Raw genomic sequence first — 141,427 nt, 5'->3', positions numbered from 1 at the left:
TTGGTATCCTCCGTGAAAGAGCTAGAAGGGCTGATCTCAACCAATCGGCCTGCACACCGTGGGTCCTTGGGGTAGGGCAGTCCTGAGTCAATGTGTCTCCTAAAGAACGAAAGCAAAGTTTCCTGCCACAGGAAAGCACAGAGAGGCCTGGTGCTTTCTCTAGGCAATTCACGTGGGCTTGAAAGTTGAGGCCTAGTCTACATTGTGGAAAAATTCGCGATTACGGCTATCTTTCTCCCTCTCTGTGTCCCGTACCCTGGGCTCAGCCTTGTGGGAATGCTGATTGGGAGAGTCTGCCTCTCTGCCGGGCTCAGAAGGCTTCTTCCCGTTTGGGCAATTCCGTTTGTGTCTTACTTCGTGGAGGAGGAATGAGGGTGCCCAGAGATTCTCTGACGTGAAATCTCTAATGACAGAGCACCTGGAGGAGCTGGTTTCTCGGTGGAAGAAGCCAAAAAGCCAGCATTCCTAAGGTCTCTTTGAGAGCTGCCAGACACTCTGCCGTCATAGGCCTAAGAATTGGCCATTGTGACGGCATGGCAACACTTGGAATCCTAGGACACTGTGGAAGGGCGACTCGCAAACTGGATGGAAGAAGCTTCCAAGCCCAGTGTTCTTTCATCTACCAAAGAGAACGCAAGTGTCTGAGGCTGGTAGCATTGTTGCTGGAGAGCACTGCCTCCTCGTGGGCCTGTCGGCTACTTTCCTATTTCCGACGCTCTCAGGAAACTCTTCCAAAACGAGGTTGGGACATGCTTAGAGAGAACAGCTGCGAAGTGGATGCACAGAACATTAACCTAGATACCAGCCCAGGGTCCCAAGCATCCATTTTTCTCTGGAGGGTACGTACCCCACGCAGGGATTCAAGCAGGGAGTTTGCCTTGGACAACTTACACAGAAAACTGGGATGAGACGTTGGGTCACTCTGCTTGTGCTCACACTACGTGGCCCGGAGAAGTTATGACGCAGCAGATGTCAACCCCCTTTCTCCACACATGTGCACCCCAAAGAAGCGCTGGGCCGTGGGTGTTCTCAGGCCAAGAGCAGTCCTTGTTCTCGGCTGTACCGGCTCTGTGGTTCAAAGGTTCTTTATCTCTGCTCTTTTGGAAGCCTTTCACCCCTGACCCTATCCCTGGGCTGCAGAAGCAAAGAGGCATAGAGGCCTTTCACCCTGAAGGCATGGGCTTGTTTCACATGGAGAATGTGGCCGTCGCCCCTCCTGTGCTGGAGGCGTGTAAGTTGACACCATTTGTTCTGCCCATGGATATTACAAGTAGGTGTACTCGGTTTGGGCTGCCTGGTGAAACTGTTTTTGCAGTCAGCCAGCCCTCTGAGTACTATTCCTCAAGTTTGATTCCTAGCTAGGTAAACCCGGACTTCGGTGGCTACATGGGAGCAAACGTGTTAAGCTTGTGGAGAAAGCCTTTGACCAATGGCAATCTGCTTGTGCTTGTGGCAGGGGTTAGGCAGGAACTCTGCCACTCAGGGTTTTTACCTTCCGATAAGCTGTGCCTTTGGGCTGAAGCAGGCGACGTGTCTGTATCACATCCTGGGAAGTAGGGCCTGAGGGGAGTCTGCCACCTGATTGGCCTCCATTATAGGCAAGTGAGAAAATGGGGCAAGGCTTACGGAACCCGCTTACAACGAAATGTTTCTATTGAGAAGAGGAGATTTTGCTACTACACGTCAGAAGCTCCTCTCCCTCCGAGTGCTGTTCCTGTGTAGACTAGGGAAAACCACCACCGTTTCCAGGATTTGATCGGCTCTTTTCCCAGTTGGTATTCTCCGTGAAAGAGCAAGAAGGGCTGATCTAAACCAATCGGCCTGCACACCGTGAGTCCTTCGGGTAGGGCAGTCCTGAGTCAATGTGTCTCCTAAAGAACGAAAGCAAAGTTTCCTGCCACAGGAAAGCACAGAGAGGCCTGGTGCTTTCTCTAGGCAATTCAAGTGGGCTTGAAAGTTGAGGCCTAGTCTACATTGTGGAAAAATTCGCGATTACGGCTATCTTTCTCCCTCTCTGTGTCCCGTACCCTGGGCTCAGCCTTGTGGGAATGCTGATTGGGAGAGTCTGCCTCTCTGCCGGGCTCAGAAGGCTTCTTCCCGTTTGGGCAATTCCGTTTGTGTCTTACTTCGTGGAGGAGGAATGAGGGTGCCCAGAGATTCTCTGACGTGAAATCACTAATGACAGAGCACCTGGAGGAGCTGGTTTCTCGGTGGAAGAAGCCAAAAAGCCAGCATTCCTAAGGTCTCTTTGAGAGCTGCCAGACACTCTGCCGTCATAGGCCTAAGAATTGGCCATTGTGACGGCATGGCAACACTTGGAATCCTAGGACACTGTGGAAGGGCGACTCGCAAACTGGATGGAAGAAGCTTCCAAGCCCAGTGTTCTTTCATCTACCAAAGAGAACGCAAGTGTCTGAGGCTGGTAGCATTGTTGCAGGAGAGCACTGCCTCCTCGTGGGCCTGTCGGCTACTTTCCTATTTCTGTCGCTCTCAGGAAACTCTTCCAAAACGAGGTTGGGACATGCTTAGAGAGAACAGCTGCGAAGTGGATGCACAGAACATTAACCTAGATACCAGCCCAGGGTCCCAAGCATCCATTTTCCTCTGGAGGGTACGTACCCCACGCAGGGATTCAAGCAGGGAGTTTGCCTTGGACAACTTACACAGAAAACTGGGATGAGACGTTGGGTCACTCTGCTTGTGCTCACACTACGTGGCCCGGAGAAGTTATGACGCAGCAGATGTCAACCCCCTTTCTCCACACATGTGCACCCCAAAGAAGCGCTGGGCCGTGGGTGTTCTCAGGCCAAGAGCAGTCCTTGTTCTCGGCTGTACCGTCTCTGTGGTTCAAAGGTTCTTTATCTCTGCTCTTTTGGAAGCCTTTCAGACCTGACCCTATCCCTGGGCTGCAGAAGCACAGAGGCATAGAGACCTTTCTCCCTGAAGGCATGGGCTTGTTTCACATGGAGAATGTGTCCGTCGACCCTCCAGTGCTGGAGGCGTGTAAGTTGACACCATTTGTTCTGCCCATGGATATTACAAGTAGGTGTACTCGGTTTGGGCTGCCTGGTGAAACTGTTTTTGCTGTCAGCCAGCCCTCTGAGTACTATTCCTCAAGTTTGATTCCTAGCTAGGTAAACCCGGACTTCGGTGGCTACATGGGAGCAAACGTGTTAAGCTTGTGGAGAAAGCCTTTGACCAATGGCAATCTGCTTGTGCTTGTGGCAGGGATTAGGCAGGAACTCTGCCACTCAGGGTTTTTACCTTCCGATAAGCTGTGCCTTTGGGCTGAAGCAGGCGACGTGTCTGTATCACATCCTGGGAAGTAGGGCCTGAGGGGAGTCTGCCACCTGATTGGCCTCCATTATAGGCAACTGAGAAAATGGGGCAAGGCTTACGGAACCCGCTTACAACGAAATGTTTCTATTGAGAAGAGGAGATTTTGCTACTACACGTCAGCAGCTCCTCTCCCTCAGAGTGCTGTTCCTGTGTAGACTAGGGAAAACCACCACGGTTTCCAGGGTTTGATCGGCTCTTTTCCCAGTTGGTATCCTCCGTGAAAGAGCTAGAAGGGCTGATCTCAACCAATCGGCCTGCACACCGTGAGTCCTTGGGGTAGGGCAGTCCTGAGTCAATGTGTCTCCTAAAGAACGAAAGCAAAGTTTCCTGCCACAGGAAAGCACAGAGAGGCCTGGTGCTTTCTCTAGGCAATTCACGTGGGCTTGAAAGTTGAGGCCTAGTCTACATTGTGGAAAAATTCGCGATTACGGCTATCTTTCTCCCTCTCTGTGTCCCGTACCCTGGGCTCAGCCTTGTGGGAATGCTGATTGGGAGAGTCTGCCTCTCTGCCGGGCTCAGAAGGCTTCTTCCCGTTTGGGCAATTCCGTTTGTGTCTTACTTCGTGGAGGAGGAATGAGGGTGCCCAGAGATTCTCTGACGTGAAATCTCTAATGACAGAGCACCTGGAGGAGCTGGTTTCTCGGTGGAAGAAGCCAAAAAGCCAGCATTCCTAAGGTCTCTTTGAGAGCTGCCAGACACTCTGCCGTCATAGGCCTAAGAATTGGCCATTGTGACGGCATGGCAACACTTGGAATCCTAGGACACTGTGGAAGGGCGACTCGCAAACTGGATGGAAGAAGCTTCCAAGCCCAGTGTTCTTTCATCTACCAAAGAGAACGCAAGTGTCTGAGGCTGGTAGCATTGTTGCTGGAGAGCACTGCCTCCTCGTGGGCCTGTCGGCTACTTTCCTATTTCCGACGCTCTCAGGAAACTCTTCCAAAACGAGGTTGGGACATGCTTAGAGAGAACAGCTGCGAAGTGGATGCACAGAACATTAACCTAGATACCAGCCCAGGGTCCCAAGCATCCATTTTTCTCTGGAGGGTACGTACCCCACGCAGGGATTCAAGCAGGGAGTTTGCCTTGGACAACTTACACAGAAAACTGGGATGAGACGTTGGGTCACTCTGCTTGTGCTCACACTACGTGGCCCGGAGAAGTTATGACGCAGCAGATGTCAACCCCCTTTCTCCACACATGTGCACCCCAAAGAAGCGCTGGGCCGTGGGTGTTCTCAGGCCAAGAGCAGTCCTTGTTCTCGGCTGTACCGGCTCTGTGGTTCAAAGGTTCTTTATCTCTGCTCTTTTGGAAGCCTTTCACCCCTGACCCTATCCCTGGGCTGCAGAAGCAAAGAGGCATAGAGGCCTTTCACCCTGAAGGCATGGGCTTGTTTCACATGGAGAATGTGGCCGTCGCCCCTCCTGTGCTGGAGGCGTGTAAGTTGACACCATTTGTTCTGCCCATGGATATTACAAGTAGGTGTACTCGGTTTGGGCTGCCTGGTGAAACTGTTTTTGCAGTCAGCCAGCCCTCTGAGTACTATTCCTCAAGTTTGATTCCTAGCTAGGTAAACCCGGACTTCGGTGGCTACATGGGAGCAAACGTGTTAAGCTTGTGGAGAAAGCCTTTGACCAATGGCAATCTGCTTGTGCTTGTGGCAGGGGTTAGGCAGGAACTCTGCCACTCAGGGTTTTTACCTTCCGATAAGCTGTGCCTTTGGGCTGAAGCAGGCGACGTGTCTGTATCACATCCTGGGAAGTAGGGCCTGAGGGGAGTCTGCCACCTGATTGGCCTCCATTATAGGCAAGTGAGAAAATGGGGCAAGGCTTACGGAACCCGCTTACAACGAAATGTTTCTATTGAGAAGAGGAGATTTTGCTACTACACGTCAGAAGCTCCTCTCCCTCCGAGTGCTGTTCCTGTGTAGACTAGGGAAAACCACCACCGTTTCCAGGATTTGATCGGCTCTTTTCCCAGTTGGTATTCTCCGTGAAAGAGCAAGAAGGGCTGATCTAAACCAATCGGCCTGCACACCGTGAGTCCTTCGGGTAGGGCAGTCCTGAGTCAATGTGTCTCCTAAAGAACGAAAGCAAAGTTTCCTGCCACAGGAAAGCACAGAGAGGCCTGGTGCTTTCTCTAGGCAATTCAAGTGGGCTTGAAAGTTGAGGCCTAGTCTACATTGTGGAAAAATTCGCGATTACGGCTATCTTTCTCCCTCTCTGTGTCCCGTACCCTGGGCTCAGCCTTGTGGGAATGCTGATTGGGAGAGTCTGCCTCTCTGCCGGGCTCAGAAGGCTTCTTCCCGTTTGGGCAATTCCGTTTGTGTCTTACTTCGTGGAGGAGGAATGAGGGTGCCCAGAGATTCTCTGACGTGAAATCACTAATGACAGAGCACCTGGAGGAGCTGGTTTCTCGGTGGAAGAAGCCAAAAAGCCAGCATTCCTAAGGTCTCTTTGAGAGCTGCCAGACACTCTGCCGTCATAGGCCTAAGAATTGGCCATTGTGACGGCATGGCAACACTTGGAATCCTAGGACACTGTGGAAGGGCGACTCGCAAACTGGATGGAAGAAGCTTCCAAGCCCAGTGTTCTTTCATCTACCAAAGAGAACGCAAGAGTCTGAGGCTGGTAGCATTGTTGCAGGAGAGCACTGCCTCCTCGTGGGCCTGTCGGCTACTTTCCTATTTCTGTCGCTCTCAGGAAACTCTTCCAAAACGAGGTTGGGACATGCTTAGAGAGAACAGCTGCGAAGTGGATGCACAGAACATTAACCTAGATACCAGCCCAGGGTCCCAAGCATCCATTTTCCTCTGGAGGGTACGTACCCCACGCAGGGATTCAAGCAGGGAGTTTGCCTTGGACAACTTACACAGAAAACTGGGATGAGACGTTGGGTCACTCTGCTTGTGCTCACACTACGTGGCCCGGAGAAGTTATGACGCAGCAGATGTCAACCCCCTTTCTCCACACATGTGCACCCCAAAGAAGCGCTGGGCCGTGGGTGTTCTCAGGCCAAGAGCAGTCCTTGTTCTCGGCTGTACCGTCTCTGTGGTTCAAAGGTTCTTTATCTCTGCTCTTTTGGAAGCCTTTCAGACCTGACCCTATCCCTGGGCTGCAGAAGCACAGAGGCATAGAGACCTTTCTCCCTGAAGGCATGGGCTTGTTTCACATGGAGAATGTGTCCGTCGACCCTCCAGTGCTGGAGGCGTGTAAGTTGACACCATTTGTTCTGCCCATGGATATTACAAGTAGGTGTACTCGGTTTGGGCTGCCTGGTGAAACTGTTTTTGCTGTCAGCCAGCCCTCTGAGTACTATTCCTCAAGTTTGATTCCTAGCTAGGTAAACCCGGACTTCGGTGGCTACATGGGAGCAAACGTGTTAAGCTTGTGGAGAAAGCCTTTGACCAATGGCAATCTGCTTGTGCTTGTGGCAGGGATTAGGCAGGAACTCTGCCACTCAGGGTTTTTACCTTCCGATAAGCTGTGCCTTTGGGCTGAAGCAGGCGACGTGTCTGTATCACATCCTGGGAAGTAGGGCCTGAGGGGAGTCTGCCACCTGATTGGCCTCCATTATAGGCAACTGAGAAAATGGGGCAAGGCTTACGGAACCCGCTTACAACGAAATGTTTCTATTGAGAAGAGGAGATTTTGCTACTACACGTCAGCAGCTCCTCTCCCTCAGAGTGCTGTTCCTGTGTAGACTAGGGAAAACCACCACGGTTTCCAGGGTTTGATCGGCTCTTTTCCCAGTTGGTATCCTCCGTGAAAGAGCTAGAAGGGCTGATCTCAACCAATCGGCCTGCACACCGTGAGTCCTTGGGGTAGGGCAGTCCTGAGTCAATGTGTCTCCTAAAGAACGAAAGCAAAGTTTCCTGCCACAGGAAAGCACAGAGAGGCCTGGTGCTTTCTCTAGGCAATTCAAGTGGGCTGGAAAGTTGAGGCCTAGTCTACATTGTGGAAAAGTTCGCGATTACGGCTATCTTTCTCCCTCTCTCTGTCCCGTACCCTGGGCTCAGCCTTGTGGGAATGCTGATTGGGAGAGTCTGCCTCTCTGCCAGGCTCAGAAGGCTTCTTCCCGTTTGGGCAATTCCGTTTGTGTCTTACTTCGTGGAGGAGGAATGAGGGTGCCCAGAGATTCTCGGACGTGAAATCACTAATGACAGAGCACCTGGAGGAGCAGGTTTCTCGGTGGAAGAAGCCAAAAAGCCAGCATTCCTAAGGTCTCTTTGAGAGCTGCCAGACACTCTGCCGTCATAGGCCTAAGAATTGGCCATTGTGACGGCATGGCAACACTTGGAATCCTAGGACACTGTGGAAGGGCGACTCGCAAACTGGATGGAAGAAGCTTCCAAGCCCAGTGTTCTTTCATGTACCAAAGAGAACGCAAGTGTCTGAGGCTGGTAGCATTGTTGCAGGAGAGCACTGCCTCCTCGTGGGCCTGTCGGCTACTTTCCTATTTCCGACGCTCTCAGGAAACTCTTCCAAAACGAGGTTGGGACATGCTTAGAGAGAACAGCTGCGAAGTGGATGCACAGAACATTAACCTAGATACCAGCCCAGGGTCCCAAGCATCCATTTTTCTCTGGAGGGTACGTACCCCACGCAGGGATTCAAGCAGGGAGTTTGCCTTGGACAACTTACACAGAAAACTGGGATGAGACGTTGGGTCACTCTGCTTGTGCTCACACTACGTGGCCCGGAGAAGTTATGACGCAGCAGATGTCAACCCCCTTTCTCCACACATGTGCACCCCAAAGAAGCGCTGGGCCGTGGGTGTTCTCAGGCCAAGAGCAGTCCTTGTTCTCTGCTGCACCGGCTCTGTGGTTCAAAGGTTCTTTATCTCTGCTCTTTTGGAAGCCTTTCACCCCTGACCCTATCCCTGGGCTGCAGAAGCAAAGAGGCATAGAGGCCTTTCACCCTGAAGGCATGGGCTTGTTTCACATGGAGAATGTGTCCCTCGCCCCTCCTGTGCTGGAGGCGTGTAAGTTGACACCATTTGTTCTGCCCATGGATATTACAAGTAGGTGTACTCGGTTTGGGCTGCCTGGTGAAACTGTTTTTGCAGTCAGCCAGCCCTCTGAGTACTATTCCTCAAGTTTGATTCCTAGCTAGGTAAACCCGGACTTCGGTGGCTACATGGGAGCAAACGTGTTAAGCTTGTGGAGAAAGCCTTTGACCAATTTCAATCTGCTTGTGCTTGTGGCAGGGATTAGGCAGGAACTCTGCCACTCAGGGTTTTTACCTTCCGATAAGCTGTGCCTTTGGGCTGAAGCAGGCGACGTGTCTGTATCACATCCTGGGAAGTAGGGCCTGAGGGGAGTCTGCCACCTGATTGGCCTCCATTATAGGCAACTGAGAAAATGGGGCAAGGCTTACGGAACCCGCTTACAACGAAATGTTTCTATTGAGAAGAGGAGATTTTGCTACTACACGTCAGAAGCTCCTCTCCCTCAGAGTGCTGTTCCTGTGTAGACTAGGGAAAACCACCACGGTTTCCAGGGTTTGATCGGCTCTTTTCCCAGTTGGTATCCTCCGTGAAAGAGCTAGAAGGGCTGATCTCAACCAATCGGCCTGCACACCGTGAGTCCTTGGGGTAGGGCAGTCCTGAGTCAATGTGTCTCCTAAAGAACGAAAGCAAAGTTTCCTGCCACAGGAAAGCACAGAGAGGCCTGGTGCTTTCTCTAGGCAATTCAAGTGGGCTGGAAAGGTGAGGCCTAGTCTACATTGTGGAAAAGTTCGCGATTACGGCTATCTTTCTCCCTCTCTGTGTCCCGTACCCTGGGCTCAGCCTTGTGGGAATGCTGATTGGGAGAGTCTGCCTCTCTGCCGGGCTCAGAAGGCTTCTTCCCGTTTGGGCAATTCCGTTTGTGTCTTACTTCGTGGAGGAGGAATGAGGGTGCCCAGAGATTCTCTGACGTGAAATCTCTACTGACAGAGCACCTGGAGGAGCTGGTTTCTCGGTGGAAGAAGCCAAAAAGCCAGCATTCCTAAGGTCTCTTTGAGAGCTGCCAGACACTCTGCCGTCATAGGCCTAAGAATTGGCCATTGTGACGGCATGGCAACACTTGGAATCCTAGGACACTGTGGAAGGGCGACTCGCAAATTGGATGGAAGAAGCTTCCAAGCCCAGTGTTCTTTCATCTACCAAAGAGAACGCAAGTGTCTGAGGCTGGTAGCATTGTTGCAGGAGAGCACTGCCTCCTCGCGGGCCTGTCGGCTACTTTCCTATTTCCGACGCTCTCAGGAAATTCTTCCAAAACGAGGTTGGGACATGCTTAGAGAGAACAGCTGCGAAGTGGATGCACAGAACATTAACCTAGATACCAGCCCAGGGTCCCAAGCATCCATTTTTCTCTGGAGGGTACGTACCCCACGCAGGGATTCAAGCAGGGAGTTTGCCTTGGACAACTTACACAGAAAACTGGGATGGGACGTTGGGTCACTCTGCTTGTGCTCACACTACGTGGCCCGGAGAAGTTATGACGCAGCAGATGTCAACCCCCTTTCTCCACACATGTGCACCCCAAAGAAGCGCTGGGCCGTGGGTGTTCTCAGGCCAAGAGCAGTCCTTGTTCTCTGCTGCACCGGCTCTGTGGTTCAAAGGTTCTTTATCTCTGCTCTTTTGGAAGCCTTTCACCCCTGACCCTATCCCTGGGCTGCAGAAGCAAAGAGGCATAGAGGCCTTTCACCCTGAAGGCATGGGCTTGTTTCACATGGAGAATGTGTCCCTCGCCCCTCCTGTGCTGGAGGCGTGTAAGTTGACACCATTTGTTCTGCCCATGGATATTACAAGTAGGTGTACTCGGTTTGGGCTGCCTGGTGAAACTGTTTTTGCAGTCAGCCAGCCCTCTGAGTACTATTCCTCAAGTTTGATTCCTAGCTAGGTAAACCCGGACTTCGGTGGCTACATGGGAGCAAACGTGTTAAGCTTGTGGAGAAAGCCTTTGACCAATGGCAATCTGCTTGTGCTTGTGGCAGGGATTAGGCAGGAACTCTGCCACTCAGGGTTTTTACCTTCCGATAAGCTGTGCCTTTGGGCTGAAGCAGGCGACGTGTCTGTATCACATCCTGGGAAGTAGGGCCTGAGGGGAGTCTGCCACCTGATTGGCCTGCATTATAGGCAACTGAGAAAATGGGGCAAGGCTTACGGAACCCGCTTACAACGAAATGTTTCTATTGAGAAGAGGAGATTTTGCTACTACACGTCAGCAGCTCCTCTCCCTCCGAGTGCTGTTCCTGTGTAGACTAGGGAAAACCACCACGGTTTCCAGGGTTTGATCGGCTCTTTTCCCAGTTGGTATCCTCCGTGAAAGAGCTAGAAGGGCTGATCTCAACCAATCGGCCTGCACACCGTGAGTCCTTGGGGTAGGGCAGTCCTGAGTCAATGTGTCTCCTAAAGAACGAAAGCAAAGTTTCCTGCCACAGGAAAGCACAGAGAGGCCTGGTGCTTTCTCTAGGCAATTCAAGTGGGCTGGAAAGGTGAGGCCTAGTCTACATTGTGGAAAAGTTCGCGATTACGGCTATCTTTCTCCCTCTCTCTGCCCCGTACCCTGGGCTCAGCCTTGTGGGAATGCTGATTGGGAGAGTCTGCCTCTCTGCCGGGCTCAGAAGGCTTCTTCCCGTTTGGGCAATTCCGTTTGTGTCGTACTTCGTGGAGGAGGAATGAGGGTGCCCAGAGATTCTCTGACGTGAAATCTCTAATGACAGAGCACCTGGAGGAGCTGGTTTCTCGGTGGAAGAAGCCAAAAAGCCAGCATTCCTAAGGTCTCTTTGAGAGCTGCCAGACACTCTGCCGTCATAGGCCTAAGAATTGGCCATTGTGACGGCATGGCAACACTTGGAATCCTAGGACACTGTGGAAGGGCGACTCGCAAACTGGATGGAAGAAGCTTCCAAGCCCAGTGTTCTTTCATCTACCAAAGAGAACGCAAGTGTCTGAGGCTGGTAGCATTGTTGCAGGAGAGCACTGCCTCCTCGTGGGCCTGTCGGCTACTTTCCTATTTCCGACGCTCTCAGGAAACTCTTCCAAAACGAGGTTGGGACATGCTTAGAGAGAACAGCTGCGAAGTGGATGCACAGAACATTAACCTAGATACCAGCCCAGGGTCCCAAGCATCCATTTTTCTCTGGAGGGTACGTACCCCACGCAGGGATTCAAGCAGGGAGTTTGCCTTGGACAACTTACACAGAAAACTGGGATGAGACGTTGGGTCACTCTGCTTGTGCTCACACTACGTGGCCCGGAGAAGTTATGACGCAGCAGATATCAACCCCCTTTCTCCACACATGTGCACTCCAAAGTAGCGCTGGGCCGTGGGTGTTCTCAGGCCAAGAGCAGTCCTTGTTCTCGGCTGTACCGGCTCTGTGGTTCAAAGGTTCTTTATCTCTGCTCTTTTCGAAGCCTTTCACCCCTGACCCTATCCCTGGGCTGCAGAAGCAAAGAGGCATAGAGGCCTTTCACCCTGAAGGCATGGGCTTGTTTCACATGGAGAATGTGGCCGTCGCCCCTCCCGTGCTGGAGGCGTGTAAGTTGACACCATTTGTTCTGCCCATGGATATTACAAGTAGGTGTACTCGGTTTGGGCTGCCTGGTGAAACTGTTTTTGCAGTCAGCCAGCCCTCTGAGTACTATTCCTCAAGTTTGATTCCTAGCTAGGTAAACACGGACTTCGGTGGCTACATGGGAGCAAACGTGTTAAGCTTGTGGAGAAAGCCTTTGACCAATGGCAATCTGCTTGTGCTTGTGGCAGGGATTAGGCAGGAACTCTGCCACTCAGGGTTTTTACCTTCCGATACGCTGTGCCTTTGGGCTGAAGCAGGCGACGTGTCTGTATCACATCCTGGGAAGTAGGGCCTGAGGGGAGTCTGCCACCTGATTGGCCTCCATTATAGGCAACTGAGAAAATGGGGCAAGGCTTACGGAACCCGCTTACAAGGAAATGTTTCTATTGAGAAGAGGAGATTTTGCTACTACACGTCAGAAGCTCCTCTCCCTCCGAGTGCTGTTCCTGTGTAGACTAGGGAAAACCACCACCGTTTCCAGGGTTTGATCGGCTCTTTTCCCAGTTGGTATCCTCCGTGAAAGAGCTAGAAGGGCTGATCTCAACCAATCGGCCTGCACACCGTGAGTCCTTCGGGTAGGGCAGTCCTGAGTCAATGTGTCTCCTAAAGAACGAAAGCAAAGTTTCCTGCCACAGGAAAGCACAGAGAGGCCTGGTGCTTTCTCTAGGCAATTCAAGTGGGCTTGAAAGTTGAGGCCTAGTCTACATTGTGGAAAAATTCGCGATTACGGCTATCTTTCTCCCTCTCTCTGTCCCGTACCCTGGGCTGAGCCTTGTGGGAATGCTGATTGGGAGAGTCTGCCTCTCTGCCGGGCTCAGAAGGCTTCTTCCCGTTTGGGCAATTCCGTTTGTGTCTTACTTCGTGGAGGAGGAATGAGGGTGCCCAGAGATTCTCTGACGTGAAATCACTAATGACAGAGCACCTGGAGGAGCTGGTTTCTCGGTGGAAGAAGCCAAAAAGCCAGCATTCCTAAGGTCTCTTTGAGAGCTGCCAGACACTCTGCCGTCATAGGCCTAAGAATTGGCCATTGTGACGGCATGGCAACACTTGGAATCCTAGGACACTGTGGAAGGGCGACTCGCAAACTGGATGGAAGAAGCTTCCAAGCCCAGTGTTCTTTCATCTACCAAAGAGAACGCAAGTGTCTGAGGCTGGTAGCATTGTTGCAGGAGAGCACTGCCTCCTCGTGGGCCTGTCGGCTACTTTCCTATTTCTGTCGCTCTCAGGAAACTCTTCCAAAACGAGGTTGGGACATGCTTAGAGAGAACAGCTGCGAAGTGGATGCACAGAACATTAACCTAGATACCAGCCCAGGGTCCCAGGCATCCATTTTCCTCTGGAGGGTACGTACCCCACGCAGGGATTCAAGCAGGGAGTTTGCCTTGGACAACTTACACAGAAAACTGGGATGAGACGTTGGGTCACTCTGCTTGTGCTCACACTACGTGGCCCGGAGAAGTTATGACGCAGCAGATGTCAACCCCCTTTCTCCACACATGTGCACCCCAAAGAAGCACTGGGCCGTGGGTGTTCTCAGGCCAAGAGCAGTCCTTGTTCTCGGCTGCACTGTCTCTGTGGTTCAAAGGTTCTTTATCTCTGCTCTTTTGGAAGCCTTTCAGACCTGACCCTATCCCTGGGCTGCAGAAGCACAGAGGCATAGAGACCTTTCTTCCTGAAGGCATGGGCTTGTTTCACATGGAGAATGTGTCCGTCGCCCCTCCAGTGCTGGAGGCGTGTAAGTTGACACCATTTGTTCTGCCCATGGATATTACAAGTAGGTGTACTCGGTTTGGGCTGCCTGGTGAAACTGTTTTTGCTGTCAGCCAGCCCTCTGAGTACTATTCCTCAAGTTTGATTCCTAGCTAGGTAAACCCGGACTTCGGTGGCTACATGGGAGCAAACGTGTTAAGCTTGTGGAGAAAGCCTTTGACCAATGGCAATCTGCTTGTGCTTGTGGCAGGGATTAGGCAGGAACTCTGCCACTCAGGGTTTTTACCTTCCGATAAGCTGTGCCTTTGGGCTGAAGCAGGCGACGTGTCTGTATCACATCCTGGGAAGTAGGGCCTGAGGGGAGTCTGCCACCTGATTGGCCTCCATTATAGGCAACTGAGAAAATGTGGCAAGGCTTACGGAACCCGCTTACAACGAAATGTTTCTATTGAGAAGAGGAGATTTTGCTACTACACGTCAGCAGCTCCTCTCCCTCAGAGTGCTGTTCCTGTGTAGACTAGGGAAAACCACCACGGTTTCCAGGGTTTGATCGGCTCTTTTCCCAGTTGGTATCCTCCGTGAAAGAGCTAGAAGGGCTGATCTCAACCAATCGGCCTGCACACCGTGAGTCCTTGGGGTAGGGCAGTCCTGAGTCAATGTGTCTCCTAAAGAACGAAAGCAAAGTTTCCTGCCACAGGAAAGCACAGAGAGGCCTGGTGCTTTCTCTAGGCAATTCAAGTGGGCTGGAAAGTTGAGGCCTAGTCTACATTGTGGAAAAGTTCGCGATTACGGCTATCTTTCTCCCTCTCTCTGTCCCGTACCCTGGGCTCAGCCTTGTGGGAATGCTGATTGGGAGAGTCTGCCTCTCTGCCGGGCTCAGAAGGCTTCTTCCCGTTTGGGCAATTCCGTTTGTGTCTTACTTCGTGGAGGAGGAATGAGGGTGCCCAGAGATTCTCGGACGTGAAATCACTAATGACAGAGCACCTGGAGGAGCAGGTTTCTCGGTGGAAGAAGCCAAAAAGCCAGCATTCCTAAGGTCTCTTTGAGAGCTGCCAGACACTCTGCCGTCATAGGCCTAAGAATTGGCCATTGTGACGGCATGGCAACACTTGGAATCCTAGGACACTGTGGAAGGGCGACTCGCAAACTGGATGGAAGAAGCTTCCAAGCTCAGTGTTCTTTCATGTACCAAAGAGAACGCAAGTGTCTGAGGCTGGTAGCATTGTTGCTGGAGAGCACTGCCTCCTCGTGGGCCTGTCGGCTACTTTCCTATTTCCGACGCTCTCAGGAAACTCTTCCAAAACGAGGTTGGGACATGCTTAGAGAGAACAGCTGCGAAGTGGATGCACAGAACATTAACCTAGATACCAGCCCAGGGTCCCAAGCATCCATTTTTCTCTGGAGGGTACGTACCCCACGCAGGGATTCAAGCAGGGAGTTTGCCTTGGACAACTTACACAGAAAACTGGGATGAGACGTTGGGTCACTCTGCTTGTGCTCACACTACGTGGCCCGGAGAAGTTATGACGCAGCAGATATCAACCCCCTTTCTCCACACATGTGCACTCCAAAGTAGCGCTGGGCCGTGGGTGTTCTCAGGCCAAGAGCAGTCCTTGTTCTCGGCTGTACCGGCTCTGTGGTTCAAAGGTTCTTTATCTCTGCTCTTTTGGAAGCCTTTCACCCCTGACCCTATCCCTGGGCTGCAGAAGCAAAGAGGCATAGAGGCCTTTCACCCTGAAGGCATGGGCTTGTTTCACATGGAGAATGTGGCCATCGCCCCTCCCGTGCTGGAGGCGTGTAAGTTGACACCATTTGTTCTGCCCATGGATATTACAAGTAGGTGTACTCGGTTTGGGCTGCCTGGTGAAACTGTTTTTGCAGTCAGCCAGCCCTCTGAGTACTATTCCTCAAGTTTGATTCCTAGCTAGGTAAACCCGGACTTCGGTGGCTACATGGGAGCAAACGTGTTAAGATTGTGGAGAAAGCCTTTGACCAATGGCAATCTGCTTGTGCTTGTGGCAGGGATTAGGCAGGAACTCTGCCACTCAGGGTTTTTACCTTCCGATAAGCTGTGCCTTTGGGCTGAAGCAGGCGACGTGTCTGTATCACATCCTGGGAAGTAGGGCCTGAGGGGAGTCTGCCACCTGATTGGCCTCCATTATAGGCAACTGAGAAAATGGGGCAAGGCTTACGGAACCCGCTTACAACGAAATGTTTCTATTGAGAAGAGGAGATTTTGCTACTACACGTCAGAAGCTCCTCTCCCTCCGAGTGCTGTTCCTGTGTAGACTAGGGAAAACCACCACCGTTTCCAGGGTTTGATCGGCTCTTTTCCCAGTTGGTATCCTCCGTGAAAGAGCTAGAAGGGCTGATCTCAACCAATCGGCCTGCACACCGTGAGTCCTTGGGGTAGGGCAGTCCTGAGTCAATGTGTCTCCTAAAGAACGAAAGCAAAGTTTCCTGCCACAGGAAAGCACAGAGAGGTCTGGTGCTTTCTCTAGGCAATTCAAGTGGGCTTGAAAGTTGAGGCCTAGTCTACATTGTGGAAAAATTCGCGATTACGGCTATCTTTCTCCCTCTCTCTGTCCCGTACCCTGGGCTCAGCCTTGTGGGAATGCTGATTGGGAGAGTCTGCCTCTCTGCCGGGCTCAGAAGGCTTCTTCCCGTTTGGGCAATTCCGTTTGTGTCTTACTTCGTGGAGGAGGAATGAGGGTGCCCAGAGATTCTCTGACGTGAAATCACTAATGACAGAGCACCTGGAGGAGCAGGTTTCTCGGTGGAAGAAGCCAAAAAGCCAGCATTCCTAAGGTCTCTTTGAGAGCTGCCAGACACTCTGCCGTCATAGGCCTAAGAATTGGCCATTGTGACGGCATGGCAACACTTGGAATCCTAGGACACTGTGGAAGGGCGACTCGCAAACTGGATGGAAGAAGCTTCCAAGCTCAGTGTTCTTTCATGTACCAAAGAGAACGCAAGTGTCTGAGGCTGGTAGCATTGTTGCTGGAGAGCACTGCCTTCTCGTGGGCCTGTCGGCTACTTTCCTATTTCCGACGCTCTCAGGAAACTCTTCCAAAACGAGGTTGGGACATGCTTAGAGAGAACAGCTGCGAAGTGGATGCACAGAACATTAACCTAGATACCAGCCCAGGGTCCCAAGCATCCATTTTTCTCTGGAGGGTACGTACCCCACGCAGGGATTCAAGCAGGGAGTTTGCCTTGGACAACTTACACAGAAAACTGGGATGAGACGTTGGGTCACTCTGCTTGTGCTCACACTACGTGGCCCGGAGAAGTTATGACGCAGCAGATATCAACCCCCTTTCTCCACACATGTGCACTCCAAAGTAGCGCTGGGCCGTGGGTGTTCTCAGGCCAAGAGCAGTCCTTGTTCTCGGCTGTACCGGCTCTGTGGTTCAAAGGTTCTTTATCTCTGCTCTTTTGGAAGCCTTTCACCCCTGACCCTATCCCTGGGCTGCAGAAGCAAAGAGGCATAGAGGCCTTTCACCCTGAAGGCATGGGCTTGTTTCACATGGAGAATGTGGCCGTCGCCCCTCCCGTGCTGGAGGCGTGTAAGTTGACACCATTTGTTCTGCCCATGGATATTACAAGTAGGTGTACTCGGTTTGGGCTGCCTGGTGAAACTGTTTTTGCAGTCAGCCAGCCCTCTGAGTACTATTCCTCAAGTTTGATTCCTAGCTAGGTAAACCCGGACTTCGGTGGCTACATGGGAGCAAACGTGTTAAGCTTGTGGAGAAAGCCTTTGACCAATGGCAATCTGCTTGTGCTTGTGGCAGGGATTAGGCAGGAACTCTGCCACTCAGGGTTTTTACCTTCCGATAAGCTGTGCCTTTGGGCTGAAGCAGGCGACGTGTCTGTATCACATCCTGGGAAGTAGGGCCTGAGGGGAGTCTGCCACCTGATTGGCCTCCATTATAGGCAACTGAGAAAATGGGGCAAGGCTTACGGAACCCGCTTACAACGAAATGTTTCTATTGAGAAGAGGAGATTTTGCTACTACACGTCAGAAGCTCCTCTCCCTCCGAGTCCTGTTCCTGTGTAGACTAGGGAAAACCACCACCGTTTCCAGGATTTGATCGGCTCTTTTCCCAGTTGGTATTCTCCGTGAAAGAGCAAGAAGGGCTGATCTAAACCAATCGGCCTGCACACCGTGAGTCCTTCGGGTAGGGCAGTCCTGAGTCAATGTGTCTCCTAAAGAACGAAAGCAAAGTTTCCTGCCACAGGAAAGCACAGAGAGGCCTGGTGCTTTCTCTAGGCAATTCAAGTGGGCTTGAAAGTTGAGGCCTAGTCTACATTGTGGAAAAATTCGCGATTACGGCTATCTTTCTCCCTCTCTGTGTCCCGTACCCTGGGCTCAGCCTTGTGGGAATGCTGATTGGGAGAGTCTGCCTCTCTGCCGGGCTCAGAAGGCTTCTTCCCGTTTGGGCAATTCCGTTTGTGTCTTACTTCGTGGAGGAGGAATGAGGGTGCCCAGAGATTCTCGGACGTGAAATCACTAATGACAGAGCACCTGGAGGAGCTGGTTTCTCGGTGGAAGAAGCCAAAAAGCCAGCATTCCTAAGGTCTCTTTGAGAGCTGCCAGACACTCTGCCGTCATAGGCCTAAGAATTGGCCATTGTGACGGCATGGCAACACTTGGAATCCTAGGACACTGTGGAAGGGCGACTCGCAAACTGGATGGAAGAAGCTTCCAAGCCCAGTGTTCTTTCATCTACCAAAGAGAACGCAAGTGTCTGAGGCTGGTAGCATTGTTGCAGGAGAGCACTGCCTCCTCGTGGGCCTGTCGGCTACTTTCCTATTTCTGTCGCTCTCAGGAAACTCTTCCAAAACGAGGTTGGGACATGCTTAGAGAGAACAGCTGCGAAGTGGATGCACAGAACATTAACCTAGATACCAGCCCAGGGTCCCAAGCATCCATTTTCCTCTGGAGGGTACGTACCCCACGCAGGGATTCAAGCAGGGAGTTTGCCTTGGACAACTTACACAGAAAACTGGGATGAGACGTTGGGTCACTCTGCTTGTGCTCACACTACGTGGCCCGGAGAAGTTATGACGCAGCAGATATCAACCCCCTTTCTCCACACATGTGCACTCCAAAGTAGCGCTGGGCCGTGGGTGTTCTCAGGCCAAGAGCAGTCCTTGTTCTCGGCTGTACCGGCTCTGTGGTTCAAAGGTTCTTTATCTCTGCTCTTTTGGAAGCCTTTCACCCCTGACCCTATCCCTGGGCTGCAGAAGCAAAGAGGCATAGAGGCCTTTCACCCTGAAGGCATGGGCTTGTTTCACATGGAGAATGTGGCCGTCGCCCCTCCCGTGCTGGAGGCGTGTAAGTTGACACCATTTGTTCTGCCCATGGATATTACAAGTAGGTGTACTCGGTTTGGGCTGCCTGGTGAAACTGTTTTTGCAGTCAGCCAGCCCTCTGAGTACTATTCCTCAAGTTTGATTCCTAGCTAGGTAAACCCGGACTTCGGTGGCTACATGGGAGCAAACGTGTTAAGCTTGTGGAGAAAGCCTTTGACCAATGGCAATCTGCTTGTGCTTGTGGCAGGGATTAGGCAGGAACTCTGCCACTCAGGGTTTTTACCTTCCGATAAGCTGTGCCTTTGGGCTGAAGCAGGCGACGTGTCTGTATCACATCCTGGGAAGTAGGGCCTGAGGGGAGTCTGCCACCTGATTGGCCTCCATTATAGGCAACTGAGAAAATGGGGCAAGGCTTACGGAACCCGCTTACAACGAAATGTTTCTATTGAGAAGAGGAGATTTTGCTACTACACGTCAGCAGCTCCTCTCCCTCAGAGTGCTGTTCCTGTGTAGACTAGGGAAAACCACCACGGTTTCCAGGGTTTGATCGGCTCTTTTCCCAGTTGGTATCCTCCGTGAAAGAGCTAGAAGGGCTGATCTCAACCAATCGGCCTGCACACCGTGAGTCCTTGGGGTAGGGCAGTCCTGAGTCAATGTGTCTCCTAAAGAACGAAAGCAAAGTTTCCTGCCACAGGAAAGCACAGAGAGGCCTGGTGCTTTCTCTAGGCAATTCAAGTGGGCTGGAAAGTTGAGGCCTAGTCTACATTGTGGAAAAGTTCGCGATTACGGCTATCTTTCTCCCTCTCTCTGTCCCGTACCCTGGGCTCAGCCTTGTGGGAATGCTGATTGGGAGAGTCTGCCTCTCTGCCGGGCTCAGAAGGCTTCTTCCCGTTTGGGCAATTCCGTTTGTGTCTTACTTCGTGGAGGAGGAATGAGGGTGCCCAGAGATTCTCGGACGTGAAATCACTAATGACAGAGCACCTGGAGGAGCAGGTTTCTCGGTGGAAGAAGCCAAAAAGCCAGCATTCCTAAGGTCTCTTTGAGAGCTGCCAGACACTCTGCCGTCATAGGCCTAAGAATTGGCCATTGTGACGGCATGGCAACACTTGGAATCCTAGGACACTGTGGAAGGGCGACTCGCAAACTGGATGGAAGAAGCTTCCAAGCCCAGTGTTCTTTCATGTACCAAAGAGAACGCAAGTGTCTGAGGCTGGTAGCATTGTTGCTGGAGAGCACTGCCTCCTCGTGGGCCTGTCGGCTACTTTCCTATTTCCGACGCTCTCAGGAAACTCTTCCAAAACGAGGTTGGGACATGCTTAGAGAGAACAGCTGCGAAGTGGATGCACAGAACATTAACCTAGATACCAGCCCAGGGTCCCAAGCATCCATTTTTCTCTGGAGGGTACGTACCCCACGCAGGGATTCAAGCAGGGAGTTTGCCTTGGACAACTTACACATAAAACTGGGATGAGACGTTGGGTCACTCTGCTTGTGCTCACACTACGTGGCCCGGAGAAGTTATGACGCAGCAGATATCAACCCCCTTTCTCCACACATGTGCACTCCAAAGTAGCGCTGGGCCGTGGGTGTTCTCAGGCCAAGAGCAGTCCTTGTTCTCGGCTGTACCGGCTCTGTGGTTCAAAGGTTCTTTATCTCTGCTCTTTTGGAAGCCTTTCACCCCTGACCCTATCCCTGGGCTGCAGAAGCAAAGAGGCATAGAGGCCTTTCACCCTGAAGGCATGGGCTTGTTTCACATGGAGAATGTGTCCCTCGCCCCTCCCGTGCTGGAGGCGTGTAAGTTGACACCATTTGTTCTGCCCATGGATATTACAAGTAGCTGTACTCGGTTTGGGCTGCCTGGTGAAACTGTTTTTGCAGTCAGCCAGCCCTCTGAGTACTATTCCTCAAGTTTGATTCCTAGCTAGGTAAACCCGGACTTCGGTGGCTACATGGGAGCAAACGTGTTAAGCTTGTGGAGAAAGCCTTTGACCAATGGCAATCTGCTTGTGCTTGTGGCAGGGATTAGGCAGGAACTCTGCCACTCAGGGTTTTTACCTTCCGATAAGCTGTGCCTTTGGGCTGAAGCAGGCGACGTGTCTGTATCACATCCTGGGAAGTAGGGCCTGAGGGGAGTCTGCCACCTGATTGGCCTCCATTATAGGCAACTGAGAAAATGGGGCAAGGCTTACGGAACCCGCTTACAACGAAATGTTTCTATTGAGAAGAGGAGATTTTGCTACTACACGTCAGCAGCTCCTCTCCCTCAGAGTGCTGTTCCTGTGTAGACTAGGGAAAACCACCACGGTTTCCAGGGTTTGATCGGCTCTTTTCCCAGTTGGTATCCTCCGTGAAAGAGCTAGAAGGGCTGATCTCAACCAATCGGCCTGCACACCGTGAGTCCTTGGGGTAGGGCAGTCCTGAGTCAATGTGTCTCCTAAAGAACGAAAGCAAAGTTTCCTGCCACAGGAAAGCACAGAGAGGCCTGGTGCTTCTCTAGGCAATTCAAGTGGGCTGGAAAGTTGAGGCCTAGTCTACATTGTGGAAAAGTTCGCGATTACGGCTATCTTTCTCCCTCTCTCTGTCCCGTACCCTGGGCTCAGCCTTGTGGGAATGCTGATTGGGAGAGTCTGCCTCTCTGCCGGGCTCTGAAGGCTTCTTCCCGTTTGGGCAATTCCGTTTGTGTCTTACTTCGTGGAGGAGGAATGAGGGTGCCCAGAGATTCTCGGACGTGAAATCACTAATGACAGAGCACCTGGAGGAGCAGGTTTCTCGGTGGAAGAAGCCAAAAAGCCAGCATTCCTAAGGTCTCTTTGAGAGCTGCCAGACACTCTGCCGTCATAGGCCTAAGAATTGGCCATTGTGACGGCATGGCAACACTTGGAATCCTAGGACACTGTGGAAGGGCGACTCGCAAACTGGATGGAAGAAGCTTCCAAGCCCAGTGTTCTTTCATGTACCAAAGAGAACGCAAGTGTCTGAGGCTGGTAGCATTGTTGCTGGAGAGCACTGCCTCCTCGTGGGCCTGTCGGCTACATTCCTATTTCCGACGCTCTCAGGAAACTCTTCCAAAACGAGGTTGGGACATGCTTAGAGAGAACAGCTGCGAAGTGGATGCACAGAACATTAACCTAGATACCAGCCCAGGGTCCCAAGCATCCATTTTTCTCTGGAGGGTACGTACCCCACGCAGGGATTCAAGCAGGGAGTTTGCCTTGGACAACTTACACATAAAACTGGGATGAGACGTTGGGTCACTCTGCTTGTGCTCACACTACGTGGCCCGGAGAAGTTATGACGCAGCAGATATCAACCCCCTTTCTCCACACATGTGCACTCCAAAGTAGCGCTGGGCCGTGGGTGTTCTCAGGCCAAGAGCAGTCCTTGTTCTCGGCTGTACCGGCTCTGTGGTTCAAAGGTTCTTTATCTCTGCTCTTTTGGAAGCCTTTCACCCCTGACCCTATCCCTGGGCTGCAGAAGCAAAGAGGCATAGAGGCCTTTCACCCTGAAGGCATGGGCTTGTTTCACATGGAGAATGTGTCCCTCGCCCCTCCCGTGCTGGAGGCGTGTAAGTTGACACCATTTGTTCTGCCCATGGATATTACAAGTAGCTGTACTCGGTTTGGGCTGCCTGGTGAAACTGTTTTTGCAGTCAGCCAGCCCTCTGAGTACTATTCCTCAAGTTTGATTCCTAGCTAGGTAAACCCGGACTTCGGTGGCTACATGGGAGCAAACGTGTTAAGCTTGTGGAGAAAGCCTTTGACCAATGGCAATCTGCTTGTGCTTGTGGCAGGGATTAGGCAGGAACTCTGCCACTCAGGGTTTTTACCTTCCGATAAGCTGTGCCTTTGGGCTGAAGCAGGCGACGTGTCTGTATCACATCCTGGGAAGTAGGGCCTGAGGGGAGTCTGCCACCTGATTGGCCTCCATTATAGGCAACTGAGAAAATGGGGCAAGGCTTACGGAACCCGCTTACAACGAAATGTTTCTATTGAGAAGAGGAGATTTTGCTACTACACGTCAGAAGCTCCTCTCCCTCCGAGTGCTGTTCCTGTGTAGACTAGGGAAAACCACCACCGTTTCCAGGGTTTGATCGGCTCTTTTCCCAGTTGGTATCCTCCGTGAAAGAGCTAGAAGGGCTGATCTCAACCAATCGGCCTGCACACCGTGAGTCCTTGGGGTAGGGCAGTCCTGAGTCAATGTGTCTCCTAAAGAACGAAAGCAAAGTTTCCTGCCACAGGAAAGCACAGAGAGGCCTGGTGCTTTCTCTAGGCAATTCAAGTGGCCTGGAAAGTTGAGGCCTAGTCTACATTGTGGAAAAGTTCGCGATTACGGCTATCTTTCTCCCTCTCTCTGTCCCGTACCCTGGGCTCAGCCTTGTGGGAATGCTGATTGGGAGAGTCTGCCTCTCTGCCAGGCTCAGAAGGCTTCTTCCCGTTTGGGCAATTCCGTTTGTGTCTTACTTCGTGGAGGAGGAATGAGGGTGCCCAGAGATTCTCGGACGTGAAATCACTAATGACCGAGCACCTGGAGGAGCAGGTTTCTCGGTGGAAGAAGCCAAAAAGCCAGCATTCCTAAGGTCTCTTTGAGAGCTGCCAGACACTCTGCCGTCATAGGCCTAAGAATTGGCCATTGTGACGGCATGGCAACACTTGGAATCCTAGGACACTGTGGAAGGGCGACTCGCAAACTGGATGGAAGAAGCTTCCAAGCCCAGTGTTCTTTCATGTACCAAAGAGAACGCAAGTGTCTGAGGCTGGTAGCATTGTTGCTGGAGAGCACTGCCTCCTCGTGGGCCTGTCGGCTACTTTCCTATTTCCGACGCTCTCAGGAAACTCTTCCAAAACGAGGTTGGGACATGCTTAGAGAGAACAGCTGCGAAGTGGATGCACAGAACATTAACCTAGATACCAGCCCAGGGTCCCAAGCATCCATTTTTCTCTGGAGGGTACGTACCCCACGCAGGGATTCAAGCAGGGAGTTTGCCTTGGACAACTTACACAGAAAACTGGGATGAGACGTTGGGTCACTCTGCTTGTGCTCACACTACGTGGCCCGGAGAAGTTATGACGCAGCAGATATCAACCCCCTTTCTCCACACATGTGCACTCCAAAGTAGCGCTGGGCCGTGGGTGTTCTCAGGCCAAGAGCAGTCCTTGTTCTCGGCTGTACCGGCTCTGTGGTTCAAAGGTTCTTTATCTCTGCTCTTTTCGAAGCCTTTCACCCCTGACCCTATCCCTGGGCTGCAGAAGCAAAGAGGCATAGAGGCCTTTCACCCTGAAGGCATGGGCTTGTTTCACATGGAGAATGTGTCCCTCGCCCCTCCCGTGCTGGAGCGTGTAAGTTGACACCATTTGTTCTGCCCATGGATATTACAAGTAGGTGTACTCGGTTTGGGCTGCCTGGTGAAACTGTTTTTGCAGTCAGCCAGCCCTCTGAGTACTATTCCTCAAGTTTGATTCCTAGCTAGGTAAACCAGGACTTCGGTGGCTACATGGGAGCAAACGTGTTAAGCTTGTGGAGAAAGCCTTTGACCAATGGCAATCTGCTTGTGCTTGTGGCAGGGATTAGGCAGGAACTCTGTCACTCAGGGTTTTTACCTTCCGATAAGCTGTGCCTTTGGGCTGAAGCAGGCGACGTGTCTGTATCACATCCTGGGAAGTAGGGCCTGAGGGGAGTCTGCCACCTGATTGGCCTCCATTATAGGCAACTGAGAAAATGGGGCAAGGCTTACGGAACCCGCTTACAACGAAATGTTTCTATTGAGAAGAGGAGATTTTGCTACTACACGTCAGAAGCTCCTCTCCCTCCGAGTGTTGTTCCTGTGTAGACTAGGGAAAACCACCACCGTTTCCAGGGTTTGATCGGCTCTTTTCCCAGTTGGTATCCTCCGTGAAAGAGCTAGAAGGGCTGATCTCAACCAATCGGCCTGCACACCGTGAGTCCTTGGGGTAGGGCAGTCCTGAGTCAATGTGTCTCCTAAAGAACGAAAGCAAAGTTTCCTGCCACAGGAAAGCACAGAGAGGCCTGGTGCTTTCTCTAGGCAATTCAAGTGGGCTTGAAAGTTGAGGCTTAGTCTACATTGTGGAAAAATTCGCGATTACGGCTATCTTTCTCCCTCTCTGTGTCCCGTACCCTGGGCTCAGCCTTGTGGGAATGCTGATTGGGAGAGTCTGCCTCTCTGCCGGGCTCAGAAGGCTTCTTCCCGTTTGGGCAATTCCGTTTGTGTCTTAATTCGTGGAGGAGGAATGAGGGTGCACAGAGATTCTCGGACGTGAAATCACTAATGACAGAGCACCTGGAGGAGCTGGTTTCTCGGTGGAAGAAGCCAAAAAGCCAGCATTCCTAAGGTCTCTTTGAGAGCTGCCAGACACTCTGCCGTCATAGGCCTAAGAATTGGCCATTGTGACGGCATGGCAACACTTGGAATCCTAGGACACTGTGGAAGGGCGACTCGCAAACTGGATGGAAGAAGCTTCCAAGCCCAGTGTTCTTTCATGTACCAAAGAGAACGCAAGTGTCTGAGGCTGGTAGCATTGTTGCTGGAGAGCACTGCCTCCTCGTGGGCCTGTCGGCTACTTTCCTATTTCCGACGCTCTCAGGAAACTCTTCCAAAACGAGGTTGGGACATGCTTAGAGAGAACAGCTGCGAAGTGGATGCACAGAACATTAACCTAGATACCAGCCCAGGGTCCCAAGCATCCATTTTTCTCTGGAGGGTACGTACCCCACGCAGGGATTCAAGCAGGGAGTTTGCCTTGGACAACTTACACAGAAAACTGGGATGAGACGTTGGGTCACTCTGCTTGTGCTCACACTACGTGGCCCGGAGAAGTTATGACGCAGCAGATGTCAACCCCCTTTCTCCACACATGTGCACTCCCAAGTAGCGCTGGGCCGTGGGTGTTCTCAGGCCAAGAGCAGTCCTTGTTCTCGGCTGTACCGGCTCTGTGGTTCAAAGGTTCTTTATCTCTGCTCTTTTGGAAGCCTTTCACCCCTGACCCTATCCCTGGGCTGCAGAAGCAAAGAGGCATAGAGGCCTTTCACCCTGAAGGCATGGGCTTGTTTCACGTGGAGAATGTGGCCGTCGCCCCTCCCGTGCTGGAGGCGTGTAAGTTGACACCATTTGTTCTGCCCATGGATATTACAAGTAGGTGTACTCGGTTTGGGCTGCCTGGTGAAACTGTTTTTGCAGTCAGCCAGCCCTCTGAGTACTATTCCTCAAGTTTGATTTCTAGCTAGGTAAACCCGGACTTCGGTGGCTACATGGGAGCAAACGTGTTAAGCTTGTGGAGAAAGCCTTTGACCAATGGCAATCTGCTTGTGCTTGTGGCAGGGATTAGGCAGGAACTCTGCCACTCAGGGTTTTTACCTTCCGATAAGCTGTGCCTTTGGGCTGAAGCAGGCGACGTGTCTGTATCACATCCTGGGAAGTAGGGCCTGAGGGGAGTCTGCCACCTGATTGGCCTCCATTATAGGCAACTGAGAAAATGGGGCAAGGCTTACGGAACCCGCTTACAACGAAATGTTTCTATTGAGAAGAGGAGATTTTGCTACTACACGTCAGAAGCTCCTCTCCCTCCGAGTGCTGTTCCTGTGTAGACTAGGGAAAACCACCACCGTTTCCAGGGTTTGATAGGCTCTTTTCCCAGTTGGTATCCTCCGTGAAAGAGCTAGAAGGGCTGATCTCAACCAATCGGCCTGCACACCGTGAGTCCTTCGGGTAGGGCAGTCCTGAGTCAATGTGTCTCCTAAAGAACGAAAGCAAAGTTTCCTGCCACAGGAAAGCACAGAGAGGCCTGGTGCTTTCTCTAGGCAATTCAAGTGGGCTTGAAAGTTGAGGCCTAGTCTACATTGTGGAAAAATTCGCGATTACGGCTATCTTTCTCCCTCTCTGTGTCCCGTACCCTGGGCTCAGCCTTGTGGGAATGCTGATTGGGAGAGTCTGCCTCTCTGCCGGGCTCAGAAGGTTTCTTCCCGTTTGGGCAATTCCGTTTGTGTCTTACTTCGTGGAGGAGGAATGAGGGTGCCCAGAGATTCTCGGACGTGAAATCACTAATGACAGAGCACCTGGAGGAGCTGGTTTCTCGGTGGAAGAAGCCAAAAAGCCAGCATTCCTAAGGTCTCTTTGAGAGCTGCCAGACACTCTGCCGTCATAGGCCTAAGAATTGGCCATTGTGACGGCATGGCAACACTTGGAATCCTAGGACACTGTGGAAGGGCGACTCGCAAACTGGATGGAAGAAGCTTCCAAGCCCAGTGTTCTTTCATCTACCAAAGAGAACGCAAGTGTCTGAGGCTGGTAGCATTGTTGCAGGAGAGCACTGCCTCCTCGTGGGCCTGTCGGCTACTTTCCTATTTCTGTCGCTCTCAGGAAACTCTTCCAAAACGAGGTTGGGACATGCTTAGAGAGAACAGCTGCGAAGTGGATGCACAGAACATTAACCTAGATACCAGCCCAGGGTCCCAAGCATCCATTTTCCTCTGGAGGGTACGTACCCCACGCAGGGATTCAAGCAGGGAGTTTGCCTTGGACAACTTACACAGAAAACTGGGATGAGACGTTGGGTCACTCTGCTTGTGCTCACACTACGTGGCCCGGAGAAGTTATGACGCAGCAGATGTCAACCCCCTTTCTCCACACATGTGCACCCCAAAGAAGCGCTGGGCCGTGGGTGTTCTCAGGCCAAGAGCAGTCCTTGTTCTCGGCTGCACCGTCTCTGTGGTTCAAAGGTTCTTTATCTCTGCTCTTTTGGAAGCCTTTCAGACCTGACCCTATCCCTGGGCTGCAGAAGCACAGAGGCATAGAGACCTTTCTCCCTGAAGGCATGGGCTTGTTTCACATGGAGAATGTGTCCGTCGCCCCTCCAGTGCTGGAGGCGTGTAAGTTGACACCATTTGTTCTGCCCATGGATATTACAAGTAGGTGTACTCGGTTTGGGCTGCCTGGTGAAACTGTTTTTGCTGTCAGCCAGCCCTCTGAGTACTATTCCTCAAGTTTGATTCCTAGCTAGGTAAACCCGGACTTCGGTGGCTACATGGGAGCAAACGTGTTAAGCTTGTGGAGAAAGCCTTTGACCAATGGCAATCTGCTTGTGCTTGTGTCAGGGATTAGGCAGGAACTCTGCCACTCAGGGTTTTTACCTTCCGATAAGCTGTGCCTTTGGGCTGAAGCAGGCAACGTGTCTGTATCACATCCTGGGAAGTAGGGCCTGAGGGGAGTCTGCCACCTGATTGGCCTCCATTATAGGCAACTGAGAAAATGGGGCAAGGCTTACGGAACCCGCTTACAACGAAATGTTTCTATTGAGAAGAGGAGATTTTGCTACTACACGTCAGAAGCTCCTCTCCCTCCGAGTGCTGTTCCTGTGTAGACTAGGGAAAACCACCACCGTTTCCAGGGTTTGATCGGCTCTTTTCCCAGTTGGTATCCTCCGTGAAAGAGCTAGAAGGGCTGATCTCAACCAATCGGCCTGCACACCGTGAGTCCTTGGGGTAGGGCAGTCCTGAGTCAATGTGTCTCCTAAAGAACGAAAGCAAAGTTTCCTGCCACAGGAAAGCACAGAGAGGCCTGGTGCTTTCTCTAGGCAATTCAAGTGGGCTTGAAAGTTGAGGCCTAGTCTACATTGTGGAAAAATTCGCGATTATGGCTATCTTTCTCCCTCTCTGTGTCCCGTACCCTGGGCTCAGCCTTGTGGGAATGCTGATTGGGAGATTCTGCCTCTCTGCCGGGCTCAGAAGGCTTCTTCCCGTTTGGGCAATTCCGTTTGTGTCTTAATTCGTGGAGGAGGAATGAGGGTGCACAGAGATTCTCGGACGTGAAATCACTAATGACAGAGCACCTGGAGGAGCTGGTTTCTCGGTGGAAGAAGCCAAAAAGCCAGCATTCCTAAGGTCTCTTTGAGAGCTGCCAGACACTCTGCCGTCATAGGCCTAAGAATTGGCCATTGTGACGGCATGGCAACACTTGGAATCCTAGGACACTGTGGAAGGGCGACTCGCAAACTGGATGGAAGAAGCTTCCAAGCCCAGTGTTCTTTCATCTACCAAAGAGAACGCAAGTGTCTGAGGCTGGTAGCATTGTTGCTGGAGAGCACTGCCTCCTCGTGGGCCTGTCGGCTACTTTTCTATTTCCGACGCTCTCAGGAAACTCTTCCAAAACGAGGTTGGGACATGCTTAGAGAGAACAGCTGCGAAGTGGATGCACAGAACATTAACCTAGATACCAGCCCAGGGTCCCAAGCATCCATTTTTCTCTGGAGGGTACGTACCCCACGCAGGCATTCAAGCTGGGAGTTTGCCTTGGACAACTTACACAGAAAACTGGGATGAGACGTTGGGTCACTCTGCTTGTGCTCACACTACGTGGCCCGGAGAAGTTATGACGCAGCAGATATCAACCCCCTTTCTCCACACATGTGCACTCCAAAGTAGCGCTGGGCCGTGGGTGTTCTCAGGCCAAGAGCAGTCCTTGTTCTCGGCTGTACCGGCTCTGTGGTTCAAAGGTTCCTTATCTCTGCTCTTTTGGAAGCCTTTCACCCCTGACCCTATCCCTGGGCTGCAGAAGCAAAGAGTCATAGAGGCCTTTCACCCTGAAGGCATGGGCTTGTTTCACATGGAGAATGTGGCCGTCGCCCCTCCCGTGCTGGAGGCGTGTAAGTTGACACCATTTGTTCTGCCCATGGATATTACAAGTAGGTGTACTCGGTTTGGGCTGCCTGGTGAAACTGTTTTTGCAGTCAGCCAGCCCTCTGAGTACTATTCCTCAAGTTTGATTCCTAGCTAGGTAAACCCGGACTTCGGTGGCTACATGGGAGCAAACGTGTTAAGCTTGTGGAGAAAGCCTTTGACCAATGGCAATCTGCTTGTGCTTGTGGCAGGGATTAGGCAGGAACTCTGCCACTCAGGGTTTTTACCTTCCGATAAGCTGTGCCTTTGGGCTGAAGCAGGCGACATATCTGTATCACATCCTGGGAAGTAGGGCCTGAGGGGAGTCTGCCACCTGATTGGCCTCCATTATAGGCAACTGAGAAAATGGGGCAAGGCTTACGGAACCCGCTTACAACGAAATGTTTCTATTGAGAAGAGGAGATTTTGCTACTACACGTCAGAAGCTCCTCTCCCTCCGAGTGCTGTTCCTGTGTAGACTAGGGAAAACCACCACCGTTTCCAGGGTTTGATCGGCTCTTTTCCCAGTTGGTATCCTCCGTGAAAGAGCTAGAAGGGCTGATCTCAACCAATCGGCCTGCACACCGTGAGTCCTTCGGGTAGGGCAGTCCTGAGTCAATGTGTTTCCTAAAGAACGAAAGCAAAGTTTCCTGCCACAGGAAAGCACAGAGAGGCCTGGTGCTTTCTCTAGGCAATTCAAGTGGGCTGGAAAGGTGAGGCCTAGTCTACATTGTGGAAAAGTTCGTGATTACGGCTATCTTTCTCCCTCTCTCTGTCCCGTACCCTGGGCTCAGCCTTGTGGGAATGCTGATTGGGAGAGTCTGCCTCTCTGCCGGGCTCAGAAGGCTTCTTCCCGTTTGGGCAATTCCGTTTGTGTCTTACTTCGTGGAGGAGGAATGAGGGTGCCCAGAGATTCTCTGACGTGAAATCACTAATGACAGAGCACCTGGAGGAGCAGGTTTCTCGGTGGAAGAAGCCAAAAAGCCAGCATTCCTAAGGTCTCTTTGAGAGCTGCCAGACACTCTGCCGTCATAGGCCTAAGAATTGGCCATTGTGACGGCATGGCAACACTTGGAATCCTAGGACACTGTGGAAGGGCGACTCGCAAACTGGATGAAAGAAGCTTGCAAGCCCAGTGTTCTTTCATCTACCAAAGAGAACGCAAGTGTCTGAGGCTGGTAGCATTGTTGCAGGAGAGCACTGCCTCCTCGTGGGCCTGTCGGCTACTTTCCTATTTCTGTCGCTATCAGGAAACTCTTCCAAAACGAGGTTGGGACATGCTTAGAGAGAACAGCTGCGAAGTGGATGCACAGAACATTAACCTAGATACCAGCCCAGGGTCCCAAGCATCCATTTTCCTCTGGAGGGTACGTACCCCACGCAGGGATTCAAGCAGGGAGTTTGCCTTGGACAACTTACACAGAAAACTGGGATGAGACGTTGGGTCACTCTGCTTGTGCTCACACTACGTGGCCCGGAGAAGTTATGACGCAGCAGATATCAACCCCCTTTCTCCACACATGTGCACTCCAAAGTAGCGCTGGGCCGTGGGTGTTCTCAGGCCAAGAGCAGTCCTTGTTCTCGGCTGTACCGGCTCTGTGGTTCAAAGGTTCCTTATCTCTGCTCTTTTGGAAGCCTTTGACCCCTGACCCTATCCCTGGGCTGCAGAAGCAAAGAGTCATAGAGGCCTTTCACCCTGAAGGCATGGGCTTGTTTCACATGGAGAATGTGGCCGTCGCCCCTCCCGTGCTGGAGGCGTGTAAGTTGACACCATTTGTTCTGCCCATGGATATTACAAGTAGGTGTACTCGGTTTGGGCTGCCTGGTGAAACTGTTTTTGCAGTCAGCCAGCCCTCTGAGTACTATTCCTCAAGTTTGATTCCTAGCTAGGTAAACCCGGACTTCGGTGGCTACATGGGAGCAAACGTGTTAAGCTTGTGGAGAAAGCCTTTGACCAATGGCAATCTGCTTGTGCTTGTGGCAGGGATTAGGCAGGAACTCTGCCACTCAGGGTTTTTACCTTCCGATAAGCTGTGCCTTTGGGCTGAAGCAGGCGACATATCTGTATCACATCCTGGGAAGTAGGGCCTGAGGGGAGTCTGCCACCTGATTGGCCTCCATTATAGGCAACTGAGAAAATGGGGCAAGGCTTACGGAACCCGCTTACAACGAAATGTTTCTATTGAGAAGAGGAGATTTTGCTACTACACGTCAGAAGCTCCTCTCCCTCCGAGTGCTGTTCCTGTGTAGACTAGGGAAAACCACCACCGTTTCCAGGGTTTGATCGGCTCTTTTCCCAGTTGGTATCCTCCGTGAAAGAGCTAGAAGGGCTGATCTCAACCAATCGGCCTGCACACCGTGAGTCCTTCGGGTAGGGCAGTCCTGAGTCAATGTGTTTCCTAAAGAACGAAAGCAAAGTTTCCTGCCACAGGAAAGCACAGAGAGGCCTGGTGCTTTCTCTAGGCAATTCAAGTGGGCTGGAAAGGTGAGGCCTAGTCTACATTGTGGAAAAGTTCGTGATTACGGCTATCTTTCTCCCTCTCTCTGTCCCGTACCCTGGGCTCAGCCTTGTGGGAATGCTGATTGGGAGAGTCTGCCTCTCTGCCGGGCTCAGAAGGCTTCTTCCCGTTTGGGCAATTCCGTTTGTGTCTTACTTCGTGGAGGAGGAATGAGGGTGCCCAGAGATTCTCGGACGTGAAATCACTAATGACAGAGCACCTGGAGGAGCAGGTTTCTCGGTGGAAGAAGCCAAAAAGCCAGCATTCCTAAGGTCTCTTTGAGAGCTGCCAGACACTCTGCCGTCATAGGCCTAAGAATTGGCCATTGTGACGGCATGGCAACACTTGGAATCCTAGGACACTGTGGAAGGGCGACTCGCAAACTGGATGGAAGAAGCTTCCAAGCCCAGTGTTCTTTCATGTACCAAAGAGAACGCAAGTGTCTGAGGCTGGTAGCATTGTTGCTGGAGAGCACTGCCTCCTCGTGGGCCTGTCGGCTACTTTCCTATTTCCGACGCTCTCAGGAAACTCTTCCAAAACGAGGTTGGGACATGCTTAGAGAGAACAGCTGCGAAGTGGATGCACAGAACATTAATCTAGATACCAGCCCAGGGTCCCAAGCATCCATTTTTCTCTGGAGGGTACGTACCCCACGCAGGGATTCAAGCAGGGAGTTTGCCTTGGACAACTTACACAGAAAACTGGGATGAGACGTTGGGTCACTCTGCTTGTGCTCACACTACGTGGCCCGGAGAAGTTATGACGCAGCAGATGTCAACCCCCTTTCTCCACACATGTGCACCCCAAAGAAGCGCTGGGCCGTGGGTGTTCTCAGGCCAAGAGCAGTCCTTGTTCTCTGCTGCACCGGCTCTGTGGTTCAAAGGTTCTTTATCTCTGCTCTTTTGGAAGCCTTTCACCCCTGACCCTATCCCTGGGCTGCAGAAGCAAAGAGGCATAGAGGCCTTTCACCCTGAAGGCATGGGCTTGTTTCACATGGAGAATGTGTCCCTCGCCCCTCCCGTGCTGGAGGCGTGTAAGTTGACACCATTTGTTCTGCCCATGGATATTACAAGTAGGTGTACTCGGTTTGGGCTGCCTGGTGAAACTGTTTTTGCAGTCAGCCAGCCCTCTGAGTACTATTCCTCAAGTTTGATTCCTAGCTAGGTAAACCCGGACTTCGGTGGCTACATGGGAGCAAACGTGTTAAGCTTGTGGAGAAAGCCTTTGACCAATGGCAATCTGCTTGTGCTTGTGGCAGGGATTAGGCAGGAACTCTGCCACTCAGGGTTTTTACCTTCCGATAAGCTGTGCCTTTGGGCTGAAGCAGGCGACATATCTGTATCACATCCTGGGAAGTAGGGCCTGAGGGGAGTCTGCCACCTGATTGGCCTCGATTATAGGCAACTGAGAAAATGGGGCAAGGCTTACGGAACCCGCTTACAACGAAATGTTTCTATTGAGAAGAGGAGATTTTGCTACTACACGTCAGAAGCTCCTCTCCCTCCGAGTGCTGTTCCTGTGTAGACTAGGGAAAACCACCACCGTTTCCAGGGTTGGATCGGCTCTTTTCCCAGTTGGTATCCTCCGTGAAAGAGCTAGAAGGGCTGATCTCAACCAATCGGCCTGCACACCGTGAGTCCTTGGGGTAGGGCAGTCCTGAGTCAATGTGTCTCCTAAAGAACGAAAGCAAAGTTTCCTGCCACAGGAAAGCACAGAGAGGCCTGGTGCTTTCTCTAGGCAATTCACGTGGGCTTGAAAGTTGAGGCCTAGTCTACATTGTGGAAAAATTCGCGATTACGGCTATCTTTCTCCCTCTCTGTGTCCCGTACCCTGGGCTCAGCCTTGTGGGAATGCTGATTGGGAGAGTCTGCCTCTCTGCCGGGCTCAGAAGGTTTCTTCCCGTTTGGGCAATTCCGTTTGTGTCTTACTTCGTGGAGGAGGAATGAGGGTGCCCAGAGATTCTCGGACGTGAAATCACTAATGACAGAGCACCTGGAGGAGCTGGTTTCTCGGTGGAAGAAGCCAAAAAGCCAGCATTCCTAAGGTCTCTTTGAGAGCTGCCAGACACTCTGCCGTCATAGGCCTAAGAATTGGCCATTGTGACGGCATGGCAACACTTGGAATCCTAGGACACTGTGGAAGGGCGACTCGCAAACTGGATGGAAGAAGCTTCCAAGCCCAGTGTTCTTTCATCTACCAAAGAGAACGCAAGTGTCTGAGGCTGGTAGCATTGTTGCAGGAGAGCACTGCCTCCTCGTGGGCCTGTCGGCTACTTTCCTATTTCCGACGCTCTCAGGAAACTCTTCCAAAACGAGGTTGGGACATGCTTAGAGAGAACAGCTGCGAAGTGGATGCACAGAACATTAACCTAGATACCAGCCCAGGGTCCCAAGCATCCATTTTTCTCTGGAGGGTACGTACCCCACGCAGGGATTCAAGCAGGGAGTTTGCCTTGGACAACTTACACAGAAAACTGGGATGAGACGTTGGGTCACTCTCTTTGTGCTCACACTACGTGGCCCGGAGAAGTTATGACGCAGCAGATGTCAACCCCCTTTCTCCACACATGTGCACTCCAAAGTAGCGCTGGGCCGTGGGTGTTCTCAGGCCAAGAGCAGTCCTTGTTCTCGGCTGTACCGGCTCTGTGGTTCAAAGGTTCTTTATCTCTGCTCTTTTGGAAGCCTTTCACCCCTGACCCTATCCCTGGGCTGCAGAAGCAAAGAGGCATAGAGGCCTTTCACCCTGAAGGCATGGGCTTGTTTCACATGGAGAATGTGGCCGTCGCCCCTCCCGTGCTGGAGGCGTGTAAGTTGACACCATTTGTTCTGCCCATGGATATTACAAGTAGGTGTACTCGGTTTGGGCTGCCTGGTGAAACTGTTTTTGCAGTCAGCCAGCCCTCTGAGTACTATTCCTCAAGTTTGATTCCTAGCTAGGTAAACCCGGACTTCGGTGGCTACATGGGAGCAAACGTGTTAAGCTTGTGGAGAAAGCCTTTGACCAATTTCAATCTGCTTGTGCTTGTGGCAGGGATTAGGCAGGAACTCTGCCACTCAGGGTTTTTACCTTCCGATAAGCTGTGCCTTTGGGCTGAAGCAGGCGACATGTCTGTATCACATCCTGGGAAGTAGGGCCTGAGGGGAGTCTGCCACCTGATTGGCCTCCATTATAGGCAACTGAGAAAATGGGGCAAGGCTTACGGAACCCGCTTACAACGAAATGTTTCTATTGAGAAGAGGAGATTTTGCTACTACACGTCAGAAGCTCCTCTCCCTCCGAGTGCTGTTCCTGTGTAGACTAGGGAAAACCACCACCGTTTCCAGGGTTTGATCGGCTCTTTTCCCAGTTGGTATCCTCCGTGAAAGAGCTAGAAGGGCTGATCTCAACCAATCGGCCTGCACACCGTGAGTCCTTGGGGTAGGGCAGTCCTGAGTCAATGTGTCTCCTAAAGAACGAAAGCAAAGTTTCCTGCCACAGGAAAGCACAGAGAGGCCTGGTGCTTTCTCTAGGCAATTCAAGTGGGCTTGAAAGTTGAGGCCTAGTCTACATTGTGGAAAAATTCGCGATTACGGCTATCTTTCTCCCTCTCTGTGTCCCGTACCCTGGGCTCAGCCTTGTGGGAATGCTGATTGGGAGAGTCTGCCTCTCTGCCGGGCTCAGAAGGCTTCTTCCCGTTTGGGCAATTCCGTTTGTGTCTTACTTCGTGGAGGAGGAATGAGGGTGCCCAGAGATTCTCGGACGTGAAATCACTAATGACAGAGCACCTGGAGGAGCTGGTTTCTCGGTGGAAGAAGCCAAAAAGCCAGCATTCCTAAGGTCTCTTTGAGAGCTGCCAGACACTCTGCCGTCATAGGCCTAAGAATTGGCCATTGTGACGGCATGGCAACACTTGGAATCCTAGGACACTGTGGAAGGGCGACTCGCAAACTGGATGGAAGAAGCTTCCAAGCCCAGTGTTCTTTCATCTACCAAAGAGAACGCAAGTGTCTGAGGCTGGTAGCATTGTTGCAGGAGAGCACTGCCTCCTCGTGGGCCTGTCGGCTACTTTCCTATTTCCGACGCTCTCAGGAAACTCTTCCAAAACGAGGTTGGGACATGCTTAGAGAGAACAGCTGCGAAGTGGATGCACAGAACATTAACCTAGATACCAGCCCAGGGTCCCAAGCATCCATTTTTCTCTGGAGGGTACGTACCCCACGCAGGGATTCAAGCAGGGAGTTTGCCTTGGACAACTTACACAGAAAACTGGGATGAGACGTTGGGTCACTCTCTTTGTGCTCACACTACGTGGCCCGGAGAAGTTATGACGCAGCAGATGTCAACCCCCTTTCTCCACACATGTGCACTCCAAAGTAGCGCTGGGCCGTGGGTGTTCTCAGGCCAAGAGCAGTCCTTGTTCTCGGCTGTACCGGCTCTGTGGTTCAAAGGTTCTTTATCTCTGCTCTTTTGGAAGCCTTTCACCCCTGACCCTATCCCTGGGCTGCAGAAGCAAAGAGGCATAGAGGCCTTTCACCCTGAAGGCATGGGCTTGTTTCACATGGAGAATGTGGCCGTCGCCCCTCCCGTGCTGGAGGCGTGTAAGTTGACACCATTTGTTCTGCCCATGGATATTACAAGTAGGTGTACTCGGTTTGGGCTGCCTGGTGAAACTGTTTTTGCAGTCAGCCAGCCCTCTGAGTACTATTCCTCAAGTTTGATTCCTAGCTAGGTAAACCCGGACTTCGGTGGCTACATGGGAGCAAACGTGTTAAGCTTGTGGAGAAAGCCTTTGACCAATTTCAATCTGCTTGTGCTTGTGGCAGGGATTAGGCAGGAACTCTGCCACTCAGGGTTTTTACCTTCCGATAAGCTGTGCCTTTGGGCTGAAGCAGGCGACATGTCTGTATCACATCCTGGGAAGTAGGGCCTGAGGGGAGTCTGCCACCTGATTGGCCTCCATTATAGGCAACTGAGAAAATGGGGCAAGGCTTACGGAACCCGCTTACAACGAAATGTTTCTATTGAGAAGAGGAGATTTTGCTACTACACGTCAGAAGCTCCTCTCCCTCCGAGTGCTGTTCCTGTGTAGACTAGGGAAAACCACCACCGTTTCCAGGGTTTGATCGGCTCTTTTCCCAGTTGGTATCCTCCGTGAAAGAGCTAGAAGGGCTGATCTCAACCAATCGGCCTGCACACCGTGAGTCCTTGGGGTAGGGCAGTCCTGAGTCAATGTGTCTCCTAAAGAACGAAAGCAAAGTTTCCTGCCACAGGAAAGCACAGAGAGGCCTGGTGCTTTCTCTAGGCAATTCACGTGGGCTTGAAAGTTGAGGCCTAGTCTACATTGTGGAAAAATTCGCGATTACGGCTATCTTTCTCCCTCTCTGTGTCCCGTACCCTGGGCTCAGCCTTGTGGGAATGCTGATTGGGAGAGTCTGCCTCTCTGCCGGGCTCAGAAGGCTTCTTCCCGTTTGGGCAATTCCGTTTGTGTCTTACTTCGTGGAGGAGGAATGAGGGTGCCCAGAGATTCTCGGACGTGAAATCACTAATGACAGAGCACCTGGAGGAGCTGGTTTCTCGGTGGAAGAAGCCAAAAAGCCAGCATTCCTAAGGTCTCTTTGAGAGCTGCCAGACACTCTGCCGTCATAGGCCTAAGAATTGGCCATTGTGACGGCATGGCAACACTTGGAATCCTAGGACACTGTGGAAGGGCGACTCGCAAACTGGATGGAAGAAGCTTCCAAGCCCAGTGTTCTTTCATCTACCAAAGAGAACGCAAGTGTCTGAGGCTGGTAGCATTGTTGCAGGAGAGCACTGCCTCCTCGTGGGCCTGTCGGCTACTTTCCTATTTCCGACGCTCTCAGGAAACTCTTCCAAAACGAGGTTGGGACATGCTTAGAGAGAACAGCTGCGAAGTGGATGCACAGAACATTAACCTAGATACCAGCCCAGGGTCCCAAGCATCCATTTTTCTCTGGAGGGTACGTACCCCACGCAGGGATTCAAGCAGGGAGTTTGCCTTGGACAACTTACACAGAAAACTGGGATGAGACGTTGGGTCACTCTGTTTGTGCTCACACTACGTGGCCCGGAGAAGTTATGACGCAGCAGATGTCAACCCCCTTTCTCCACACATGTGCACTCCAAAGTAGCGCTGGGCCGTGGGTGTTCTCAGGCGAAGAGCAGTCCTTGTTCTCGGCTGTACCGGCTCTGTGGTTCAAAGGTTCTTTATCTCTGCTCTTTTGGAAGCCTTTCACCCCTGACCCTATCCCTGGGCTGCAGAAGCAAAGAGGCATAGAGGCCTTTCACCCTGAAGGCATGGGCTTGTTTCACATGGAGAATGTGGCCGTCGCCCCTCCCGTGCTGGAGGCGTGTAAGTTGACACCATTTGTTCTGCCCATGGATATTACAAGTAGGTGTACTCGGTTTGGGCTGCCTGGTGAAACTGTTTTTGCAGTCAGCCAGCCCTCTGAGTACTATTCCTCAAGTTTGATTCCTAGCTAGGTAAACCCGGACTTCGGTGGCTACATGGGAGCAAACGTGTTAAGCTTGTGGAGAAAGCCTTTGACCAATTTCAATCTGCTTGTGCTTGTGGCAGGGATTAGGCAGGAACTCTGCCACTCAGGGTTTTTACCTTCCGATAAGCTGTGCCTTTGGGCTGAAGCAGGCGACATGTCTGTATCACATCCTGGGAAGTAGGGCCTGAGGGGAGTCTGCCACCTGATTGGCCTCCATTATAGGCAACTGAGAAAATGGGGCAAGGCTTACGGAACCCGCTTACAACGAAATGTTTCTATTGAGAAGAGGAGATTTTGCTACTACACGTCAGAAGCTCCTCTCCCTCCGAGTGCTGTTCCTGTGTAGACTAGGGAAAACCACCACCGTTTCCAGGGTTGGATCGGCTCTTTTCCCAGTTGGTATCCTCCGTGAAAGAGCTAGAAGGGCTGATCTCAACCAATCGGCCTGCACACCGTGAGTCCTTGGGGTAGGGCAGTCCTGAGTCAATGTGTCTCCTAAAGAACGAAAGCAAAGTTTCCTGCCACAGGAAAGCACAGAGAGGCCTGGTGCTTTCTCTAGGCAATTCACGTGGGCTTGAAAGTTGAGGCCTAGTCTACATTGTGGAAAAATTCGCGATTACGGCTATCTTTCTCCCTCTCTGTGTCCCGTACCCTGGGCTCAGCCTTGTGGGAATGCTGATTGGGAGAGTCTGCCTCTCTGCCGGGCTCAGAAGGCTTCTTCCCGTTTGGGCAATTCCGTTTGTGTCTTACTTCGTGGAGGAGGAATGAGGGTGCCCAGAGATTCTCGGACGTGAAATCACTAATGACAGAGCACCTGGAGGAGCTGGTTTCTCGGTGGAAGAAGCCAAAAAGCCAGCATTCCTAAGGTCTCTTTGAGAGCTGCCAGACACTCTGCCGTCATAGGCCTAAGAATTGGCCATTGTGACGGCATGGCAACACTTGGAATCCTAGGACACTGTGGAAGGGCGACTCGCAAACTGGATGGAAGAAGCTTCCAAGCCCAGTGTTCTTTCATCTACCAAAGAGAACGCAAGTGTCTGAGGCTGGTAGCATTGTTGCAGGAGAGCACTGCCTCCTCGTGGGCCTGTCGGCTACTTTCCTATTTCCGACGCTCTCAGGAAACTCTTCCAAAACGAGGTTGGGACATGCTTAGAGAGAACAGCTGCGAAGTGGATGCACAGAACATTAACCTAGATACCAGCCCAGGGTCCCAAGCATCCATTTTTCTCTGGAGGGTACGTACCCCACGCAGGGATTCAAGCAGGGAGTTTGCCTTGGACAACTTACACAGAAAACTGGGATGAGACGTTGGGTCACTCTGTTTGTGCTCACACTACGTGGCCCGGAGAAGTTATGACGCAGCAGATGTCAACCCCCTTTCTCCACACATGTGCACTCCAAAGTAGCGCTGGGCCGTGGGTGTTCTCAGGCGAAGAGCAGTCCTTGTTCTCGGCTGTACCGGCTCTGTGGTTCAAAGGTTCTTTATCTCTGCTCTTTTGGAAGCCTTTCACCCCTGACCCTATCCCTGGGCTGCAGAAGCAAAGAGGCATAGAGGCCTTTCACCCTGAAGGCATGGGCTTGTTTCACATGGAGAATGTGGCCGTCGCCCCTCCCGTGCTGGAGGCGTGTAAGTTGACACCATTTGTTCTGCCCATGGATATTACAAGTAGGTGTACTCGGTTTGGGCTGCCTGGTGAAACTGTTTTTGCAGTCAGCCAGCCCTCTGAGTACTATTCCTCAAGTTTGATTCCTAGCTAGGTAAACCCGGACTTCGGTGGCTACATGGGAGCAAACGTGTTAAGCTTGTGGAGAAAGCCTTTGACCAATTTCAATCTGCTTGTGCTTGTGGCAGGGATTAGGCAGGAACTCTGCCACTCAGGGTTTTTACCTTCCGATAAGCTGTGCCTTTGGGCTGAAGCAGGCGACATGTCTGTATCACATCCTGGGAAGTAGGGCCTGAGGGGAGTCTGCCACCTGATTGGCCTCCATTATAGGCAACTGAGAAAATGGGGCAAGGCTTACGGAACCCGCTTACAACGAAATGTTTCTATTGAGAAGAGGAGATTTTGCTACTACACGTCAGAAGCTCCTCTCCCTCCGAGTGCTGTTCCTGTGTAGACTAGGGAAAACCACCACCGTTTCCAGGGTTGGATCGGCTCTTTTCCCAGTTGGTATCCTCCGTGAAAGAGCTAGAAGGGCTGATCTCAACCAATCGGCCTGCACACCGTGAGTCCTTGGGGTAGGGCAGTCCTGAGTCAATGTGTCTCCTAAAGAACGAAAGCAAAGTTTCCTGCCACAGGAAAGCACAGAGAGGCCTGGTGCTTTCTCTAGGCAATTCACGTGGGCTTGAAAGTTGAGGCCTAGTCTACATTGTGGAAAAATTCGCGATTACGGCTATCTTTCTCCCTCTCTGTGTCCCGTACCCTGGGCTCAGCCTTGTGGGAATGCTGATTGGGAGAGTCTGCCTCTCTGCCGGGCTCAGAAGGCTTCTTCCCGTTTGGGCAATTCCGTTTGTGTCTTACTTCGTGGAGGAGGAATGAGGGTGCCCAGAGATTCTCGGACGTGAAATCACTAATGACAGAGCACCTGGAGGAGCTGGTTTCTCGGTGGAAGAAGTCAAAAAGCCAGCATTCCTAAGGTCTCTTTGAGAGCTGCCAGACACTCTGCCGTCATAGGCCTAAGAATTGGCCATTGTGACGGCATGGCAACACTTGGAATCCTAGGACACTGTGGAAGGGCGACTCGCAAACTGGATGGAAGAAGCTTCCAAGCCCAGTGTTCTTTCATCTACCAAAGAGAACGCAAGTGTCTGAGGCTGGTAGCATTGTTGCAGGAGAGCACTGCCTCCTCGTGGGCCTGTCGGCTACTTTCCTATTTCCGACGCTCTCAGGAAACTCTTCCAAAACGAGGTTGGGACATGCTTAGAGAGAACAGCTGCGAAGTGGATGCACAGAACATTAACCTAGATACCAGCCCAGGGTCCCAAGCATCCATTTTTCTCTGGAGGGTACGTACCCCATGCAGGGATTCAAGCAGGGAGTTTGCCTTGGACAACTTACACAGAAAACTGGGATGAGACGTTGGGTCACTCTGTTTGTGCTCACACTACGTGGCCCGGAGAAGTTATGACGCAGCAGATGTCAACCCCCTTTCTCCACACATGTGCACTCCAAAGTAGCGCTGGGCCGTGGGTGTTCTCAGGCCAAGAGCAGTCCTTGTTCTCGGCTGTACCGGCTCTGTGGTTCAAAGGTTCTTTATCTCTGCTCTTTTGGAAGCCTTTCACCCCTGACCCTATCCCTGGGCTGCAGAAGCAAAGAGGCATAGAGGCCTTTCACCCTGAAGGCATGGGCTTGTTTCACATGGAGAATGTGGCCGTCGCCCCTCCCGTGCTGGAGGCGTGTAAGTTGACACCATTTGTTCTGCCCATGGATATTACAAGTAGGTGTACTCGGTTTGGGCTGCCTGGTGAAACTGTTTTTGCAGTCAGCCAGCCCTCTGAGTAGTATTCCTCAAGTTTGATTCCTAGCTAGGTAAACCCGGACTTCGGTGGCTACATGGGAGCAAACGTGTTAAGCTTGTGGAGAAAGCCTTTGACCAATTTCAATCTGCTTGTGCTTGTGGCAGGGATTAGGCAGGAACTCTGCCACTCAGGGTTTTTACCTTCCGATAAGCTGTGCCTTTGGGCTGAAGCAGGCGACATGTCTGTATCACATCCTGGGAAGTAGGGCCTGAGGGGAGTCTGCCACCTGATTGGCCTCCATTATAGGCAACTGAGAAAATGGGGCAAGGCTTACTGAACCCGCTTACAACGAAATGTTTCTATTGAGAAGAGGAGATTTTGCTACTACACGTCAGAAGCTCCTCTCCCTCCGAGTGCTGTTCCTGTGTAGACTAGGGAAAACCACCACCGTTTCCAGGGTTGGATCGGCTCTTTTCCCAGTTGGTATCCTCCGTGAAAGAGCTAGAAGGGCTGATCTCAACCAATCGGCCTGCACACCGTGAGTCCTTGGGGTAGGGCAGTCCTGAGTCAATGTGTCTCCTAAAGAACGAAAGCAAAGTTTCCTGCCACAGGAAAGCACAGAGAGGCCTGGTGCTTTCTCTAGGCAATTCACGTGGGCTTGAAAGTTGAGGCCTAGTCTACATTGTGGAAAAATTCGCGATTACGGCTATCTTTCTCCCTCTCTGTGTCCCGTACCCTGGGCTCAGCCTTGTGGGAATGCTGATTGGGAGAGTCTGCCTCTCTGCCGGGCTCAGAAGGCTTCTTCCCGTTTGGGCAATTCCGTTTGTGTCTTACTTCGTGGAGGAGGAATGAGGGTGCCCAGAGATTCTCGGACGTGAAATCACTAATGACAGAGCACCTGGAGGAGCTGGTTTCTCGGTGGAAGAAGCCAAAAAGCCAGCATTCCTAAGGTCTCTTTGAGAGCTGCCAGACACTCTGCCGTCATAGGCCTAAGAATTGGCCATTGTGACGGCATGGCAACACTTGGAATCCTAGGACACTGTGGAAGGGCGACTCGCAAACTGGATGGAAGAAGCTTCCAAGCCCAGTGTTCTTTCATCTACCAAAGAGAACGCAAGTGTCTGAGGCTGGTAGCATTGTCGCAGGAGAGCACTGCCTCCTCGTGGGCCTGTCGGCTACTTTCCTATTTCCGACGCTCTCAGGAAACTCTTCCAAAACGAGGTTGGGACATGCTTAGAGAGAACAGCTGCGAAGTGGATGCACAGAACATTAACCTAGATACCAGCCCAGGGTCCCAAGCATCCATTTTTCTCTGGAGGGTACGTACCCCACGCAGGGATTCAAGCAGGGAGTTTGCCTTGGACAACTTACACAGAAAACTGGGATGAGACGTTGGGTCACTCTGTTTGTGCTCACACTACGTGGCCCGGAGAAGTTATGACGCAGCAGATGTCAACCCCCTTTCTCCACACATGTGCACTCCAAAGTAGCGCTGGGCCGTGGGTGTTCTCAGGCGAAGAGCAGTCCTTGTTCTCGGCTGTACCGTCTCTGTGGTTCAAAGGTTCTTTATCTCTGCTCTTTTGGAAGCCTTTCACCCCTGACCCTATCCCTGGGCTGCAGAAGCAAAGAGGCATAGAGGCCTTTCACCCTGAAGGCATGGGCTTGTTTCACATGGAGAATGTGGCCGTCGCCCCTCCCGTGCTGGAGGCGTGTAAGTTGACACCATTTGTTCTGCCCATGGATATTACAAGTAGGTGTACTCGGTTTGGGCTGCCTGGTGAAACTGTTTTTGCAGTCAGCCAGCCCTCTGAGTACTATTCCTCAAGTTTGATTCCTAGCTAGGTAAACCCGGACTTCGGTGGCTACATGGGAGCAAACGTGTTAAGCTTGTGGAGAAAGCCTTTGACCAATTTCAATCTGCTTGTGCTTGTGGCAGGGATTAGGCAGGAACTCTGCCACTCAGGGTTTTTACCTTCCGATAAGCTGTGCCTTTGGGCTGAAGCAGGCGACATGTCTGTATCACATCCTGGGAAGTAGGGCCTGAGGGGAGTCTGCCACCTGATTGGCCTCCATTATAGGCAACTGAGAAAATGGGGCAAGGCTTACGGAACCCGCTTACAACGAAATGTTTCTATTGAGAAGAGGAGATTTTGCTACTACACGTCAGAAGCTCCTCTCCCTCCGAGTGCTGTTCCTGTGTAGACTAGGGAAAACCACCACCGTTTCCAGGGTTTGATCGGCTCTTTTCCCAGTTGGTATCCTCCGTGAAAGAGCTAGAAGGGCTGATCTCAACCAATCGGCCTGCACACCGTGAGTCCTTGGGGTAGGGCAGTCCTGAGTCAATGTGTCTCCTAAAGAACGAAAGCAAAGTTTCCTGCCACAGGAAAGCACAGAGAGGCCTGGTGCTTTCTCTAGGCAATTCACGTGGGCTTGAAAGTTGAGGCCTAGTCTACATTGTGGAAAAATTCGCGATTACGGCTATCTTTCTCCCTCTCTGTGTCCCGTACCCTGGGCTCAGCCTTGTGGGAATGCTGATTGGGAGAGTCTGCCTCTCTGCCGGGCTCAGAAGGCTTCTTCCCGTTTGGGCAATTCCGTTTGTGTCTTACTTCGTGGAGGAGGAATGAGGGTGCCCAGAGATTCTCGGACGTGAAATCACTAATGACAGAGCACCTGGAGGAGCTGGTTTCTCGGTGGAAGAAGCCAAAAAGCCAGCATTCCTAAGGTCTCTTTGAGAGCTGCCAGACACTCTGCCGTCATAGGCCTAAGAATTGGCCATTGTGACGGCATGGCAACACTTGGAATCCTAGGACACTGTGGAAGGGCGACTCGCAAACTGGATGGAAGAAGCTTCCAAGCCCAGTGTTCTTTCATCTACCAAAGAGAACGCAAGTGTCTGAGGCTGGTAGCATTGTTGCAGGAGAGCACTGCCTCCTCGTGGGCCTGTCGGCTACTTTCCTATTTCCGACGCTCTCAGGAAACTCTTCCAAAACGAGGTTGGGACATGCTTAGAGAGAACAGCTGCGAAGTGGATGCACAGAACATTAACCTAGATACCAGCCCAGGGTCCCAAGCATCCATTTTTCTCTGGAGGGTACGTACCCCACGCAGGGATTCAAGCAGGGAGTTTGCCTTGGACAACTTACACAGAAAACTGGGATGAGACGTTGGGTCACTCTGTTTGTGCTCACACTACGTGGCCCGGAGAAGTTATGACGCAGCAGATGTCAACCCCCTTTCTCCACACATGTGCACTCCAAAGTAGCGCTGGGCCGTGGGTGTTCTCAGGCCAAGAGCAGTCCTTGTTCTCGGCTGTACCGGCTCTGTGGTTCAAAGGTTCTTTATCTCTGCTCTTTTGGAAGCCTTTCACCCCTGACCCTATCCCTGGGCTGCAGAAGCAAAGAGGCATAGAGGCCTTTCACCCTGAAGGCATGGGCTTGTTTCACATGGAGAATGTGGCCGTCGCCCCTCCCGTGCTGGAGGCGTGTAAGTTGACACCATTTGTTCTGCCCATGGATATTACAAGTAGGTGTACTCGGTTTGGGCTGCCTGGTGAAACTGTTTTTGCAGTCAGCCAGCCCTCTGAGTACTATTCCTCACGTTTGATTCCTAGCTAGGTAAACCCGGACTTCGGTGGCTACATGGGAGCAAACGTGTTAAGCTTGTGGAGAAAGCCTTTGACCAATTTCAATCTGCTTGTGCTTGTGGCAGGGATTAGGCAGGAACTCTGCCACTCAGGGTTTTTACCTTCCGATAAGCTGTGCCTTTGGGCTGAAGCAGGCGACATGTCTGTATCACATCCTGGGAAGTAGGGCCTGAGGGGAGTCTGCCACCTGATTGGCCTCCATTATAGGCAACTGAGAAAATGGGGCAAGGCTTACGGAACCCGCTTACAACGAAATGTTTCTATTGAGAAGAGGAGATTTTGCTACTACACGTCAGAAGCTCCTCTCCCTCCGAGTGCTGTTCCTGTGTAGACTAGGGAAAACCACCACCGTTTCCAGGGTTGGATCGGCTCTTTTCCCAGTTGGTATCCTCCGTGAAAGAGCTAGAAGGGCTGATCTCAACCAATCGGCCTGCACACCGTGAGTCCTTGGGGTAGGGCAGTCCTGAGTCAATGTGTCTCCTAAAGAACGAAAGCAAAGTTTCCTGCCACAGGAAAGCACAGAGAGGCCTGGTGCTTTCTCTAGGCAATTCACGTGGGCTTGAAAGTTGAGGCCTAGTCTACATTGTGGAAAAATTCGCGATTACGGCTATCTTTCTCCCTCTCTGTGTCCCGTACCCTGGGCTCAGCCTTGTGGGAATGCTGATTGGGAGAGTCTGCCTCTCTGCCGGGCTCAGAAGGCTTCTTCCCGTTTGGGCAATTCCGTTTGTGTCTTACTTCGTGGAGGAGGAATGAGGGTGCCCAGAGATTCTCGGACGTGAAATCACTAATGACAGAGCACCTGGAGGAGCTGGTTTCTCGGTGGAAGAAGCCAAAAAGCCAGCATTCCTAAGGTCTCTTTGAGAGCTGCCAGACACTCTGCCGTCATAGGCCTAAGAATTGGCCATTGTGACGGCATGGCAACACTTGGAATCCTAGGACACTGTGGAAGGGCGACTCGCAAACTGGATGGAAGAAGCTTCCAAGCCCAGTGTTCTTTCATCTACCAAAGAGAACGCAAGTGTCTGAGGCTGGTAGCATTGTTGCAGGAGAGCACTGCCTCCTCGTGGGCCTGTCGGCTACTTTCCTATTTCCGACGCTCTCAGGAAACTCTTCCAAAACGAGGTTGGGACATGCTTAGAGAGAACAGCTGCGAAGTGGATGCACAGAACATTAACCTAGATACCAGCCCAGGGTCCCAAGCATCCATTTTTCTCTGGAGGGTACGTACCCCACGCAGGGATTCAAGCAGGGAGTTTGCCTTGGACAACTTACACAGAAAACTGGGATGAGACGTTGGGTCACTCTGTTTGTGCTCACACTACGTGGCCCGGAGAAGTTATGACGCAGCAGATGTCAACCCCCTTTCTCCACACATGTGCACTCCAAAGTAGCGCTGGGCCGTGGGTGTTCTCAGGCCAAGAGCAGTCCTTGTTCTCGGCTGTACCGGCTCTGTGGTTCAAAGGTTCTTTATCTCTGCTCTTTTGGAAGCCTTTCACCCCTGACCCTATCCCTGGGCTGCAGAAGCAAAGAGGCATAGAGGCCTTTCACCCTGAAGGCATGGGCTTGTTTCACATGGAGAATGTGGCCGTCGCCCCTCCCGTGCTGGAGGCGTGTAAGTTGACACCATTTGTTCTGCCCATGGATATTACAAGTAGGTGTACTCGGTTTGGGCTGCCTGGTGAAACTGTTTTTGCAGTCAGCCAGCCCTCTGAGTAGTATTCCTCAAGTTTGATTCCTAGCTAGGTAAACCCGGACTTCGGTGGCTACATGGGAGCAAACGTGTTAAGCTTGTGGAGAAAGCCTTTGACCAATTTCAATCTGCTTGTGCTTGTGGCAGGGATTAGGCAGGAACTCTGCCACTCAGGGTTTTTACCTTCCGATAAGCTGTGCCTTTGGGCTGAAGCAGGCGACATGTCTGTATCACATCCTGGGAAGTAGGGCCTGAGGGGAGTCTGCCACCTGATTGGCCTCCATTATAGGCAACTGAGAAAATGGGGCAAGGCTTACGGAACCCGCTTACAACGAAATGTTTCTATTGAGAAGAGGAGATTTTGCTACTACACGTCAGAAGCTCCTCTCCCTCCGAGTGCTGTTCCTGTGTAGACTAGGGAAAACCACCACCGTTTCCAGGGTTGGATCGGCTCTTTTCCCAGTTGGTATCCTCCGTGAAAGAGCTAGAAGGGCTGATCTCAACCAATCGGCCTGCACACCGTGAGTCCTTGGGGTAGGGCAGTCCTGAGTCAATGTGTCTCCTAAAGAACGAAAGCAAAGTTTCCTGCCACAGGAAAGCACAGAGAGGCCTGGTGCTTTCTCTAGGCAATTCACGTGGGCTTGAAAGTTGAGGCCTAGTCTACATTGTGGAAAAATTCGCGATTACGGCTATCTTTCTCCCTCTCTGTGTCCCGTACCCTGGGCTCAGCCTTGTGGGAATGCTGATTGGGAGAGTCTGCCTCTCTGCCGGGCTCAGAAGGCTTCTTCCCGTTTGGGCAATTCCGTTTGTGTCTTACTTCGTGGAGGAGGAATGAGGGTGCCCAGAGATTCTCGGACGTGAAATCACTAATGACAGAGCACCTGGAGGAGCTGGTTTCTCGGTGGAAGAAGCCAAAAAGCCAGCATTCCTAAGGTCTCTTTGAGAGCTGCCAGACACTCTGCCGTCATAGGCCTAAGAATTGGCCATTGTGACGGCATGGCAACACTTGGAATCCTAGGACACTGTGGAAGGGCGACTCGCAAACTGGATGGAAGAAGCTTCCAAGCCCAGTGTTCTTTCATCTACCAAAGAGAACGCAAGTGTCTGAGGCTGGTAGCATTGTCGCAGGAGAGCACTGCCTCCTCGTGGGCCTGTCGGCTACTTTCCTATTTCCGACGCTCTCAGGAAACTCTTCCAAAACGAGGTTGGGACATGCTTAGAGAGAACAGCTGCGAAGTGGATGCACAGAACATTAACCTAGATACCAGCCCAGGGTCCCAAGCATCCATTTTTCTCTGGAGGGTACGTACCCCACGCAGGGATTCAAGCAGGGAGTTTGCCTTGGACAACTTACACAGAAAACTGGGATGAGACGTTGGGTCACTCTGTTTGTGCTCACACTACGTGGCCCGGAGAAGTTATGACGCAGCAGATGTCAACCCCCTTTCTCCACACATGTGCACTCCAAAGTAGCGCTGGGCCGTGGGTGTTCTCAGGCGAAGAGCAGTCCTTGTTCTCGGCTGTACCGTCTCTGTGGTTCAAAGGTTCTTTATCTCTGCTCTTTTGGAAGCCTTTCACCCCTGACCCTATCCCTGGGCTGCAGAAGCAAAGAGGCATAGAGGCCTTTCACCCTGAAGGCATGGGCTTGTTTCACATGGAGAATGTGGCCGTCGCCCCTCCCGTGCTGGAGGCGTGTAAGTTGACACCATTTGTTCTGCCCATGGATATTACAAGTAGGTGTACTCGGTTTGGGCTGCCTGGTGAAACTGTTTTTGCAGTCAGCCAGCCCTCTGAGTACTATTCCTCAAGTTTGATTCCTAGCTAGGTAAACCCGGACTTCGGTGGCTACATGGGAGCAAACGTGTTAAGCTTGTGGAGAAAGCCTTTGACCAATTTCAATCTGCTTGTGCTTGTGGCAGGGATTAGGCAGGAACTCTGCCACTCAGGGTTTTTACCTTCCGATAAGCTGTGCCTTTGGGCTGAAGCAGGCGACATGTCTGTATCACATCCTGGGAAGTAGGGCCTGAGGGGAGTCTGCCACCTGATTGGCCTCCATTATAGGCAACTGAGAAAATGGGGCAAGGCTTACGGAACCCGCTTACAACGAAATGTTTCTATTGAGAAGAGGAGATTTTGCTACTACACGTCAGAAGCTCCTCTCCCTCCGAGTGCTGTTCCTGTGTAGACTAGGGAAAACCACCACCGTTTCCAGGGTTGGATCGGCTCTTTTCCCAGTTGGTATCCTCCGTGAAAGAGCTAGAAGGGCTGATCTCAACCAATCGGCCTGCACACCGTGAGTCCTTGGGGTAGGGCAGTCCTGAGTCAATGTGTCTCCTAAAGAACGAAAGCAAAGTTTCCTGCCACAGGAAAGCACAGAGAGGCCTGGTGCTTTCTCTAGGCAATTCACGTGGGCTTGAAAGTTGAGGCCTAGTCTACATTGTGGAAAAATTCGCGATTACGGCTATCTTTCTCCCTCTCTGTGTCCCGTACCCTGGGCTCAGCCTTGTGGGAATGCTGATTGGGAGAGTCTGCCTCTCTGCCGGGCTCAGAAGGCTTCTTCCCGTTTGGGCAATTCCGTTTGTGTCTTACTTCGTGGAGGAGGAATGAGGGTGCCCAGAGATTCTCGGACGTGAAATCACTAATGACAGAGCACCTGGAGGAGCTGGTTTCTCGGTGGAAGAAGCCAAAAAGCCAGCATTCCTAAGGTCTCTTTGAGAGCTGCCAGACACTCTGCCGTCATAGGCCTAAGAATTGGCCATTGTGACGGCATGGCAACACTTGGAATCCTAGGACACTGTGGAAGGGCGACTCGCAAACTGGATGGAAGAAGCTTCCAAGCCCAGTGTTCTTTCATGTACCAAAGAGAACGCAAGTGTCTGAGGCTGGTAGCATTGTTGCAGGAGAGCACTGCCTCCTCGTGGGCCTGTCGGCTACTTTCCTATTTCCGACGCTCTCAGGAAACTCTTCCAAAACGAGGTTGGGACATGCTTAGAGAGAACAGCTGCGAAGTGGATGCACAGAACATTAACCTAGATACCAGCCCAGGGTCCCAAGCATCCATTTTTCTCTGGAGGGTACGTACCCCACGCAGGGATTCAAGCAGGGAGTTTGCCTTGGACAACTTACACAGAAAACTGGGATGAGACGTTGGGTCACTCTGTTTGTGCTCACACTACGTGGCCCGGAGAAGTTATGACGCAGCAGATGTCAACCCCCTTTCTCCACACATGTGCACTCCAAAGTAGCGCTGGGCCGTGGGTGTTCTCAGGCCAAGAGCAGTCCTTGTTCTCGGCTGTACCGGCTCTGTGGTTCAAAGGTTCTTTATCTCTGCTCTTTTGGAAGCCTTTCACCCCTGACCCTATCCCTGGGCTGCAGAAGCAAAGAGGCATAGAGGCCTTTCACCCTGAAGGCATGGGCTTGTTTCACATGGAGAATGTGGCCGTCGCCCCTCCCGTGCTGGAGGCGTGTAAGTTGACACCATTTGTTCTGCCCATGGATATTACAAGTAGGTGTACTCGGTTTGGGCTGCCTGGTGAAACTGTTTTTGCAGTCAGCCAGCCCTCTGAGTACTATTCCTCAAGTTTGATTCCTAGCTAGGTAAACCCGGACTTCGGTGGCTACATGGGAGCAAACGTGTTAAGCTTGTGGAGAAAGCCTTTGACCAATTTCAATCTGCTTGTGCTTGTGGCAGGGATTAGGCAGGAACTCTGCCACTCAGGGTTTTTACCTTCCGATAAGCTGTGCCTTTGGGCTGAAGCAGGCGACATGTCTGTATCACATCCTGGGAAGTAGGGCCTGAGGGGAGTCTGCCACCTGATTGGCCTCCATTATAGGCAACTGAGAAAATGGGGCAAGGCTTACGGAACCCGCTTACAACGAAATGTTTCTATTGAGAAGAGGAGATTTTGCTACTACACGTCAGAAGCTCCTCTCCCTCCGAGTGCTGTTCCTGTGTAGACTAGGGAAAACCACCACCGTTTCCAGGGTTGGATCGGCTCTTTTCCCAGTTGGTATCCTCCGTGAAAGAGCTAGAAGGGCTGATCTCAACCAATCGGCCTGCACACCGTGAGTCCTTGGGGTAGGGCAGTCCTGAGTCAATGTGTCTCCTAAAGAACGAAAGCAAAGTTTCCTGCCACAGGAAAGCACAGAGAGGCCTGGTGCTTTCTCTAGGCAATTCACGTGGGCTTGAAAGTTGAGGCCTAGTCTACATTGTGGAAAAATTCGCGATTACGGCTATCTTTCTCCCTCTCTGTGTCCCGTACCCTGGGCTCAGCCTTGTGGGAATGCTGATTGGGAGAGTCTGCCTCTCTGCCGGGCTCAGAAGGCTTCTTCCCGTTTGGGCAATTCCGTTTGTGTCTTACTTCGTGGAGGAGGAATGAGGGTGCCCAGAGATTCTCGGACGTGAAATCACTAATGACAGAGCACCTGGAGGAGCTGGTTTCTCGGTGGAAGAAGCCAAAAAGCCAGCATACCTAAGGTCTCTTTGAGAGCTGCCAGACACTCTGCCGTCATAGGCCTAAGAATTGGCCATTGTGACGGCATGGCAACACTTGGAATCCTAGGACACTGTGGAAGGGCGACTCGCAAACTGGATGGAAGAAGCTTCCAAGCCCAGTGTTCTTTCATCTACCAAAGAGAACGCAAGTGTCTGAGGCTGGTAGCATTGTTGCAGGAGAGCACTGCCTCCTCGTGGGCCTGTCGGCTACTTTCCTATTTCCGACGCTCTCAGGAAACTCTTCCAAAACGAGGTTGGGACATGCTTAGAGAGAACAGCTGCGAAGTGGATGCACAGAACATTAACCTAGATACCAGCCCAGGGTCCCAAGCATCCATTTTTCTCTGGAGGGTACGTACCCCACGCAGGGATTCAAGCAGGGAGTTTGCCTTGGACAACTTACACAGAAAACTGGGATGAGACGTTGGGTCACTCTGTTTGTGCTCACACTACGTGGCCCGGAGAAGTTATGACGCAGCAGATGTCAACCCCCTTTCTCCACACATGTGCACTCCAAAGTAGCGCTGGGCCGTGGGTGTTCTCAGGCCAAGAGCAGTCCTTGTTCTCGGCTGTACCGGCTCTGTGGTTCAAAGGTTCTTTATCTCTGCTCTTTTGGAAGCCTTTCACCCCTGACCCTATCCCTGGGCTGCAGAAGCAAAGAGGCATAGAGGCCTTTCACCCTGAAGGCATGGGCTTGTTTCACATGGAGAATGTGGCCGTCGCCCCTCCCGTGCTGGAGGCGTGTAAGTTGACACCATTTGTTCTGCCCATGGATATTACAAGTAGGTGTACTCGGTTTGGGCTGCCTGGTGAAACTGTTTTTGCAGTCAGCCAGCCCTCTGAGTACTATTCCTCAAGTTTGATTCCTAGCTAGGTAAACCCGGACTTCGGTGGCTACATGGGAGCAAACGTGTTAAGCTTGTGGAGAAAGCCTTTGACCAATTTCAATCTGCTTGTGCTTGTGGCAGGGATTAGGCAGGAACTCTGCCACTCAGGGTTTTTACCTTCCGATAAGCTGTGCCTTTGGGCTGAAGCAGGCGACATGTCTGTATCACATCCTGGGAAGTAGGGCCTGAGGGGAGTCTGCCACCTGATTGGCCTCCATTATAGGCAACTGAGAAAATGGGGCAAGGCTTACGGAACCCGCTTACAACGAAATGTTTCTATTGAGAAGAGGAGATTTTGCTACTACACGTCAGAAGCTCCTCTCCCTCCGAGTGCTGTTCCTGTGTAGACTAGGGAAAACCACCACCGTTTCCAGGGTTTGATCGGCTCTTTTCCCAGTTGGTATCCTCCGTGAAAGAGCTAGAAGGGCTGATCTCAACCAATCGGCCTGCACACCGTGAGTCCTTGGGGTAGGGCAGTCCTGAGTCAATGTGTCTCCTAAAGAACGAAAGCAAAGTTTCCTGCCACAGGAAAGCACAGAGAGGCCTGGTGCTTTCTCTAGGCAATTCACGTGGGCTTGAAAGTTGAGGCCTAGTCTACATTGTGGAAAAATTCGCGATTACGGCTATCTTTCTCCCTCTCTGTGTCCCGTACCCTGGGCTCAGCCTTGTGGGAATGCTGATTGGGAGAGTCTGCCTCTCTGCCGGGCTCAGAAGGCTTCTTCCCGTTTGGGCAATTCCGTTTGTGTCTTACTTCGTGGAGGAGGAATGAGGGTGCCCAGAGATTCTCGGACGTGAAATCACTAATGACAGAGCACCTGGAGGAGCTGGTTTCTCGGTGGAAGAAGCCAAAAAGCCAGCATACCTAAGGTCTCTTTGAGAGCTGCCAGACACTCTGCCGTCATAGGCCTAAGAATTGGCCATTGTGACGGCATGGCAACACTTGGAATCCTAGGACACTGTGGAAGGGCGACTCGCAAACTGGATGGAAGAAGCTTCCAAGCCCAGTGTTCTTTCATCTACCAAAGAGAACGCAAGTGTCTGAGGCTGGTAGCATTGTTGCAGGAGAGCACTGCCTCCTCGTGGGCCTGTCGGCTACTTTCCTATTTCCGACGCTCTCAGGAAACTCTTCCAAAACGAGGTTGGGACATGCTTAGAGAGAACAGCTGCGAAGTGGATGCACAGAACATTAACCTAGATACCAGCCCAGGGTCCCAAGCATCCATTTTTCTCTGGAGGGTACGTACCCCACGCAGGGATTCAAGCAGGGAGTTTGCCTTGGACAACTTACACAGAAAACTGGGATGAGACGTTGGGTCACTCTGTTTGTGCTCACACTACGTGGCCCGGAGAAGTTATGACGCAGCAGATGTCAACCCCCTTTCTCCACACATGTGCACTCCAAAGTAGCGCTGGGCCGTGGGTGTTCTCAGGCCAAGAGCAGTCCTTGTTCTCGGCTGTACCGGCTCTGTGGTTCAAAGGTTCTTTATCTCTGCTCTTTTGGAAGCCTTTCACCCCTGACCCTATCCCTGGGCTGCAGAAGCAAAGAGGCATAGAGGCCTTTCACCCTGAAGGCATGGGCTTGTTTCACATGGAGAATGTGGCCGTCGCCCCTCCCGTGCTGGAGGCGTGTAAGTTGACACCATTTGTTCTGCCCATGGATATTACAAGTAGGTGTACTCGGTTTGGGCTGCCTGGTGAAACTGTTTTTGCAGTCAGCCAGCCCTCTGAGTACTATTCCTCAAGTTTGATTCCTAGCTAGGTAAACCCGGACTTCGGTGGCTACATGGGAGCAAACGTGTTAAGCTTGTGGAGAAAGCCTTTGACCAATTTCAATCTGCTTGTGCTTGTGGCAGGGATTAGGCAGGAACTCTGCCACTCAGGGTTTTTACCTTCCGATAAGCTGTGCCTTTGGGCTGAAGCAGGCGACATGTCTGTATCACATCCTGGGAAGTAGGGCCTGAGGGGAGTCTGCCACCTGATTGGCCTCCATTATAGGCAACTGAGAAAATGGGGCAAGGCTTACGGAACCCGCTTACAACGAAATGTTTCTATTGAGAAGAGGAGATTTTGCTACTACACGTCAGAAGCTCCTCTCCCTCCGAGTGCTGTTCCTGTGTAGACTAGGGAAAACCACCACCGTTTCCAGGGTTTGATCGGCTCTTTTCCCAGTTGGTATCCTCCGTGAAAGAGCTAGAAGGGCTGATCTCAACCAATCGGCCTGCACACCGTGAGTCCTTGGGGTAGGGCAGTCCTGAGTCAATGTGTCTCCTAAAGAACGAAAGCAAAGTTTCCTGCCACAGGAAAGCACAGAGAGGCCTGGTGCTTTCTCTAGGCAATTCACGTGGGCTTGAAAGTTGAGGCCTAGTCTACATTGTGGAAAAATTCGCGATTACGGCTATCTTTCTCCCTCTCTGTGTCCCGTACCCTGGGCTCAGCCTTGTGGGAATGCTGATTGGGAGAGTCTGCCTCTCTGCCGGGCTCAGAAGGCTTCTTCCCGTTTGGGCAATTCCGTTTGTGTCTTACTTCGTGGAGGAGGAATGAGGGTGCCCAGAGATTCTCGGACGTGAAATCACTAATGACAGAGCACCTGGAGGAGCTGGTTTCTCGGTGGAAGAAGCCAAATAGCCAGCATACCTAAGGTCTCTTTGAGAGCTGCCAGACACTCTGCCGTCATAGGCCTAAGAATTGGCCATTGTGACGGCATGGCAACACTTGGAATCCTAGGACACTGTGGAAGGGCGACTCGCAAACTGGATGGAAGAAGCTTCCAAGCCCAGTGTTCTTTCATCTACCAAAGAGAACGCAAGTGTCTGAGGCTGGTAGCATTGTTGCAGGAGAGCACTGCCTCCTCGTGGGCCTGTCGGCTACTTTCCTATTTCCGACGCTCTCAGGAAACTCTTCCAAAACGAGGTTGGGACATGCTTAGAGAGAACAGCTGCGAAGTGGATGCACAGAACATTAACCTAGATACCAGCCCAGGGTCCCAAGCATCCATTTTTCTCTGGAGGGTACGTACCCCACGCAGGGATTCAAGCAGGGAGTTTGCCTTGGACAACTTACACAGAAAACTGGGATGAGACGTTGGGTCACTCTGTTTGTGCTCACACTACGTGGCCCGGAGAAGTTATGACGCAGCAGATGTCAACCCCCTTTCTCCACACATGTGCACTCCAAAGTAGCGCTGGGCCGTGGGTGTTCTCAGGCCAAGAGCAGTCCTTGTTCTCGGCTGTACCGGCTCTGTGGTTCAAAGGTTCTTTATCTCTGCTCTTTTGGAAGCCTTTCACCCCTGACCCTATCCCTGGGCTGCAGAAGCAAAGAGGCATAGAGGCCTTTCACCCTGAAGGCATGGGCTTGTTTCACATGGAGAATGTGGCCGTCGCCCCTCCCGTGCTGGAGGCGTGTAAGTTGACACCATTTGTTCTGCCCATGGATATTACAAGTAGGTGTACTCGGTTTGGGCTGCCTGGTGAAACTGTTTTTGCAGTCAGCCAGCCCTCTGAGTACTATTCCTCAAGTTTGATTCCTAGCTAGGTAAACCCGGACTTCGGTGGCTACATGGGAGCAAACGTGTTAAGCTTGTGGAGAAAGCCTTTGACCAATTTCAATCTGCTTGTGCTTGTGGCAGGGATTAGGCAGGAACTCTGCCACTCAGGGTTTTTACCTTCCGATAAGCTGTGCCTTTGGGCTGAAGCAGGCGACATGTCTGTATCACATCCTGGGAAGTAGGGCCTGAGGGGAGTCTGCCACCTGATTGGCCTCCATTATAGGCAACTGAGAAAATGGGGCAAGGCTTACGGAACCCGCTTACAACGAAATGTTTCTATTGAGAAGAGGAGATTTTGCTACTACACGTCAGAAGCTCCTCTCCCTCCGAGTGCTGTTCCTGTGTAGACTAGGGAAAACCACCACCGTTTCCAGGGTTTGATCGGCTCTTTTCCCAGTTGGTATCCTCCGTGAAAGAGCTAGAAGGGCTGATCTCAACCAATCGGCCTGCACACCGTGAGTCCTTGGGGTAGGGCAGTCCTGAGTCAATGTGTCTCCTAAAGAACGAAAGCAAAGTTTCCTGCCACAGGAAAGCACAGAGAGGCCTGGTGCTTTCTCTAGGCAATTCACGTGGGCTTGAAAGTTGAGGCCTAGTCTACATTGTGGAAAAATTCGCGATTACGGCTATCTTTCTCCCTCTCTGTGTCCCGTACCCTGGGCTCAGCCTTGTGGGAATGCTGATTGGGAGAGTCTGCCTCTCTGCCGGGCTCAGAAGGCTTCTTCCCGTTTGGGCAATTCCATTTGTGTCTTACTTCGTGGAGGAGGAATGAGGGTGCCCAGAGATTCTCGGACGTGAAATCACTAATGACAGAGCACCTGGAGGAGCTGGTTTCTCGGTGGAAGAAGCCAAAAAGCCCGCATTCCTAAGGTCTCTTTGAGAGCTGCCAGACACTCTGCCGTCATAGGCCTAAGAATTGGCCATTGTGACGGCATGGCAACACTTGGAATCCTAGGACACTGTGGAAGGGCGACTCGCAAACTGGATGGAAGAAGCTTCCAAGCCCAGTGTTCTTTCATGTACCAAAGAGAACGCAAGTGTCTGAGGCTGGTAGCATTGTTGCAGGAGAGCACTGCCTCCTCGTGGGCCTGTCGGCTACTTTCCTATTTCCGACGCTCTCAGGAAACTCTTCCAAAACGAGGTTGGGACATGCTTAGAGAGAACAGCTGCGAAGTGGATGCACAGAACATTAACCTAGATACCAGCCCAGGGTCCCAAGCATCCATTTTTCTCTGGAGGGTACGTACCCCACGCAGGGATTCAAGCAGGGAGTTTGCCTTGGACAACTTACACAGAAAACTGGGATGAGACGTTGGGTCACTCTGTTTGTGCTCACACTACGTGGCCCGGAGAAGTTATGACGCAGCAGATGTCAACCCCCTTTCTCCACACATGTGCACTCCAAAGTAGCGCTGGGCCGTGGGTGTTCTCAGGCCAAGAGCAGTCCTTGTTCTCGGCTGTACCGGCTCTGTGGTTCAAAGGTTCTTTATCTCTGCTCTTTTGGAAGCCTTTCACCCCTGACCCTATCCCTGGGCTGCAGAAGCAAAGAGGCATAGAGGCCTTTCACCCTGAAGGCATGGGCTTGTTTCACATGGAGAATGTGGCCGTCGCCCCTCCCGTGCTGGAGGCGTGTAAGTTGACACCATTTGTTCTGCCCATGGATATTACAAGTAGGTGTACTCGGTTTGGGCTGCCTGGTGAAACTGTTTTTGCAGTCAGCCAGCCCTCTGAGTACTATTCCTCAAGTTTGATTCCTAGCTAGGTAAACCCGGACTTCGGTGGCTACATGGGAGCAAACGTGTTAAGCTTGTGGAGAAAGCCTTTGACCAATTTCAATCTGCTTGTGCTTGTGGCAGGGATTAGGCAGGAACTCTGCCACTCAGGGTTTTTACCTTCCGATAAGCTGTGCCTTTGGGCTGAAGCAGGCGACATGTCTGTATCACATCCTGGGAAGTAGGGCCTGAGGGGAGTCTGCCACCTGATTGGCCTCCATTATAGGCAACTGAGAAAATGGGGCAAGGCTTACGGAACCCGCTTACAACGAAATGTTTCTATTGAGAAGAGGAGATTTTGCTACTACACGTCAGAAGCTCCTCTCCCTCCGAGTGCTGTTCCTGTGTAGACTAGGGAAAACCACCACTGTTTCCAGGGTTTGATCGGCTCTTTTCCCAGTTGGTATCCTCCGTGAAAGAGCTAGAAGGGCTGATCTCAACCAATCGGCCTGCACACCGTGAGTCCTTGGGGTAGGGCAGTCCTGAGTCAATGTGTCTCCTAAAGAACGAAAGCAAAGTTTCCTGCCACAGGAAAGCACAGAGAGGCCTGGTGCTTTCTCTAGGCAATTCACGTGGGCTTGAAAGTTGAGGCCTAGTCTACATTGTGGAAAAATTCGCGATTACGGCTATCTTTCTCCCTCTCTGTGTCCCGTACCCTGGGCTCAGCCTTGTGGGAATGCTGATTGGGAGAGTCTGCCTCTCTGCCGGGCTCAGAAGGCTTCTTCCCGTTTGGGCAATTCCGTTTGTGTCTTACTTCGTGGAGGAGGAATGAGGGTGCCCAGAGATTCTCGGACGTGAAATCACTAATGACAGAGCACCTGGAGGAGCTGGTTTCTCGGTGGAAGAAGCCAAAAAGCCCGCATTCCTAAGGTCTCTTTGAGAGCTGCCAGACACTCTGCCGTCATAGGCCTAAGAATTGGCCATTGTGACGGCATGGCAACACTTGGAATCCTAGGACACTGTGGAAGGGCGACTCGCAAACTGGATGGAAGAAGCTTCCAAGCCCAGTGTTCTTTCATCTACCAAAGAGAACGCAAGTGTCTGAGGCTGGTAGCATTGTTGCAGGAGAGCACTGCCTCCTCGTGGGCCTGTCGGCTACTTTCCTATTTCCGACGCTCTCAGGAAACTCTTCCAAAACGAGGTTGGGACATGCTTAGAGAGAACAGCTGCGAAGTGGATGCACAGAACATTAACCTAGATACCAGCCCAGGGTCCCAAGCATCCATTTTTCTCTGGAGGGTACGTACCCCACGCAGGGATTCAAGCAGGGAGTTTGCCTTGGACAACTTACACAGAAAACTGGGATGAGACGTTGGGTCACTCTGTTTGTGCTCACACTACGTGGCCCGGAGAAGTTATGACGCAGCAGATGTCAACCCCCTTTCTCCACACATGTGCACTCCAAAGTAGCGCTGGGCTGTGGGTGTTCTCAGGCCAAGAGCAGTCCTTGTTCTCGGCTGTACCGGCTCTGTGGTTCAAAGGTTCTTTATCTCTGCTCTTTTGGAAGCCTTTCACCCCTGACCCTATCCCTGGGCTGCAGAAGCAAAGAGGCATAGAGGCCTTTCACCCTGAAGGCATGGGCTTGTTTCACATGGAGAATGTGGCCGTCGCCCCTCCCGTGCTGGAGGCGTGTAAGTTGACACCATTTGTTCTGCCCATGGATATTACAAGTAGGTGTACTCGGTTTGGGCTGCCTGGTGAAACTGTTTTTGCAGTCAGCCAGCCCTCTGAGTACTATTCCTCAAGTTTGATTCCTAGCTAGGTAAACCCGGACTTCGGTGGCTACATGGGAGCAAACGTGTTAAGCTTGTGGAGAAAGCCTTTGACCAATTTCAATCTGCTTGTGCTTGTGGCAGGGATTAGGCAGGAACTCTGCCACTCAGGGTTTTTACCTTCCGATAAGCTGTGCCTTTGGGCTGAAGCAGGCGACGTGTCTGTATCACATCCTGGGAAGTAGGGCCTGAGGGGAGTCTGCCACCTGATTGGCCTCCATTATAGGCAACTGAGAAAATGGGGCAAGGCTTACGGAACCCGCTTACAACGAAATGTTTCTATTGAGAAGAGGAGATTTTGCTACTACACGTCAGAAGCTCCTCTCCCTCCGAGTGCTGTTCCTGTGTAGACTAGGGAAAACCACCACAGTTTCCAGGGTTTGATCGGCTCTTTTCCCAGTTGGTATCCTCCGTGAAAGAGCTAGAAGGGCTGATCTCAACCAATCGGCCTGCACACCGTGAGTCCTTGGGGTAGGGCAGTCCTGAGTCAATGTGTCTCCTAAAGAACGAAAGCAAAGTTTCCTGCCTCAGGAAAGCACAGAGAGGCCTGGTGCTTTCTCTAGGCAATTCACGTGGGCTTGAAAGTTGAGGCCTAGTCTACATTGTGGAAAAATTCGCGATTACGGCTATCTTTCTCCCTCTCTGTGTCCCGTACCCTGGGCTCAGCCTTGTGGGAATGCTGATTGGGAGAGTCTGCCTCTCTGCCGGGCTCAGAAGGCTTCTTCCCGTTTGGGCAATTCCGTTTGTGTCTTACTTCGTGGAGGAGGAATGAGGGTGCCCAGAGATTCTCGGACGTGAAATCACTAATGACAGAGCACCTGGAGGAGCTGGTTTCTCGGTGGAAGAAGCCAAAAAGCCAGCATTCCTAAGGTCTCTTTGAGAGCTGCCAGACACTCTGCCGTCATAGGCCTAAGAATTGGCCATTGTGACGGCATGGCAACACTTGGAATCCTAGGACACTGTGGAAGGGCGACTCGCAAACTGGATGGAAGAAGCTTCCAAGCCCAGTGTTCTTTCATGTACCAAAGAGAACGCAAGTGTCTGAGGCTGGTAGCATTGTTGCAGGAGAGCACTGCCTCCTCGTGGGCCTGTCGGCTACTTTCCTATTTCCGACGCTCTCAGGAAACTCTTCCAAAACGAGGTTGGGACATGCTTAGAGAGAACAGCTGCGAAGTGGATGCACAGAACATTAACCTAGATACCAGCCCAGGGTCCCAAGCATCCATTTTTCTCTGGAGGGTACGTACCCCACGCAGGGATTCAAGCAGGGAGTTTGCCTTGGACAACTTACACAGAAAACTGGGATGAGACGTTGGGTCACTCTGTTTGTGCTCACACTACGTGGCCCGGAGAAGTTATGACGCAGCAGATGTCAACCCCCTTTCTCCACACATGTGCACTCCAAAGTAGCGCTGGGCCGTGGGTGTTCTCAGGCCAAGAGCAGTCCTTGTTCTCGGCTGTACCGGCTCTGTGGTTCAAAGGTTCTTTATCTCTGCTCTTTTGGAAGCCTTTCACCCCTGACCCTATCCCTGGGCTGCAGAAGCAAAGAGGCATAGAGGCCTTTCACCCTGAAGGCATGGGCTTGTTTCACATGGAGAATGTGGCCGTCGCCCCTCCCGTGCTGGAGGCGTGTAAGTTGACACCATTTGTTCTGCCCATGGATATTACAAGTAGGTGTACTCGGTTTGGGCTGCCTGGTGAAACTGTTTTTGCAGTCAGCCAGCCCTCTGAGTACTATTCCTCAAGTTTGATTCCTAGCTAGGTAAACCCGGACTTCGGTGGCTACATGGGAGCAAACGTGTTAAGCTTGTGGAGAAAGCCTTTGACCAATTTCAATCTGCTTGTGCTTGTGGCAGGGATTAGGCAGGAACTCTGCCACTCAGGGTTTTTACCTTCCGATAAGCTGTGCCTTTGGGCTGAAGCAGGCGACGTGTCTGTATCACATCCTGGGAAGTAGGGCCTGAGGGGAGTCTGCCACCTGATTGGCCTCCATTATAGGCAACTGAGAAAATGGGGCAAGGCTTACGGAACCCGCTTACAACGAAATGTTTCTATTGAGAAGAGGAGATTTTGCTACTACACGTCAGAAGCTCCTCTCCCTCCGAGTGCTGTTCCTGTGTAGACTAGGGAAAACCACCACCGTTTCCAGGGTTTGATCGGCTCTTTTCCCAGTTGGTATCCTCCGTGAAAGAGCTAGAAGGGCTGATCTCAACCAATCGGCCTGCACACCGTGAGTCCTTGGGGTAGGGCAGTCCTGAGTCAATGTGTCTCCTAAAGAACGAAAGCAAAGTTTCCTGCCACAGGAAAGCACAGAGAGGCCTGGTGCTTTCTCTAGGCAATTCACGTGGGCTTGAAAGTTGAGGCCTAGTCTACATTGTGGAAAAATTCGCGATTACGGCTATCTTTCTCCCTCTCTGTGTCCCGTACCCTGGGCTCAGCCTTGTGGGAATGCTGATTGGGAGAGTCTGCCTCTCTGCCGGGCTCAGAAGGCTTCTTCCCGTTTGGGCAATTCCGTTTGTGTCTTACTTCGTGGAGGAGGAATGAGGGTGCCCAGAGATTCTCGGACGTGAAATCACTAATGACAGAGCACCTGGAGGAGCTGGTTTCTCGGTGGAAGAAGCCAAAAAGCCAGCATTCCTAAGGTCTCTTTGAGAGCTGCCAGACACTCTGCCGTCATAGGCCTAAGAATTGGCCATTGTGACGGCATGGCAACACTTGGAATCCTAGGACACTGTGGAAGGGCGACTCGCAAACTGGATGGAAGAAGCTTCCAAGCCCAGTGTTCTTTCATGTACCAAAGAGAACGCAAGTGTCTGAGGCTGGTAGCATTGTTGCAGGAGAGCACTGCCTCCTCGTGGGCCTGTCGGCTACTTTCCTATTTCCGACGCTCTCAGGAAACTCTTCCAAAACGAGGTTGGGACATGCTTAGAGAGAAGAGCTGCGAAGTGGATGCACAGAACATTAACCTAGATACCAGCCCAGGGTCCCAAGCATCCATTTTTCTCTGGAGGGTACGTACCCCACGCAGGGATTCAAGCAGGGAGTTTGCCTTGGACAACTTACACAGAAAACTGGGATGAGACGTTGGGTCACTCTGTTTGTGCTCACACTACGTGGCCCGGAGAAGTTATGACGCAGCAGATGTCAACCCCCTTTCTCCACACATGTGCACTCCAAAGTAGCGCTGGGCCGTGGGTGTTCTCAGGCCAAGAGCAGTCCTTGTTCTCGGCTGTACCGGCTCTGTGGTTCAAAGGTTCTTTATCTCTGCTCTTTTTGAAGCCTTTCACCCCTGACCCTATCCCTGGGCTGCAGAAGCAAAGAGGCATAGAGGCCTTTCACCCTGAAGGCATGGGCTTGTTTCACATGGAGAATGTGGCCGTCGCCCCTCCCGTGCTGGAGGCGTGTAAGTTGACACCATTTGTTCTGCCCATGGATATTACAAGTAGGTGTACTCGGTTTGGGCTGCCTGGTGAAACTGTTTTTGCAGTCAGCCAGCCCTCTGAGTACTATTCCTCAAGTTTGATTCCTAGCTAGGTAAACCCGGACTTCGGTGGCTACATGGGAGCAAACGTGTTAAGCTTGTGGAGAAAGCCTTTGACCAATTTCAATCTGCTTGTGCTTGTGGCAGGGATTAGGCAGGAACTCTGCCACTCAGGGTTTTTACCTTCCGATAAGCTGTGCCTTTGGGCTGAAGCAGGCGACGTGTCTGTATCACATCCTGGGAAGTAGGGCCTGAGGGGAGTCTGCCACCTGATTGGCCTCCATTATAGGCAACTGAGAAAATGGGGCAAGGCTTACGGAACCCGCTTACAACGAAATGTTTCTATTGAGAAGAGGAGATTTTGCTACTACACGTCAGCAGCTCCTCTCCCTCAGAGTGCTGTTCCTGTGTAGACTAGGGAAAACCACCACGGTTTCCAGGGTTTGATCGGCTCTTTTCCCAGTTGGTATCCTCCGTGAAAGAGCTAGAAGGGCTGATCTCAACCAATCGGCCTGCACACCGTGAGTCCTTGGGGTAGGGCAGTCCTGAGTCAATGTGTCTCCTAAAGAACGAAAGCAAAGTTTCCTGCCACAGGAAAGCACAGAGAGGCCTGGTGCTTTCTCTAGGCAATTCACGTGGGCTGGAAAGGTGAGGCCTAGTCTACATTGTGGAAAAGTTCGCGATTACGGCTATCTTTCTCCCTCTCTGTGTCCCGTACCCTGGGCTCAGCCTTGTGGGAATGCTGATTGGGAGAGTCTGCCTCTCTGCCGGGCTCAGAAGGCTTCTTCCCGTTTGGGCAATTCCGTTTGTGTCTTACTTCGTGGAGGAGGAATGAGGGTGCCCAGAGATTCTCGGACGTGAAATCACTAATGACAGAGCACCTGGAGGAGCTGGTTTCTCGGTGGAAGAAGCCAAAAAGCCAGCATTCCTAAGGTCTCTTTGAGAGCTGCCAGACACTCTGCCGTCATAGGCCTAAGAATTGGCCATTGTGACGGCATGGCAACACTTGGAATCCTAGGACACTGTGGAAGGGCGACTCGCAAACTGGATGGAAGAAGCTTCCAAGCCCAGTGTTCTTTCATGTACCAAAGAGAACGCAAGTGTCTGAGGCTGGTAGCATTGTTGCAGGAGAGCACTGCCTCCTCGTGGGCCTGTCGGCTACTTTCCTATTTCCGACGCTCTCAGGAAACTCTTCCAAAACGAGGTTGGGACATGCTTAGAGAGAAGAGCTGCGAAGTGGATGCACAGAACATTAACCTAGATACCAGCCCAGGGTCCCAAGCATCCATTTTTCTCTGGAGGGTACGTACCCCACGCAGGGATTCAAGCAGGGAGTTTGCCTTGGACAACTTACACAGAAAACTGGGATGAGACGTTGGGTCACTCTGTTTGTGCTCACACTACGTGGCCCGGAGAAGTTATGACGCAGCAGATGTCAACCCCCTTTCTCCACACATGTGCACTCCAAAGTAGCGCTGGGCCGTGGGTGTTCTCAGGCCAAGAGCAGTCCTTGTTCTCGGCTGTACCGGCTCTGTGGTTCAAAGGTTCTTTATCTCTGCTCTTTTTGAAGCCTTTCACCCCTGACCCTATCCCTGGGCTGCAGAAGCAAAGAGGCATAGAGGCCTTTCACCCTGAAGGCATGGGCTTGTTTCACATGGAGAATGTGGCCGTCGCCCCTCCCGTGCTGGAGGCGTGTAAGTTGACACCATTTGTTCTGCCCATGGATATTACAAGTAGGTGTACTCGGTTTGGGCTGCCTGGTGAAACTGTTTTTGCAGTCAGCCAGCCCTCTGAGTACTATTCCTCAAGTTTGATTCCTAGCTAGGTAAACCCGGACTTCGGTGGCTACATGGGAGCAAACGTGTTAAGCTTGTGGAGAAAGCCTTTGACCAATTTCAATCTGCTTGTGCTTGTGGCAGGGATTAGGCAGGAACTCTGCCACTCAGGGTTTTTACCTTCCGATAAGCTGTGCCTTTGGGCTGAAGCAGGCGACGTGTCTGTATCACATCCTGGGAAGTAGGGCCTGAGGGGAGTCTGCCACCTGATTGGCCTCCATTATAGGCAACTGAGAAAATGGGGCAAGGCTTACGGAACCCGCTTACAACGAAATGTTTCTATTGAGAAGAGGAGATTTTGCTACTACACGTCAGCAGCTCCTCTCCCTCAGAGTGCTGTTCCTGTGTAGACTAGGGAAAACCACCACCGTTTCCAGGGTTTGATCGGCTCTTTTCCCAGTTGGTATCCTCCGTGAAAGAGCTAGAAGGGCTGATCTCAACCAATCGGCCTGCACACCGTGAGTCCTTGGGGTAGGGCAGTCCTGAGTCAATGTGTCTCCTAAAGAACGAAAGCAAAGTTTCCTGCCACAGGAAAGCACAGAGAGGCCTGGTGCTTTCTGTAGGCAATTGAAGTGGGCTGGAAAGGTGAGGCCTAGTCTACATTGTGGAAAAGTTCGCGATTACGGCTATCTTTCTCCCTCTCTGTGTCCCGTACCCTGGGCTCAGCCTTGTGGGAATGCTGATTGGGAGAGTCTGCCTCTCTGCCGGGCTCAGAAGGCTTCTTCCCGTTTGGGCAATTCCGTTTGTGTCTTACTTCGTGGAGGAGGAATGAGGGTGCCCAGAGATTCTCGGACGTGAAATCACTAATGACAGAGCACCTGGAGGAGCTGGTTTCTCGGTGGAAGAAGCCAAAAAGCCAGCATTCCTAAGGTCTCTTTGAGAGCTGCCAGACACTCTGCCGTCATAGGCCTAAGAATTGGCCATTGTGACGGCATGGCAACACTTGGAATCCTAGGACACTGTGGAAGGGCGACTCGCAAACTGGATGGAAGAAGCTTCCAAGCCCAGTGTTCTTTCATGTACCAAAGAGAACGCAAGTGTCTGAGGCTGGTAGCATTGTTGCAGGAGAGCACTGCCTCCTCGTGGGCCTGTCGGCTACTTTCCTATTTCCGACGCTCTCAGGAAACTCTTCCAAAACGAGGTTGGGACATGCTTAGAGAGAACAGCTGCGAAGTGGATGCACAGAACATTAACCTAGATACCAGCCCAGGGTCCCAAGCATCCATTTTTCTCTGGAGGGTACGTACCCCACGCAGGGATTCAAGCAGGGAGTTTGCCTTGGACAACTTACACAGAAAACTGGGATGAGACGTTGGGTCACTCTGTTTGTGCTCACACTACGTGGCCCGGAGAAGTTATGACGCAGCAGATGTCAACCCCCTTTCTCCACACATGTGCACTCCAAAGTAGCGCTGGGCCGTGGGTGTTCTCAGGCCAAGAGCAGTCCTTGTTCTCGGCTGTACCGGCTCTGTGGTTCAAAGGTTCTTTATCTCTGCTCTTTTGGAAGCCTTTCACCCCTGACCCTATCCCTGGGCTGCAGAAGCAAAGAGGCATAGAGGCCTTTCACCCTGAAGGCATGGGCTTGTTTCACATGGAGAATGTGGCCGTCGCCCCTCCCGTGCTGGAGGCGTGTAAGTTGACACCATTTGTTCTGCCCATGGATATTACAAGTAGGTGTACTCGGTTTGGGCTGCCTGGTGAAACTGTTTTTGCAGTCAGCCAGCCCTCTGAGTACTATTCCTCAAGTTTGATTCCTAGCTAGGTAAACCCGGACTTCGGTGGCTACATGGGAGCAAACGTGTTAAGCTTGTGGAGAAAGCCTTTGACCAATTTCAATCTGCTTGTGCTTGTGGCAGGGATTAGGCAGGAACTCTGCCACTCAGGGTTTTTACCTTCCGATAAGCTGTGCCTTTGGGCTGAAGCAGGCGACGTGTCTGTATCACATCCTGGGAAGTAGGGCCTGAGGGGAGTCTGCCACCTGATTGGCCTCCATTATAGGCAACTGAGAAAATGGGGCAAGGCTTACGGAACCCGCTTACAACGAAATGTTTCTATTGAGAAGAGGAGATTTTGCTACTACACGTCAGCAGCTCCTCTCCCTCAGAGTGCTGTTCCTGTGTAGACTAGGGAAAACCACCACCGTTTCCAGGGTTTGATCGGCTCTTTTCCCAGTTGGTATCCTCCGTGAAAGAGCTAGAAGGGCTGATCTCAACCAATCGGCCTGCACACCGTGAGTCCTTGGGGTAGGGCAGTCCTGAGTCAATGTGTCTCCTAAAGAACGAAAGCAAAGTTTCCTGCCACAGGAAAGCACAGAGAGGCCTGGTGCTTTCTGTAGGCAATTGAAGTGGGCTGGAAAGGTGAGGCCTAGTCTACATTGTGGAAAAGTTCGCGATTACGGCTATCTTTCTCCCTCTCTGTGTCCCGTACCCTGGGCTCAGCCTTGTGGGAATGCTGATTGGGAGAGTCTGCCTCTCTGCCGGGCTCAGAAGGCTTCTTCCCGTTTGGGCAATTCCGTTTGTGTCTTACTTCGTGGAGGAGGAATGAGGGTGCCCAGAGATTCTCGGACGTGAAATCACTAATGACAGAGCACCTGGAGGAGCTGGTTTCTCGGTGGAAGAAGCCAAAAAGCCAGCATTCCTAAGGTCTCTTTGAGAGCTGCCAGACACTCTGCCGTCATAGGCCTAAGAATTGGCCATTGTGACGGCATGGCAACACTTGGAATCCTAGGACACTGTGGAAGGGCGACTCGCAAACTGGATGGAAGAAGCTTCCAAGCCCAGTGTTCTTTCATGTACCAAAGAGAACGCAAGTGTCTGAGGCTGGTAGCATTGTTGCAGGAGAGCACTGCCTCCTCGTGGGCCTGTCGGCTACTTTCCTATTTCCGACGCTCTCAGGAAACTCTTCCAAAACGAGGTTGGGACATGCTTAGAGAGAACAGCTGCGAAGTGGATGCACAGAACATTAACCTAGATACCAGCCCAGGGTCCCAAGCATCCATTTTTCTCTGGAGGGTACGTACCCCACGCAGGGATTCAAGCAGGGAGTTTGCCTTGGACAACTTACACAGAAAACTGGGATGAGACGTTGGGTCACTCTGTTTGTGCTCACACTACGTGGCCCGGAGAAGTTATGACGCAGCAGATGTCAACCCCCTTTCTCCACACATGTGCACTCCAAAGTAGCGCTGGGCCGTGGGTGTTCTCAGGCCAAGAGCAGTCCTTGTTCTCGGCTGTACCGGCTCTGTGGTTCAAAGGTTCTTTATCTCTGCTCTTTTGGAAGCCTTTCACCCCTGACCCTATCCCTGGGCTGCAGAAGCAAAGAGGCATAGAGGCCTTTCACCCTGAAGGCATGGGCTTGTTTCACATGGAGAATGTGGCCGTCGCCCCTCCCGTGCTGGAGGCGTGTAAGTTGACACCATTTGTTCTGCCCATGGATATTACAAGTAGGTGTACTCGGTTTGGGCTGCCTGGTGAAACTGTTTTTGCAGTCAGCCAGCCCTCTGAGTACTATTCCTCAAGTTTGATTCCTAGCTAGGTAAACCCGGACTTCGGTGGCTACATGGGAGCAAACGTGTTAAGCTTGTGGAGAAAGCCTTTGACCAATTTCAATCTGCTTGTGCTTGTGGCAGGGATTAGGCAGGAACTCTGCCACTCAGGGTTTTTACCTTCCGATAAGCTGTGCCTTTGGGCTGAAGCAGGCGACGTGTCTGTATCACATCCTGGGAAGTAGGGCCTGAGGGGAGTCTGCCACCTGATTGGCCTCCATTATAGGCAACTGAGAAAATGGGGCAAGGCTTACGGAACCCGCTTACAACGAAATGTTTCTATTGAGAAGAGGAGATTTTGCTACTACACGTCAGCAGCTCCTCTCCCTCAGAGTGCTGTTCCTGTGTAGACTAGGGAAAACCACCACCGTTTCCAGGGTTTGATCGGCTCTTTTCCCAGTTGGTATCCTCCGTGAAAGAGCTAGAAGGGCTGATCTCAACCAATCGGCCTGCACACCGTGAGTCCTTGGGGTAGGGCAGTCCTGAGTCAATGTGTCTCCTAAAGAACGAAAGCAAAGTTTCCTGCCACAGGAAAGCACAGAGAGGCCTGGTGCTTTCTGTAGGCAATTGAAGTGGGCTGGAAAGGTGAGGCCTAGTCTACATTGTGGAAAAGTTCGCGATTACGGCTATCTTTCTCCCTCTCTGTGTCCCGTACCCTGGGCTCAGCCTTGTGGGAATGCTGATTGGGAGAGTCTGCCTCTCTGCCGGGCTCAGAAGGCTTCTTCCCGTTTGGGCAATTCCGTTTGTGTCTTACTTCGTGGAGGAGGAATGAGGGTGCCCAGAGATTCTCGGACGTGAAATCACTAATGACAGAGCACCTGGAGGAGCTGGTTTCTCGGTGGAAGAAGCCAAAAAGCCAGCATTCCTAAGGTCTCTTTGAGAGCTGCCAGACACTCTGCCGTCATAGGCCTAAGAATTGGCCATTGTGACGGCATGGCAACACTTGGAATCCTAGGACACTGTGGAAGGGCGACTCGCAAACTGGATGGAAGAAGCTTCCAAGCCCAGTGTTCTTTCATCTACCAAAGAGAACGCAAGTGTCTGAGGCTGGTAGCATTGTTGCAGGAGAGCACTGCCTCCTCGTGGGCCTGTCGGCTACTTTCCTATTTCCGACGCTCTCAGGAAACTCTTCCAAAACGAGGTTGGGACATGCTTAGAGAGAACAGCTGCGAAGTGGATGCACAGAACATTAACCTAGATACCAGCCCAGGGTCCCAAGCATCCATTTTTCTCTGGAGGGTACGTACCCCACGCAGGGATTCAAGCAGGGAGTTTGCCTTGGACAACTTACACAGAAAACTGGGATGAGACGTTGGGTCACTCTGTTTGTGCTCACACTACGTGGCCCGGAGAAGTTATGACGCAGCAGATGTCAACCCCCTTTCTCCACACATGTGCACTCCAAAGTAGCGCTGGGCCGTGGGTGTTCTCAGGCCAAGAGCAGTCCTTGTTCTCGGCTGTACCGGCTCTGTGGTTCAAAGGTTCTTTATCTCTGCTCTTTTGGAAGCCTTTCACCCCTGACCCTATCCCTGGGCTGCAGAAGCAAAGAGGCATAGAGGCCTTTCACCCTGAAGGCATGGGCTTGTTTCACATGGAGAATGTGGCCGTCGCCCCTCCCGTGCTGGAGGCGTGTAAGTTGACACCATTTGTTCTGCCCATGGATATTACAAGTAGGTGTACTCGGTTTGGGCTGCCTGGTGAAACTGTTTTTGCAGTCAGCCAGCCCTCTGAGTACTATTCCTCAAGTTTGATTCCTAGCTAGGTAAACCCGGACTTCGGTGGCTACATGGGAGCAAACGTGTTAAGCTTGTGGAGAAAGCCTTTGACCAATTTCAATCTGCTTGTGCTTGTGGCAGGGATTAGGCAGGAACTCTGCCACTCAGGGTTTTTACCTTCCGATAAGCTGTGCCTTTGGGCTGAAGCAGGCGACGTGTCTGTATCACATCCTGGGAAGTAGGGCCTGAGGGGAGTCTGCCACCTGATTGGCCTCCATTATAGGCAACTGAGAAAATGGGGCAAGGCTTACGGAACCCGCTTACAACGAAATGTTTCTATTGAGAAGAGGAGATTTTGCTACTACACGTCAGCAGCTCCTCTCCCTCAGAGTGCTGTTCCTGTGTAGACTAGGGAAAACCACCACCGTTTCCAGGGTTTGATCGGCTCTTTTCCCAGTTGGTATCCTCCGTGAAAGAGCTAGAAGGGCTGATCTCAACCAATCGGCCTGCACACCGTGAGTCCTTGGGGTAGGGCAGTCCTGAGTCAATGTGTCTCCTAAAGAACGAAAGCAAAGTTTCCTGCCACAGGAAAGCACAGAGAGGCCTGGTGCTTTCTGTAGGCAATTGAAGTGGGCTGGAAAGGTGAGGCCTAGTCTACATTGTGGAAAAGTTCGCGATTACGGCTATCTTTCTCCCTCTCTGTGTCCCGTACCCTGGGCTCAGCCTTGTGGGAATGCTGATTGGGAGAGTCTGCCTCTCTGCCGGGCTCAGAAGGCTTCTTCCCGTTTGGGCAATTCCGTTTGTGTCTTACTTCGTGGAGGAGGAATGAGGGTGCCCAGAGATTCTCGGACGTGAAATCACTAATGACAGAGCACCTGGAGGAGCTGGTTTCTCGGTGGAAGAAGCCAAAAAGCCAGCATTCCTAAGGTCTCTTTGAGAGCTGCCAGACACTCTGCCGTCATAGGCCTAAGAATTGGCCATTGTGACGGCATGGCAACACTTGGAATCCTAGGACACTGTGGAAGGGCGACTCGCAAACTGGATGGAAGAAGCTTCCAAGCCCAGTGTTCTTTCATCTACCAAAGAGAACGCAAGTGTCTGAGGCTGGTAGCATTGTTGCAGGAGAGCACTGCCTCCTCGTGGGCCTGTCGGCTACTTTCCTATTTCCGACGCTCTCAGGAAACTCTTCCAAAACGAGGTTGGGACATGCTTAGAGAGAACAGCTGCGAAGTGGATGCACAGAACATTAACCTAGATACCAGCCCAGGGTCCCAAGCATCCATTTTTCTCTGGAGGGTACGTACCCCACGCAGGGATTCAAGCAGGGAGTTTGCCTTGGACAACTTACACAGAAAACTGGGATGAGACGTTGGGTCACTCTGTTTGTGCTCACACTACGTGGCCCGGAGAAGTTATGACGCAGCAGATGTCAACCCCCTTTCTCCACACATGTGCACTCCAAAGTAGCGCTGGGCCGTGGGTGTTCTCAGGCCAAGAGCAGTCCTTGTTCTCGGCTGTACCGGCTCTGTGGTTCAAAGGTTCTTTATCTCTGCTCTTTTGGAAGCCTTTCACCCCTGACCCTATCCCTGGGCTGCAGAAGCAAAGAGGCATAGAGGCCTTTCACCCTGAAGGCATGGGCTTGTTTCACATGGAGAATGTGGCCGTCGCCCCTCCCGTGCTGGAGGCGTGTAAGTTGACACCATTTGTTCTGCCCATGGATATTACAAGTAGGTGTACTCGGTTTGGGCTGCCTGGTGAAACTGTTTTTGCAGTCAGCCAGCCCTCTGAGTACTATTCCTCAAGTTTGATTCCTAGCTAGGTAAACCCGGACTTCGGTGGCTACATGGGAACAAACGTGTTAAGCTTGTGGAGAAAGCCTTTGACCAATTTCAATCTGCTTGTGCTTGTGGCAGGGATTAGGCAGGAACTCTGCCACTCAGGGTTTTTACCTTCCGATAAGCTGTGCCTTTGGGCTGAAGCAGGCGACGTGTCTGTATCACATCCTGGGAAGTAGGGCCTGAGGGGAGTCTGCCACCTGATTGGCCTCCATTATAGGCAACTGAGAAAATGGGGCAAGGCTTACGGAACCCGCTTACAACGAAATGTTTCTATTGAGAAGAGGAGATTTTGCTACTACACGTCAGAAGCTCCTCTCCCTCCGAGTGCTGTTCCTGTGTAGACTAGGGAAAACCACCACCGTTTCCAGGGTTTGATCGGCTCTTTTCCCAGTTGGTATCCTCCGTGAAAGAGCTAGAAGGGCTGATCTCAACCAATCGGCCTGCACACCGTGAGTCCTTGGGGTAGGGCAGTCCTGAGTCAATGTGTCTCCTAAAGAACGAAAGCAAAGTTTCCTGCCACAGGAAAGCACAGAGAGGCCTGGTGCTTTCTCTAGGCAATTCACGTGGGCTTGAAAGTTGAGGCCTAGTCTACATTGTGGAAAAATTCGCGATTACGGCTATCTTTCTCCCTCTCTGTGTCCCGTACCCTGGGCTCAGCCTTGTGGGAATGCTGATTGGGAGAGTCTGCCTCTCTGCCGGGCTCAGAAGGCTTCTTCCCGTTTGGGCAATTCCGTTTGTGTCTTACTTCGTGGAGGAGGAATGAGGGTGCCCAGAGATTCTCTGACGTGAAATCTCTAATGACAGAGCACCTGGAGGAGCTGGTTTCTCGGTGGAAGAAGCCAAAAAGCCAGCATTCCTAAGGTCTCTTTGAGAGCTGCCAGACACTCTGCCGTCATAGGCCTAAGAATTGGCCATTGTGACGGCATGGCAACACTTGGAATCCTAGGACACTGTGGAAGGGCGACTCGCAAACTGGATGGAAGAAGCTTCCAAGCCCAGTGTTCTTTCATCTACCAAAGAGAACGCAAGTGTCTGAGGCTGGTAGCATTGTTGCTGGAGAGCACTGCCTCCTCGTGGGCCTGTCGGCTACTTTCCTATTTCCGACGCTCTCAGGAAACTCTTCCAAAACGAGGTTGGGACATGCTTAGAGAGAAGAGCTGCGAAGTGGATGCACAGAACATTAACCTAGATACCAGCCCAGGGTCCCAAGCATCCATTTTTCTCTGGAGGGTACGTACCCCACGCAGGGATTCAAGCAGGGAGTTTGCCTTGGACAACTTACACAGAAAACTGGGATGAGACGTTGGGTCACTCTGCTTGTGCTCACACTACGTGGCCCGGAGAAGTTATGACGCAGCAGATGTCAACCCCCTTTCTCCACACATGTGCACCCCAAAGAAGCGCTGGGCCGTGGGTGTTCTCAGGCCAAGAGCAGTCCTTGTTCTCGGCTGTACCGGCTCTGTGGTTCAAAGGTTCTTTATCTCTGCTCTTTTGGAAGCCTTTCACCCCTGACCCTATCCCTGGGCTGCAGAAGCAAAGAGGCATAGAGGCCTTTCACCCTGAAGGCATGGGCTTGTTTCACATGGAGAATGTGGCCGTCGCCCCTCCCGTGCTGGAGGCGTGTAAGTTGACACCATTTGTTCTGCCCATGGATATTACAAGTAGGTGTACTCGGTTTGGGCTGCCTGGTGAAACTGTTTTTGCAGTCAGCCAGCCCTCTGAGTACTATTCCTCAAGTTTGATTCCTAGCTAGGTAAACCCGGACTTCGGTGGCTACATGGGAGCAAACGTGTTAAGCTTGTGGAGAAAGCCTTTGACCAATGGCAATCTGCTTGTGCTTGTGGCAGGGGTTAGGCAGGAACTCTGCCACTCAGGGTTTTTACCTTCCGATAAGCTGTGCCTTTGGGCTGAAGCAGGCGACGTGTCTGTATCACATCCTGGGAAGTAGGGCCTGAGGGGAGTCTGCCACCTGATTGGCCTCCATTATAGGCAACTGAGAAAATGGGGCAAGGCTTACGGAACCCGCTTACAACGAAATGTTTCTATTGAGAAGAGGAGATTTTGCTACTACACGTCAGAAGCTCCTCTCCCTCCGAGTGCTGTTCCTGTGTAGACTAGGGAAAACCACCACCGTTTCCAGGGTTTGATCGGCTCTTTTCCCAGTTGGTATCCTCCGTGAAAGAGCTAGAAGGGCTGATCTCAACCAATCGGCCTGCACACCGTGAGTCCTTGGGGTAGGGCAGTCCTGAGTCAATGTGTCTCCTAAAGAACGAAAGCAAAGTTTCCTGCCACAGGAAAGCACAGAGAGGCCTGGTGCTTTCTCTAGGCAATTCACGTGGGCTTGAAAGTTGAGGCCTAGTCTACATTGTGGAAAAATTCGCGATTACGGCTATCTTTCTCCCTCTCTGTGTCCCGTACCCTGGGCTCAGCCTTGTGGGAATGCTGATTGGGAGAGTCTGCCTCTCTGCCGGGCTCAGAATGCTTCTTCCCGTTTGGGCAATTCCGTTTGTGTCTTACTTCGTGGAGGAGGAATGAGGGTGCCCAGAGATTCTCTGACGTGAAATCTCTAATGACAGAGCACCTGGAGGAGCTGGTTTCTCGGTGGAAGAAGCCAAAAAGCCAGCATTCCTAAGGTCTCTTTGAGAGCTGCCAGACACTCTGCCGTCATAGGCCTAAGAATTGGCCATTGTGACGGCATGGCAACACTTGGAATCCTAGGACACTGTGGAAGGGCGACTCGCAAACTGGATGGAAGAAGCTTCCAAGCCCAGTGTTCTTTCATCTACCAAAGAGAACGCAAGTGTCTGAGGCTGGTAGCATTGTTGCTGGAGAGCACTGCCTCCTCGTGGGCCTGTCGGCTACTTTCCTATTTCCGACGCTCTCAGGAAACTCTTCCAAAACGAGGTTGGGACATGCTTAGAGAGAAGAGCTGCGAAGTGGATGCACAGAACATTAACCTAGATACCAGCCCAGGGTCCCAAGCATCCATTTTTCTCTGGAGGGTACGTACCCCACGCAGGGATTCAAGCAGGGAGTTTGCCTTGGACAACTTACACAGAAAACTGGGATGAGACGTTGGGTCACTCTGCTTGTGCTCACACTACGTGGCCCGGAGAAGTTATGACGCAGCAGATGTCAACCCCCTTTCTCCACACATGTGCACCCCAAAGAAGCGCTGGGCCGTGGGTGTTCTCAGGCCAAGAGCAGTCCTTGTTCTCGGCTGTACCGGCTCTGTGGTTCAAAGGTTCTTTATCTCTGCTCTTTTGGAAGCCTTTCACCCCTGACCCTATCCCTGGGCTGCAGAAGCAAAGAGGCATAGAGGCCTTTCACCCTGAAGGCATGGGCTTGTTTCACATGGAGAATGTGGCCGTCGCCCCTCCTGTGCTGGAGGCGTGTAAGTTGACACCATTTGTTCTGCCCATGGATATTACAAGTAGGTGTACTCGGTTTGGGCTGCCTGGTGAAACTGTTTTTGCAGTCAGCCAGCCCTCTGAGTACTATTCCTCAAGTTTGATTCCTAGCTAGGTAAACCCGGACTTCGGTGGCTACATGGGAGCAAACGTGTTAAGCTTGTGGAGAAAGCCTTTGACCAATGGCAATCTGCTTGTGCTTGTGGCAGGGGTTAGGCAGGAACTCTGCCACTCAGGGTTTTTACCTTCCGATAAGCTGTGCCTTTGGGCTGAAGCAGGCGACGTGTCTGTATCACATCCTGGGAAGTAGGGCCTGAGGGGAGTCTGCCACCTGATTGGCCTCCATTATAGGCAAGTGAGAAAATGGGGCAAGGCTTACGGAACCCGCTTACAACGAAATGTTTCTATTGAGAAGAGGAGATTTTGCTACTACACGTCAGAAGCTCCTCTCCCTCCGAGTGCTGTTCCTGTGTAGACTAGGGAAAACCACCACCGTTTCCAGGATTTGATCGGCTCTTTTCCCAGTTGGTATTCTCCGTGAAAGAGCAAGAAGGGCTGATCTAAACCAATCGGCCTGCACACCGTGAGTCCTTCGGGTAGGGCAGTCCTGAGTCAATGTGTCTCCTAAAGAACGAAAGCAAAGTTTCCTGCCACAGGAAAGCACAGAGAGGCCTGGTGCTTTCTCTAGGCAATTCAAGTGGGCTTGAAAGTTGAGGCCTAGTCTACATTGTGGAAAAATTCGCGATTACGGCTATCTTTCTCCCTCTCTGTGTCCCGTACCCTGGGCTCAGCCTTGTGGGAATGCTGATTGGGAGAGTCTGCCTCTCTGCCGGGCTCAGAAGGCTTCTTCCCGTTTGGGCAATTCCGTTTGTGTCTTACTTCGTGGAGGAGGAATGAGGGTGCCCAGAGATTCTCTGACGTGAAATCACTAATGACAGAGCACCTGGAGGAGCTGGTTTCTCGGTGGAAGAAGCCAAAAAGCCAGCATTCCTAAGGTCTCTTTGAGAGCTGCCAGACACTCTGCCGTCATAGGCCTAAGAATTGGCCATTGTGACGGCATGGCAACACTTGGAATCCTAGGACACTGTGGAAGGGCGACTCGCAAACTGGATGGAAGAAGCTTCCAAGCCCAGTGTTCTTTCATCTACCAAAGAGAACGCAAGTGTCTGAGGCTGGTAGCATTGTTGCAGGAGAGCACTGCCTCCTCGTGGGCCTGTCGGCTACTTTCCTATTTCTGTCGCTCTCAGGAAACTCTTCCAAAACGAGGTTGGGACATGCTTAGAGAGAACAGCTGCGAAGTGGATGCACAGAACATTAACCTAGATACCAGCCCAGGGTCCCAAGCATCCATTTTCCTCTGGAGGGTACGTACCCCACGCAGGGATTCAAGCAGGGAGTTTGCCTTGGACAACTTACACAGAAAACTGGGATGAGACGTTGGGTCACTCTGCTTGTGCTCACACTACGTGGCCCGGAGAAGTTATGACGCAGCAGATGTCAACCCCCTTTCTCCACACATGTGCACCCCAAAGAAGCGCTGGGCCGTGGGTGTTCTCAGGCCAAGAGCAGTCCTTGTTCTCGGCTGTACCGTCTCTGTGGTTCAAAGGTTCTTTATCTCTGCTCTTTTGGAAGCCTTTCAGACCTGACCCTATCCCTGGGCTGCAGAAGCACAGAGGCATAGAGACCTTTCTCCCTGAAGGCATGGGCTTGTTTCACATGGAGAATGTGTCCGTCGCCCCTCCAGTGCTGGAGGCGTGTAAGTTGACACCATTTGTTCTGCCCATGGATATTACAAGTAGGTGTACTCGGTTTGGGCTGCCTGGTGAAACTGTTTTTGCAGTCAGCCAGCCCTCTGAGTACTATTCCTCAAGTTTGATTCCTAGCTAGGTAAACCTGGACTTCGGTGGCTACATGGGAGCAAACGTGTTAAGCTTGTGGAGAAAGCCTTTGACCAATTTCAATCTGCTTGTGCTTGTGGCAGGGATTAGGCAGGAACTCTGCCACTCAGGGTTTTTACCTTCCGATAAGCTGTGCCTTTGGGCTGAAGCAGGCAACGTGTCTGTATCACATCCTGGGAAGTAGGGCCTGAGGGGAGTCTGCCACCTGATTGGCCTCCATTATAGGCAACTGAGAAAATGGGGCAAGGCTTACGGAACCCGCTTACAACGAAATGTTTCTATTGAGAAGAGGAGATTTTGCTACTACACGTCAGAAGCTCCTCTCCCTCAGAGTGCTGTTCCTGTGTAGACTAGGGAAAACCACCACCGTTTCCAGGGTTTGATCGGCTCTTTTCCCAGTTGGTATCCTCCGTGAAAGAGCTAGAAGGGCTGATCTCAACCAATCGGCCTGCACACCGTGAGTCCTTGGGGTAGGGCAGTCCTGAGTCAATGTGTCTCCTAAAGAACGAAAGCAAAGTTTCCTGCCACAGGAAAGCACAGAGAGGCCTGGTGCTTTCTCTAGGCAATTCAAGTGGGCTTGAAAGTTGAGGCCTAGTCTACATTGTGGAAAAATTCGCGATTACGGCTATCTTTCTCCCTCTCTGTGTCCCGTACCCTGGGCTCAGCCTTGTGGGAATGCTGATTGGGAGAGTCTGCCTCTCTGCCGGGCTCAGAAGGCTTCTTCCCGTTTGGGCAATTCCGTTTGTGTCTTACTTCGTGGAGGAGGAATGAGGGTGCCCAGAGATTCTCGGACGTGAAATCACTAATGACAGAGCACCTGGAGGAGCTGGTTTCTCGGTGGAAGAAGCCAAAAAGCCAGCATTCCTAAGGTCTCTTTGAGAGCTGCCAGACACTCTGCCGTCATAGGCCTAAGAATTGGCCATTGTGACGGCATGGCAACACTTGGAATCCTAGGACACTGTGGAAGGGCGACTCGCAAACTGGATGGAAGAAGCTTCCAAGCCCAGTGTTCTTTCATCTACCAAAGAGAACGCAAGTGTCTGAGGCTGGTAGCATTGTTGCAGGAGAGCACTGCCTCCTCGTGGGCCTGTCGGCTACTTTCCTATTTCCGACGCTCTCAGGAAACTCTTCCAAAAGGAGGTTGGGACATGCTTAGAGAGAACAGCTGCGAAGTGGATGCACAGAACATTAACCTAGATACCAGCCCAGGGTCCCAAGCATCCATTTTTCTCTGGAGGGTACGTACCCCACGCAGGGATTCAAGCAGGGAGTTTGCCTTGGACAACTTACACAGAAAACTGGGATGAGACGTTGGGTCACTCTGTTTGTGCTCACACTACGTGGCCCGGAGAAGTTATGACGCAGCAGATGTCAACCCCCTTTCTCCACACATGTGCACTCCAAAGTAGCGCTGGGCCGTGGGTGTTCTCAGGCAAGAGCAGTCCTTGTTCTCGGCTGTACCAGCTCTGTGGTTCAAAGGTTCTTTATCTCTGCTCTTTTGGAAGCCTTTCACCCCTGACCCTATCCCTGGGCTGCAGAAGCAAAGAGGCATAGAGGCCTTTCACCCTGAAAGCATGGGCTTGTTTCACATGGAGAATGTGGCCGTCGCCCCTCCCGTGCTGGAGGCGTGTAAGTTGACACCATTTGTTCTGCCCATGGATATTACAAGTAGGTGAACTCGGTTTGGGCTGCCTGGTGAAACTGTTTTTGCAGTCAGCCAGCCCTCTGAGTACTATTCCTCAAGTTTGATTCCTAGCTAGGTAAACCTGGACTTCGGTGGCTACATGGGAGCAAACGTGTTAAGCTTGTGGAGAAAGCCTTTGACCAATTTCAATCTGCTTGTGCTTGTGGCAGGGATTAGGCAGGAACTCTGCCACTCAGGGTTTTTACCTTCCGATAAGCTGTGCCTTTGGGCTGAAGCAGGCGACATGTCTGTATCACATCCTGGGAAGTAGGGCCTGAGGGGAGTCTGCCACCTGATTGGCCTCCATTATAGGCAACTGAGAAAATGGGGCAAGGCTTACGGAACCCGCTTACAACGAAATGTTTCTATTGAGAAGAGGAGATTTTGCTACTACACGTCAGAAGCTCCTCTCCCTCCGAGTGCTGTTCCTGTGTAGACTAGGGAAAACCACCACCGTTTCCAGGGTTTGATCGGCTCTTTTCCCAGTTGGTATCCTCCGTGAAAGAGCTAGAAGGGCTGATCTCAACCAATCGGCCTGCACACCGTGAGTCCTTGGGGTAGGGCAGTCCTGAGTCAATGTGTCTCCTAAAGAACGAAAGCAAAGTTTCCTGCCACAGGAAAGCACAGAGAGGCCTGGTGCTTTCTCTAAGCAATTCAAGTGGGCTTGAAAGTTGAGGCCTAGTCTACATTGTGGAAAAATTCGCGATTACGGCTATCTTTCTCCCTCTCTCTGTCCCGTACCCTGGGCTCAGCCTTGTGGGAATGCTGATTGGGAGAGTCTGCCTCTCTGCCGGGCTCAGAAGGCTTCTTCCCGTTTGGGCAATTCCGTTTGTGTCTTACTTCGTGGAGGAGGAATGAGGGTGCCCAGAGATTCTCTGACGTGAAATCACTAATGACAGTGTACCTGGAGGAGCAGGTTTCTCGGTGGAAGAAGCCAAAAAGCCAGCATTCCTAAGGTCTCTTTGAGAGCTGCCAGACACTCTGCCGTCATAGGCCTAAGAATTGGCCATTGTGACGGCATGGCAACACTTGGAATCCTAGGACACTGTGGAAGGGCGACTCGCAAACTGGATGGAAGAAGCTTCCAAGCCCAGTGTTCTTTCATGTACCAAAGAGAACGCAAGTGTCTGAGGCTGGTAGCATTGTTGCTGGAGAGCACTGCCTCCTCGTGGGCCTGTCGGCTACTTTCCTATTTCCGACGCTCTCAGGAAACTCTTCCAAAACGAGGTTGGGACATGCTTAGAGAGAACAGCTGCGAAGTGGATGCACAGAACATTAACCTAGATACCAGCCCAGGGTCCCAAGCATCCATTTTTCTCTGGAGGGTACGTACCCCACGCAGGGATTCAAGCAGGGAGTTTGCCTTGGACAACTTACACAGAAAACTGGGATGAGACGTTGGGTCACTCTGCTTGTGCTCACACTACGTGGCCCGGAGAAGTTATGACGCAGCAGATATCAACCCCCTTTCTCCACACATGTGCACTCCAAAGTAGCGCTGGGCCGTGGGTGTTCTCAGGCCAAGAGCAGTCCTTGTTCTCGGCTGTACCGGCTCTGTGGTTCAAAGGTTCTTTATCTCTGCTCTTTTCGAAGCCTTTCACCCCTGACCCTATCCCTGGGCTGCAGAAGCAAAGAGGCATAGAGGCCTTTCACCCTGAAGGCATGGGCTTGTTTCACATGGAGAATGTGGCCGTCGCCCCACCCGTGCTGGAGGCGTGTAAGTTGACACCATTTGTTCTGCCCATGGATATTACAAGTAGGTGTACTCGGTTTGGGCTGCCTGGTGAAACTGTTTTTGCAGTCAGCCAGCCCTCTGAGTACTATTCCTCAAGTTTGATTCCTAGCTAGGTAAACCAGGACTTCGGTGGCTACATAGGAGCAAACGTGTTAAGCTTGTGGAGAAAGCCTTTGACCAATGGCAATCTGCTTGTGCTTGTGGCAGGGATTAGGCAGGAACTCTGCCACTCAGGGTTTTTACCTTCCGATAAGCTGTGCCTTTGGGCTGAAGCAGGCGACGTGTCTGTATCACATCCTGGGAAGTAGGGCCTGAGGGGAGTCTGCCACCTGATTGGCCTCCATTATAGGCAACTGAGAAAATGGGGCAAGGCTTACGGAACCCGCTTACAACGAAATGTTTCTATTGAGAAGAGGAGATTTTGCTACTACACGTCAGAAGCTCCTCTCCCTCAGAGTGCTGTTCCTGTGTAGACTAGGGAAAACCACCACCGTTTCCAGGGTTTGATCGGCTCTTTTCCCAGTTGGTATCCTCCGTGAAAGAGCTAGAAGGGCTGATCTCAACCAATCGGCCTGCACACCGTGAGTCCTTGGGGTAGGGCAGTCCTGAGTCAATGTGTCTCCTAAAGAACGAAAGCAAAGTTTCCTGCCACAGGAAAGCACAGAGAGGCCTGGTGCTTTCTCTAGGCAATTCAAGTGGGCTTGAAAGTTGAGGCCTAGTCTACATTGTGGAAAAATTCGCGATTACGGCTATCTTTCTCCCTCTCTGTGTCCCGTACCCTGGGCTAAGCCTTGTGGGAATGCTGATTGGGAGAGTCTGCCTCTCTGCCGGGCTCAGAAGGCTTCTTCCCGTTTGGGCAATTCCGTTTGTGTCTTACTTCGTGGAGGAGGAATGAGGGTGCCCAGAGATTCTCGGACGTGAAATCACTAATGACAGAGCACCTGGAGGAGCTGGTTTCTCGGTGGAAGAAGCCAAAAAGCCAGCATTCCTAAGGTCTCTTTGAGAGCTGCCAGACACTCTGCCGTCATAGGCCTAAGAATTGGCCATTGTGACGGCATGGCAACACTTGGAATCCTAGGACACTGTGGAAGGGCGACTCGCAAACTGGATGGAAGAAGCTTCCAAGCCCAGTGTTCTTTCATCTACCAAAGAGAACGCAAGTGTCTGAGGCTGGTAGTATTGTTGCAGGAGAGCACTGCCTCCTCGTGGGCCTGTCGGCTACTTTCCTATTTCCGACGCTCTCAGGAAACTCTTCCAAAACGAGGTTGGGACATGCTTAGAGAGAACAGCTGCGAAGTGGATGCACAGAACATTAAACTAGATACCAGCCCAGGGTCCCAAGCATCCATTTTTCTCTGGAGGGTACGTACCCCACGCAGGGATTCAAGCAGGGAGTTTGCCTTGGACAACTTACACAGAAAACTGGGATGAGACGTTGGGTCACTCTGTTTGTGCTCACACTACGTGGCCCGGAGAAGTTATGACGCAGCAGATGTCAACCCCCTTTCTCCACACATGTTCACTCCAAAGTAGCGCTGGGCCGTGGGTGTTCTCAGGCCAAGAGCAGTCCTTGTTCTCGGCTGTACCGGCTCTGTGGTTCAAAGGTTCTTTATCTCTGCTCTTTTCGAAGCCTTTCACCCCTGACCCTATCCCTGGGCTGCAGAAGCAAAGAGGCATAGAGGCCTTTCACCCTGAAGGCATGGGCTTGTTTCACATGGAGAATGTGGCCGTCGCCCCACCCGTGCTGGAGGCGTGTAAGTTGACACCATTTGTTCTGCCCATGGATATTACAAGTAGGTGTACTCGGTTTGGGCTGCCTGGTGAAACTGTTTTTGCAGTAAGCCAGCCCTCTGAGTACTATTCCTCAAGTTTGATTCCTAGCTAGGTAAACCAGGACTTCGGTGGCTACATAGGAGCAAACGTGTTAAGCTTGTGGAGAAAGCCTTTGACCAATGGCAATCTGCTTGTGCTTGTGGCAGGGATTAGGCAGGAACTCTGCCACTCAGGGTTTTTACCTTCCGATAAGCTGTGCCTTTGGGCTGAAGCAGGCGACGTGTCTGTATCACATCCTGGGAAGTAGGGCCTGAGGGGAGTCTGCCACCTGATTGGCCTCCATTATAGGCAACTGAGAAAATGGGGCAAGGCTTACGGAACCCGCTTACAACGAAATGTTTCTATTGAGAAGAGGAGATTTTGCTACTACACGTCAGAAGCTCCTCTCCCTCCGAGTGCTGTTCCTGTGTAGACTAGGGAAAACCACCACCGTTTCCAGGGTTTGATCGGCTCTTTTCCCAGTTGGTATCCTCCGTGAAAGAGCTAGAAGGGCTGATCTCAACCAATCGGCCTGCACACCGTGAGTCCTTGGGGTAGGGCAGTCCTGAGTCAATGTGTCTCCTAAAGAACGAAAGCAAAGTTTCCTGCCACAGGAAAGCACAGAGAGGCCTGGTGCTTTCTCTAGGCAATTCAAGTGGGCTTGAAAGTTGAGGCCTAGTCTACATTGTGGAAAAATTCGCGATTACGGCTATCTTTCTCCCTCTCTGTGTCCCGTACCCTGGGCTAAGCCTTGTGGGAATGCTGATTGGGAGAGTCTGCCTCTCTGCCGGGCTCAGAAGGCTTCTTCCCGTTTGGGCAATTCCGTTTGTGTCTTACTTCGTGGAGGAGGAATGAGGGTGCCCAGAGATTCTCGGACGTGAAATCACTAATGACAGAGCACCTGGAGGAGCTGGTTTCTCGGTGGAAGAAGCCAAAAAGCCAGCATTCCTAAGGTCTCTTTGAGAGCTGCCAGACACTCTGCCGTCATAGGCCTAAGAATTGGCCATTGTGACGGCATGGCAACACTTGGAATCCTAGGACACTGTGGAAGGGCGACTCGCAAACTGGATGGAAGAAGCTTCCAAGCCCAGTGTTCTTTCATCTACCAAAGAGAACGCAAGTGTCTGAGGCTGGTAGTATTGTTGCAGGAGAGCACTGCCTCCTCGTGGGCCTGTCGGCTACTTTCCTATTTCCGACGCTCTCAGGAAACTCTTCCAAAACGAGGTTGGGACATGCTTAGAGAGAACAGCTGCGAAGTGGATGCACAGAACATTAAACTAGATACCAGCCCAGGATCCCAAGCATCCATTTTTCTCTGGAGGGTACGTACCCCACGCAGGGATTCAAGCAGGGAGTTTGCCTTGGACAACTTACACAGAAAACTGGGATGAGACGTTGGGTCACTCTGTTTGTGCTCACACTACGTGGCCCGGAGAAGTTATGACGCAGCAGATGTCAACCCCCTTTCTCCACACATGTGCACTCCAAAGTAGCCCTGGGCCGTGGGTGTTCTCAGGCCAAGAGCAGTCCTTGTTCTCGGCTGTACCGGCTCTGTGGTTCAAAGGTTCTTTATCTCTGCTCTTTTGGAAGCCTTTCACCCCTGACCCTATCCCTGGGCTGCAGAAGCAAAGAGGCATAGAGGCCTTTCACCCTGAAGGCATGGGCTTGTTTCACATGGAGAATGTGGCCGTCGCCCCTCCCGTGCTGGAGGCGTGTAAGTTGACACCATTTGTTCTGCCCATGGATATTACAAGTAGGTGTACTCGGTTTGGGCTGCCTGGTGAAACTGTTTTTGCAGTCAGCCAGCCCTCTGAGTACTATTCCTCAAGTTTGATTCCTAGCTGGTAAACCTGGACTTCGGAGGCTACATGGGAGCAAACGTGTTAAGCTTGTGGAGAAAGCCTTTGACCAATTTCAATCTGCTTGTGCTTGTGGCAGGGATTAGGCAGGAACTCTGCCACTCAGGGTTTTTACCTTCCGATAAGCTGTGCCTTTGGGCTGAAGCAGGCGACGTGTCTGTATCACATCCTGGGAAGTAGGGCCTGAGGGGAGTCTGCCACCTGATTGGCCTCCATTATAGGCAACTGAGAAAATGGGGCAAGGCTTACGGAACCCGCTTTCAACGAAATGTTTCTATTGAGAAGAGGAGATTTTGCTACTACACGTCAGAAGCTCCTCTCCCTCCGAGTGCTGTTCCTGTGTAGACTAGGGAAAACCACCACCGTTTCCAGGGTTTGATCGGCTCTTTTCCCAGTTGGTATCCTCCGTGAAAGAGCTAGAAGGGCTGATCTCAACCAATCGGCCTGCACACCGTGAGTCCTTGGGGTAGGGCAGTCCTGAGTCAATGTGTCTCCTAAAGAACGAAAGCAAAGTTTCCTGCCACAGGAAAGCACAGAGAGGCCTGGTGCTTTCTCTAGGCAATTCAAGTGGGCTGGAAAGGTGAGGCCTAGTCTACATTGTGGAAAAGTTCGCGATTACGGCTATCTTTCTCCCTCTCTCTGTCCCGTACCCTGGGCTCAGCCTTGTGGGAATGCTGATTGGGAGAGTCTGCCTCTCTGCCGGGCTCAGAAGGCTTCTTCCCGTTTGGGCAATTCCGTTTGTGTCTTACTTCGTGGAGGAGGAATGAGGGTGCCCAGAGATTCTCTGACGTGAAATCTCTAATGACAGAGCACCTGGAGGAGCTGGTTTCTCGGTGGAAGAAACCAAAAAGCCAGCATTCCTAAGGTCTCTTTGAGAGCTGCCAGACACTCTGCCGTCATAGGCCTAAGAATTGGCCATTGTGACGGCATGGCAACACTTGGAATCCTAGGACACTGTGGAAGGGCGACTCGCAAAGTGGATGGAAGAAGCTTCCAAGCCCAGTGTTCTTTCATGTACCAAAGAGAACGCAAGTGTCTGAGGCTGGTAGCATTGTTGCAGGAGAGCACTGCCTCCTCGTGGGCCTGTCGGCTACTTTCCTATTTCCGACGCTCTCAGGAAACTCTTCCAAAACGAGGTTGGGACATGCTTAGAGAGAACAGCTGCGAAGTGGATGCACAGAACATTAACCTAGATACCAGCCCAGGGTCCCAAGCATCCATTTTTCTCTGGAGGGTACGTACCCCACGCAGGGATTCAAGCAGGGAGTTTGCCTTGGACAACTTACACAGAAAACTGGGATGAGACGTTGGGTCACTCTGCTTGTGCTCACACTACGTGGCCCGGAGAAGTTATGACGCAGCAGATGTCAACCCCCTTTCTCCACACATGTGCACCCCAAAGAAGCGCTGGGCCGTGGGTGTTCTCAGGCCAAGAGCAGTCCTTGTTCTCTGCTGCACCGGCTCTGTGGTTCAAAGGTTCTTTATCTCTGCTCTTTTGGAAGCCTTTCACCCCTGACCCTATCCCTGGGCTGCAGAAGCAAAGAGGCATAGAGGCCTTTCACCCTGAAGGCATGGGCTTGTTTCACATGGAGAATGTGTCCCTCGCCCCTCCTGTGCTGGAGGCGTGTAAGTTGACACCATTTGTTCTGCCCATGGATATTACAAGTAGGTGTACTCGGTTTGGGCTGCCTGGTGAAACTGTTTTTGCAGTCAGCCAGCCCTCTGAGTACTATTCCTCAAGTTTGATTCCTAGCTAGGTAAACCCGGACTTCGGTGGCTACATGGGAGCAAACGTGTTAAGCTTGTGGAGAAAGCCTTTGACCAATGGCAATCTGCTTGTGCTTGTGGCAGGGATTAGGCAGGAACTCTGCCACTCAGGGTTTTTACCTTCCGATAAGCTGTGCCTTTGGGCTGAAGCAGGCGACGTGTCTGTATCACATCCTGGGAAGTAGGGCCTGAGGGGAGTCTGCCACCTGATTGGCCTCCATTATAGGCAAGTGAGAAAATGGGGCAAGGCTTACGGAACCCGCTTACAACGAAATGTTTCTATTGAGAAGAGGAGATTTTGCTACTACACGTCAGAAGCTCCTCTCCCTCCGAGTGCTGTTCCTGTGTAGACTAGGGAAAACCACCACGGTTTCCAGGGTTTGATCGGCTCTTTTCCCAGTTGGTATCCTCCGTGAAAGAGCTAGAAGGGCTGATCTCAACCAATCGGCCTGCACACCGTGAGTCCTTGGGGTAGGGCTGTCCTGAGTCAATGTGTCTCCTAAAGAACGAAAGCAAAGTTTCCTGCCACAGGAAAGCACAGAGAGGCCTGGTGCTTTCTGTAGGCAATTCAAGTGGGCTGGAAAGGTGAGGCCTAGTCTACATTGTGGAAAAGTTCGCGATTACGGCTATCTTTCTCCCTCTCTCTGCCCCGTACCCTGGGCTCAGCCTTGTGGGAATGCTGATTGGGAGAGTCTGCCTCTCTGCCGGGCTCAGAAGGCTTCTTCCCGTTTGGGCAATTCCGTTTGTGTCTTAATTCGTGGAGGAGGAATGAGGGTGCCCAGAGATTCTCTGACGTGAAATCACTAATGACAGAGCACCTGGAGGAGCTGGTTTCTCGGTGGAAGAAGCCAAAAAGCCAGCATTCCTAAGGTCTCTTTGAGAGCTGCCAGACACTCTGCCGTCATAGGCCTAAGAATTGGCCATTGTGACGGCATGGCAACACTTGGAATCCTAGGACACTGTGGAAGGGCGACTCGCAAACTGGATGGAAGAAGCTTCCAAGCCCAGTGTTCTTTCATCTACCAAAGAGAACGCAAGTGTCTGAGGCTGGTAGCATTGTTGCAGGAGAGCACTGCCTCCTCGTGGGCCTGTCGGCTACTTTCCTATTTCTGTCGCTCTCAGGAAACTCTTCCAAAACGAGGTTGGGACATGCTTAGAGAGAACAGCTGCGAAGTGGATGCACAGAACATTAACCTAGATACCAGCCCAGGGTCCAAAGCATCCATTTTCCTCTGGAGGGTACGTACCCCACGCAGGGATTCAAGCAGGGAGTTTGCCTTGGACAACTTACACAGAAAACTGGGATGAGACGTTGGGTCACTCTGCTTGTGCTCACACTACGTGGCCCGGAGAAGTTATGACGCAGCAGATGTCAACCCCCTTTCTCCACACATGTGCACCCCAAAGAAGCGCAGGGCCGTGGGTGTTCTCAGGCCAAGAGCAGTCCTTGTTCTCGGCTGCACCGTCTCTGTGGTTCAAAGGTTCTTTATCTCTGCTCTTTTGGAAGCCTTTCAGACCTGACCCTATCCCTGGGCTGCAGAAGCACAGAGGCATAGAGACCTTTCTCCCTGAAGGCATGGGCTTGTTTCACATGGAGAATGTGTCCGTCGCCCCTCCAGTGCTGGAGGCGTGTAAGTTGACACCATTTGTTCTGCCCATGGATATTACAAGTAGGTGTACTCGGTTTGGGCTGCCTGGTGAAACTGTTTTTGCTGTCAGCCAGCCCTCTGAGTACTATTCCTCAAGTTTGATTCCTAGCTAGGTAAACCCGGACTTCGGTGGCTACATGGGAGCAAACGTGTTAAGCTTGTGGAGAAAGCCTTTGACCAATGGCAATCTGCTTGTGCTTGTGGCAGGGGTTAGGCAGGAACTCTGCCACTCAGGGTTTTTACCTTCCGATAAGCTGTGCCTTTGGGCTGAAGCAGGCGACGTGTCTGTATCACATCCTGGGAAGTAGGGCCTGAGGGGAGTCTGCCACCTGATTGGCCTCCATTATAGGCAACTGAGAAAATGGGGCAAGGCTTACGGAACCCGCTTACAACGAAATGTTTCTATTGAGAAGAGGAGATTTTGCTACTACACGTCAGAAGCTCCTCTCCCTCCGAGTGCTGTTCCTGTGTAGACTAGGGAAAACCACCACCGTTTCCAGGATTTGATCGGCTCTTTTCCCAGTTGGTATTCTCCGTGAAAGAGCTAGAAGGGCTGATCTAAACCAATCGGCCTGCACACCGTGAGTCCTTCGGGTAGGGCAGTCCTGAGTCAATGTGTCTCCTAAAGAACGAAAGCAAAGTTTCCTGCCACAGGAAAGCACAGAGAGGCCTGGTGCTTTCTCTAGGCAATTCAAGTGGGCTTGAAAGTTGAGGCCTAGTCTACATTGTGGAAAAATTCGCGATTACGGCTATCTTTCTCCCTCTCTGTGTCCCGTACCCTGGGCTCAGCCTTGTGGGAATGCTGATTGGGAGAGTCTGCCTCTCTGCCGGGCTCAGAAGGCTTCTTCCCGTTTGGGCAATTCCGTTTGTGTCTTACTTCGTGGAGGAGGAATGAGGGTGCCCAGAGATTCTCTGACGTGAAATCACTAATGACAGAGAACCTGGAGGAGCTGGTTTCTCGGTGGAAGAAGCCAAAAAGCCAGCATTCCTAAGGTCTCTTTGAGAGCTGCCAGACACTCTGCCGTCATAGGCCTAAGAATTGGCCATTGTGACGGCATGGCAACACTTGGAATCCTAGGACACTGTGGAAGGGCGACTCGCAAACTGGATGGAAGAAGCTTCCAAGCCCAGTGTTCTTTCATCTACCAAAGAGAACGCAAGTGTCTGAGGCTGGTAGCATTGTTGCAGGAGAGCACTGCCTCCTCGTGGGCCTGTCGGCTACTTTCCTATTTCCGACGCTCTCAGGAAACTCTTCCAAAAGGAGGTTGGGACATGCTTAGAGAGAACAGCTGCGAAGTGGATGCACAGAACATTAACCTAGATACCAGCCCAGGGTCCCAAGCATCCATTTTTCTCTGGAGGGTACGTACCCCACGCAGGGATTCAAGCAGGGAGTTTGCCTTGGACAACTTACAGAGAAAACTGGGATGAGACGTTGGGTCACTCTGTTTGTGCTCACACTACGTGGCCCGGAGAAGTTATGACGCAGCAGATGTCAACCCCCTTTCTCCACACATGTGCACTCCAAAGTAGCGCTGGGCCGTGGGTGTTCTGAGGCAAGAGCAGTCCTTGTTCTCGGCTGTACCAGCTCTGTGGTTCAAAGGTTCTTTATCTCTGCTCTTTTGGAAGCCTTTCACCCCTGACCCTATCCCTGGGCTGCAGAAGCAAAGAGGCATAGAGGCCTTTCACCCTGAAAGCATGGGCTTGTTTCACATGGAGAATGTGGCCGTCGCCCCTCCCGTGCTGGAGGCGTGTAAGTTGACACCATTTGTTCTGCCCATGGATATTACAAGTAGGTGAACTCGGTTTGGGCTGCCTGGTGAAACTGTTTTTGCAGTCAGCCAGCCCTCTGAGTACTATTCCTCAAGTTTGATTCCTAGCTAGGTAAACCTGGACTTCGGTGGCTACATGGGAGCAAACGTGTTAAGCTTGTGGAGAAAGCCTTTGACCAATTTCAATCTGCTTGTGCTTGTGGCAGGGATTAGGCAGGAACTCTGCCACTCAGGGTTTTTACCTTCCGATAAGCTGTGCCTTTGGGCTGAAGCAGGCGACATGTCTGTATCACATCCTGGGAAGTAGGGCCTGAGGGGAGTCTGCCACCTGATTGGCCTCCATTATAGGCAACTGAGAAAATGGGGCAAGGCTTACGGAACCCGCTTACAACGAAATGTTTCTATTGAGAAGAGGAGATTTTGCTACTACACGTCAGAAGCTCCTCTCCCTCCGAGTGCTGTTCCTGTGTAGACTAGGGAAAACCACCACCGTTTCCAGGGTTTGATCGGCTCTTTTCCCAGTTGGTATCCTCCGTGAAAGAGCTAGAAGGGCTGATCTCAACCAATCGGCCTGCACACCGTGAGTCCTTGGGGTAGGGCAGTCCTGAGTCAATGTGTCTCCTAAAGAACGAAAGCAAAGTTTCCTGCCACAGGAAAGCACAGAGAGGCCTGGTGCTTTCTCTAGGCAATTCAAGTGGGCTTGAAAGTTGAGGCCTAGTCTACATTGTGGAAAAATTCGCGATTACGGCTATCTTTCTCCCTCTCTCTGTCCCGTACCCTGGGCTCAGCCTTGTGGGAATGCTGATTGGGAGAGTCTGCCTCTCTGCCGGGCTCAGAAGGCTTCTTCCCGTTTGGGCAATTCCGTTTGTGTCTTACTTCGTGGAGGAGGAATGAGGGTGCCCAGAGATTCTCTGACGTGAAATCACTAATGACAGTGTACCTGGAGGAGCAGGTTTCTCGGTGGAAGAAGCCAAAAAGCCAGCATTCCTAAGGTCTCTTTGAGAGCTGCCAGACACTCTGCCGTCATAGGCCTAAGAATTGGCCATTGTGACGGCATGGCAACACTTGGAATCCTAGGACACTGTGGAAGGGCGACTCGCAAACTGGATGGAAGAAGCTTCCAAGCCCAGTGTTCTTTCATGTACCAAAGAGAACGCAAGTGTCTGAGGCTGGTAGCATTGTTGCTGGAGAGCACTGCCTCCTCGTGGGCCTGTCGGCTACTTTCCTATTTCCGACGCTCTCAGGAAACTCTTCCAAAACGAGGTTGGGACATGCTTAGAGAGAACAGCTGCGAAGTGGATGCACAGAACATTAACCTAGATACCAGCCCAGGGTCCCGAGCATCCATTTTTCTCTGGAGGGTACGTACCCCACGCAGGGATTCAAGCAGGGAGTTTGCCTTGGACAACTTACACAGAAAACTGGGATGAGACGTTGGGTCACTCTGCTTGTGCTCACACTACGTGGCCCGGAGAAGTTATGACGCAGCAGATATCAACCCCCTTTCTCCACACATGTGCACTCCAAAGTAGCGCTGGGCCGTGGGTGTTCTCAGGCCAAGAGCAGTCCTTGTTCTCGGCTGTACCGGCTCTGTGGTTCAAAGGTTCTTTATCTCTGCTCTTTTGGAAGCCTTTCACCCCTGACCCTATCCCTGGGCTGCAGAAGCAAAGAGGCATAGAGGCCTTTCACCCTGAAGGCATGGGCTTGTTTCACATGGAGAATGTGGCCGTCGCCCCACCCGTGCTGGAGGCGTGTAAGTTGACACCATTTGTTCTGCCCATGGATATTACAAGTAGGTGTACTCCGTTTGGGCTGCCTGGTGAAACTGTTTTTGCAGTCAGCCAGCCCTCTGAGTACTATTCCTCAAGTTTGATTCCTAGCTAGGTAAACCAGGACTTCGGTGGCTACATAGGAGCAAACGTGTTAAGCTTGTGGAGAAAGCCTTTGACCAATGGCAATCTGCTTGTGCTTGTGGCAGGGATTAGGCAGGAACTCTGCCACTCAGGGTTTTTACCTTCCGATAAGCTGTGCCTTTGGGCTGAAGCAGGCGACGTGTCTGTATCACATCCTGGGAAGTAGGGCCTGAGGGGAGTCTGCCACCTGATTGGCCTCCATTATAGGCAACTGAGAAAATGGGGCAAGGCTTACGGAACCCGCTTACAACGAAATGTTTCTATTGAGAAGAGGAGATTTTGCTACTACACGTCAGAAGCTCCTCTCCCTCCGAGTGCTGTTCCTGTGTAGACTAGGGAAAACCACCACCGTTTCCAGGGTTTGATCGGCTCTTTTCCCAGTTGGTATCCTCCGTGAAAGAGCTAGAAGGGCTGATCTCAACCAATCGGCCTGCACACCGTGAGTCCTTGGGGTAGGGCAGTCCTGAGTCAATGTGTCTCCTAAAGAACGAAAGCAAAGTTTCCTGCCACAGGAAAGCACAGAGAGGCCTGGTGCTTTCTCTAGGCAATTCAAGTGGGCTTGAAAGTTGAGGCCTAGTCTACATTGTGGAAAAATTCGCGATTACGGCTATGTTTCTCCCTCTCTGTGTCCCGTACCCTGGGCTAAGCCTTGTGGGAATGCTGATTGGGAGAGTCTGCCTCTCTGCCGGGCTCAGAAGGCTTCTTCCCGTTTGGGCAATTCCGTTTGTGTCTTACTTCGTGGAGGAGGAATGAGGGTGCCCAGAGATTCTCGGACGTGAAATCACTAATGACAGAGCACCTGGAGGAGCTGGTTTCTCGGTGGAAGAAGCCAAAATGCCAGCATTCCTAAGGTCTCTTTGAGAGCTGCCAGACACTCTGCCGTCATAGGCCTAAGAATTGGCCATTGTGACGGCATGGCAACACTTGGAATCCTAGGACACTGTGGAAGGGCGACTCGCAAACTGGATGGAAGAAGCTTCCAAGCCCAGTGTTCTTTCATCTACCAAAGAGAACGCAAGTGTCTGAGGCTGGTAGTATTGTTGCAGGAGAGCACTGCCTCCTCGTGGGCCTGTCGGCTACTTTCCTATTTCCGACGCTCTCAGGAAACTCTTCCAAAACGAGGTTGGGACATGCTTAGAGAGAACAGCTGCGAAGTGGATGCACAGAACATTAAACTAGATACCAGCCCAGGGTCCCAAGCATCCATTTTTCTCTGGAGGGTACGTACCCCACGCAGGGATTCAAGCAGGGAGTTTGCCTTGGACAACTTACACAGAAAACTGGGATGAGACGTTGGGTCACTCTGTTTGTGCTCACACTACGTGGCCCGGAGAAGTTATGACGCAGCAGATGTCAACCCCCTTTCTCCACACATGTTCACTCCAAAGTAGCGCTGGGCCGTGGGTGTTCTCAGGCCAAGAGCAGTCCTTGTTCTCGGCTGTACCGGCTCTGTGGTTCAAAGGTTCTTTATCTCTGCTCTTTTCGAAGCCTTTCACCCCTGACCCTATCCCTGGGCTGCAGAAGCAAAGAGGCATAGAGGCCTTTCACCCTGAAGGCATGGGCTTGTTTCACATGGAGAATGTGGCCGTCGCCCCACCCGTGCTGGAGGCGTGTAAGTTGACACCATTTGTTCTGCCCATGGATATTACAAGTAGGTGTACTCGGTTTGGGCTGCCTGGTGAAACTGTTTTTGCAGTCAGCCAGCCCTCTGAGTTCTATTCCTCAAGTTTGATTCCTAGCTAGGTAAACCAGGACTTCGGTGGCTACATAGGAGCAAACGTGTTAAGCTTGTGGAGAAAGCCTTTGACCAATGGCAATCTGCTTGTGCTTGTGGCAGGGATTAGGCAGGAACTCTGCCACTCAGGGTTTTTACCTTCCGATAAGCTGTGCCTTTGGGCTGAAGCAGGCGACGTGTCTGTATCACATCCTGGGAAGTAGGGCCTGAGGGGAGTCTGCCACCTGATTGGCCTCCATTATAGGCAACTGAGAAAATGGGGCAAGGCTTACGGAACCCGCTTACAAGGAAATGTTTCTATTGAGAAGAGGAGATTTTGCTACTACACGTCAGAAGCTCCTCTCCCTCCGAGTGCTGTTCCTGTGTAGACTAGGGAAAACCACCACCGTTTCCAGGGTTTGATCGGCTCTTTTCCCAGTTGGTATCCTCCGTGAAAGAGCTAGAAGGGCTGATCTCAACCAATCGGCCTGCACACCGTGAGTCCTTGGGGTAGGGCAGTCCTGAGTCAATGTGTCTCCTAAAGAACGAAAGCAAAGTTTCCTGCCACAGGAAAGCACAGAGAGGCCTGGTGCTTTCTCTAGGCAATTCAAGTGGGCTTGAAAGTTGAGGCCTAGTCTACATTGTGGAAAAATTCGCGATTACGGCTATGTTTCTCCCTCTCTGTGTCCCGTACCCTGGGCTAAGCCTTGTGGGAATGCTGATTGGGAGAGTCTGCCTCTCTGCCGGGCTCAGAAGGCTTCTTCCCGTTTGGGCAATTCCGTTTGTGTCTTACTTCGTGGAGGAGGAATGAGGGTGCCCAGAGATTCTCGGACGTGAAATCACTAATGACAGAGCACCTGGAGGAGCTGGTTTCTCGGTGGAAGAAGCCAAAATGCCAGCATTCCTAAGGTCTCTTTGAGAGCTGCCAGACACTCTGCCGTCATAGGCCTAAGAATTGGCCATTGTGACGGCATGGCAACACTTGGAATCCTAGGACACTGTGGAAGGGCGACTCGCAAACTGGATGGAAGAAGCTTCCAAGCCCAGTGTTCTTTCATCTACCAAAGAGAACGCAAGTGTCTGAGGCTGGTAGTATTGTTGCAGGAGAGCACTGCCTCCTCGTGGGCCTGTCGGCTACTTTCCTATTTCCGACGCTCTCAGGAAACTCTTCCAAAACGAGGTTGGGACATGCTTAGAGAGAACAGCTGCGAAGTGGATGCACAGAACATTAAACTAGATACCAGCCCAGGGTCCCAAGCATCCATTTTTCTCTGGAGGGTACGTACCCCACGCAGGGATTCAAGCAGGGAGTTTGCCTTGGACAACTTACACAGAAAACTGGGATGAGACGTTGGGTCACTCTGTTTGTGCTCACACTACGTGGCCCGGAGAAGTTATGACGCAGCAGATGTCAACCCCCTTTCTCCACACATGTTCACTCCAAAGTAGCGCTGGGCCGTGGGTGTTCTCAGGCCAAGAGCAGTCCTTGTTCTCGGCTGTACCGGCTCTGTGGTTCAAAGGTTCTTTATCTCTGATCTTTTCGAAGCCTTTCACCCCTGACCCTATCCCTGGGCTGCAGAAGCAAAGAGGCCTAGAGGCCTTTCACCCTGAAGGCATGGGCTTGTTTCACATGGAGAATGTGGCCGTCGCCCCACCCGTGCTGGAGGCGTGTAAGTTGACACCATTTGTTCTGCCCATGGATATTACAAGTAGGTGTACTCGGTTTGGGCTGCCTGGTGAAACTGTTTTTGCAGTCAGCCAGCCCTCTGAGTTCTATTCCTCAAGTTTGATTCCTAGCTAGGTAAACCAGGATTTCGGTGGCTACATAGGAGCAAACGTGTTAAGCTTGTGGAGAAAGCCTTTGACCAATGGCAATCTGCTTGTGCTTGTGGCAGGGATTAGGCAGGAACTCTGCCACTCAGGGTTTTTACCTTCCGATAAGCTGTGCCTTTGGGCTGAAGCAGGCGACGTGTCTGTATCACATCCTGGGAAGTAGGGCCTGAGGGGAGTCTGCCACCTGATTGGCCTCCATTATAGGCAACTGAGAAAATGGGGCAAGGCTTACGGAACCCGCTTACAACGAAATGTTTCTATTGAGAAGAGGAGATTTTGCTACTACACGTCAGAAGCTCCTCTCCCTCCGAGTGCTGTTCCTGTGTAGACTAGGGAAAACCACCACCGTTTCCAGGGTTTGATCGGCTCTTTTCCCAGTTGGTATCCTCCGTGAAAGAGCTAGAAGGGCTGATCTCAACCAATCGGCCTGCACACCGTGAGTCCTTGGGGTAGGGCAGTCCTGAGTCAATGTGTCTCCTAAAGAACGAAAGCAAAGTTTCCTGCCACAGGAAAGCACAGAGAGGCCTGGTGCTTTCTCTAGGCAATTCAAGTGGGCTTGAAAGTTGAGGCCTAGTCTACATTGTGGAAAAATTCGCGATTACGGCTATCTTTCTCCCTCTCTGTGTCCCGTACCCTGGGCTAAGCCTTGTGGGAATGCTGATTGGGAGAGTCTGCCTCTCTGCCGGGCTCAGAAGGCTTCTTCCCGTTTGGGCAATTCCGTTTGTGTCTTACTTCGTGGAGGAGGAATGAGGGTGCCCAGAGATTCTCGGACGTGAAATCACTAATGACAGAGCACCTGGAGGAGCTGGTTTCTCGGTGGAAGAAGCCAAAAAGCCAGCATTCCTAAGGTCTCTTTGAGAGCTGCCAGACACTCTGCCGTCATAGGCCTAAGAATTGGCCATTGTGACGGCATGGCAACACTTGGAATCCTAGGACACTGTGGAAGGGCGACTCGCAAACTGGATGGAAGAAGCTTCCAAGCCCAGTGTTCTTTCATCTACCAAAGAGAACGCAAGTGTCTGAGGCTGGTAGTATTGTTGCAGGAGAGCACTGCCTCCTCGTGGGCCTGTCGGCTACTTTCCTATTTCCGACGCTCTCAGGAAACTCTTCCAAAACGAGGTTGGGACATGCTTAGAGAGAACAGCTGCGAAGTGGATGCACAGAACATTAAACTAGATACCAGCCCAGGATCCCAAGCATCCATTTTTCTCTGGAGGGTACGTACCCCACGCAGGGATTCAAGCAGGGAGTTTGCCTTGGACAACTTACACAGAAAACTGGGATGAGACGTTGGGTCACTCTGTTTGTGCTCACACTACGTGGCCCGGAGAAGTTATGACGCAGCAGATGTCAACCCCCTTTCTCCACACATGTGCACTCCAAAGTAGCCCTGGGCCGTGGGTGTTCTCAGGCCAAGAGCAGTCCTTGTTCTCGGCTGTACCGGCTCTGTGGTTCAAAGGTTCTTTATCTCTGCTCTTTTGGAAGCCTTTCACCCCTGACCCTATCCCTGGGCTGCAGAAGCAAAGAGGCATAGAGGCCTTTCACCCTGAAGGCATGGGCTTGTTTCACATGGAGAATGTGGCCGTCGCCCCTCCCGTGCTGGAGGCGTGTAAGTTGACACCATTTGTTCTGCCCATGGATATTACAAGTAGGTGTACTCGGTTTGGGCTGCCTGGTGAAACTGTTTTTGCAGTCAGCCAGCCCTCTGAGTACTATTCCTCAAGTTTGATTCCTAGCTAGGTAAACCTGGACTTCGGTGGCTACATGGGAGCAAACGTGTTAAGCTTGTGGAGAAAGCCTTTGACCAATTTCAATCTGCTTGTGCTTGTGGCAGGGATTAGGCAGGAACTCTGCCACTCAGGGTTTTTACCTTCCGATAAGCTGTGCCTTTGGGCTGAAGCAGGCGACGTGTCTGTATCACATCCTGGGAAGTAGGGCCTGAGGGGAGTCTGCCACCTGATTGGCCTCCATTATAGGCAACTGAGACAATGGGGCAAGGCTTACGGAACCCGCTTACAACGAAATGTTTCTATTGAGAAGAGGAGATTTTGCTACTACACGTCAGAAGCACCTCTCCCTCCGAGTGCTGTTCCTGTGTAGACTAGGGAAAACCACCACCGTTTCCAGGGTTTGATCGGCTCTTTTCCCAGTTGGTATCCTCCGTGAAAGAGCTAGAAGGGCTGATCTCAACCAATCGGCCTGCACACCGTGAGTCCTTGGGGTAGGGCAGTCCTGAGTCAATGTGTCTCCTAAAGAACGAAAGCAAAGTTTCCTGCCACAGGAAAGCACAGAGAGGCCTGGTGCTTTCTCTAAGCAATTCAAGTGGGCTTGAAAGTTGAGGCCTAGTCTACATTGTGGAAAAATTCGCGATTACGGCTATCTTTCTCCCTCTCTCTGTCCCGTACCCTGGGCTCAGCCTTGTGGGAATGCTGATTGGGAGAGTCTGCCTCTCTGCCGGGCTCAGAAGGCTTCTTCCCGTTTGGGCAATTCCGTTTGTGTCTTACTTCGTGGAGGAGGAATGAGGGTGCCCAGAGATTCTCTGACGTGAAATCACTAATGACAGTGTACCTGGAGGAGCTGGTTTCTCGGTGGAAGAAGCCAAAAAGCCAGCATTCCTAAGGTCTCTTTGAGAGCTGCCAGACACTCTGCCGTCATAGGCCTAAGAATTGGCCATTGTGACGGCATGGCAACACTTGGAATCCTAGGACACTGTGGAAGGGCGACTCGCAAACTGGATGGAAGAAGCTTCCAAGCCCAGTGTTCTTTCATGTACCAAAGAGAACGCAAGTGTCTGAGGCTGGTAGCATTGTTGCTGGAGAGCACTGCCTCCTCGTGGGCCTGTCGGCTACTTTCCTATTTCCGACGCTCTCAGGAAACTCTTCCAAAACGAGGTTGGGACATGCTTAGAGAGAACAGCTGCGAAGTGGATGCACAGAACATTAACCTAGATACCAGCCCAGGGTCCCAAGCATCCATTTTTCTCTGGAGGGTACGTACACCACGCAGGGATTCAAGCAGGGAGTTTGCCTTGGACAACTTACACAGAAAACTGGGATGGGACGTTGGGTCACTCTGCTTGTGCTCACACTACGTGGCCCGGAGAAGTTATGACGCAGCAGATGTCAACCCCCTTTCTCCACACATGTGCACCCCAAAGAAGCGCTGGGCCGTGGGTGTTCTCAGGCCAAGAGCAGTCCTTGTTCTCTGCTGCACCGGCTCTGTGGTTCAAAGGTTCTTTATCTCTGCTCTTTTGGAAGCCTTTCACCCCTGACCCTATCCCTGGGCTGCAGAAGCAAAGAGGCATAGAGGCCTTTCACCCTGAAGGCATGGGCTTGTTTCACATGGAGAATGTGTCCCTCGCCCCTCCTGTGCTGGAGGCGTGTAAGTTGACACCATTTGTTCTGCCCATGGATATTACAAGTAGGTGTACTCGGTTTGGGCTGCCTGGTGAAACTGTTTTTGCAGTCAGCCAGCCCTCTGAGTACTATTCCTCAAGTTTGATTCCTAGCTAGGTAAACCCGGACTTCGGTGGCTACATGGGAGCAAACGTGTTAAGCTTGTGGAGAAAGCCTTTGACCAATGGCAATCTGCTTGTGCTTGTGGCAGGGATTAGGCAGGAACTCTGCCACTCAGGGTTTTTACCTTCCGATAAGCTGTGCCTTTGGGCTGAAGCAGGCGACGTGTCTGTATCACATCCTGGGAAGTAGGGCCTGAGGGGAGTCTGCCACCTGATTGGCCTGCATTATAGGCAACTGAGAAAATGGGGCAAGGCTTACGGAACCCGCTTACAACGAAATGTTTCTATTGAGAAGAGGAGATTTTGCTACTACACGTCAGAAGCTCCTCTCCCTCAGAGTGCTGTTCCTGTGTAGACTAGGGAAAACCACCACGGTTTCCAGGGTTTGATCGGCTCTTTTCCCAGTTGGTATCCTCCGTGAAAGAGCTAGAAGGGCTGATCTCAACCAATCGGCCTGCACACCGTGAGTCCTTGGGGTAGGGCAGTCCTGAGTCAATGTGTCTCCTAAAGAACGAAAGCAAAGTTTCCTGCCACAGGAAAGCACAGAGAGGCCTGGTGCTTTCTCTAGGCAATTCAAGTGGGCTGGAAAGGTGAGGCCTAGTCTACATTGTGGAAAAGTTCGCGATTACGGCTATCTTTCTCCCTCTCTCTGTCCCGTACCCTGGGCTCAGCCTTGTGGGAATGCTGATTGGGAGAGTCTGCCTCTCTGCCGGGCTCAGAAGGCTTCTTCCCGTTTGGGCAATTCCGTTTGTGTCTTACTTCGTGGAGGAGGAATGAGGGTGCCCAGAGATTCTCTGACGTGAAATCTCTAATGACAGAGCACCTGGAGGAGCTGGTTTCTCGGTGGAAGAAACCAAAAAGCCAGCATTCCTAAGGTCTCTTTGAGAGCTGCCAGACACTCTGCCGTCATAGGCCTAAGAATTGGCCATTGTGACGGCATGGCAACACTTGGAATCCTAGGACACTGTGGAAGGGCGACTCGCAAACTGGATGGAAGAAGCTTCCAAGCCCAGTGTTCTTTCATGTACCAAAGAGAACGCAAGTGTCTGAGGCTGGTAGCATTGTTGCAGGAGAGCACTGCCTCCTCGTGGGCCTGTCGGCTACTTTCCTATTTCCGACGCTCTCAGGAAACTCTTCCAAAACGAGGTTGGGACATGCTTAGAGAGAACAGCTGCGAAGTGGATGCACAGAACATTAACCTAGATACCAGCCCAGGGTCCCAAGCATCCATTTTTCTCTGGAGGGTACGTACCCCACGCAGGGATTCAAGCAGGGAGTTTGCCTTGGACAACTTACACATAAAACTGGGATGAGACGTTGGGTCACTCTGCTTGTGCTCACACTACGTGGCCCGGAGAAGTTATGACGCAGCAGATGTCAACCCCCTTTCTCCACACATGTGCACCCCAAAGAAGCGCTGGGCCGTGGGTGTTCTCAGGCCAAGAGCAGTCCTTGTTCTCTGCTGCACCGGCTCTGTGGTTCAAAGGTTCTTTATCTCTGCTCTTTTGGAAGCCTTTCACCCCTGACCCTATCCCTGGGCTGCAGAAGCAAAGAGGCATAGAGGCCTTTCACCCTGAAGGCATGGGCTTGTTTCACATGGAGAATGTGTCCCTCGCCCCTCCTGTGCTGGAGGCGTGTAAGTTGACACCATTTATTCTGCCCATGGATATTACAAGTAGGTGTACTCGGTTTGGGCTGCCTGGTGAAACTGTTTTTGCAGTCAGCCAGCCCTCTGAGTACTATTCCTCAAGTTTGATTCCTAGCTAGGTAAACCCGGACTTCGGTGGCTACATGGGAGCAAACGTGTTAAGCTTGTGGAGAAAGCCTTTGACCAATGGCAATCTGCTTGTGCTTGTGGCAGGGATTAGGCAGGAACTCTGCCACTCAGGGTTTTTACCTTCCGATAAGCTGTGCCTTTGGGCTGAAGCAGGCGACGTGTCTGTATCACATCCTGGGAAGTAGGGCCTGAGGGGAGTCTGCCACCTGATTGGCCTGCATTATAGGCAACTGAGAAAATGGGGCAAGGCTTACGGAACCCGCTTACAACGAAATGTTTCTATTGAGAAGAGGAGATTTTGCTACTACACGTCAGAAGCTCCTCTCCCTCAGAGTGCTGTTCCTGTGTAGACTAGGGAAAACCACCACGGTTTCCAGGGTTTGATCGGCTCTTTTCCCAGTTGGTATCCTCCGTGAAAGAGCTAGAAGGGCTGATCTCAACCAATCGGCCTGCACACCGTGAGTCCTTGGGGTAGGGCAGTCCTGAGTCAATGTGTCTCCTAAAGAACGAAAGCAAAGTTTCCTGCCACAGGAAAGCACAGAGAGGCCTGGTGCTTTCTCTAGGCAATTCAAGTGGGCTGGAAAGGTGAGGCCTAGTCTACATTGTGGAAAAGTTCGCGATTACGGCTATCTTTCTCCCTCTCTCTGTCCCGTACCCTGGGCTCAGCCTTGTGGGAATGCTGATTGGGAGAGTCTGCCTCTCTGCCGGGCTCAGAAGGCTTCTTCCCGTTTGGGCAATTCCGTTTGTGTCTTACTTCGTGGAGGAGGAATGAGGGTGCCCAGAGATTCTCTGACGTGAAATCTCTAATGACAGAGCACCTGGAGGAGCTGGTTTCTCGGTGGAAGAAACCAAAAAGCCAGCATTCCTAAGGTCTCTTTGAGAGCTGCCAGACACTCTGCCGTCATAGGCCTAAGAATTGGCCATTGTGACGGCATGGCAACACTTGGAATCCTAGGACACTGTGGAAGGGCGACTCGCAAACTGGATGGAAGAAGCTTCCAAGCCCAGTGTTCTTTCATGTACCAAAGAGAACGCAAGTGTCTGAGGCTGGTAGCATTGTTGCAGGAGAGCACTGCCTCCTCGTGGGCCTGTCGGCTACTTTCCTATTTCCGACGCTCTCAGGAAACTCTTCCAAAACGAGGTTGGGACATGCTTAGAGAGAACAGCTGCGAAGTGGATGCACAGAACATTAACCTAGATACCAGCCCAGGGTCCCAAGCATCCATTTTTCTCTGGAGGGTACGTACCCCACGCAGGGATTCAAGCAGGGAGTTTGCCTTGGACAACTTACACAGAAAACTGGGATGAGACGTTGGGTCACTCTGCTTGTGCTCACACTACGTGGCCCGGAGAAGTTATGACGCAGCAGATGTCAACCCCCTTTCTCCACACATGTGCACCCCAAAGAAGCGCTGGGCCGTGGGTGTTCTCAGGCCAAGAGCAGTCCTTGTTCTCTGCTGCACCGGCTCTGTGGTTCAAAGGTTCTTTATCTCTGCTCTTTTGGAAGCCTTTCACCCCTGACCCTATCCCTGGGCTGCAGAAGCAAAGAGGCATAGAGGCCTTTCACCCTGAAGGCATGGGCTTGTTTCACATGGAGAATGTGTCCCTCGCCCCTCCTGTGCTGGAGGCGTGTAAGTTGACACCATTTGTTCTGCCCATGGATATTACAAGTAGGTGTACTCGGTTTGGGCTGCCTGGTGAAACTGTTTTTGCAGTCAGCCAGCCCTCTGAGTACTATTCCTCAAGTTTGATTCCTAGCTAGGTAAACCCGGACTTCGGTGGCTACATGGGAGCAAACGTGTTAAGCTTGTGGAGAAAGCCTTTGACCAATGGCAATCTGCTTGTGCTTGTGGCAGGGATTAGGCAGGAACTCTGCCACTCAGGGTTTTTACCTTCCGATAAGCTGTGCCTTTGGGCTGAAGCAGGCGACGTGTCTGTATCACATCCTGGGAAGTAGGGCCTGAGGGGAGTCTGCCACCTGATTGGCCTGCATTATAGGCAACTGAGAAAATGGGGCAAGGCTTACGGAACCCGCTTACAACGAAATGTTTCTATTGAGAAGAGGAGATTTTGCTACTACACGTCAGAAGCTCCTCTCCCTCAGAGTGCTGTTCCTGTGTAGACTAGGGAAAACCACCACGGTTTCCAGGGTTTGATCGGCTCTTTTCCCAGTTGGTATCCTCCGTGAAAGAGCTAGAAGGGCTGATCTCAACCAATCGGCCTGCACACCGTGAGTCCTTGGGGTAGGGCAGTCCTGAGTCAATGTGTCTCCTAAAGAACGAAAGCAAAGTTTCCTGCCACAGGAAAGCACAGAGAGGCCTGGTGCTTTCTCTAGGCAATTCAAGTGGGCTGGAAAGGTGAGGCCTAGTCTACATTGTGGAAAAGTTCGCGATTACGGCTATCTTTCTCCCTCTCTCTGTCCCGTACCCTGGGCTCAGCCTTGTGGGAATGCTGATTGGGAGAGTCTGCCTCTCTGCCGGGCTCAGAAGGCTTCTTCCCGTTTGGGCAATTCCGTTTGTGTCTTACTTCGTGGAGGAGGAATGAGGGTGCCCACAGATTCTCTGACGTGAAATCTCTACTGACAGAGCACCTGGATGAGCTGGTTTCTCGGTGGAAGAAGCCAAAAAGCCAGCATTCCTAAGGTCTCTTTGAGAGCTGCCAGACACTCTGCCGTCATAGGCCTAAGAATTGGCCATTGTGACGGCATGGCAACACTTGGAATCCTAGGACACTGTGGAAGGGCGACTCGCAAACTGGATGGAAGAAGCTTCCAAGCCCAGTGTTCTTTCATCTACCAAAGAGAACGCAAGTGTCTGAGGCTGGTAGCATTGTTGCTGGAGAGCACTGCCTCCTCGCGGGCCTGTCGGCTACTTTCCTATTTCCGACGCTCTCAGGAAATTCTTCCAAAGCGAGGTTGGGACATGCTTAGAGAGAACAGCTGCGAAGTGGATGCACAGAACATTAACCTAGATACCAGCCCAGGGTCCCAAGCATCCATTTTTCTCTGGAGGGTACGTACCCCACGCAGGGATTCAAGCAGGGAGTTTGCCTTGGACAACTTACACAGAAAACTGGGATGGGACGTTGGGTCACTCTGCTTGTGCTCACACTACGTGGCCCGGAGAAGTTATGACGCAGCAGATGTCAACCCCCTTTCTCCACACATGTGCACCCCAAAGAAGCGCTGGGCCGTGGGTGTTCTCAGGCCAAGAGCAGTCCTTGTTCTCTGCTGCACCGGCTCTGTGGTTCAAAGGTTCTTTATCTCTGCTCTTTTGGAAGCCTTTCACCCCTGACCCTATCCCTGGGCTGCAGAAGCAAAGAGGCATAGAGGCCTTTCACCCTGAAGGCATGGGCTTGTTTCACATGGAGAATGTGTCCCTCGCCCCTCCTGTGCTGGGGGCGTGTAAGTTGACACCATTTGTTCTGCCCATGGATATTACAAGTAGGTGTACTCGGTTTGGGCTGCCTGGTGAAACTGTTTTTGCAGTCAGCCAGCCCTCTGAGTACTATTCCTCAAGTTTGATTCCTAGCTAGGTAAACCCGGACTTCGGTGGCTACATGGGAGCAAACGTGTTAAGCTTGTGGAGAAAGCCTTTGACCAATGGCAATCTGCTTGTGCTTGTGGCAGGGATTAGGCAGGAACTCTGCCACTCAGGGTTTTTACCTTCCGATAAGCTGTGCCTTTGGGCTGAAGCAGGCGACGTGTCTGTATCACATCCTGGGAAGTAGGGCCTGAGGGGAGTCTGCCACCTGATTGGCCTCCATTATAGGCAACTGAGAAAATGGGCAAGGCTTACGGAACCCGCTTACAACGAAATGTTTCTATTGAGAAGAGGAGATTTTGCTACTACACGTCAGCAGCTCCTCTCCCTCAGAGTGCTGTTCCTGTGTAGACTAGGGAAAACCACCACGGTTTCCAGGGTTTGATCGGCTCTTTTCCCAGTTGGTATCCTCCGTGAAAGAGCTAGAAGGGCTGATCTCAACCAATCGGCCTGCACACCGTGAGTCCTTGGGGTAGGGCTGTCCTGAGTCAATGTGTCTCCTAAAGAACGAAAGCAAAGTTTCCTGCCACAGGAAAGCACAGAGAGGCCTGGTGCTTTCTGTAGGCAATTCAAGTGGGCTGGAAAGGTGAGGCCTAGTCTACATTGTGGAAAAGTTCGCAATTACGGCTATCTTTCTCCCTCTCTCTGCCCCGTACCCTGGGCTCAGCCTTGTGGGAATGCTGATTGGGAGAGTCTGCCTCTCTGCCGGGCTCAGAAGGCTTCTTCCCGTTTGGGCAATTCCGTTTGTGTCTTAATTCGTGGAGGAGAAATGAGGGTGCACAGAGATTCTCGGACGTGAAATCACTAATGACAGAGCACCTGGAGGAGCTGGTTTCTCGGTGGAAGAAGCCAAAAAGCCAGCATTCCTAAGGTCTCTTTGAGAGCTGCCAGACACTCTGCTGTCATAGGCCTAAGAATTGGCCATTGTGACGGCATGGCAACACTTGGAATCCTAGGACACTGTGGAAGGGCGACTCGCAAACTGGATGGAAGAAGCTTCCAAGCCCAGTGTTCTTTCATCTACCAAAGAGAACGCAAGTGTCTGAGGCTGGTAGTATTGTTGCAGGAGAGCACTGCCTCCTCGTGGGCCTGTCGGCTACTTTCCTATTTCCGACGCTCTCAGGAAACTCTTCCAAAACGAGGTTGGGACATGCTTAGAGAGAACAGCTGCGAAGTGGATGCACAGAACATTAAACTAGATACCAGCCCAGGATCCCAAGCATCCATTTTTCTCTGGAGGGTACGTACCCCACGCAGGGATTCAAGCAGGGAGTTTGCCTTGGACAACTTACACAGAAAACTGGGATGAGACGTTGGGTCACTCTGTTTGTGCTCACACTACGTGGCCCGGAGAAGTTATGACGCAGCAGATGTCAACCCCCTTTCTCCACACATGTGCACTCCAAAGTAGCCCTGGGCCGTGGGTGTTCTCAGGCCAAGAGCAGTCCTTGTTCTCGGCTGTACCGGCTCTGTGGTTCAAAGGTTCTTTATCTCTGCTCTTTTGGAAGCCTTTCACCCCTGACCCTATCCCTGGGCTGCAGAAGCAAAGAGGCATAGAGGCCTTTCACCCTGAAGGCATGGGCTTGTTTCACATGGAGAATGTGGCCGTCGCCCCTCCCGTGCTGGAGGCGTGTAAGTTGACACCATTTGTTCTGCCCATGGATATTACAAGTAGGTGTACTCGGTTTGGGCTGCCTGGTGAAACTGTTTTTGCAGTCAGCCAGCCCTCTGAGTACTATTCCTCAAGTTTGATTCCTAGCTAGGTAAACCTGGACTTCGGTGGCTACATGGGAGCAAACGTGTTAAGCTTGTGGAGAAAGCCTTTGACCAATTTCAATCTGCTTGTGCTTGTGGCAGGGATTAGGCAGGAACTCTGCCACTCAGGGTTTTTACCTTCCGATAAGCTGTGCCTTTGGGCTGAAGCAGGCGACGTGTCTGTATCACATCCTGGGAAGTAGGGCCTGAGGGGAGTCTGCCACCTGATTGGCCTCCATTATAGGCAACTGAGACAATGGGGCAAGGCTTACGGAACCCGCTTACAACGAAATGTTTCTATTGAGAAGAGGAGATTTTGCTACTACACGTCAGAAGCACCTCTCCCTCCGAGTGCTGTTCCTGTGTAGACTAGGGAAAACCACCACCGTTTCCAGGGTTTGATCGGCTCTTTTCCCAGTTGGTATCCTCCGTGAAAGAGCTAGAAGGGCTGATCTCAACCAATCGGCCTGCACACCGTGAGTCCTTGGGGTAGGGCAGTCCTGAGTCAATGTGTCTCCTAAAGAACGAAAGCAAAGTTTCCTGCCACAGGAAAGCACAGAGAGGCCTGGTGCTTTCTCTAAGCAATTCAAGTGGGCTTGAAAGTTGAGGCCTAGTCTACATTGTGGAAAAATTCGCGATTACGGCTATCTTTCTCCCTCTCTCTGTCCCGTACCCTGGGCTCAGCCTTGTGGGAATGCTGATTGGGAGAGTCTGCCTCTCTGCCGGGCTCAGAAGGCTTCTTCCCGTTTGGGCAATTCCGTTTGTGTCTTACTTCGTGGAGGAGGAATGAGGGTGCCCAGAGATTCTCTGACGTGAAATCACTAATGACAGTGTACCTGGAGGAGCTGGTTTCTCGGTGGAAGAAGCCAAAAAGCCAGCATTCCTAAGGTCTCTTTGAGAGCTGCCAGACACTCTGCCGTCATAGGCCTAAGAATTGGCCATTGTGACGGCATGGCAACACTTGGAATCCTAGGACACTGTGGAAGGGCGACTCGCAAACTGGATGGAAGAAGCTTCCAAGCCCAGTGTTCTTTCATGTACCAAAGAGAACGCAAGTGTCTGAGGCTGGTAGCATTGTTGCTGGAGAGCACTGCCTCCTCGTGGGCCTGTCGGCTACTTTCCTATTTCCGACGCTCTCAGGAAACTCTTCCAAAACGAGGTTGGGACATGCTTAGAGAGAACAGCTGCGAAGTGGATGCACAGAACATTAACCTAGATACCAGCCCAGGGTCCCAAGCATCCATTTTTCTCTGGAGGGTACGTACACCACGCAGGGATTCAAGCAGGGAGTTTGCCTTGGACAACTTACACAGAAAACTGGGATGGGACGTTGGGTCACTCTGCTTGTGCTCACACTACGTGGCCCGGAGAAGTTATGACGCAGCAGATGTCAACCCCCTTTCTCCACACATGTGCACCCCAAAGAAGCGCTGGGCCGTGGGTGTTCTCAGGCCAAGAGCAGTCCTTGTTCTCTGCTGCACCGGCTCTGTGGTTCAAAGGTTCTTTATCTCTGCTCTTTTGGAAGCCTTTCACCCCTGACCCTATCCCTGGGCTGCAGAAGCAAAGAGGCATAGAGGCCTTTCACCCTGAAGGCATGGGCTTGTTTCACATGGAGAATGTGTCCCTCGCCCCTCCTGTGCTGGAGGCGTGTAAGTTGACACCATTTGTTCTGCCCATGGATATTACAAGTAGGTGTACTCGGTTTGGGCTGCCTGGTGAAACTGTTTTTGCAGTCAGCCAGCCCTCTGAGTACTATTCCTCAAGTTTGATTCCTAGCTAGGTAAACCCGGACTTCGGTGGCTACATGGGAGCAAACGTGTTAAGCTTGTGGAGAAAGCCTTTGACCAATGGCAATCTGCTTGTGCTTGTGGCAGGGATTAGGCAGGAACTCTGCCACTCAGGGTTTTTACCTTCCGATAAGCTGTGCCTTTGGGCTGAAGCAGGCGACGTGTCTGTATCACATCCTGGGAAGTAGGGCCTGAGGGGAGTCTGCCACCTGATTGGCCTGCATTATAGGCAACTGAGAAAATGGGGCAAGGCTTACGGAACCCGCTTACAACGAAATGTTTCTATTGAGAAGAGGAGATTTTGCTACTACACGTCAGAAGCTCCTCTCCCTCAGAGTGCTGTTCCTGTGTAGACTAGGGAAAACCACCACGGTTTCCAGGGTTTGATCGGCTCTTTTCCCAGTTGGTATCCTCCGTGAAAGAGCTAGAAGGGCTGATCTCAACCAATCGGCCTGCACACCGTGAGTCCTTGGGGTAGGGCAGTCCTGAGTCAATGTGTCTCCTAAAGAACGAAAGCAAAGTTTCCTGCCACAGGAAAGCACAGAGAGGCCTGGTGCTTTCTCTAGGCAATTCAAGTGGGCTGGAAAGGTGAGGCCTAGTCTACATTGTGGAAAAGTTCGCGATTACGGCTATCTTTCTCCCTCTCTCTGTCCCGTACCCTGGGCTCAGCCTTGTGGGAATGCTGATTGGGAGAGTCTGCCTCTCTGCCGGGCTCAGAAGGCTTCTTCCCGTTTGGGCAATTCCGTTTGTGTCTTACTTCGTGGAGGAGGAATGAGGGTGCCCAGAGATTCTCTGACGTGAAATCTCTAATGACAGAGCACCTGGAGGAGCTGGTTTCTCGGTGGAAGAAACCAAAAAGCCAGCATTCCTAAGGTCTCTTTGAGAGCTGCCAGACACTCTGCCGTCATAGGCCTAAGAATTGGCCATTGTGACGGCATGGCAACACTTGGAATCCTAGGACACTGTGGAAGGGCGACTCGCAAACTGGATGGAAGAAGCTTCCAAGCCCAGTGTTCTTTCATGTACCAAAGAGAACGCAAGTGTCTGAGGCTGGTAGCATTGTTGCAGGAGAGCACTGCCTCCTCGTGGGCCTGTCGGCTACTTTCCTATTTCCGACGCTCTCAGGAAACTCTTCCAAAACGAGGTTGGGACATGCTTAGAGAGAACAGCTGCGAAGTGGATGCACAGAACATTAACCTAGATACCAGCCCAGGGTCCCAAGCATCCATTTTTCTCTGGAGGGTACGTACCCCACGCAGGGATTCAAGCAGGGAGTTTGCCTTGGACAACTTACACAGAAAACTGGGATGAGACGTTGGGTCACTCTGCTTGTGCTCACACTACGTGGCCCGGAGAAGTTATGACGCAGCAGATGTCAACCCCCTTTCTCCACACATGTGCACCCCAAAGAAGCGCTGGGCCGTGGGTGTTCTCAGGCCAAGAGCAGTCCTTGTTCTCTGCTGCACCGGCTCTGTGGTTCAAAGGTTCTTTATCTCTGCTCTTTTGGAAGCCTTTCACCCCTGACCCTATCCCTGGGCTGCAGAAGCAAAGAGGCATAGAGGCCTTTCACCCTGAAGGCATGGGCTTGTTTCACATGGAGAATGTGTCCCTCGCCCCTCCTGTGCTGGAGGCGTGTAAGTTGACACCATTTGTTCTGCCCATGGATATTACAAGTAGGTGTACTCGGTTTGGGCTGCCTGGTGAAACTGTTTTTGCAGTCAGCCAGCCCTCTGAGTACTATTCCTCAAGTTTGATTCCTAGCTAGGTAAACCCGGACTTCGGTGGCTACATGGGAGCAAACGTGTTAAGCTTGTGGAGAAAGCCTTTGACCAATGGCAATCTGCTTGTGCTTGTGGCAGGGATTAGGCAGGAACTCTGCCACTCAGGGTTTTTACCTTCCGATAAGCTGTGCCTTTGGGCTGAAGCAGGCGACGTGTCTGTATCACATCCTGGGAAGTAGGGCCTGAGGGGAGTCTGCCACCTGATTGGCCTGCATTATAGGCAACTGAGAAAATGGGGCAAGGCTTACGGAACCCGCTTACAACGAAATGTTTCTATTGAGAAGAGGAGATTTTGCTACTACACGTCAGAAGCTCCTCTCCCTCAGAGTGCTGTTCCTGTGTAGACTAGGGAAAACCACCACGGTTTCCAGGGTTTGATCGGCTCTTTTCCCAGTTGGTATCCTCCGTGAAAGAGCTAGAAGGGCTGATCTCAACCAATCGGCCTGCACACCGTGAGTCCTTGGGGTAGGGCAGTCCTGAGTCAATGTGTCTCCTAAAGAACGAAAGCAAAGTTTCCTGCCACAGGAAAGCACAGAGAGGCCTGGTGCTTTCTCTAGGCAATTACAGTGGGCTGGAAAGGTGAGGCCTAGTCTACATTGTGGAAAAGTTCGCGATTACGGCTATCTTTCTCCCTCTCTCTGTCCCGTACCCTGGGCTCAGCCTTGTGGGAATGCTGATTGGGAGAGTCTGCCTCTCTGCCGGGCTCAGAAGGCTTCTTCCCGTTTGGGCAATTCCGTTTGTGTCTTACTTCGTGGAGGAGGAATGAGGGTGCCCAGAGATTCTCTGACGTGAAATCTCTACTGACAGAGCACCTGGATGAGCTGGTTTCTCGGTGGAAGAAGCCAAAAAGCCAGCATTCCTAAGGTCTCTTTGAGAGCTGCCAGACACTCTGCCGTCATAGGCCTAAGAATTGGCCATTGTGACGGCATGGCAACACTTGGAATCCTAGGACACTGTGGAAGGGCGACTCGCAAACTGGATGGAAGAAGCTTCCAAGCCCAGTGTTCTTTCATCTACCAAAGAGAACGCAAGTGTCTGAGGCTGGTAGCATTGTTGCTGGAGAGCACTGCCTCCTCGCGGGCCTGTCGGCTACTTTCCTATTTCCGACGCTCTCAGGAAATTCTTCCAAAACGAGGTTGGGACATGCTTAGAGAGAACAGCTGCGAAGTGGATGCACAGAACATTAACCTAGATACCAGCCCAGGGTCCCAAGCATCCATTTTTCTCTGGAGGGTACGTACCCCACGCAGGGATTCAAGCAGGGAGTTTGCCTTGGACAACTTACACAGAAAACTGGGATGGGACGTTGGGTCACTCTGCTTGTGCTCACACTACGTGGCCCGGAGAAGTTATGACGCAGCAGATGTCAACCCCCTTTCTCCACACATGTGCACCCCAAAGAAGCGCTGGGCCGTGGGTGTTCTCAGGCCAAGAGCAGTCCTTGTTCTCTGCTGCACCGGCTCTGTGGTTCAAAGGTTCTTTATCTCTGCTCTTTTGGAAGCCTTTCACCCCTGACCCTATCCCTGGGCTGCAGAAGCAAAGAGGCATAGAGGCCTTTCACCCTGAAGGCATGGGCTTGTTTCACATGGAGAATGTGTCCCTCGCCCCTCCTGTGCTGGAGGCGTGTAAGTTGACACCATTTGTTCTGCCCATGGATATTACAAGTAGGTGTACTCGGTTTGGGCTGCCTGGTGAAACTGTTTTTGCAGTCAGCCAGCCCTCTGAGTACTATTCCTCAAGTTTGATTCCTAGCTAGGTAAACCCGGACTTCGGTGGCTACATGGGAGCAAACGTGTTAAGCTTGTGGAGAAAGCCTTTGACCAATGGCAATCTGCTTGTGCTTGTGGCAGGGATTAGGCAGGAACTCTGCCACTCAGGGTTTTTACCTTCCGATAAGCTGTGCCTTTGGGCTGAAGCAGGCGACGTGTCTGTATCACATCCTGGGAAGTAGGGCCTGAGGGGAGTCTGCCACCTGATTGGCCTCCATTATAGGCAACTGAGAAAATGGGCAAGGCTTACGGAACCCGCTTACAACGAAATGTTTCTATTGAGAAGAGGAGATTTTGCTACTACACGTCAGCAGCTCCTCTCCCTCAGAGTGCTGTTCCTGTGTAGACTAGGGAAAACCACCACGGTTTCCAGGGTTTGATCGGCTCTTTTCCCAGTTGGTATCCTCCGTGAAAGAGCTAGAAGGGCTGATCTCAACCAATCGGCCTGCACACCGTGAGTCTTTGGGGTAGGGCTGTCCTGAGTCAATGTGTCTCCTAAAGAACGAAAGCAAAGTTTCCTGCCACAGGAAAGCACAGAGAGGCCTGGTGCTTTCTGTAGGCAATTCAAGTGGGCTGGAAAGGTGAGGCCTAGTCTACATTGTGGAAAAGTTCGCAATTACGGCTATCTTTCTCCCTCTCTCTGCCCCGTACCCTGGGCTCAGCCTTGTGGGAATGCTGATTGGGAGAGTCTGCCTCTCTGCCGGGCTCAGAAGGCTTCTTCCCGTTTGGGCAATTCCGTTTGTGTCTTAATTCGTGGAGGAGAAATGAGGGTGCACAGAGATTCTCGGACGTGAAATCACTAATGACAGAGCACCTGGAGGAGCTGGTTTCTCGGTGGAAGAAGCCAAAAAGCCAGCATTCCTAAGGTCTCTTTGAGAGCTGCCAGACACTCTGCTGTCATAGGCCTAAGAATTGGCCATTGTGACGGCATGGCAACACTTGGAATCCTAGGACACTGTGGAAGGGCGACTCGCAAACTGGATGGAAGAAGCTTCCAAGCCCAGTGTTCTTTCATCTACCAAAGAGAACGCAAGTGTCTGAGGCTGGTAGCATTGTTGCAGGAGAGCACTGCCTCCTCGTGGGCCTGTCGGCTACTTTCCTATTTCCGACGCTCTCAGGAAACTCTTCCAAAACGAGGTTGGGACATGCTTAGAGAGAACAGCTGCGAAGTGGATGCACAGAACATTAACCTAGATACCAGCCCAGGGTCCCAAGCATCCATTTTTCTCTGGAGGGTACGTACCCCACGCAGGGATTCAAGCAGGGAGTTTGCCTTGGACAACTTACACAGAAAACTGGGATGAGACGTTGGGTCACTCTGCTTGTGCTCACACTACGTGGCCCGGAGAAGTTATGACGCAGCAGATGTCAACCCCCTTTCTCCACACATGTGCACCCCAAAGAAGCACTGGGCCGTGGGTGTTCTCAGGCCAAGAGCAGTCCTTGTTCTCGGCTGCACTGTCTCTGTGGTTCAAAGGTTCTTTATCTCTGCTCTTTTGGAAGCCTTTCAGACCTGACCCTATCCCTGGGCTGCAGAAGCACAGAGGCATAGAGACCTTTCTTCCTGAAGGCATGGGCTTGTTTCACATGGAGAATGTGTCCGTCGCCCCTCCAGTGCTGGAGGCGTGTAAGTTGACACCATTTGTTCTGCCCATGGATATTACAAGTAGGTGTACTCGGTTTGGGCTGCCTGGTGAAACTGTTTTTGCTGTCAGCCAGCCCTCTGAGTACTATTCCTCAAGTTTGATTCCTAGCTAGGTAAACCCGGACTTCGGTGGCTACATGGGAGCAAACGTGTTAAGCTTGTGGAGAAAGCCTTTGACCAATGGCAATCTGCTTGTGCTTGTGGCAGGGATTAGGCAGGAACTCTGCCACTCAGGGTTTTTACCTTCCGATAAGCTGTGCCTTTGGGCTGAAGCAGGCGACGTGTCTGTATCACATCCTGGGAAGTAGGGCCTGAGGGGAGTCTGCCACCTGATTGGCCTCCATTATAGGCAACTGAGAAAATGGGGCAAGGCTTACGGAACCCGCTTACAACGAAATGTTTCTATTGAGAAGAGGAGATTTTGCTACTACACGTCAGCAGCTCCTCTCCCTCAGAGTGCTGTTCCTGTGTAGACTAGGGAAAACCACCACGGTTTCCAGGGTTTGATCGGCTCTTTTCCCAGTTGGTATCCTCCGTGAAAGAGCTAGAAGGGCTGATCTCAACCAATTGGCCTGCACACCGTGAGTCCTTGGGGTAGGGCAGTCCTGAGTCAATGTGTCTCCTAAAGAACGAAAGCAAAGTTTCCTGCCACAGGAAAGCACAGAGAGGCCTGGTGCTTTCTCTAGGCAATTCAAGTGGGCTGGAAAGTTGAGGCCTAGTCTACATTGTGGAAAAGTTCGCGATTACGGCTATCTTTCTCCCTCTCTCTGTCCCGTACCCTGGGCTCAGCCTTGTGGGAATGCTGATTGGGAGAGTCTGCCTCTCTGCCGGGCTCAGAAGGCTTCTTCCCGTTTGGGCAATTCCGTTTGTGTCTTACTTCGTGGAGGAGGAATGAGGGTGCCCAGAGATTCTCGGACGTGAAATCACTAATGACAGAGCACCTGGAGGAGCAGGTTTCTCGGTGGAAGAAGCCAAAAAGCCAGCATTCCTAAGGTCTCTTTGAGAGCTGCCAGACACTCTGCCGTCATAGGCCTAAGAATTGGCCATTGTGACGGCATGGCAACACTTGGAATCCTAGGACACTGTGGAAGGGCGACTCGCAAACTGGATGGAAGAAGCTTCCAAGCTCAGTGTTCTTTCATGTACCAAAGAGAACGCAAGTGTCTGAGGCTGGTAGCATTGTTGCTGGAGAGCACTGCCTCCTCGTGGGCCTGTCGGCTACTTTCCTATTTCCGACGCTCTCAGGAAACTCTTCCAAAACGAGGTTGGGACATGCTTAGAGAGAACAGCTGAGAAGTGGATGCACAGAACATTAACCTAGATACCAGCCCAGGGTCCCAAGCATCCATTTTTCTCTGGAGGGTACGTACCCCACGCAGGGATTCAAGCAGGGAGTTTGCCTTGGACAACTTACACAGAAAACTGGGATGAGACGTTGGGTCACTCTGCTTGTGCTCACACTACGTGGCCCGGAGAAGTTATGACGCAGCAGATATCAACCCCCTTTCTCCACACATGTGCACTCCAAAGTAGCGCTGGGCCGTGGGTGTTCTCAGTCCAAGAGCAGTCCTTGTTCTCGGCTGTACCGGCTCTGTGGTTCAAAGGTTCTTTATCTCTGCTCTTTTGGAAGCCTTTCACCCCTGACCCTATCCCTGGGCTGCAGAAGCAAAGAGGCATAGAGGCCTTTCACCCTGAAGGCATGGGCTTGTTTCACATGGAGAATGTGGCCGTCGCCCCTCCCGTGCTGGAGGCGTGTAAGTTGACACCATTTGTTCTGCCCATGGATATTACAAGTAGGTGTACTCGGTTTGGGCTGCCTGGTGAAACTGTTTTTGCAGTCAGCCAGCCCTCTGAGTACTATTCCTCAAGTTTGATTCCTAGCTAGGTAAACCCGGACTTCGGTGGCTACATGGGAGCAAACGTGTTAAGCTTGTGGAGAAAGCCTTTGACCAATGGCAATCTGCTTGTGCTTGTGGCAGGGATTAGGCAGGAACTCTGCCACTCAGGGTTTTTACCTTCCGATAAGCTGTGCCTTTGGGCTGAAGCAGGCGACGTGTCTGTATCACATCCTGGGAAGTAGGGCCTGAGGGGAGTCTGCCACCTGATTGGCCTCCATTATAGGCAACTGAGAAAATGGGGCAAGGCTTACGGAACCCGCTTACAACGAAATGTTTCTATTGAGAAGAGGAGATTTTGCTACTACACGTCAGAAGCTCCTCTCCCTCCGAGTGCTGTTCCTGTGTAGACTAGGGAAAACCACCACCGTTTCCAGGGTTTGATCGGCTCTTTTCCCAGTTGGTATCCTCCGTGAAAGAGCTAGAAGGGCTGATCTCAACCAATCGGCCTGCACACCGTGAGTCCTTGGGGTAGGGCAGTCCTGAGTCAATGTGTCTCCTAAAGAACGAAAGCAAAGTTTCCTGCCACAGGAAAGCACAGAGAGGCCTGGTGCTTTCTCTAGGCAATTCAAGTGGGCTTGAAAGTTGAGGCCTAGTCTACATTGTGGAAAAATTCGCGATTACGGCTATCTTTCTCCCTCTCTCTGTCCCGTACCCTGGGCTCAGCCTTGTGGGAATGCTGATTGGGAGAGTCTGCCTCTCTGCCGGGCTCAGAAGGCTTCTTCCCGTTTGGGCAATTCCGTTTGTGTCTTACTTCGTGGAGGAGGAATGAGGGTGCCCAGAGATTCTCTGACGTGAAATCACTAATGACAGAGCACCTGGAGGAGCAGGTTTCTCGGTGGAAGAAGCCAAAAAGCCAGCATTCCTAAGGTCTCTTTGAGAGCTGCCAGACACTCTGCCGTCATAGGCCTAAGAATTGGCCATTGTGACGGCATGGCAACACTTGGAATCCTAGGACACTGTGGAAGGGCGACTCGCAAACTGGATGGAAGAAGCTTCCAAGCTCAGTGTTCTTTCATGTACCAAAGAGAACGCAAGTGTCTGAGGCTGGTAGCATTGTTGCTGGAGAGCACTGCCTTCTCGTGGGCCTGTCGGCTACTTTCCTATTTCCGACGCTCTCAGGAAACTCTTCCAAAACGAGGTTGGGACATGCTTAGAGAGAACAGCTGCGAAGTGGATGCACAGAACATTAACCTAGATACCAGCCCAGGGTCCCAAGCATCCATTTTTCTCTGGAGGGTACGTACCCCACGCAGGGATTCAAGCAGGGAGTTTGCCTTGGACAACTTACACAGAAAACTGGGATGAGACGTTGGGTCACTCTGCTTGTGCTCACACTACGTGGCCCGGAGAAGTTATGACGCAGCAGATATCAACCCCCTTTCTCCACACATGTGCACTCCAAAGTAGCGCTGGGCCGTGGGTGTTCTCAGGCCAAGAGCAGTCCTTGTTCTCGGCTGTACCGGCTCTGTGGTTCAAAGGTTCTTTATCTCTGCTCTTTTGGAAGCCTTTCACCCCTGACCCTATCCCTGGGCTGCAGAAGCAAAGAGGCATAGAGGCCTTTCACCCTGAAGGCATGGGCTTGTTTCACATGGAGAATGTGTCCCTCGCCCCTCCTGTGCTGGAGGCGTGTAAGTTGACACCATTTGTTCTGCCCATGGATATTACAAGTAGGTGTACTCGGTTTGGGCTGCCTGGTGAAACTGTTTTTGCAGTCAGCCAGCCCTCTGAGTACTATTCCTCAAGTTTGATTCCTAGCTAGGTAAACCCGGACTTCGGTGGCTACATGGGAGCAAACGTGTTAAGCTTGTGGAGAAAGCCTTTGACCAATGGCAATCTGCTTGTGCTTGTGGCAGGGATTAGGCAGGAACTCTGCCACTCAGGGTTTTTACCTTCCGATAAGCTGTGCCTTTGGGCTGAAGCAGGCGACGTGTCTGTATCACATCCTGGGAAGTAGGGCCTGAGGGGAGTCTGCCACCTGATTGGCCTCCATTATAGGCAACTGAGAAAATGGGGCAAGGCTTACGGAACCCGCTTACAACGAAATGTTTCTATTGAGAAGAGGAGATTTTGCTACTACACGTCAGAAGCTCCTCTCCCTCCGAGTGCTGTTCCTGTGTAGACTAGGGAAAACCACCACCGTTTCCAGGGTTTGATCGGCTCTTTTCCCAGTTGGTATCCTCCGTGAAAGAGCTAGAAGGGCTGATCTCAACCAATCGGCCTGCACACCGTGAGTCCTTGGGGTAGGGCAGTCCTGAGTCAATGTGTCTCCTAAAGAACGAAAGCAAAGTTTCCTGCCACAGGAAAGCACAGAGAGGCCTGGTGCTTTCTCTAGGCAATTCAAGTGGGCTTGAAAGTTGAGGCCTAGTCTACATTGTGGAAAAATTCGCGATTACGGCTATCTTTCTCCCTCTCTCTGTCCCGTACCCTGGGCTCAGCCTTGTGGGAATGCTGATTGGGAGAGTCTGCCTCTCTGCCGGGCTCAGAAGGCTTCTTCCCGTTTGGGCAATTCCGTTTGTGTCTTACTTCGTGGAGGAGGAATGAGGGTGCCCAGAGATTCTCTGACGTGAAATCACTAATGACAGAGCACCTGGAGGAGCTGGTTTCTCGGTGGAAGAAGCCAAAAAGCCAGCATTCCTAAGGTCTCTTTGAGAGCTGCCAGACACTCTGCCGTCATAGGCCTAAGAATTGGCCATTGTGACGGCATGGCAACACTTGGAATCCTAGGACACTGTGGAAGGGCGACTCGCAAACTGGATGGAAGAAGCTTCCAAGCCCAGTGTTCTTTCATCTACCAAAGAGAACGCAAGTGTCTGAGGCTGGTAGCATTGTTGCAGGAGAGCACTGCCTCCTCGTGGGCCTGTCGGCTACTTTCCTATTTCTGTCGCTCTCAGGAAACTCTTCCAAAACGAGGTTGGGACATGCTTAGAGAGAACAGCTGCGAAGTGGATGCACAGAACATTAACCTAGATACCAGCCCAGGGTCCCAAGCATCCATTTTCCTCTGGAGGGTACGTACCCCACGCAGGGATTCAAGCAGGGAGTTTGCCTTGGACAACTTACACAGAAAACTGGGATGAGACGTTGGGTCACTCTGCTTGTGCTCACACTACGTGGCCCGGAGAAGTTATGACGCAGCAGATATCAACCCCCTTTCTCCACACATGTGCACTCCAAAGTAGCGCTGGGCCGTGGGTGTTCTCAGGCCAAGAGCAGTCCTTGTTCTCGGCTGTACCGGCTCTGTGGTTCAAAGGTTCTTTATCTCTGCTCTTTTGGAAGCCTTTCACCCCTGACCCTATCCCTGGGCTGCAGAAGCAAAGAGGCATAGAGGCCTTTCACCCTGAAGGCATGGGCTTGTTTCACATGGAGAATGTGGCCGTCGCCCCTCCCGTGCTGGAGGCGTGTAAGTTGACACCATTTGTTCTGCCCATGGATATTACAAGTAGGTGTACTCGGTTTGGGCTGCCTGGTGAAACTGTTTTTGCAGTCAGCCAGCCCTCTGAGTACTATTCCTCAAGTTTGATTCCTAGCTAGGTAAACCCGGACTTCGGTGGCTACATGGGAGCAAACGTGTTAAGCTTGTGGAGAAAGCCTTTGACCAATGGCAATCTGCTTGTGCTTGTGGCAGGGATTAGGCAGGAACTCTGCCACTCAGGGTTTTTACCTTCCGATAAGCTGTGCCTTTGGGCTGAAGCAGGCGACGTGTCTGTATCACATCCTGGGAAGTAGGGCCTGAGGGGAGTCTGCCACCTGATTGGCCTCCATTATAGGCAACTGAGAAAATGGGGCAAGGCTTACGGAACCCGCTTACAACGAAATGTTTCTATTGAGAAGAGGAGATTTTGCTACTACACGTCAGAAGCTCCTCTCCCTCAGAGTGCTGTTCCTGTGTAGACTAGGGAAAACCACCACCGTTTCCAGGGTTTGATCGGCTCTTTTCCCAGTTGGTATCCTCCGTGAAAGAGCTAGAAGGGCTGATCTCAACCAATCGGCCTGCACACCGTGAGTCCTTGGGGTAGGGCAGTCCTGAGTCAATGTGTCTCCTAAAGAACGAAAGCAAAGTTTCCTGCCACAGGAAAGCACAGAGAGGCCTGGTGCTTTCTCTAGGCAATTCAAGTGGGCTTGAAAGTTGAGGCCTAGTCTACATTGTGGAAAAATTCGCGATTACGGCTATCTTTCTCCCTCTCTCTGTCCCGTACCCTGGGCTCAGCCTTGTGGGAATGCTGATTGGGAGAGTCTGCCTCTCTGCCGGGCTCAGAAGGCTTCTTCCCGTTTGGGCAATTCCGTTTGTGTCTTACTTCGTGGAGGAGGAATGAGGGTGCCCAGAGATTCTCTGACGTGAAATCACTAATGACAGAGCACCTGGAGGAGCTGGTTTCTCGGTGGAAGAAGCCAAAAAGCCAGCATTCCTAAGGTCTCTTTGAGAGCTGCCAGACACTCTGCCGTCATAGGCCTAAGAATTGGCCATTGTGACGGCATGGCAACACTTGGAATCCTAGGACACTGTGGAAGGGCGACTCGCAAACTGGATGGAAGAAGCTTCCAAGCCCAGTGTTCTTTCATCTACCAAAGAGAACGCAAGTGTCTGAGGCTGGTAGCATTGTTGCAGGAGAGCACTGCCTCCTCGTGGGCCTGTCGGCTACTTTCCTATTTCTGTCGCTCTCAGGAAACTCTTCCAAAACGAGGTTGGGACATGCTTAGAGAGAACAGCTGCGAAGTGGATGCACAGAACATTAACCTAGATACCAGCCCAGGGTCCCAAGCATCCATTTTCCTCTGGAGGGTACGTACCCCACGCAGGGATTCAAGCAGGGAGTTTGCCTTGGACAACTTACACAGAAAACTGGGATGAGACGTTGGGTCACTCTGCTTGTGCTCACACTACGTGGCCCGGAGAAGTTATGACGCAGCAGATGTCAACCCCCTTTCTCCACACATGTGCACCCCAAAGAAGCGTTGGGCCGTGGGTGTTCTCAGGCCAAGAGCAGTCCTTGTTCTCGGCTGCACTGTCTCTGTGGTTCAAAGGTTCTTTATCTCTGCTCTTTTGGAAGCCTTTCAGACCTGACCCTATCCCTGGGCTGCAGAAGCACAGAGGCATAGAGACCTTTCTCCCTGAAGGCATGGGCTTGTTTCACATGGAGAATGTGTCCGTCGACCCTCCAGTGCTGGAGGCGTGTAAGTTGACACCATTTGTTCTGCCCATGGATATTACAAGTAGGTGTACTCGGTTTGGGCTGCCTGGTGAAACTCTTTTTGCTGTCAGCCAGCCCTCTGAGTACTATTCCTCAAGTTTGATTCCTAGCTAGGTAAACCCGGACTTCGGTGGCTACATGGGAGCAAACGTGTTAAGCTTGTGGCGAAAGCCTTTGACCAATGGCAATCTGCTTGTGCTTGTGGCAGGGATTAGGCAGGAACTCTGCCACTCAGGGTTTTTACCTTCCGATAAGCTGTGCCTTTGGGCTGAAGCAGGCGACGTGTCTGTATCACATCCTGGGAAGTAGGGCCTGAGGGGAGTCTGCCACCTGATTGGCCTCCATTATAGGCAACTGAGAAAATGGGGCAAGGCTTACGGAACCCGCTTACAACGAAATGTTTCTATTGAGAAGAGGAGATTTTGCTACTACACGTCAGCAGCTCCTCTCCCTCAGAGTGCTGTTCCTGTGTAGACTAGGGAAAACCACCACGGTTTCCAGGGTTTGATCGGCTCTTTTCCCAGTTGGTATCCTCCGTGAAAGAGCTAGAAGGGCTGATCTCAACCAATCGGCCTGCACACCGTGAGTCCTTGGGGTAGGGCAGTCCTGAGTCAATGTGTCTCCTAAAGAACGAAAGCAAAGTTTCCTGCCACAGGAAAGCACAGAGAGGCCTGGTGCTTTCTCTAGGCAATTCAAGTGGGCTGGAAAGTTGAGGCCTAGTCTACATTGTGGAAAAGTTCGCGATTACGGCTATCTTTCTCCCTCTCTCTGTCCCGTACCCTGGGCTCAGCCTTGTGGGAATGCTGATTGGGAGAGTCTGCCTCTCTGCCAGGCTCAGAAGGCTTCTTCCCGTTTGGGCAATTCCGTTTGTGTCTTACTTCGTGGAGGAGGAATGAGGGTGCCCAGAGATTCTCGGACGTGAAATCACTAATGACAGAGCACCTGGAGGAGCAGGTTTCTCGGTGGAAGAAGCCAAAAAGCCAGCATTCCTAAGGTCTCTTTGAGAGCTGCCAGACACTCTGCCGTCATAGGCCTAAGAATTGGCCATTGTGACGGCATGGCAACACTTGGAATCCTAGGACACTGTGGAAGGGCGACTCGCAAACTGGATGGAAGAAGCTTCCAAGCCCAGTGTTCTTTCATGTACCAAAGAGAACGCAAGTGTCTGAGGCTGGTAGCATTGTTGCAGGAGAGCACTGCCTCCTCGTGGGCCTGTCGGCTACTTTCCTATTTCCGACGCTCTCAGGAAACTCTTCCAAAACGAGGTTGGGACATGCTTAGAGAGAACAGCTGCGAAGTGGATGCACAGAACATTAACCTAGATACCAGCCCAGGGTCCCAAGCATCCATTTTTCTCTGGAGGGTACGTACCCCACGCAGGGATTCAAGCAGGGAGTTTGCCTTGGACAACTTACACAGAAAACTGGGATGAGACTTTGGGTCACTCTGCTTGTGCTCACACTACGTGGCCCGGAGAAGTTATGACGCAGCAGATGTCAACCCCCTTTCTCCACACATGTGCACCCCAAAGAAGCGCTGGGCCGTGGGTGTTCTCAGGCCAAGAGCAGTCCTTGTTCTCTGCTGCACCGGCTCTGTGGTTCAAAGGTTCTTTATCTCTGCTCTTTTGGAAGCCTTTCACCCCTGACCCTATCCCTGGGCTGCAGAAGCAAAGAGGCATAGAGGCCTTTCACCCTGAAGGCATGGGCTTGTTTCACATGGAGAATGTGTCCCTCGCCCCTCCTGTGCTGGAGGTGTGTAAGTTGACACCATTTGTTCTGCCCATGGATATTACAAGTAGGTGTACTCGGTTTGGGCTGCCTGGTGAAACTGTTTTTGCAGTCAGCCAGCCCTCTGAGTACTATTCCTCAAGTTTGATTCCTAGCTAGGTAAACCCGGACTTCGGTGGCTACATGGGAGCAAACGTGTTAAGCTTGTGGAGAAAGCCTTTGACCAATGGCAATCTGCTTGTGCTTGTGGCAGGGATTAGGCAGGAACTCTGCCACTCAGGGTTTTTACCTTCCGATAAGCTGTGCCTTTGGGCTGAAGCAGGCGACGTGTCTGTATCACATCCTGGGAAGTAGGGCCTGAGGGGAGTCTGCCACCTGATTGGCCTGCATTATAGGCAACTGAGAAAATGGGGCAAGGCTTACGGAACCCGCTTACAACGAAATGTTTCTATTGAGAAGAGGAGATTTTGCTACTACACGTCAGAAGCTCCTCTCCCTCAGAGTGCTGTTCCTGTGTAGACTAGGGAAAACCACCACGGTTTCCAGGGTTTGATCGGCTCTTTTCCCAGTTGGTATCCTCCGTGAAAGAGCTAGAAGGGCTGATCTCAACCAATCGGCCTGCACACCGTGAGTCCTTGGGGTAGGGCAGTCCTGAGTCAATGTGTCTCCTAAAGAACGAAAGCAAAGTTTCCTGCCACAGGAAAGCACAGAGAGGCCTGGTGCTTTCTCTAGGCAATTCAAGTGGGCTGGAAAGGTGAGGCCTAGTCTACATTGTGGAAAAGTTCGCGATTACGGCTATCTTTCTCCCTCTCTCTGTCCCGTACCCTGGGCTCAGCCTTGTGGGAATGCTGATTGGGAGAGTCTGCCTCTCTGCCGGGCTCAGAAGGCTTCTTCCCGTTTGGGCAATTCCGTTTGTGTCTTACTTCGTGGAGGAGGAATGAGGGTGCCCAGAGATTCTCTGACGTGAAATCTCTACTGACAGAGCACCTGGAGGAGCTGGTTTCTCGGTGGAAGAAGCCAAAAAGCCAGCATTCCTAAGGTCTCTTTGAGAGCTGCCAGACACTCTGCCGTCATAGGCCTAAGAATTGGCCATTGTGACGGCATGGCAACACTTGGAATCCTAGGACACTGTGGAAGGGCGACTCGCAAACTGGATGGAAGAAGCTTCCAAGCTCAGTGTTCTTTCATGTACCAAAGAGAACGCAAGTGTCTGAGGCTGGTAGCATTGTTGCTGGAGAGCACTGCCTTCTCGTGGGCCTGTCGGCTACTTTCCTATTTCCGACGCTCTCAGGAAACTCTTCCAAAACGAGGTTGGGACATGCTTAGAGAGAACAGCTGCGAAGTGGATTCACAGAACATTAACCTAGATACCAGCCCAGGGTCCCAAGCATCCATTTTTCTCTGGAGGGTACGTACCCCACGCAGGGATTCAAGCAGGGAGTTTGCCTTGGACAACTTACACAGAAAACTGGGATGAGACGTTGGGTCACTCTGCTTGTGCTCACACTACGTGGCCCGGAGAAGTTATGACGCAGCAGATATCAACCCCCTTTCTCCACACATGTGCACTCCAAAGTAGCGCTGGGCCGTGGGTGTTCTCAGGCCAAGAGCAGTCCTTGTTCTCGGCTGTACCGGCTCTGTGGTTCAAAGGTTCTTTATCTCTGCTCTTTTGGAAGCCTTTCACCCCTGACCCTATCCCTGGGCTGCAGAAGCAAAGAGGCATAGAGGCCTTTCACCCTGAAGGCATGGGCTTGTTTCACATGGAGAATGTGGCCGTCGCCCCTCCCGTGCTGGAGGCGTGTAAGTTGACACCATTTGTTCTGCCCATGGATATTACAAGTAGGTGTACTCGGTTTGGGCTGCCTGGTGAAACTGTTTTTGCAGTCAGCCAGCCCTCTGAGTACTATTCCTCAAGTTTGATTCCTAGCTAGGTAAACCCGGACTTCGGTGGCTACATGGGAGCAAACGTGTTAAGCTTGTGGAGAAAGCCTTTGACCAATGGCAATCTGCTTGTGCTTGTGGCAGGGATTAGGCAGGAACTCTGCCACTCAGGGTTTTTACCTTCCGATAAGCTGTGCCTTTGGGCTGAAGCAGGCGACGTGTCTGTATCACATCCTGGGAAGTAGGGCCTGAGGGGAGTCTGCCACCTGATTGGCCTCCATTATAGGCAACTGAGAAAATGGGGCAAGGCTTACGGAACCCGCTTACAACGAAATGTTTCTATTGAGAAGAGGAGATTTTGCTACTACACGTCAGAAGCTCCTCTCCCTCCGAGTGCTGTTCCTGTGTAGACTAGGGAAAACCACCACCGTTTCCAGGGTTTGATCGGCTCTTTTCCCAGTTGGTATCCTCCGTGAAAGAGCTAGAAGGGCTGATCTCAACCAATCGGCCTGCACACCGTGAGTCCTTGGGGTAGGGCAGTCCTGAGTCAATGTGTCTCCTAAAGAACGAAAGCAAAGTTTCCTGCCACAGGAAAGCACAGAGAGGCCTGGTGCTTTCTCTAGGCAATTCAAGTGGGCTTGAAAGTTGAGGCCTAGTCTACATTGTGGAAAAATTCGCGATTACGGCTATCTTTCTCCCTCTCTCTGTCCCGTACCCTGGGCTCAGCCTTGTGGGAATGCTGATTGGGAGAGTCTGCCTCTCTGCCGGGCTCAGAAGGCTTCTTCCCGTTTGGGCAATTCCGTTTGTGTCTTACTTCGTGGAGGAGGAATGAGGGTGCCCAGAGATTCTCTGACGTGAAATCACTAATGACAGAGCACCTGGAGGAGCTGGTTTCTCGGTGGAAGAAGCCAAAAAGCCAGCATTCCTAAGGTCTCTTTGAGAGCTGCCAGACACTCTGCCGTCATAGGCCTAAGAATTGGCCATTGTGACGGCATGGCAACACTTGGAATCCTAGGACACTGTGGAAGGGCGACTCGCAAACTGGATGGAAGAAGCTTCCAAGCCCAGTGTTCTTTCATCTACCAAAGAGAACGCAAGTGTCTGAGGCTGGTAGCATTGTTGCAGGAGAGCACTGCCTCCTCGTGGGCCTGTCGGCTACTTTCCTATTTCTGTCGCTCTCAGGAAACTCTTCCAAAACGAGGTTGGGACATGCTTAGAGAGAACAGCTGCGAAGTGGATGCACAGAACATTAACCTAGATACCAGCCCAGGGTCCCAAGCATCCATTTTCCTCTGGAGGGTACGTACCCCACGCAGGGATTCAAGCAGGGAGTTTGCCTTGGACAACTTACACAGAAAACTGGGATGAGACGTTGGGTCACTCTGCTTGTGCTCACACTACGTGGCCCGGAGAAGTTATGACGCAGCAGATATCAACCCCCTTTCTCCACACATGTGCACTCCAAAGTAGCGCTGGGCCGTGGGTGTTCTCAGGCCAAGAGCAGTCCTTGTTCTCGGCTGTACCGGCTCTGTGGTTCAAAGGTTCTTTATCTCTGCTCTTTTGGAAGCCTTTCACCCCTGACCCTATCCCTGGGCTGCAGAAGCAAAGAGGCATAGAGGCCTTTCACCCTGAAGGCATGGGCTTGTTTCACATGGAGAATGTGGCCGTCGCCCCTCCTGTGCTGGAGGCGTGTAAGTTGACACCATTTGTTCTGCCCATGGATATTACAAGTAGGTGTACTCGGTTTGGGCTGCCTGGTGAAACTGTTTTTGCAGTCAGCCAGCCCTCTGAGTACTATTCCTCAAGTTTGATTCCTAGCTAGGTAAACCCGGACTTCGGTGGCTACATGGGAGCAAACGTGTTAAGCTTGTGGAGAAAGCCTTTGACCAATGGCAATCTGCTTGTGCTTGTGGCAGGGATTAGGCAGGAACTCTGCCACTCAGGGTTTTTACCTTCCGATAAGCTGTGCCTTTGGGCTGAAGCAGGCGACGTGTCTGTATCACATCCTGGGAAGTAGGGCCTGAGGGGAGTCTGCCACCTGATTGGCCTCCATTATAGGCAACTGAGAAAATGGGGCAAGGCTTACGGAACCCGCTTACAACGAAATGTTTCTATTGAGAAGAGGAGATTTTGCTACTACACGTCAGAAGCTCCTCTCCCTCAGAGTGCTGTTCCTGTGTAGACTAGGGAAAACCACCACCGTTTCCAGGGTTTGATCGGCTCTTTTCCCAGTTGGTATCCTCCGTGAAAGAGCTAGAAGGGCTGATCTCAACCAATCGGCCTGCACACCGTGAGTCCTTGGGGTAGGGCAGTCCTGAGTCAATGTGTCTCCTAAAGAACGAAAGCAAAGTTTCCTGCCACAGGAAAGCACAGAGAGGCCTGGTGCTTTCTCTAGGCAATTCAAGTGGGCTTGAAAGTTGAGGCCTAGTCTACATTGTGGAAAAATTCGCGATTACGGCTATCTTTCTCCCTCTCTCTGTCCCGTACCCTGGGCTCAGCCTTGTGGGAATGCTGATTGGGAGAGTCTGCCTCTCTGCCGGGCTCAGAAGGCTTCTTCCCGTTTGGGCAATTCCGTTTGTGTCTTACTTCGTGGAGGAGGAATGAGGGTGCCCAGAGATTCTCTGACGTGAAATCACTAATGACAGAGCACCTGGAGGAGCTGGTTTCTCGGTGGAAGAAGCCAAAAAGCCAGCATTCCTAAGGTCTCTTTGAGAGCTGCCAGACACTCTGCCGTCATAGGCCTAAGAATTGGCCATTGTGACGGCATGGCAACACTTGGAATCCTAGGACACTGTGGAAGGGCGACTCGCAAACTGGATGGAAGAAGCTTCCAAGCCCAGTGTTCTTTCATCTACCAAAGAGAACGCAAGTGTCTGAGGCTGGTAGCATTGTTGCAGGAGAGCACTGCCTCCTCGTGGGCCTGTCGGCTACTTTCCTATTTCTGTCGCTCTCAGGAAACTCTTCCAAAACGAGGTTGGGACATGCTTAGAGAGAACAGCTGCGAAGTGGATGCACAGAACATTAACCTAGATACCAGCCCAGGGTCCCAAGCATCCATTTTCCTCTGGAGGGTACGTACCCCACGCAGGGATTCAAGCAGGGAGTTTGCCTTGGACAACTTACACAGAAAACTGGGATGAGACGTTGGGTCACTCTGCTTGTGCTCACACTACGTGGCCCGGAGAAGTTATGACGCAGCAGATGTCAACCCCCTTTCTCCACACATGTGCACCCCAAAGAAGCGCTGGGCCGTGGGTGTTCTCAGGCCAAGAGCAGTCCTTGTTCTCGGCTGCACTGTCTCTGTGGTTCAAAGGTTCTTTATCTCTGCTCTTTTGGAAGCCTTTCAGACCTGACCCTATCCCTGGGCTGCAGAAGCACAGAGGCATAGAGACCTTTCTCCCTGAAGGCATGGGCTTGTTTCACATGGAGAATGTGTCCGTCGACCCTCCAGTGCTGGAGGCGTGTAAGTTGACACCATTTGTTCTGCCCATGGATATTACAAGTAGGTGTACTCGGTTTGGGCTGCCTGGTGAAACTGTTTTTGCTGTCAGCCAGCCCTCTGAGTACTATTCCTCAAGTTTGATTCCTAGCTAGGTAAACCCGGACTTCGGTGGCTACATGGGAGCAAACGTGTTAAGCTTGTGGAGAAAGCCTTTGACCAATGGCAATCTGCTTGTGCTTGTGGCAGGGATTAGGCAGGAACTCTGCCACTCAGGGTTTTTACCTTCCGATAAGCTGTGCCTTTGGGCTGAAGCAGGCGACGTGTCTGTATCACATCCTGGGAAGTAGGGCCTGAGGGGAGTCTGCCACCTGATTGGCCTCCATTATAGGCAACTGAGAAAATGGGGCAAGGCTTACGGAACCCGCTTACAACGAAATGTTTCTATTGAGAAGAGGAGATTTTGCTACTACACGTCAGCAGCTCCTCTCCCTCAGAGTGCTGTTCCTGTGTAGACTAGGGAAAACCACCACGGTTTCCAGGGTTTGATCGGCTCTTTTCCCAGTTGGTATCCTCCGTGAAAGAGCTAGAAGGGCTGATCTCAACCAATCGGCCTGCACACCGTGAGTCCTTGGGGTAGGGCAGTCCTGAGTCAATGTGTCTCCTAAAGAACGAAAGCAAAGTTTCCTGCCACAGGAAAGCACAGAGAGGCCTGGTGCTTTCTCTAGGCAATTCAAGTGGGCTGGAAAGTTGAGGCCTAGTCTACATTGTGGAAAAGTTCGCGATTACGGCTATCTTTCTCCCTCTCTCTGTCCCGTACCCTGGGCTCAGCCTTGTGGGAATGCTGATTGGGAGAGTCTGCCTCTCTGCCAGGCTCAGAAGGCTTCTTCCCGTTTGGGCAATTCCGTTTGTGTCTTACTTCGTGGAGGAGGAATGAGGGTGCCCAGAGATTCTCGGACGTGAAATCACTAATGACAGAGCACCTGGAGGAGCAGGTTTCTCGGTGGAAGAAGCCAAAAAGCCAGCATTCCTAAGGTCTCTTTGAGAGCTGCCAGACACTCTGCCGTCATAGGCCTAAGAATTGGCCATTGTGACGGCATGGCAACACTTGGAATCCTAGGACACTGTGGAAGGGCGACTCGCAAACTGGATGGAAGAAGCTTCCAAGCCCAGTGTTCTTTCATGTACCAAAGAGAACGCAAGTGTCTGAGGCTGGTAGCATTGTTGCAGGAGAGCACTGCCTCCTCGTGGGCCTGTCGGCTACTTTCCTATTTCCGACGCTCTCAGGAAACTCTTCCAAAACGAGGTTGGGACATGCTTAGAGAGAACAGCTGCGAAGTGGATGCACAGAACATTAACCTAGATACCAGCCCAGGGTCCCAAGCATCCATTTTTCTCTGGAGGGTACGTACCCCACGCAGGGATTCAAGCAGGGAGTTTGCCTTGGACAACTTACACAGAAAACTGGGATGAGACGTTGGGTCACTCTGCTTGTGCTCACACTACGTGGCCCGGAGAAGTTATGACGCAGCAGATGTCAACCCCCTTTCTCCACACATGTGCACCCCAAAGAAGCGCTGGGCCGTGGGTGTTCTCAGGCCAAGAGCAGTCCTTGTTCTCTGCTGCACCGGCTCTGTGGTTCAAAGGTTCTTTATCTCTGCTCTTTTGGAAGCCTTTCACCCCTGACCCTATCCCTGGGCTGCAGAAGCAAAGAGGCATAGAGGCCTTTCACCCTGAAGGCATGGGCTTGTTTCACATGGAGAATGTGTCCCTCGCCCCTCCTGTGCTGGAGGCGTGTAAGTTGACACCATTTGTTCTGCCCATGGATATTACAAGTAGGTGTACTCGGTTTGGGCTGCCTGGTGAAACTGTTTTTGCAGTCAGCCAGCCCTCTGAGTACTATTCCTCAAGTTTGATTCCTAGCTAGGTAAACCCGGACTTCGGTGGCTACATGGGAGCAAACGTGTTAAGCTTGTGGAGAAAGCCTTTGACCAATGGCAATCTGCTTGTGCTTGTGGCAGGGATTAGGCAGGAACTCTGCCACTCAGGGTTTTTACCTTCCGATAAGCTGTGCCTTTGGGCTGAAGCAGGCGACGTGTCTGTATCACATCCTGGGAAGTAGGGCCTGAGGGGAGTCTGCCACCTGATTGGCCTGCATTATAGGCAACTGAGAAAATGGGGCAAGGCTTACGGAACCCGCTTACAACGAAATGTTTCTATTGAGAAGAGGAGATTTTGCTACTACACGTCAGAAGCTCCTCTCCCTCAGAGTGCTGTTCCTGTGTAGACTAGGGAAAACCACCACGGTTTCCAGGGTTTGATCGGCTCTTTTCCCAGTTGGTATCCTCCGTGAAAGAGCTAGAAGGGCTGATCTCAACCAATCGGCCTGCACACCGTGAGTCCTTGGGGTAGGGCAGTCCTGAGTCAATGTGTCTCCTAAAGAACGAAAGCAAAGTTTCCTGCCACAGGAAAGCACAGAGAGGCCTGGTGCTTTCTCTAGGCAATTCAAGTGGGCTGGAAAGGTGAGGCCTAGTCTACATTGTGGAAAAGTTCGCGATTACGGCTATCTTTCTCCCTCTCTCTGTCCCGTACCCTGGGCTCAGCCTTGTGGGAATGCTGATTGGGAGAGTCTGCCTCTCTGCCGGGCTCAGAAGGCTTCTTCCCGTTTGGGCAATTCCGTTTGTGTCTTACTTCGTGGAGGAGGAATGAGGGTGCCCAGAGATTCTCTGACGTGAAATCTCTACTGACAGAGCACCTGGAGGAGCTGGTTTCTCGGTGGAAGAAGCCAAAAAGCCAGCATTCCTAAGGTCTCTTTGAGAGCTGCCAGACACTCTGCCGTCATAGGCCTAAGAATTGGCCATTGTGACGGCATGGCAACACTTGGAATCCTAGGACACTGTGGAAGGGCGACTCGCAAACTGGATGGAAGAAGCTTCCAAGCCCAGTGTTCTTTCATCTACCAAAGAGAACGCAAGTGTCTGAGGCTGGTAGCATTGTTGCAGGAGAGCACTGCCTCCTCGTGGGCCTGTCGGCTACTTTCCTATTTCTGTCGCTCTCAGGAAACTCTTCCAAAACGAGGTTGGGACATGCTTAGAGAGAACAGCTGCGAAGTGGATGCACAGAACATTAACCTAGATACCAGCCCAGGGTCCCAAGCATCCATTTTCCTCTGGAGGGTACGTACCCCACGCAGGGATTCAAGCAGGGAGTTTGCCTTGGACAACTTACACAGAAAACTGGGATGAGACGTTGGGTCACTCTGCTTGTGCTCACACTACGTGGCCCGGAGAAGTTATGACGCAGCAGATATCAACCCCCTTTCTCCACACATGTGCACTCCAAAGTAGCGCTGGGCCGTGGGTGTTCTCAGGCCAAGAGCAGTCCTTGTTCTCGGCTGTACCGGCTCTGTGGTTCAAAGGTTCTTTATCTCTGCTCTTTTGGAAGCCTTTCACCCCTGACCCTATCCCTGGGCTGCAGAAGCAAAGAGGCATAGAGGCCTTTCACCCTGAAGGCATGGGCTTGTTTCACATGGAGAATGTGGCCGTCGCCCCTCCCGTGCTGGAGGCATGTAAGTTGACACCATTTGTTCTGCCCATGGATATTACAAGTAGGTGTACTCGGTTTGGGCTGCCTGGTGAAACTGTTTTTGCAGTCAGCCAGCCCTCTGAGTACTATTCCTCAAGTTTGATTCCTAGCTAGGTAAACCCGGACTTCGGTGGCTACATGGGAGCAAACGTGTTAAGCTTGTGGAGAAAGCCTTTGACCAATGGCAATCTGCTTGTGCTTGTGGCAGGGATTAGGCAGGAACTCTGCCACTCAGGGTTTTTACCTTCCGATAAGCTGTGCCTTTGGGCTGAAGCAGGCGACGTGTCTGTATCACATCCTGGGAAGTAGGGCCTGAGGGGAGTCTGCCACCTGATTGGCCTCCATTATAGGCAACTGAGAAAATGGGGCAAGGCTTACGGAACCCGCTTACAACGAAATGTTTCTATTGAGAAGAGGAGATTTTGCTACTACACGTCAGAAGCTCCTCTCCCTCCGAGTGCTGTTCCTGTGTAGACTAGGGAAAACCACCACCGTTTCCAGGGTTTGATCGGCTCTTTTCCCAGTTGGTATCCTCCGTGAAAGAGCTAGAAGGGCTGATCTCAACCAATCGGCCTGCACACCGTGAGTCCTTGGGGTAGGGCAGTCCTGAGTCAATGTGTCTCCTAAAGAACGAAAGCAAAGTTTCCTGCCACAGGAAAGCACAGAGAGGCCTGGTGCTTTCTCTAGGCAATTCAAGTGGGCTTGAAAGTTGAGGCCTAGTCTACATTGTGGAAAAATTCGCGATTACGGCTATCTTTCTCCCTCTCTCTGTCCCGTACCCTGGGCTCAGCCTTGTGGGAATGCTGATTGGGAGAGTCTGCCTCTCTGCCGGGCTCAGAAGGCTTCTTCCCGTTTGGGCAATTCCGTTTGTGTCTTACTTCGTGGAGGAGGAATGAGGGTGCCCAGAGATTCTCTGACGTGAAATCACTAATGACAGAGCACCTGGAGGAGCTGGTTTCTCGGTGGAAGAAGCCAAAAAGCCAGCATTCCTAAGGTCTCTTTGAGAGCTGCCAGACACTCTGCCGTCATAGGCCTAAGAATTGGCCATTGTGACGGCATGGCAACACTTGGAATCCTAGGACACTGTGGAAGGGCGACTCGCAAACTGGATGGAAGAAGCTTCCAAGCCCAGTGTTCTTTCATCTACCAAAGAGAACGCAAGTGTCTGAGGCTGGTAGCATTGTTGCAGGAGAGCACTGCCTCCTCGTGGGCCTGTCGGCTACTTTCCTATTTCTGTCGCTCTCAGGAAACTCTTCCAAAACGAGGTTGGGACATGCTTAGAGAGAACAGCTGCGAAGTGGATGCACAGAACATTAACCTAGATACCAGCCCAGGGTCCCAAGCATCCATTTTCCTCTGGAGGGTACGTACCCCACGCAGGGATTCAAGCAGGGAGTTTGCCTTGGACAACTTACACAGAAAACTGGGATGAGACGTTGGGTCACTCTGCTTGTGCTCACACTACGTGGCCCGGAGAAGTTATGACGCAGCAGATGTCAACCCCCTTTCTCCACACATGTGCACCCCAAAGAAGCGCTGGGCCGTGGGTGTTCTCAGGCCAAGAGCAGTCCTTGTTCTCGGCTGCACTGTCTCTGTGGTTCAAAGGTTCTTTATCTCTGCTCTTTTGGAAGCCTTTCAGACCTGACCCTATCCCTGGGCTGCAGAAGCACAGAGGCATAGAGACCTTTCTCCCTGAAGGCATGGGCTTGTTTCACATGGAGAATGTGTCCGTCGACCCTCCAGTGCTGGAGGCGTGTAAGTTGACACCATTTGTTCTGCCCATGGATATTACAAGTAGGTGTACTCGGTTTGGGCTGCCTGGTGAAACTGTTTTTGCTGTCAGCCAGCCCTCTGAGTACTATTCCTCAAGTTTGATTCCTAGCTAGGTAAACCCGGACTTCGGTGGCTACATGGGAGCAAACGTGTTAAGCTTGTGGAGAAAGCCTTTGACCAATGGCAATCTGCTTGTGCTTGTGGCAGGGATTAGGCAGGAACTCTGCCACTCAGGGTTTTTACCTTCCGATAAGCTGTGCCTTTGGGCTGAAGCAGGCGACGTGTCTGTATCACATCCTGGGAAGTAGGGCCTGAGGGGAGTCTGCCACCTGATTGGCCTCCATTATAGGCAACTGAGAAAATGGGGCAAGGCTTACGGAACCCGCTTACAACGAAATGTTTCTATTGAGAAGAGGAGATTTTGCTACTACACGTCAGCAGCTCCTCTCCCTCAGAGTGCTGTTCCTGTGTAGACTAGGGAAAACCACCACGGTTTCCAGGGTTTGATCGGCTCTTTTCCCAGTTGGTATCCTCCGTGAAAGAGCTAGAAGGGCTGATCTCAACCAATCGGCCTGCACACCGTGAGTCCTTGGGGTAGGGCAGTCCTGAGTCAATGTGTCTCCTAAAGAACGAAAGCAAAGTTTCCTGCCACAGGAAAGCACAGAGAGGCCTGGTGCTTTCTCTAGGCAATTCAAGTGGGCTGGAAAGTTGAGGCCTAGTCTACATTGTGGAAAAGTTCGCGATTACGGCTATCTTTCTCCCTCTCTCTGTCCCGTACCCTGGGCTCAGCCTTGTGGGAATGCTGATTGGGAGAGTCTGCCTCTCTGCCAGGCTCAGAAGGCTTCTTCCCGTTTGGGCAATTCCGTTTGTGTCTTACTTCGTGGAGGAGGAATGAGGGTGCCCAGAGATTCTCGGACGTGAAATCACTAATGACAGAGCACCTGGAGGAGCAGGTTTCTCGGTGGAAGAAGCCAAAAAGCCAGCATTCCTAAGGTCTCTTTGAGAGCTGCCAGACACTCTGCCGTCATAGGCCTAAGAATTGGCCATTGTGACGGCATGGCAACACTTGGAATCCTAGGACACTGTGGAAGGGCGACTCGCAAACTGGATGGAAGAAGCTTCCAAGCCCAGTGTTCTTTCATGTACCAAAGAGAACGCAAGTGTCTGAGGCTGGTAGCATTGTTGCAGGAGAGCACTGCCTCCTCGTGGGCCTGTCGGCTACTTTCCTATTTCCGACGCTCTCAGGAAACTCTTCCAAAACGAGGTTGGGACATGCTTAGAGAGAACAGCTGCGAAGTGGATGCACAGAACATTAACCTAGATACCAGCCCAGGGTCCCAAGCATCCATTTTTCTCTGGAGGGTACGTACCCCACGCAGGGATTCAAGCAGGGAGTTTGCCTTGGACAACTTACACAGAAAACTGGGATGAGACGTTGGGTCACTCTGCTTGTGCTCACACTACGTGGCCCGGAGAAGTTATGACGCAGCAGATGTCAACCCCCTTTCTCCACACATGTGCACCCCAAAGAAGCGCTGGGCCGTGGGTGTTCTCAGGCCAAGAGCAGTCCTTGTTCTCTGCTGCACCGGCTCTGTGGTTCAAAGGTTCTTTATCTCTGCTCTTTTGGAAGCCTTTCACCCCTGACCCTATCCCTGGGCTGCAGAAGCAAAGAGGCATAGAGGCCTTTCACCCTGAAGGCATGGGCTTGTTTCACATGGAGAATGTGTCCCTCGCCCCTCCTGTGCTGGAGGCGTGTAAGTTGACACCATTTGTTCTGCCCATGGATATTACAAGTAGGTGTACTCGGTTTGGGCTGCCTGGTGAAACTGTTTTTGCAGTCAGCCAGCCCTCTGAGTACTATTCCTCAAGTTTGATTCCTAGCTAGGTAAACCCGGACTTCGGTGGCTACATGGGAGCAAACGTGTTAAGCTTGTGGAGAAAGCCTTTGACCAATGGCAATCTGCTTGTGCTTGTGGCAGGGATTAGGCAGGAACTCTGCCACTCAGGGTTTTTACCTTCCGATAAGCTGTGCCTTTGGGCTGAAGCAGGCGACGTGTCTGTATCACATCCTGGGAAGTAGGGCCTGAGGGGAGTCTGCCACCTGATTGGCCTGCATTATAGGCAACTGAGAAAATGGGGCAAGGCTTACGGAACCCGCTTACAACGAAATGTTTCTATTGAGAAGAGGAGATTTTGCTACTACACGTCAGAAGCTCCTCTCCCTCAGAGTGCTGTTCCTGTGTAGACTAGGGAAAACCACCACGGTTTCCAGGGTTTGATCGGCTCTTTTCCCAGTTGGTATCCTCCGTGAAAGAGCTAGAAGGGCTGATCTCAACCAATCGGCCTGCACACCGTGAGTCCTTGGGGTAGGGCAGTCCTGAGTCAATGTGTCTCCTAAAGAACGAAAGCAAAGTTTCCTGCCACAGGAAAGCACAGAGAGGCCTGGTGCTTTCTCTAGGCAATTCAAGTGGGCTGGAAAGGTGAGGCCTAGTCTACATTGTGGAAAAGTTCGCGATTACGGCTATCTTTCTCCCTCTCTCTGTCCCGTACCCTGGGCTCAGCCTTGTGGGAATGCTGATTGGGAGAGTCTGCCTCTCTGCCGGGCTCAGAAGGCTTCTTCCCGTTTGGGCAATTCCGTTTGTGTCTTACTTCGTGGAGGAGGAATGAGGGTGCCCAGAGATTCTCTGACGTGAAATCTCTACTGACAGAGCACCTGGAGGAGCTGGTTTCTCGGTGGAAGAAGCCAAAAAGCCAGCATTCCTAAGGTCTCTTTGAGAGCTGCCAGACACTCTGCCGTCATAGGCCTAAGAATTGGCCATTGTGACGGCATGGCAACACTTGGAATCCTAGGACACTGTGGAAGGGCGACTCGCAAACTGGATGGAAGAAGCTTCCAAGCCCAGTGTTCTTTCATCTACCAAAGAGAACGCAAGTGTCTGAGGCTGGTAGCATTGTTGCAGGAGAGCACTGCCTCCTCGTGGGCCTGTCGGCTACTTTCCTATTTCTGTCGCTCTCAGGAAACTCTTCCAAAACGAGGTTGGGACATGCTTAGAGAGAACAGCTGCGAAGTGGATGCACAGAACATTAACCTAGATACCAGCCCAGGGTCCCAAGCATCCATTTTCCTCTGGAGGGTACGTACCCCACGCAGGGATTCAAGCAGGGAGTTTGCCTTGGACAACTTACACAGAAAACTGGGATGAGACGTTGGGTCACTCTGCTTGTGCTCACACTACGTGGCCCGGAGAAGTTATGACGCAGCAGATATCAACCCCCTTTCTCCACACATGTGCACTCCAAAGTAGCGCTGGGCCGTGGGTGTTCTCAGGCCAAGAGCAGTCCTTGTTCTCGGCTGTACCGGCTCTGTGGTTCAAAGGTTCTTTATCTCTGCTCTTTTCGAAGCCTTTCACCCCTGACCCTATCCCTGGGCTGCAGAAGCAAAGAGGCATAGAGGCCTTTCACCCTGAAGGCATGGGCTTGTTTCACATGGAGAATGTGGCCGTCGCCCCTCCCGTGCTGGAGGCGTGTAAGTTGACACCATTTGTTCTGCCCATGGATATTACAAGTAGGTGTACTCGGTTTGGGCTGCCTGGTGAAACTGTTTTTGCAGTCAGCCAGCCCTCTGAGTACTATTCCTCAAGTTTGATTCCTAGCTAGGTAAACCCGGACTTCGGTGGCTACATGGGAGCAAACGTGTTAAGCTTGTGGAGAAAGCCTTTGACCAATGGCAATCTGCTTGTGCTTGTGGCAGGGATTAGGCAGGAACTCTGCCACTCAGGGTTTTTACCTTCCGATAAGCTGTGCCTTTGGGCTGAAGCAGGCGACGTGTCTGTATCACATCCTGGGAAGTAGGGCCTGAGGGGAGTCTGCCACCTGATTGGCCTCCATTATAGGCAACTGAGAAAATGGGGCAAGGCTTACGGAACCCGCTTACAACGAAATGTTTCTATTGAGAAGAGGAGATTTTGCTACTACACGTCAGCAGCTCCTCTCCCTCAGAGTGCTGTTCCTGTGTAGACTAGGGAAAACCACCACGGTTTCCAGGGTTTGATCGGCTCTTTTCCCAGTTGGTATCCTCCGTGAAAGAGCTAGAAGGGCTGATCTCAACCAATCGGCCTGCACACCGTGAGTCCTTGGGGTAGGGCAGTCCTGAGTCAATGTGTCTCCTAAAGAACGAAAGCAAAGTTTCCTGCCACAGGAAAGCACAGAGAGGCCTGGTGCTTTCTCTAGGCAATTCAAGTGGGCTGGAAAGTTGAGGCCTAGTCTACATTGTGGAAAAGTTCGCGATTACGGCTATCTTTCTCCCTCTCTCTGTCCCGTACCCTGGGCTCAGCCTTGTGGGAATGCTGATTGGGAGAGTCTGCCTCTCTGCCAGGCTCAGAAGGCTTCTTCCCGTTTGGGCAATTCCGTTTGTGTCTTACTTCGTGGAGGAGGAATGAGGGTGCCCAGAGATTCTCGGACGTGAAATCACTAATGACAGAGCACCTGGAGGAGCAGGTTTCTCGGTGGAAGAAGCCAAAAAGCCAGCATTCCTAAGGTCTCTTTGAGAGCTGCCAGACACTCTGCCGTCATAGGCCTAAGAATTGGCCATTGTGACGGCATGGCAACACTTGGAATCCTAGGACACTGTGGAAGGGCGACTCGCAAACTGGATGGAAGAAGCTTCCAAGCCCAGTGTTCTTTCATGTACCAAAGAGAACGCAAGTGTCTGAGGCTGGTAGCATTGTTGCAGGAGAGCACTGCCTCCTCGTGGGCCTGTCGGCTACTTTCCTATTTCCGACGCTCTCAGGAAACTCTTCCAAAACGAGGTTGGGACATGCTTAGAGAGAACAGCTGCGAAGTGGATGCACAGAACATTAACCTAGATACCAGCCCAGGGTCCCAAGCATCCATTTTTCTCTGGAGGGTACGTACCCCACGCAGGGATTCAAGCAGGGAGTTTGCCTTGGACAACTTACACAGAAAACTGGGATGAGACGTTGGGTCACTCTGCTTGTGCTCACACTACGTGGCCCGGAGAAGTTATGACGCAGCAGATGTCAACCCCCTTTCTCCACACATGTGCACCCCAAAGAAGCGCTGGGCCGTGGGTGTTCTCAGGCCAAGAGCAGTCCTTGTTCTCTGCTGCACCGGCTCTGTGGTTCAAAGGTTCTTTATCTCTGCTCTTTTGGAAGCCTTTCACCCCTGACCCTATCCCTGGGCTGCAGAAGCAAAGAGGCATAGAGGCCTTTCACCCTGAAGGCATGGGCTTGTTTCACATGGAGAATGTGTCCCTCGCCCCTCCTGTGCTGGAGGCGTGTAAGTTGACACCATTTGTTCTGCCCATGGATATTACAAGTAGGTGTACTCGGTTTGGGCTGCCTGGTGAAACTGTTTTTGCAGTCAGCCAGCCCTCTGAGTACTATTCCTCAAGTTTGATTCCTAGCTAGGTAAACCCGGACTTCGGTGGCTACATGGGAGCAAACGTGTTAAGCTTGTGGAGAAAGCCTTTGACCAATGGCAATCTGCTTGTGCTTGTGGCAGGGATTAGGCAGGAACTCTGCCACTCAGGGTTTTTACCTTCCGATAAGCTGTGCCTTTGGGCTGAAGCAGGCGACGTGTCTGTATCACATCCTGGGAAGTAGGGCCTGAGGGGAGTCTGCCACCTGATTGGCCTGCATTATAGGCAACTGAGAAAATGGGGCAAGGCTTACGGAACCCGCTTACAACGAAATGTTTCTATTGAGAAGAGGAGATTTTGCTACTACACGTCAGAAGCTCCTCTCCCTCAGAGTGCTGTTCCTGTGTAGACTAGGGAAAACCACCACGGTTTCCAGGGTTTGATCGGCTCTTTTCCCAGTTGGTATCCTCCGTGAAAGAGCTAGAAGGGCTGATCTCAACCAATCGGCCTGCACACCGTGAGTCCTTGGGGTAGGGCAGTCCTGAGTCAATGTGTCTCCTAAAGAACGAAAGCAAAGTTTCCTGCCACAGGAAAGCACAGAGAGGCCTGGTGCTTTCTCTAGGCAATTCAAGTGGGCTGGAAAGGTGAGGCCTAGTCTACATTGTGGAAAAGTTCGCGATTACGGCTATCTTTCTCCCTCTCTCTGTCCCGTACCCTGGGCTCAGCCTTGTGGGAATGCTGATTGGGAGAGTCTGCCTCTCTGCCGGGCTCAGAAGGCTTCTTCCCGTTTGGGCAATTCCGTTTGTGTCTTACTTCGTGGAGGAGGAATGAGGGTGCCCAGAGATTCTCTGACGTGAAATCTCTACTGACAGAGCACCTGGAGGAGCTGGTTTCTCGGTGGAAGAAGCCAAAAAGCCAGCATTCCTAAGGTCTCTTTGAGAGCTGCCAGACACTCTGCCGTCATAGGCCTAAGAATTGGCCATTGTGACGGCATGGCAACACTTGGAATCCTAGGACACTGTGGAAGGGCGACTCGCAAACTGGATGGAAGAAGCTTCCAAGCCCAGTGTTCTTTCATCTACCAAAGAGAACGCAAGTGTCTGAGGCTGGTAGCATTGTTGCAGGAGAGCACTGCCTCCTCGTGGGCCTGTCGGCTACTTTCCTATTTCTGTCGCTCTCAGGAAACTCTTCCAAAACGAGGTTGGGACATGCTTAGAGAGAACAGCTGCGAAGTGGATGCACAGAACATTAACCTAGATACCAGCCCAGGGTCCCAAGCATCCATTTTCCTCTGGAGGGTACGTACCCCACGCAGGGATTCAAGCAGGGAGTTTGCCTTGGACAACTTACACAGAAAACTGGGATGAGACGTTGGGTCACTCTGCTTGTGCTCACACTACGTGGCCCGGAGAAGTTATGACGCAGCAGATATCAACCCCCTTTCTCCACACATGTGCACTCCAAAGTAGCGCTGGGCCGTGGGTGTTCTCAGGCCAAGAGCAGTCCTTGTTCTCGGCTGTACCGGCTCTGTGGTTCAAAGGTTCTTTATCTCTGCTCTTTTCGAAGCCTTTCACCCCTGACCCTATCCCTGGGCTGCAGAAGCAAAGAGGCATAGAGGCCTTTCACCCTGAAGGCATGGGCTTGTTTCACATGGAGAATGTGGCCGTCGCCCCTCCCGTGCTGGAGGCGTGTAAGTTGACACCATTTGTTCTGCCCATGGATATTACAAGTAGGTGTACTCGGTTTGGGCTGCCTGGTGAAACTGTTTTTGCAGTCAGCCAGCCCTCTGAGTACTATTCCTCAAGTTTGATTCCTAGCTAGGTAAACCCGGACTTCGGTGGCTACATGGGAGCAAACGTGTTAAGCTTGTGGAGAAAGCCTTTGACCAATGGCAATCTGCTTGTGCTTGTGGCAGGGATTAGGCAGGAACTCTGCCACTCAGGGTTTTTACCTTCCGATAAGCTGTGCCTTTGGGCTGAAGCAGGCGACGTGTCTGTATCACATCCTGGGAAGTAGGGCCTGAGGGGAGTCTGCCACCTGATTGGCCTCCATTATAGGCAACTGAGAAAATGGGGCAAGGCTTACGGAACCCGCTTACAACGAAATGTTTCTATTGAGAAGAGGAGATTTTGCTACTACACGTCAGAAGCTCCTCTCCCTCCGAGTGCTGTTCCTGTGTAGACTAGGGAAAACCACCACCGTTTCCAGGGTTTGATCGGCTCTTTTCCCAGTTGGTATCCTCCGTGAAAGAGCTAGAAGGGCTGATCTCAACCAATCGGCCTGCACACCGTGAGTCCTTGGGGTAGGGCAGTCCTGAGTCAATGTGTCTCCTAAAGAACGAAAGCAAAGTTTCCTGCCACAGGAAAGCACAGAGAGGCCTGGTGCTTTCTCTAGGCAATTCAAGTGGGCTTGAAAGTTGAGGCCTAGTCTACATTGTGGAAAAATTCGCGATTACGGCTATCTTTCTCCCTCTCTCTGTCCCGTACCCTGGGCTCAGCCTTGTGGGAATGCTGATTGGGAGAGTCTGCCTCTCTGCCGGGCTCAGAAGGCTTCTTCCCGTTTGGGCAATTCCGTTTGTGTCTTACTTCGTGGAGGAGGAATGAGGGTGCCCAGAGATTCTCTGACGTGAAATCACTAATGACAGAGCACCTGGAGGAGCTGGTTTCTCGGTGGAAGAAGCCAAAAAGCCAGCATTCCTAAGGTCTCTTTGAGAGCTGCCAGACACTCTGCCGTCATAGGCCTAAGAATTGGCCATTGTGACGGCATGGCAACACTTGGAATCCTAGGACACTGTGGAAGGGCGACTCGCAAACTGGATGGAAGAAGCTTCCAAGCCCAGTGTTCTTTCATCTACCAAAGAGAACGCAAGTGTCTGAGGCTGGTAGCATTGTTGCAGGAGAGCACTGCCTCCTCGTGGGCCTGTCGGCTACTTTCCTATTTCTGTCGCTCTCAGGAAACTCTTCCAAAACGAGGTTGGGACATGCTTAGAGAGAACAGCTGCGAAGTGGATGCACAGAACATTAACCTAGATACCAGCCCAGGGTCCCAAGCATCCATTTTCCTCTGGAGGGTACGTACCCCACGCAGGGATTCAAGCAGGGAGTTTGCCTTGGACAACTTACACAGAAAACTGGGATGAGACGTTGGGTCACTCTGCTTGTGCTCACACTACGTGGCCCGGAGAAGTTATGACGCAGCAGATGTCAACCCCCTTTCTCCACACATGTGCACCCCAAAGAAGCGCTGGGCCGTGGGTGTTCTCAGGCCAAGAGCAGTCCTTGTTCTCGGCTGCACTGTCTCTGTGGTTCAAAGGTTCTTTATCTCTGCTCTTTTGGAAGCCTTTCAGACCTGACCCTATCCCTGGGCTGCAGAAGCACAGAGGCATAGAGACCTTTCTCCCTGAAGGCATGGGCTTGTTTCACATGGAGAATGTGTCCGTCGACCCTCCAGTGCTGGAGGCGTGTAAGTTGACACCATTTGTTCTGCCCATGGATATTACAAGTAGGTGTACTCGGTTTGGGCTGCCTGGTGAAACTGTTTTTGCTGTCAGCCAGCCCTCTGAGTACTATTCCTCAAGTTTGATTCCTAGCTAGGTAAACCCGGACTTCGGTGGCTACATGGGAGCAAACGTGTTAAGCTTGTGGAGAAAGCCTTTGAACAATGGCAATCTGCTTGTG

Source organism: Balaenoptera physalus (genome assembly GCF_965194825.1).
Source record: "Balaenoptera physalus genome assembly, chromosome: 12".
NCBI lineage: Eukaryota > Metazoa > Chordata > Mammalia > Artiodactyla > Balaenopteridae > Balaenoptera > Balaenoptera physalus.
This window is presented reverse-complemented; position numbering follows the sequence as displayed.